The 144179-nt window shown below is 34.6% G+C and overlaps 6 protein-coding genes across 13 annotated transcripts; 5 read left to right on the forward strand and 1 right to left on the reverse strand.

The window, feature by feature from the left end:
* Positions 1–4703: 4703 nt before the first annotated feature.
* LOC143364078 (aquaporin AQPAn.G) lies at positions 4704–27641 on the forward strand. Of its 2 annotated transcripts, none has more exons than XM_076804595.1 (5): positions 4704–4883; positions 19347–19604; positions 21721–22005; positions 25843–26040; positions 26982–27641. In XM_076804595.1, exons 2-5 carry the CDS (start codon positions 19347–19349, stop codon positions 27018–27020), a joined length of 780 nt encoding a protein of 259 aa, XP_076660710.1. In that variant the 5' UTR covers positions 4704–4883; the 3' UTR covers positions 27021–27641. The 2 variants fall into 2 exon arrangements, with proteins under 2 accessions (XP_076660710.1, XP_076660707.1); XM_076804592.1 differs by having other exon boundaries at positions 4707–4883; positions 27132–27641.
* Positions 27642–28397: 756 nt separating this feature from the next.
* On the reverse strand, positions 28398–34598 carry LOC143363829 (uncharacterized). Of its 3 annotated transcripts, none has more exons than XM_076804371.1 (3): positions 33651–34598; positions 31474–32641; positions 28398–31386 (listed from the first exon to the last, which is right to left on the reverse strand). In XM_076804371.1, the coding sequence occupies exons 1-3, from the start codon at positions 33801–33803 to the stop codon at positions 29168–29170; spliced, it is 3540 nt and encodes a 1179-aa protein (XP_076660486.1). In that variant the 5' UTR covers positions 33804–34598; the 3' UTR covers positions 28398–29167. The 3 variants fall into 3 exon arrangements, with proteins under 3 accessions (XP_076660486.1, XP_076660482.1, XP_076660475.1); XM_076804367.1 differs by having other exon boundaries at positions 28398–31389; XM_076804360.1 differs by having other exon boundaries at positions 28398–32641; positions 33651–34597.
* A 374-nt stretch (positions 34599–34972) lies between these two features.
* Positions 34973–45726, forward strand: LOC143363580 (sodium/potassium-transporting ATPase subunit alpha). The gene is made up of 9 exons (XM_076804147.1): positions 34973–35890; positions 36826–37138; positions 37763–37891; positions 37986–38392; positions 39501–39770; positions 40130–40444; positions 41549–41966; positions 43406–43694; positions 45048–45726. Exons 1-9 carry the CDS (start codon positions 35552–35554, stop codon positions 45616–45618), a joined length of 3051 nt encoding a protein of 1016 aa, XP_076660262.1. The 5' UTR covers positions 34973–35551; the 3' UTR covers positions 45619–45726.
* A 40-nt stretch (positions 45727–45766) lies between these two features.
* Positions 45767–52205, forward strand: Cpap3-b (cuticular protein analogous to peritrophins 3-B). The gene is made up of 4 exons (XM_076802558.1): positions 45767–46124; positions 50681–50998; positions 51085–51481; positions 51991–52205. The coding sequence occupies exons 1-4, from the start codon at positions 46088–46090 to the stop codon at positions 52106–52108; spliced, it is 870 nt and encodes a 289-aa protein (XP_076658673.1). The 5' UTR covers positions 45767–46087; the 3' UTR covers positions 52109–52205.
* A 2344-nt stretch (positions 52206–54549) lies between these two features.
* Positions 54550–61900, forward strand: LOC143362425 (protein obstructor-E). Its single transcript, XM_076802572.1, has 6 exons — positions 54550–54795; positions 54894–55015; positions 57251–57445; positions 58635–58819; positions 60499–60731; positions 61644–61900. Exons 2-6 carry the CDS (start codon positions 54967–54969, stop codon positions 61678–61680), a joined length of 699 nt encoding a protein of 232 aa, XP_076658687.1. The 5' UTR covers positions 54550–54795; positions 54894–54966; the 3' UTR covers positions 61681–61900.
* A 48881-nt stretch (positions 61901–110781) lies between these two features.
* On the forward strand, positions 110782–115953 carry LOC143364111 (uncharacterized). 5 transcript variants are annotated; one of them, XM_076804625.1, is made up of 5 exons: positions 110782–110896; positions 111318–111429; positions 115327–115409; positions 115475–115721; positions 115822–115953. In XM_076804625.1, the coding sequence occupies exons 3-5, from the start codon at positions 115388–115390 to the stop codon at positions 115847–115849; spliced, it is 297 nt and encodes a 98-aa protein (XP_076660740.1). In that variant the 5' UTR covers positions 110782–110896; positions 111318–111429; positions 115327–115387; the 3' UTR covers positions 115850–115953. The 5 variants fall into 5 exon arrangements, with proteins under 5 accessions (XP_076660740.1, XP_076660729.1, XP_076660737.1 ...); XM_076804614.1 differs by having other exon boundaries at positions 115475–115953; XM_076804622.1 differs by having other exon boundaries at positions 115505–115953.
* The last annotated feature ends 28226 nt before the right edge of the window (positions 115954–144179 follow it).

Consider the following 144179-nt stretch of genomic DNA (forward strand, 5'->3'; position numbering starts at 1 on the left):
CCTATTTGAAAAGTTAAAATAATTTTGATACTTCAATAACAAATATTATAGTTCAATACATAAATTCAAAATTTATATCATTATGAGTGGAAAAATTACGTAAAATTAGTGTAATTACAGCAACGGCACTGTTAAACGTGAAAAAAAAACTTTTTTGCAAACTTCTTTGCAGGTCTTCTTCTTTTTGCAATTAGATCACACTTCGAAGAGAAGGTCATATTCGCAGACAACGAAGCAAAAAAAAAAAAAACGTGCAAACCATGTTTCCAGTTCAAATGTGTTTAACTCCTCTAGCAAATAGCCAGCTGTTAACAGACTCGTTTTTATTTTCATCGCAATTAGCACTAAATGCTGTGAAATAGTGTCCTACAAATTTGAATAAAGATTCTGAACATTTACAGTGTCTGTTCTATTTTTTACTCGTTTATTTAAAATTCCTCTAGCCTGTGGTAACAGTTACATTTGTCGGCAATAGTTTTCCTATAATACGTGATGATGCGCAGCAGAAGGTAAAACATATTATTTAATGGATTTTACAACTGAATTCATAAAATACGACGTTGATGATTAAACGAAATCTATTTATTTCTTGCATATTCTAAATTCATTGTAAATTCAAAATTCATTTTCTTGAAGAAAATCTCAATAAAAACTTCACAGAAAAAAGATGGACTACCTTGTACTTCTAATACCGAATTAAAAAATTCAAAATAAAAAAAATGTTGAAATGCCGATTTCATGTAGAGGTTATGAGATACTAATTTATATTTTTACAGTTTTAGCATCTCGTTATGGTTGTTAACATATCATTTTTTTCAGATTTTTCAAATCTGTATTTGGGAACGTTTCTATTAAAAAGAAAAGAAAAGAAACAAACGTAGTTGTATTATGAAATTGATTGAAATTGCTTGTACTTCCTCTGGCAGAAAATATTCTTGAAGTTTATTGAAAATCAAAAATAGAACTGTGTCAAGCAAACACGATAAAAATAGTTAAAAATATTTAATTAAAATATTAATGTGCATTGTTCAAGAATAGGGTGAAAATTATAGAAGAATGTAATTAGCATGTCAAAGTATTAAACGATGCAGATGATAGAGCTTGCCAAAAATATTTCTTCAAAACTTGGGGATAATTACATCCTTCCTCGAATCGGTGTCAAGTTTTCTCATTTTGTATCATACGAACGAACAAACATATTTACTGTAATACTTTCCTTGCAATCAAGTTTTATCGTTACATTTTATCGTCAACACATACGATTTTATCGTCATCTGTGTCATGCAGTAAAAAAATGACTCCAGTTTCTGTAAATCAAAAGGAATTAAAATGATCCACGAATGATAAAATCGCAATCTTTTCGAAAATACAAGAAAGAACAGAAAGATGAACTAATAACAAATATTCTTCATATTTATTTATATATAAATAATTATTTGGTTGAAACAAAAATGCATAACTTTTTTCAATTAAAATTCAACGATAAAATTGAGATATTTACTCGATAACATGTTACCTCAAAAATGGCGAAAAGCAATAGAACAGAATGGGAAATATGTTATAGAATAAATATCTAAAGGCTATAGCCGGTTTTGGGGGTCAAATCGGCCCTGGAAGGGATTTTATTCCAATTTGCGCCATTCGATAGCCTACCAAAAAAGATACCTTTCAGCCAAGTTTTAGCCCTATAGCTCATCTGTAAGGGTAGTTATAGAGGAAAAACGAAAATCCAGTTTTTGGTCCATTTTCCCCATTTAATGACAATTTAAAATTCTGAAAAAAATCTGACACATTTCGGACACCAAACCACATACTTTGAGTCGTTTTCAGATTTTTCCGTTGTAAACTCTGGCTGCAAAAATCGAAAAACACGAAAAAAATCGAAAAAATGCAGATTTCATATGGAAATCTAAGAGTGACCCAATCAGAATTAATTTAGCAATAAGATATTGTCCTAAGTATTATGCTCAATTTTTTTCAAATTCCTGCGATTGGTGCGTCATAGTAGGAAAAAATAAAAACCACTTTTTTCGGCGTTTTTTCCGTGAAAAACTAAGTTATAATTATCGTAAAAATATATTATGTAATATTAAACATCTCTAAGTTCAGGGAAACATCGTCCAGACTTAAAAAATTGCGTAATACAAAAAACGACAATTATACTACGCAGGATATATCCCAATATTTCGAAGGTATTTTCAACGGCGCCGGTTGGTGCAGTAGCTATGGTCTCCAACTGCGGAACCGCTGAAGACTTTTTGGACCAGGTTCGGATCTCGACCCGGTCCAATTTTTTTTTTTCTTTAACCACATGTTTTTTTCGATTTCTAACCGTATGATTGTTGTTATGCTGTTGTAAAAACATTTTTTAACTATGTTTAAACTACTTTTTAATAATTTTCCGGAAAAATATTTTTGGAGTACTTTCGGCCTTTAGTCATCTACGGGCTGTATTACTTATCTACTTAACATTTTTTTTACATGGAATAAGTGCATCGACTTGTCTATTAAATCTTTTATCTTTAGTCGGTACTTTAATAATAAATCTAGTGTTATATTGGGGTCGGGAGGTATTGTTGTATCTGTTTCTGTGAAGTAAAAATATTATTAGGGATATTATGAAAACGATGTTTATGCATCGGAAAACTATAACCATTGTTGTCTGGAAAAATTCCTGATGAAGGACATTTTCGATGCAGGACTTCGGGCATTTAACTGAAACAATCGAGCCGTGGACATTGCTTTATTGAGGTGTTCCAATAGTCTTTGCTGTTTTTTATTATATCTTTTACAAGCAACGAGCAGCTGTCGCAGAAAAACGCCGTTTAAAAACATCTTCCACCGATATTTTTGATTTTCCGGAAATGACAGAAGACGATTTGAAGATACTTTTCACGGGATCATACCAATTATCTCAAGCTGTTTCGTATTTGGCCGAGATAATGGATGAACACGATAATAAAATTAATGTCCGTTATTTAATAGAAAATAATAATATTGTAAAATTCGAAGTAAAATCGCGACATATCAACCGCAAAACGTAAAAATGCTACATCGATTATATACCAAACACAACTGGTCATTCCGGTATTAAACGGTATTGTTGTGAATGTGCCAATAGTAATCGCACTATTGGATGTTGCTCACATGTAGCTCTATCATTTAATGTTTATTTTATGCTCGATACGACACAGACATAGTTCGGCCAGCAGAGTTGCTCACCAGAATTTTCAATAACGACCAAATAACACCGACAATTGACGAAGATAGCGACGAAGACTGAAAACGCCATGCATGATTCCACTGCATACCAATCCACCTATAATTATTACAGATTATTCCTAATAATTCTTCATGTATATATTTTCTGTCACGAAAATAATCAATCCCTTATTCCATGTAAAAAAATGTTAAGTAGATAAGCACTAAAAGTTACAGTAACTAGTTACTTATTCCATGTAAAAAATGTTAAGTAGATAAGTAATACAGCCCGTAGATGACTAAAGGCCGAAAGTACTCCAAAAATATTTTTCCGGAAAATTATTAAAAAGTAGTTTAAACATAGTTAAAAAATGTTTTTACAACAGCATAACAACAATCATACGGTTAGAAATCGAAAAAACATGTGGTTAAAGAAAAAAAAAATTGGACCGGGTCGAGATCCGAACCTGGTCCAAAAAGTCTTCAGCGGTTCCGCAGTTGGAGACCATAGCTACTGCACCAACCTTCCGTTCGAAATATTGGGATATATCCTGCGTAGTATAATTGTTGTTTTTTGTATTACGCAATTTTTAAAGTCTGGACGATGTTTCCCTGAACTTAGAGATGTTTAATATTACATAATATATTTTTACGATAATTATAACTTAGTTTTTCACGGAAAAAATGCCGAAAAAAGTGGTTTTTATTTTTTCCTACTATGACGCACCAATCGCAGGAATTTGAAAAAAATTGAGCATAATACTTAGGACAATATCTTATTGCTAAATTAATTCTGATTGGGTCACTCTTAGATTTCCATATGAAATCTGCATTTTTTCGATTTTTTTCGTGTTTTTCGATTTTTACAGCCAGAGTTTACAACGGAAAAATCTGAAAACGACTCAAAGTATGTGGTTTGGTGTCCGAAATGTGTCAGATTTTTTTCAGAATTTTAAATTGTCATTAAATGGGGAAAATGGGCCAAAAACTGGATTTTCGTTTTTCCTCTATAACTACCCTTACAGATAAGCTATAGGGCTAAAACTTGGCTGAAAGGTATCTTTTTTGGTAGGCTATCGAATGGCGCAAATTGGAATAAAATCCCTTCCAGGGCCGATTTGGCCCCCAAAACCGGCTATAGCCTTTTTATTTTAAAACGCTACGAGCTATCGTTCGAACCCAATACAACGACAGACGCTTAAATTGTGGGGGTGTATACCGTATTTTAAACTGTCCCAATAGATGATTAATAATTACCGACCATTTCAATGGCTTCGATCAGCATTTGGATTAGACTACACAAAACGCGGAAAATAAAATTGGCAAAGTTTCGCGATCGAAGGTGAGCAGTCGTCAAGAGGAGCAACGAGTGGTTCGTACGACTGCAGATTCGAGACAATGCGGTTACCTGGAGATCGTCGTTCGCTATAACCGTGATATCCCTACTCTGATACCAGCTACCAGAGTACCAGAACAGACGCAGTTAGACCCCTATGTGAGACCAGCTGTTTTCTATGCTCGGGAGCCTCGACAGTTGTTGCTCGGTGACTCTTACGGAGCGTTCGTCTCTCTCGCCGTTTCTTTCCATCGCAGAAGTCCCATTGAGCCCGGTGTCCAGAAAACTCGTCAAAGTTCACTGAAAAAGCTTCACCACCCTGGGCTACTCTTAACATATCATCAAGGTCAGTCACATCATTTTTCAGAGTTTATCGAACCCTTTTTCTACGACTAGATTCGACTCGGTTCCAACACCCGCGACTCAACCGTGTTTGCTCTCGTCCAATATTTATCAACGGCGAATGTAACCCGTGTTTATCAATAACTCGTGATACCATCAACAGGTCGGTGCGCGTTGCTCAGTGGCGTCTCTGCATCAGATTAACCGCTTAAACGCGGGATTACATAAATATTAAGTCTTTACGCAAAATAAAACGTTTCTAAGGTAACTGTACGAAACAGAAATAATAATGTATTTCGTCGGTTAATAATGTTACTAACTCGAGAGTAACAATACTTTGAAATTCTTCTAATGTCTCATAACTTCAGGCTGTACTTCGCATAATCGTTTTCGTCTTAAAAATGCTGATTCTTTCACAGAGGAATTATAAAGTTATAATTCCTCCATTCCTTGGGAAAGGATCATGAAAAACAATGGAAGTCATACATAATTGATCAAACAATGATTTTTAGATTCTTTTCGCGAAGAGATAGGTAGTACAAAAATGCAGACTAGTTGATTATAATTATTCCTAATATTTCTGGTACGTGTGAGTATACGAGACATTTGTTTCTAAGCAGCTGTTCCACTTATTGACTCGGCCAAGAAATTCTCTAACGTATTGTAACGTTTAAAAAATTTCCATTTAATTGAACTTAATGCGTTCCGCCATCTTTCAACGTTTTTTTTTTTTTCGATTTTGATATCTATTCTTGAAAATAATACTACCACTGAACTAAATAAAATAAGAAAACCGTGCGACCAAGTCGATACAATATATAATCACAATGAAGAAGTGACTACTCGGATGGGATCGTTCAACTACCATTGTAAATTGTGCACAACAAACTACTAGAAACGGTTTAAAACGTATTTAACGGTTACATCGTACGCCATTAATTATAATTTTTCCCCTATTTGGATCCGCCAGTGTGCCAAAGATAATTGGAAAGGCGCGCAATTATACAACGTACACTCTGCACGCCTTCGGCGTGCGTGTTCTGTACACACCGCGGCAATTAGTCGAAAAGTACTCCGTCAGGATAGAAAACAGTTTGATTTCCCCGTTCAAAAATTACTAATTGTCATGTTCCGCGAGCGCGGTGCGGAAGGACGATCGCAATTCGAAATTGTTGGCTACGAACCCGGTATCGCGGGCTCTCGGAATAGTGTTGATGCAGGACAAATGGGTTAACTAAACAGCAGCTATCATTTCACGCGAACTCTTCCAAAAATTGCGAAACGCGAGTTCAATGACAAGTTCGCGATGCGACAGTAGAATGAACCTCTATTAGCTCTCCTGAAAAGTAGAACGGCTGGATTACCGATCCGACCAGGGAGCGGCGTCGAGAAATTTAATGTTTTTGCGATGTCGTTGGGATGTGCTGTGTATTTAGGGGGGGGGGATGCCTGAGTCTGTTAAAAATAAAATTGATCACAGGTTTAGAACTTGGTGTCAAACCTCCCGTGGAAAAGAAGGTAACACACTACGGGATGGAAAACTCTTTTTCAAGTTATAAATAGTACATTATAAGCACGGTTAACGTGTAATAATTAGACTGCAGGTGTTTACGCAGAATACAAATTTTTTCAGTATATTATAACAAACGGAAAAATATAGAAAAATATAAAAATATATGAAAAAATATGGAAAATATATAAAATGAATAGTTGAAATACAACATTGCGAAGACACAAGGAAAAATTAAGAATATTTTTATTTTGTTTTGTATTTCACTATTGCTCAAGTTTTTTTACACTGTTCCGTCTTATTTAAAGTATTGAAAGAAAGAGTGTATTTTTATTTAGTTCCTGTTTCTTAAAATTTAATTTTTTTTCTAAATAATAAGTTTTTAACAATAAAAATATTCTTAAATTCTTCCAATGCCTTCGCCGTTTTTTTTTAATTCAGCTGTTTATTTTTTTATTATAACTGCATAAAATCCGCAGTTTAGTAATTATTATTTTTCAGCATTGCTGATCTTTATGTATTTGTGGCATCTATAAATTTGCAACATGAAAGAGTATCTTCACATCGAATGAACATCAATGATGATTCTATTTTATTGATATTGTTATAAGAAATGTCTTAGTCGCGGAAATAAACTTTTCTTTGTATAAAATAATCTATAAAAATGAGAATGTACGATACGTTAAGACACTTATTAGCTAAATCAATATGCTTGCTAGATTAAGTCTGTGTTCGACATTGATAAAATTTGTATTTCGTTGAATCACAATCAGTGGCATTAGTTGTAATCGCATAAAAATACGCAGTTCGGTAATTAGGGTACTTTACAAACACTCTACTATAACTAAAAATATGATAAAAGAACCTAGGGTAGGGGACCGAATTACTGTGATTATATTAATTATACTTATTTTTGAAGCATAACGAATATTAAAAAAGATATATATATATTATTATTATTATATAACTGATTTTAATGAAAACAATTTAATATCTTTTTTTTAATATTCATTATGCTTTAAGAATAAGTATAATTAATATAAACACAGTAATTGGCACCCCCACAGTAATTGTGTCCCTTACCCTAGTTTGATTAAAAAATCAGAGATGGTGTATTAATTAGCTATAGGCAGAGAAGAGTAAAGAACAATCCGGAAAACAAAAAATAGAATTTGGACACAATTTAAAAAGTTTATTGAAAATATGAAATGAAACTTTTCGTAAAAGTTCCTCTCAGTTTCTACTGATGTCATTAATGAACATGAACTGTATACATATTTTACATCCTCTGAAAGCCGTATCGAATTGTAGACAAGACTAATAAACATATGTAGAAGATATTAACTGAGAGTTGGAACAGTTCCAAAAACAACTCTTAACATCTGTTATTAAACTGAAATAGTTATTACATTGAAACATCTGTTATTAGAACGGAAATAACATAACGAATTGTAAGACTGATCGTATTTGACGGTAAACAATTTGTCTTTTTACACTGTTACGTTATCAGCTAATTTCCAAGGGTCTATTTGCAAGGAATGTAATTCTGTCGTAAAAATCAGCATTTTTAGTTATCGATAAAATATAATTGTTAATACAGGGAAAAATATGAGCCCAAACATAATACAAGGACGAACGTAAGGACCTAATTTAACACCTGACATTTATACGAAATAAAAGCACCAAATTATAAACCGCACCTGTCAATTAATTTTCAAACTGAGTACCAAATATTTCAAATTCAATTATCTTACAAGTATCGGACGAAAAACTTTTATTACACATTGTTCACGTATCTAGAAAATGGACTTTTTGTCGACTGCATTAATTTTACGGGGTTCTTCTGGAGAAAAAAACGAGAACTAGAGAAACTTAATGTAAAATTAATGCCGTTCCTAAAATAGTTAAGAGAAATGGAAAAATGGCATTTCATTCCCATTCCTTTTCTACTTGAAGAACCATACTTTTTATTATATCGATCTGTGTGTGTGTTGCTTGAGACACGAAGGCCTTCGACCACCGTTAAGATTTATAAGTGAAGCTGCAGAAAGTTGAAAGTCACAGTGTAACCATTTTCTTAAGGTAGTATGACCGAAAAACGATTTTTATCGTGAGAACCGAGTTCTCAATTTTAACAGCATGAGAAAAAAACATTTTTCCCATTTGTTAAAAGACTATCTAAATTAACTGATGATTAATTGATTTTAATTATTGGTGTAACATTAGTAATACCGTCTAAACTGAAATTAGAAATGACCAATGCATTGGTATTATTGTTAGTATTATAAGTATTGTAATTATAAGTTTGTATTATTTTGATTTTGTTTGTATTATTTTTATTGGTATCATAAGTTGATATTTACTTTCGAAAGTAATTTCCACATACATAATAATTTTTTCCTGGTAATGATTAATATTATAATTATTAATCTACTGATTGAAAGATCAAGACTTGGGTATCATCCCGATAGTACCGAATATAATTTTCAGGGAGAAATAGTTTATACATAAAATTGCGGATTAAAATACTGAAAATATTGCAGGTGTGTTTATGATGTCAATATTAGCTGTGCATACTATATGCATATAACGTGACAGATAACAAGTACAATGCACAAAGTTACTCAATATTTATGTTTTCTCGAGATATAGAAATCTGACACAATTGTGCAATTACTGTTGAAACACGATTATAGTTCTGTTCAAAACAGAGAACAAGTTATCGAAAGTTTATACATAGCTTGGATTTCTCCGCCTTCACGAATACAGTATGAATTCAGTACAAATATACAACAAACATTCTATCACAACTTCAAAGAGTTCACAAATCCGCTATAGTCAGAAATAGATGCATCCGATATATGAAATTTATTTAACACGTTGAGTGTCCCACCGATGTTCGTAAAAGTCACAGAAAATCAAAACAATTGGTACTTTCAATATATTAAAATTATGAATGGAAGAAATATATTATATTTTGATTCGGCTCTTATATCTTCCAATTGATACACAAACTTTTTATTTTGCATAAAGATATGTACCCTAATCGTAACAATGATTTCTCACACCTGGTATATCTTGATTAAATCAATTTAAAATCGATCATACTAAAATTTGCTTAACAGATTGCAGAAAGTGAGTCATATACCGACATGGTACTCAGTGTTAAGTGTATAAACTTTCCTGAACTTCCAACAGTTACTTCATCGTTCCCGATATCAATGAGTCTCTAGTGATTAATTATACCGAGATGAATTATTTAATTATTCTAGACCACTTGTACCTCGGCGTTTACATTGCAGCAACAAGTGATACTTGGAAAAGATTTAAATAACACTTTATCCAGGTCTATAAAAACGAAGATAAAACAGACCGAGATGAGGAAAGATAAGGAGAGATATTGCGCACCTGTACTGCACCATATAGGGATAACGAGCGTCGTACACGACGAGTGCACGACGATAAATTACAGAAGACACAACGAATGATTAATGTGAAATCGACTGGCTTTTACTGCCGATTCATCGAAGCTTAGTTAGTAGAACGCATACGCGTAGACTAGAATAGCAATGGATGCTGTATCCTGGTTTCACGCCCTTTTTTTACACCGGAAATCGAGTAATAAATTAAATACGATTATGTAGATAGCGGTACAATTCTACAAAAAATAACCAAGATCACGTTGAATCAATAGCAAACAATCAAAGCAAGATGGGGTTCCAGGAATCCGTAAGAGGAAAATATCAAAGGGTTATCGATACCTTTGGTGAGATGATGCAAAACCTCAAGCATTGAACAGAAACTTTATTTTCAAAGTTCTCTTTTTCTCCAATTCAATTGCGATAAAGTTATATATACTTTTAACATTGGATACGTTATATTACAGTTAAGATACATTTAATACAGAAAACGGTGCTGAAAGGAAAAATAATAAGTATGCAAACATAAACAGTGTATTATTTTTTGCATTTCATTTTTATTTGTAAACTATTCGAATGTGGGTATCACAGTGTCTAAATACACAGTCTGCATTATACAATATTAATCTTTGAAATGTTTCTTTTGGAAGAATCAAAGCATTTATATATTTACTGTTATTGGTAATATTATATTTTCATTATCCTAGCAATTTGCTATTATTGGTAATATTATATTTCAATTATTGGCAATATTGTGTTTCAATTACTCTTGAAATTTACTATTATTGGTAATATTATGTTTCAATTATTCTAGCAGTTTACTATTATTGGTAATATAACCAACTACTATTACTACGTTTACTATTATTGCTAATGACTCTAGCAATCAACTCTGACTCTGACCCAGTTGCTAAGAAATTATAATTACTTCTGGCATTGGTCAAGAACATTAAAAGTTCTTGTACAATGCTAAAACTATACATTTTTAGCAACTGAATCAGACAATAAATGTCGAGGAAACTTTATTGTAATGTTTCGTCATCAGAAAATTTCTAACGAACGATAAGTGAAATAATTCAAATTGTTCTGCACGTTCCCAGGCAACTATAAAGTCTGCACCAATGTACAATGCCAAGGTAACTTTCTTTTTTTTTTTAAACTAACGCAAAATAGCTTGGCTCGTTCACCGAGTGTTTAGAAACACCCTGAGTCTGCCGTCGAAACAGTAAATTTCGAGAACGTAAACCACACGCAGAAAAAGTAATTTTGAGATATGATATCATCGCAAAAATCGCACACCCCCGTGCTGCGTAACACTGAGCTGTAGACGACATCGTTAATGATACCGATTTGCGTAATCCACCTACCAGATGTCTCGTCAGAAAGGATTTAGTCATTTCAAGTTAATTTAGTTTCAGAGATCCTACTTGATCAATTTAGATTTCGCCATGTAGCTTAACTGGATTAGAAGTAAAATATATTTAATCATTGTACTACTTGAAGTAATTCATTATCTGTTACGAAATCTGTAATTTAATTTCAATAATTAAACGTGTACTACTTAACCTTTTGCATTGCTGTTTATTTTGTGGTTATAGTCGTTAGGAATTCTTCATCGTTCAGTTTCATAGAAAAAAAAAAGAAAGTTTATATGTATTCCTATCTTTTCTCCAAAGGCTACATATCGTCTAGAACAAAATAAAATTTTATTTTATATTTTTTTTATTTTATACATATTTGTTAGACTCTGTTCGGAATCTTCATCGCGAGTATGACTCGATATTAAAGACTTCATTTTTCCCACTTTCTGATAACTCAAGGGATTGTTTAAAAGAGGTAAAATCATTGAGATTAAAGTATGGCTGTGCCGTAGGCACGAAAAGAGAAATCTAGTACACGAAACTTTGAACGTGTTTTTCTCGAAATATTAATCTCAAAACCGGTTCCTGGAATACCTCAGCATCTAAACAATCGAGCAGCATCGAAACAATTTAACAGACTTTTTGTACAGTTCTTTGTGATACAATTATCCAGCACCTGTCACAGGACTTCTCCGATATACGTCGTCATACTTTTATTTAACCTTATAAAATTGACTGCAACAAACATGTTTTAACAGTTTACTTTAAAAGAATATTTTGGTCTTTTTATTTCAATAAAACTCGTTCAAGATATTTCTGGTTATTAATAGAAATGCAATTCTAAAAGGAAGCTTATCTCTCTCAAAATGTTACATTTTTATTATTTTAAACAATTTTCCAATATAATGTTAAAAGACTATTGGTAAAACGATGTATTTTTACATGATACTAGCAATTACTCAATAAAATATTATTTTATACATAATTATTGCACCTAGGTATATGTAATTCTTTAAATTTTGAATTAAATTGATTTAAATTAGATTTCGGTAATTAAATAAAAGTAAATAAGTACTGTTCTCTACAAAACCGTTAGAAATATCCACATTCCAAGAATTAAGCTATAAATACTTCTGTTGGTTCAGAAAAAAATATAAGAAGTACACTGGATTACTAATTTAATATTACACCTCGTTAATACATATTAATATGTATTTAAATTTATATAAAGACTTTATAAAAAGACTTTATAAGACTTTATATAAACTGTGTATAGTACACAAGTGACTCATGAATTTGTTTACATTTACGTTTCGTAAAATTCTCAAATATTACGTTAAAATTAAAACAATCGTAACACAGAATATGGTACAGAAAGGGAAAATAATAAGTAAACAAACATGAACAGTATACCATTTTTCACATGTAATTTTTATTTAGAAACTAAACACGTGTGGGTACCACAGTGTCTAAATACACACTTCTCTATTACATTAATTTTTAGAATGTTGCTTTGCAGAGATCAAAGCATTTATTATATATACTATATTTCACTTATTCTATCAATCAACTATTACTATTCTTTAATATGTTGAAGAAATTGAGTGCATTTTATCAGTTTAAATTCTTTCTTCCTGTAACCTAATTAATAATATTAAAAAAATATTTATAAAAATAAAAATTATTAGTAAAATTAAACTATTTTGTGACAACAATGAATAATCAACATCACATCATCATCATCATATTCATGTGATGATGAATAATTTAAAACAGTAAAAACATTAGAAGTATTTAATCATAGGGTTATATTATGTTCGATCTACTCAACATATTAAGAAAGAAATTAAATTTCTATTTCACTCCAGTTTGTTGACAAAGTTTTTATTTTGTATAAAAATCCGCTGTCTACTAATGGCTTCAGTAATGAAAGCTTTAAATACACAACATGAGAACATCCTAATAGTGAGGTTTATAGAAATTATTGTAGCCAATTCTCAATCAAATAAGGAATGCATGGTACAAGCCTAGAATTGTCTAATAAATTGGCATTTATTTAATCTACTGAAGATACTACCTTCTTAGTTAGTTTAAATTTTATTAATCGTCGATATCTAAAAAATGAATAACGTCATGGCAATTGATGAGCATACAAATATTTGGAGGCAGCAATACTTGATAAATGCAGTCGGTGGTACTGATGGTACGTCACTGTTGTGAGTGATTTATCAGTGACGCATTAACTTTGTATATATCTTTTAAGAATGACTATAGATAACGTAGTTGCGTATGCTCTGCACTGTTACATCTGTGATAGTACAAAAATGTATGATGTGCGCATGCGACCCACGGAAAATGGAATATTTATCCACCGTTTACTGTCCGAATAACTTTTTGTAATAACTGACTACAAATTTTATGACAAAAATGACTAGGAAAAATACGAAACTGAGAAGATAGAGGAATTTAAGAACACTGTTGCATAATTTTCGACTTATCAAAATTATTAAAAGTAAAAATGCATTCTTGTTTGATTTTTATTTGTTACAATTGATTTAGAAAATTTTTATTTCATTTTTATTTTGCAGTTTATTTTACAGATTCTTAATAATACACTGCACCCTGCAGCAAAGCGCATATGAACATAAGGAACGTGGAAACAAGTTAATTCGATAATTTTTAGTCTAATTGCCATAACCTGTACAATTCGATATTTTCAGAAAGAGCTTGGATTGTTACTCAGAATTTTTTTATATATTTTTCGAAATAGGAAATATTTTTTTCCCCTAAATATACGAAAAGTTTTATAAATTATTATAAAATATTATAATAATTATTTTTTATTATTTTATTTTTATTGTTTTTATTTATCCGTTTAGATTGACAAAAATATCGAAAATCAAGATTGGCAAAAATGCCTGGCACTAAAAAGGTTAAAAAGTTGTTAACAATCGTTTGTTAACAAAAAATACAGTATTTCAAGTAAGAGTCCGTACATAGAAATAATTTATAGTTATTAAAGACAATAATAATGACAAAGTTTACATAATTTAAATCAGAACGTGTAGAATCAATCAATATTGATATACAGAAGAATTTTTAAATAATCGTGCAATTGGTATGGAAAGAATGTACATAAACGACAGCATTTGAATGCTGATATAAATTCATAAACGAAACGATGTGTATAAAGAGTAAGGCAATCGACAATACTCGAATCGCGAATACTATTGCGCACATGAAGCGTGTCAGAATGTAAAAATTCTGTAATGCGACAATGGTATATAATCGTCTTTCATCGTGGGAACGGATGATCTCATCCGAATTAAATCCATTATTAACTCTCCTAAAGCGTTCTTCTCTGCGAAACTAACATAGCTCGCATATTTCTTATCCTGGGCTTGCCAATAAATTTTCTTCTGTCCGTAAATCAATAAATTATTTAACTTGCAATTCGAGCGACAATTTGTCATGATTCTTTCAAAACAAGTCATTTATGTTGACTTTCTGAACGACGTGATACGCACTAGAGTTGAACGAAATGTTGTCTTAATATAAACGTTAATAATGATGATTAATCGTTTATAACTCGTAAACGAATTAACCAATATCGATGAAATTTTCAGCATGGATATAATTTATTCGAGCGAATCAAACACATTCTTTAAATTTTCAATACAGGCTCAGATAAAAAAGCTGAAAAAACCAACTTTTACTATTTCTTTTGCGATTCCGACCAATTCAAATTTTTTTCAAAAATTTTTTACACCTCGTCTAATAAACTAATCCTTCTAACTTCTCAATAACATTCAAGTCATTTGATGTAATTTAAAAAAAAAGTTATGTTGTTTCAAATAGTGTGGACTCAGTTTTGCTCCTTACTGTATATACACAGTGTCCCACATAATATGGTATAAATGATATTCTTGCAAGTGGAGGCGTAGAAAAGATATAGAGGTCACCTTTGTTTTTTGTAATAGAATGTCCAATTTTTTATGCTCGATTTCGATAGATTGGCGTATTCTGAGTATAAAAGTACTAAATTGTACTTGTTCCAAAACTTATTTCATTCATTAACTACCACATTTTGACTAAACATCGCATAATGCTATTGTTAACATGTTTACTTTTTCATTGATAGAAAAGAATGCATATACCACAGTTATCAAGAAAAATATATGACTGATGTAATTTTCATTGCTTTTATTTGAACAAAACTAATTGATGCACTTCAAATACCCATGCAAATGTGTATGCAAAATCGTAATGGAAAAAGTTTGACAGTTCTTGTGAAAAAATTTCCTTTAAAACACTGATTATTATATGAAGCCAATTTTTATTTTAGTTACGTAGATTCCGTAGTTAAGTAGATTGTAAAAGATTTTAACAAATTATAACTTCAATTCAGCATCTAATAACGATTCTTCAAACATATTCTATTTGGATTACCAATAATTTCTTTTGGTGCCTATGTTGAACGTTTTCCTTTTTCCAGTGAATTTATGCCAATATTATTATACGTTCTACTGTGAACAATGTTTGGCAACGATCGCATGCAGCGGCGGACCGTTAATGTTGGGGCCCCTGGACTAACACTGGGGGCCTACCCAATGAACCCAAATTAACTCAAGTACCAAAAATGTTTGTATAATTTATTTTTTTTTTTACCGCGAAGGGAGGGCCCTTTGCATGTACCCGCCGTTGATTGCATGTGCCTAGGTGGATACAGTTTTAGGAGACGTCACCGGTGGAAATATGAGAAAAATTAAGGGAAGAATGGAGGATGACCGATCTAGATCCGCGCGAAGATGTTCGCGTCCAGTATGAAAGACGTTAAATGTAACGGCGTGGGTGAGGATTAGCTCCTCGTACATTCCGGCAGGAATGATTAAGTAATTCGAGACGATCGGGACCGGCTGTCGCGTAGTTGTCGAGGATGTGACGATCTACATGCGTAATGCAACCTGGATGTGTCGCTCGTTAACGTAACGTTTCGTTTCTCCGACGTACGTAATTTGTTAACGGTGCGTGAACATTGAACGTGCACGCGTCCTCGATCTAAATCTATGGTGCGAACCGGCGGATCCGTTGTTAAACGATAGTACAGATTAATTATCAAAACGCTCGATCCTTGAACAACATACTATTCGACTCTTGTCAGTAGATTGCGGTAGTCTCATTCTTCTTTATATAGTTTTAATAAGCTGGACCCAATAGATCGACATTAATTGCGTAAAATCCACACCCTACTTATCAGCTATTGCATTCAATGTATTTTATATGAAAAATATAACATCATGTGGCAAAATTATTAGAAGAACTTGTACTTTGCGTATTTACATTACAGCAACCAATTTTTAATCAAAACTCTAGACAACTAATAAGGTAATATAATTGAGTACAATATAATTATAATATTAATAGAACAAGGATATAATGTAAAATCAACATGCAAAACGACAGACGTTTTTGTGTTGCTGAATTATGGCAACAACTGGCTACAAAACGATCACGCACAACATAAACGTAATATACAGGATGTATTAATTATTTGAATGTAATTTCTATCCACAATATTGTCTGTCACATTGAACATAAACATATTTTGTATAGCAATAGCGTAGCAATTATAATTTAATAATCCTCTGTATATTGTATTTGAAAAATAATTTGCTTTTTATGAAAATGATTATTCTATATGTTCTATGATTATTTAAATGCTCGGAACGATGACCTTGGATTTTTATATATTTTTATTAAGATTTGCATGAGTGCTATGATAGCAATCAGTGTTCGGATAGTAACTATTTGTATCTTTTTCACTCTTGTAGCATTAATAGTCATCGCATTATGTTTTATGTAACTACATCAAGGTAAATCATCTTGCTATTACAAAGCACATACATATAAAAGAGCGTGTTTTTACACAGATTCGTAGTAGCTTCAAACACATGTGTTCCTAAACGCACTTGCAATTGAATTTAGTTTTTCAAAACACGCTTCAAATATCCTTCTGGTTCAATAAGAATTAAAAATAATTAAAACTCCATTGTATTTATAAAAATAAAGGGAATATCTTTCGTTTCCTTAGTAATTGTCTGTGATAAATTTATCGCACATAAAATAATCAGTTATTCTGTTTAATTAAAAAAGAAAACAAACCGATGTTTGCTGTTTTAAAAAAATTGATTGATAAAAGATGGATTTAATCGTTAATCGTTCAACTTAGAGATTAATATAATTTTAACGATAATTTTTTACAAAAACTGGAAAATTCTACATACAGAAAAAGGTTGTAAAACGTTGGGAGACAATTGTAGAAAATGGTAACGACTACATAATTGATTAACAAAACTGTTTAACTTAAAACGTGTTTTATTTATTACTAAACTGCAGATTTTATGCATTTACACAACGAAAACGAATAGATAAAATATAAAATTGTAAAAACATTAGAAGAATTTAAGAGTATTCTTACCATTATATCCGACTTATTACGTTTATTAAAATAACAAATACATTTTCATTCAACCTTTGCTTCCTACAATGAACTTTAATTAATAATTTCTTAGAAATTGTCGATGATGCTGAGCTCTTCGTTGAATGAATTCTAACATATTTTCCATATCAACGAGATTATCGATGGTTTTTATTACGTTGCATAAAAAGCATGACCTGCCCTTCGGAATCCTTTCCTTCGCCAAGCGTGACTCAAGGACTGTTAACGAGTAAATGGGAATTGTAGACGACGCCAGGCACCATGTGAAAAAGTGGACGTTGCTTTTTATGGTTAAACACGTACTGTTGTAAACGGTCACCGTTCTCTTTATTATATCTAGTGGTGGGATCAAGTTCAATAAGTACACAGGATGCCAATCAGTACTGTCCTCCTTATTAGTTCAATTGTCTCAACAAACATTCTTAAACGTTCAAACGTAAACTCTTGCAATCGAACAATTTTCATTACTCGGATAAAAAAATGTTGTGCGAAGCAACTTTGAATATTCTCCTCGCGACTTCGACCAAATGCGATATTTTCAGAATTCTCATTGCACGTCATCTATTAAACTAATTGTCCCAGCTTCCAAGGATAACTGAAGTCGATTTGGAAAAAGTTATTCCGATTCAAAAGGTGTGCGAACAATTGCAAACATAATTTTCAAGAGATCGTGTCTGCATACGTTTGCGATGTCGTAGTACTAATTTTGATATGCAATGAGTTTTTTTATTGCTACCTGTTGCTACGTTTTATCTGTTAAATGTTACAAAACAAGACTATTAGACTTGCGAATATTTATAAATTCAGTTGCTTTTCTGAGCTCATTGATACCGATTCCTTGCTTTCGTGCTATTGGTTTAGTATAATAATTTTCGATCAAGTGTCTGAAAACAGTATAATCGAAGATTCGTTAAGTAAACAGAGAATAAAACTTTAAACTAACTTTCGTTAGTGAATAGTGTTCCTAGCAGGTTAATCGAAATAATCAAAAATAAAGGAAGGAACTGTACATGGTATAAAAACATAACAAAATTGACATTGAGTTTACATTTATTCATAGCTAAAAACACAATTTCAAGGGGGAATTTAATGTTTTTCAAGAGAAAAAGATTTTTGCTTGTTGCATCTTCGGTTTAGTTTTGCATTGTAATAGGAAATTATACAAACGATTTTGTCAACTATTGCGTAACTGTTCTGAAAAATCTGAAAATGGGATTGAGTTTATAATTGTTCACTGTATGTATATTTATGTTTGGGACATAAAAGTTAATTTCATACATGTCTGAAGCATGTTCATAGCATGTTTTTTTGAAGCGTTTTCCATCTTTATATACACGGACTAATAATAAAGGATAAAAGGTATGTCGATATACGTTAAAAGATTGCCAGACACGATGTATATGTATGTACATGCACGTATGTCTCTCGGAATTCCGCGTGTCACAACGTATAAACGTTCTCAATCTAAATATAATTGAAGGTAAATGTAATATCTAAAGATAATTGAGAATTTTGATCGTGATTGTACAACGTTTGTGGCATATAGCCGTTAGACTTCGATACAGTTTATTATGTTCTGCATTCCCGCCATTAATTACACACACGTCGTGGTTACACAACGAACTAACATCTTTACTTGGCTTCCCGATGTTGATGAATTGAATATGTTATTTTGCAGATGGACAACTTGAAAGCGACCCTGGGCACAAACGAATTCGCCGAATCGAAGGCTGATCTTTGTCGGGCACTGGTCGCAGAATTTCTCGGAACGATGCTTCTAAATTTCTTCGGCTGCGGTTCCGTCGTCACCGGAAACGTCGTCGCCATAAGTCTAGCCTTTGGCCTAACCGTGGCTGCCACGATTCAAGGAATCGGACACGTTTCGGGTGGCCACGTCAATCCTGCAGTGACGTTCGGTTTAATGGTTATTGGCAAGGTCAGAAGGTTCACTTGAACTACTCCGATTTCGTGCAAGCAACTTGTTTTGAATTTTTCCAACAAATAAATATTTAAGCATTTTTATTTAATATATAATTTTAGTTTTTTCATATTGAAACAGTTCATATTTCATTCGTACAGTAGGACCTTGGTTATCTGAACCTCCGATTTAATATCCCAACATGCTTCAGATGTAAATAGCTCAGTCTAAGACAATCCATATGCAACTATTTATTGCACGCATTAATAAAAATTTAATCCACCATTATAATTAGGTAATTGTTTTAATATTCTAACAGTCGTGTTTCCTTGTTTAGTTCGGATACTCGAGTTCCTACTTTATACTGGTAAAGAATATTCAAATCAAATGTCTATCATTGTAATTATTTATATTTTCAATGAGAAAAAAATTTCCATTAATGATAAAAGCAAGTGCAGTGATACAACTCGTCGTATATGTACTAATGCTTCTCATTCTTTCTTTATAATTTTCACATATAGGTAGACGGTTTATTATTTTATATTTGGTAAAAATTGTTCTAAAATATTAAAATAGTATAACATAAAATGAATTACTATATGCGAATTATTTGGTTCGTATCATTCCTACTTCAGTTATACCATATGATGAATATTAAAACGTTCAACAAAGAAATTTTAAAGTAACCAATATTTTTACACTTCTGTTTCAATGTTACTTGTTTCCGTTACCTGCATTCGAAATATTACAGCAATTTGAAATTTTATATTTTGCATGCTTATTAACATTGTTTTATATACTACTTTATCATAATATTTATCATTTTATTCATTTTTGTAGAATGTATTAGTAAAAGTTACATAAAAGTATATCACGATTGCTGCATAATAATGTGTATTGAACATACTGAGTCTACAGATATGATTAAAATCATTGTAACGTAATAATTTTGCTTCAACAATCATAAATGAAGTGTGAACTGTTATAATTATTGTGTATGCACTTCTTTTAAACGTAGTTATATCGATTTTTCTTATAGTACAATGTAGGGTCTATATTGTAGATCATAAAACGTGTAATAATCGCTCGTATACTAGCTCATGCTTGTTAGTGATATAATTTGCTTTTAGCTTATTACAGTCTTCTAATGTTGTTCAGTCACGAATAGCTTAAACAGTACCTACCTTCACCATATACAAATCAATATGACACATAATAGACATAATTGAAGTATAAAATATACCTTATAAAATATATCTTATTTCTCTTCCTTTATTGTTACTTTTCATTATTTACAATTCGTCTAGATTTATTCGTAGAATTAAAATTGTATTCTATGAAGGAGTAGCAATATTCTGTTCATATTACTAAAATCAACAAAAATAAAAAGCTACATTTCAATTCTACTGATTCAATCGACGAACAATATGAAATATGAAGTAAATCACGTACTAATTTTTGATCCCTTGCTTTACGATTTAATTTACAGCTACAGCGATTAGAACTTCTTTGATAAATTCCTATAAGAAAACGAAAATTATATTTATTGTATGTCTACATATTGTATTAGCATATTTCCTCCAATGGCTAAATATTGACAACGGAAAAATAGAAATCTATTTCGGATTAAAATAACTCGATGATATACATATTTAACTTTTTTAACTGGGTGCATTTTCAATTGCGGACACTTACGAAGACGTGAATGAAAGTCGTGTAAAATTAAGATAACAAAAATTTGACTGTAATCAACGCAAGTGGAATATAATTTGTACCAATATGTCTACCATGATACGGTAAAATGGTCTTCGTTGTATCATGAAAAAAATTAAATTTTCATTAAAGTATCTTTACCACTAGTCTGACTCAATATTATAAGTTGGATGCAGATCTTTATGCAAAATAAAGAATTTGTACACTAATTGCAAGATATAGAAGTTATATAAAAATTTATTTCGATCATTAATGATTTCAATATAATGATACCCTTGAATTCTTTTAATCTTCCTGCAGTTTTAAATTGCACCCACTTATTTTTGTCATAAATGCATAAAATCCACAGTTCAATTATAAGACAAGTGGTTAAGAATATATTGTATGAAAAATGCTCCTAAAATATTTGTTTCTGTTTCAGATACCTATACTCAGAGGATTATTGTACGTCTTGGCCCAAAGCATAGGTGCAATTGCAGGCTCTGGTACAATTAGGGCACTGTCTCCCGAAACAATGGAGGACGCTCTGGGCGTAGTAAGCCTTTCCAAAGGTGTTACACCCGTTCAAGGTTTCGGAATAGAATTTTTCCTGGCGTTCATATTGGTTCTCGTCGTATGTGGTGCATGCGACGCAGCTAAGCCTCATAGCCAGGGAATGGCACCTCTCGTGATTGGACTCGCAGTCAGCGTTGGTCATCTCGTTGGTGTAAGATATTCAGCTCCATTTGATATTTATTATACTATTACCCATTATTGTGTTGCATTATCTTCTATATAGTTTGATTAACCTTTCGCAGACGACGTGTATTGGTAAGATCAGCTTAAGTGGCAGTTTTCTTAACCCATTTATAGACGTCGTGCCATATAAGGGACAGTTTATTACATAAAAAAAATAAATTGCTATATTTTAACTTTTGAACGTGTGTGAGATTACTGTACCATATTTGGGATGGGTGGTTTCCAGCAACCGTTGCATTAATTTTTTGTTATATTTTTGAGGATTTTTAAAATAAAAATTCGTAAAATTTGGACTATAGGAAGTGTGCGTGATGGTTGCATCGCAGCTAGTGGATGGAATGTGAACTATTGGCAGTGAAAATACATACAGTGAGTGTAAAAAGTATTCGTACACCTCTTGTAGGCTTAAAGAACCATGTATTTCTCTATGTAATCGCACACATGTTTATAAAACGAAACATAATTGTAATTGTTATATATTTTAACTACATACTGTCATATAAATATACTTGAAAAAGTTTAACGTTAACGAGAAAAATTAAAAAGTATGAGAAGTGTCTCTAAATTGGCGCGCAAAAAGTATTCGTACAGGTTCTAGAATGCACTTGAAAGGCGTCCGATTGTTTATATTATGGTTTAGCGGGACCCGACAAATAATCAGACGGAGTCTTTGATGCACAGTCTTGTGGCAACCTTCTGCAAAACCAGTCAATTTTTGTAACATTCGGTAAAATGGGTCGTAAAGGTAAGGAAACAAGTGAGACTGAAAGAAAAATTATTATACAACTGCATAATCAATGCAAATCATTGCGAGAAATAGCAAAAACAATGAATAGGCCACATAGCACTATACAAGGAATTATAAATCGATACGGTGAACGAAAAACCAATAAAAGTAAAGCGAAATCTGGTCGACCTCGAAAACTTAGTTCACGCGATGAACTTTTTATAGTGCATGAAATAAAAAAAATCCTAATTATTCGTAATTGTTTACGAAATAATTAATACCACGGCCGAGTTGCTCGCAAGAAGTATTTCGTAAATGCCGCAAATAGAAAGAAGAAGCTTGATTTCGCGAAAGATAATATTAATAAGCCTATAGAGATTTGGCGAAGAGTCATACTTACTGACGAAAGTAAATTTAATGTTTTTGGCTCTGATGGCAAGTGTACAGTCTGGAGGAAGAAAAATACAGAGCTACAAAAAGGAAATCTACGTCCCACAGTAAAACACGGCGGAGGTTCGGTCATGGTTTGGGGTTGTATGAGTGCTGCTGGAGTGGGATAATTACACTTCATCGAGGGAATCATGGACCACAAAATATATCTAAACATATTAAAAAACCATATTGTAAGTAGTGCAGAAAAAATGGGTCTGAAAGACAACTTTATCTTCACTCAAGACAATGACCCCAAACATACAGCACGCAACACAAGAGAGTGGTTGCTTTATAACACACCACAATATTTGAAAACACCTCCGCAATCACCGGATATTAATCCGATCGAAAAATTTATGGGATCTGCTTGATAAAAAAATCCGAACCCGGCATATTTCAAGTAAAGAACAATTAAAACTTGCTCTTCAAGAGGAACGGTGCAATATTACACACGAAATCACATCCGATTTAATGGATTCAGTGCCAAGAAGACTGGACGCAATTATACAGTCGAAAGGCTATCCAACGAAATATTAATTTAATTTATTTTCGCAAATTATACGAATACTTTTTGTGTGCTAATTTTGAGAGACTTCAGACCGTTTTTAATATATCTCATTAACGTTAACTTTTCGTTAGTTTATTCATGTCACATTTTATAGTTGAAACATATAATAATCGTAATTGTGTTTTTGTTTTATAAAAAAATGTACAATTACATAAAGAAATATATGGTTTTCTAAAACTATAAGAGGTGTACGAATACTTTTTACACTCACTGTATGTCATATACGGTTAACGTTAATATTAACTGTCAACATTCGTTAACCTCAACGAATTTGATGCAAAAACCGCGGCAATATTGTTGCGTCAAAGAGTGTTCTAATTCTGTGGCAAAAATAAGTGATACAAATGCTCCAGCTGTATCATTTTATAGTTTTCTTGCTTCAAATATGCATTCGACGTCGAAGAAAGCAAAGCCAAAAAAATCTCGTTTGAACTGCTATTGTCGACACACTTATGTTCAAGGACATTTAAAACGTGTTCAGCAATAAACAACTTCTGACCATTCTTTTTAACGGATTCCTTGTGTAACCTTCAAACTGCACTAGCTGAAAACGAAATTTTATAATTTTTTCCATATTTTTAACAATTTTTTTACAATTTCCCAAGAACCACATATGCTATTTTTACTGTCAATTGTTCCAAAAAATAATTGCAGGCGTCGCTACGAACATGATCCGCACCACCGTCTATACACGGTGTCCCGAATTTAAATGGCAAAACTTCAGAAGCGTGTAGGGGACCGAAAAACTAAGACAAAAAGTCTTTTAGAGATTTGCTTGTTTTTGGAGAAAGTCGCAAAAAAAAAGAAACAAAACAAGTTTTCATTTTTGTACTTATTTATTTACATTTTATTTACGTTATCATCTATTTAATGTAGATATTGTTCAAAATGTTTCCCTCTTGCAGCAATGCAAGCATTACATCTAGCACTGACTTGATAAAGTATATCAGTCAAAACTATATCAGCGTATTCAACATTAGAATATGTACGCGGCATTGTAGCTGAACCTATTCACTCCAAAATATCTGAGTAACTGACTAAAGACTGATTAAGGAATCATAGAAGAAAGCAAGAATGTAAACAAACGAAAGAATGTAAAGGACAACATCAAGTGTTACACTGTCACAACTCACACAACAATGTCAAAACAATCACAAATGCAAGTGTATACAACAACTCAAGAGAGCAACTGACACAACGAGATATTGAATTTTTGCGATTTTCTCCAAAGCGAAGCAAAAATGTGCAAATCTCTAAAAATGTTTTTGCCTTAGTTTTTCGGTCCCCTACACGCTCCTGAAGTTTTGCCATTTAAATTGGGGACACCCTGTATAGTTCATGCACGTTCCTTATATTAATAGTAGGATTAATTGTAAATGGGTTGATGAAAATAGCTTTATTGCTTTATTCAATATGGTAAACATACTTTATCGTCTTGAATTGGCAAAAATGCGTGCAACACAGAGAAATTAATTGAAAGATTGAAGAAACGAGATTTTTATTCAATAAAATGTTAATGTCAAGTATAACTAGACACAGTCTGCAAAAGATTGGCGAATGAAAACTTGAAAAATTAGAAAACTACTGATTTGCAAATAAAAATAACACAATTTTGATCCAAAAAATTTCCACAAATAAATAATACAAAAGAGAGTTCAAGAAACATTCGAGACCTGCAAAATAATATTTAAATATTTATTCATAGGTCATAAATACCTATTTCATATTGTGAAATTTCTTTTTGTGAATTATTGTTGTGTACAAAAACAAGGAGAAGAAACTGCAAAATGATACGGAGGCTTTGTTAAAAACACTAAACTTCTATAAATAAAAATGTTTCAAGTCAATTGTAATAAAAGACAATTTAAATTAAAACTAACTTTTTTTTTTAACAATTTTTATAAGCTGAAAATGGAGTAATAGTGTTCTAGAATTTTTTTAATGTCTTTACAATTTTGAACCGAATCAAAAATCTATAGTCTAAGAATTATGATTGTGTTTATTATTATTCTATCTTATTGATAAAATTCTATTTCAGTTTAGTACGGAAGAGGTGTTTAACTTTTTCGTTTCAATAGGTGCCAAGAACTGGCGCAGGAATGAATCCAGCACGATCATTAGGCAGCGCCGTTGTAATGAATGCATTTGATAATCACTGGCTTTATTGGATCGGTCCGATTTTGGGTGGAATGGCGGGTGGATTAGTTTATGCACATGCAATTGGTCCCGCAAAGGAACTGGAAGGATATGCATCCGTGGCGAGGGGGGAGAAGGAGGTACGACAGTGAAGAACAAGACGATGGAACTTGTTACTCGTACTTCGATCAATTGTTAATACCGTTCCTGATTTCAATGAACGTCCTAAGGCCAATTATTGCAGTGGTTTATTAAGCGTGCATTGTTTTTTAATCGACTAGCGAACACATTTATCATTCTGATGACAGACCTTCGTAAATGTCCATGCTCCGAGATAAATAAATAAATATAATAATATATTGTATTGAATTATTATTCAGTAGAATGTGGCTAGGAAGATTCAGGTTTTCAAAAATAAACAAACAAAGAAGGACGTTCATTCTTCATAATTTTAAGAAGAATGTATATTTGTAAAAGTATTAAAGAGTTGAATTTGTTCGAAAATATTGAAAATGAACTGTACAATATGCATGTAACAAAGGAGAAATTACGTTGTTTTGATAATTAGATTGCCAAGCATTGTAGCATAAAACTGTTAGATTGAAATAATGTTCAAATATTTGTTTCTAATCTATATTCAAAATAATTATAGAAAGTTAAGACAAGAATAATGAGGAATTTTTGTGTGCGCTCAATTTTGAAAATATTATATTCCACTTTATTATAGACTTTAGTATATTATTATGCATTCAACATTCACATGAATTCGTAATTTAATGATTACTGTTATTTAATTTATTTATCATTAATAGTTTATTTATTCCTATTCAGACTGAGAAACACAGAAAAAGTTTGATAAAACGATTGAAATGCAATGCTATTCGCATATCAAAGTGAATTTTCTGAAAACACATTGCAATTGATATACATATAAAAGTGCGATAATGTTGCGCAAACATTGGAATCGGAAATGTTTATATTCTCGTTGTAGAATCTTTCTATGTTTCCTATACATTCAAAAATACAAACAGTAGAATCGTTTCTTTCTTTTTTTAAGTTGTCAATCGTCTCTCTCCCACAGCAGTTCGAGTACATAGACAGCGGACGGGGTGGACTTTAAGAAACAAGATACAAAGAAAGATTCGAAGACGGGAATGCAATTTTTTTGTTTTGTTTATACATTTAATGAATATACGAACGATCGTAAATATGCGAAGTGTTATTTTTGCAGCTGGAGAGCCTTACCGGTAAGAAGGACGCCAATCCCGCATAAACTGCCTGGCGTTCCCCATCATCCTGTTTGAAATACTGTCGAATCATTACTTGCATTAGAATTAAATACGTATTATGTCCATGAAATTTAAGATCCTAAAAGAAAAATAGACTAGTGAAGTTTTTTAATTAGTTGAACGGAAGCTCACAAATGATTAAACTTTTGTAGCATAAACGGAAAACATTTTTATACGTATTTCATAGAATTTTATACACTAATTTTACCTAGGGTAAGGGACCCAATTACTGTGGGGGTACCAATTACCGTGCCTATATGAATTATACTTATTTTTAAAGCATAATGAATATGAATAAAGAGATATTACATTTTTTCATTAAAATCAATTGATACATATGTTATATATCTCTCTTTTTTAATATTCATTATGCTTTAAAAATAAGTATAATTAATATAGACATAGTAATTGTTACCATCACAGTAATTGGGTCCCTCACCCTACATTAAATAAAAACCATGTACTATTTATAAAGGGTTTGAGACTACGTTTTGTGTTATAAATATTATGGTTTATTTAATGATTAAAAAGATACAGAAGGCCAAAGATCAATCGTCGAAGTAAAATTGTGTGGTTTCGACATCGAGCATTGTGTTTATTGAAATTGCTGATACAACGAATTGAAAATCATCAAGTCAGATGTTTACATTGCAATGTAACTAAAAATCTTTTCCAACAGTTTTATATTATATTAAAATTGTATTGCTTTATTTATCGGTATACGTCGACGTATTCTACGTTAAGTTCAAATTGCAAGGATCTTTTACGATAACTACTGTCATGCAATAAAAACCTAACACGAGCTATGTAACTTTCAATTGCGGTAGCTTGCTTGTAGCATAATGAATGTATTTTTGTACGTCCTTATTGATGAATTGCTGATAACCATCCAATACCGCGGTTTTGTATCTCTTATATTTATAAATCCATACGATACATATTATTTTTATATATTGTACATCCAAGTACGACGGAAATAATATTATCACATATGCTATCATGTTTATATAATATTATAATAATATTATATAAAATAAAAGAATAAAGAATAATATATTATGAATGAAATGTGCATTCGAATGTGTGCTACATCCTGTTGTGTGAAATAAAATGTGAATGGTCCATACGAAAAGTACCAGTGGCAAATCATCATGTACAATATTTGATATGCGGAACAGGTTGTACTGGAAAATAAGCAACACTTGATGTTACATTTACACACCATTGTCTGTATTTGATACATAATTTCAAATGTTAATAGAATATCGAATATATGTACCGTCTTCACGCTAACCTCCTACACATTCGTTCCTTAAAGTATCTTCTGTGTTCCCAATAATGGAGTCAGTTGTGAATAATAACGAGACAAAATCAAATTCGGCCATTGCTTTGAACAAGAGACGTTGTCTGTAATTGAAAAACGTTCGAAGCACAGTAAAACTCCAATATATATATTGGACACACGTTTACCAGACTGTAAGTGAGATATTTAAAACGAGTGCCTAAATTTACATGCCCCTTTAATTGCATCTTCGATATTTAATTTAAATTTAATAATTTAATTTCTATTTAAATTTAAATAATAGTTTTACTTTTTTTTCTTATACGGAAATTTATTATATGATGGATTATTAATAGGCACTACCTTCTTGTTTCATATCTCATTGGTGTTATTATTAATTAACATATAGACGCGATTCTTCAACTGTCACATGGGGAAAATGAATGATAAATACAGAAGTTTAGATACAGCGTGGTAATAAGATATGAATTACCTTAAACTCACATGTTTACTTATGGGATCTAATGGCAAAACGATCGAAGTGTTTACCTTATTTATCTGTATTTGTCAAAAATGCATCGAGATCGAGTTCCGAATTTGTAAAACTGAGACCGAGTCATAGCCTATTATAGTTTAACCCAATATTTCTAATCGAAAGCAACATCCGCAAGTGTTCAACAACAATATCCATTAAATTCAGCCTTCCATTTGTTGAAGTTTGTCTTCAAGACTGTCTTGGCTGTCGTTCGTATCGTGCAAGTTTATTGTATGAGTCTCGTGATCAAGTTCTATCACAGAGTCTTCTAGATCGTTCTTTTGGACTTCTAACACGTTGTCTGATGGTTCAAAAATATCTGTAGACTCTGAAAGATCCTGTTCTTCCAAAGTCAAAGTCGAGTTTTGATCGGGTTGTTCTATTATAATTGGTTCTTCTGTTACAGTGTCCATCTTAGCATCGGATTCCGGCAAATCTTCTACTACTTCCATTGCAGTTGAATATTCTAATTTAATATTCACGTCATCCTCTTCAAGTTGTTCTTCGATTACCTCTCCCTTCTTCATCGTTTCGTTATTCTCGTTGGAGGGACCAGGTTTCGGTTTATCAGTGGTTTTCGTGGCAACGTCTGGGACAGTCGGCATTTGGCTGAGATTACTTAAAACTGTTTCTTGCATCTTCACTACGGAGTCAGTTGAATCCAGTATACTACACAGTTCTCGACTCATCTCTTCCACTTCTGAAGGTTCTTCTGACTTCACAACAATAATTTTCTTGTTTCCATAAACTTTAGAACTAGTTATTAATGGTTTACCTTCTCTTCTAGTTACAGCAGGTGCAACAGGCGGTTTCAGTGCAACTGTGGATTCCTTCTGTACAGTTTCGACTGGTTTTACATCGACTGGTTTCACCTCGACTGGTTTCACCTCCTCGACTGATTTCACCTCGACTGGCGCAACCTTCTCTTTTTCTGGTTCAGCCAGTGTTTCCTCTTTCGGTATTGTCGCAGCAGTTGTTGTTACGGATGTTGTTGCTATAGGAGTCGTGGTTGTTGCACCATTGTCATTATACTCTTGCTCTTCGTCATACATACTTTGCTTCTTCTTTACAAATACTCTCTTCAGTGGCAACTGTTGTTCATCTTCGGATTCGTCCTGACGCTCTGGTGATAACTCTTCCATGGGCTCGTATTCTTGTTGTTTGCGCGCTTCCAATTCTTCAATTTTCAGGCGTTGCTGTTCCACTCTCTTTTCTAACTGTTCTAATTTTTCTTTAGTTTCCTGATCGCCTCCTGTTAATGCGGGCTTTTGAACAGGTGCTACTGTTGTTTTTGGTGCTGGTGACGGTGCACTTATTGTAGGCTGAGATGTTTTCAATTCGAATTTTGGAGACTCGCTGACTACAGTTTCAGTACTTTTGACGGGAGTCGTGGTTACTTGTTGTCGTGGTTCAGTAGATGATTGTAAAACTGCTTGGATCAGACCCGTATGCTTATCAAGTGGTTTCTTCACTACTACTCTCTTGACAACGTTACCAGTAGGTAATTTCGCCAGTTCTGCTGGATCTATTATCGTACCATCGGGATTCATGATAACTTCTCTTGTAGTGTCTCCTTGTCGAATAATTCTACGAACGATTACACGTTTCGTAACCTTGTGACCTGAACTCGTCAACTCCGACGTGGTTCCTGGTATCTCTCCTTCTTTTGTTGTAACTGGAGTTGTAGTAGTTTCGGTGGTTCCACCGGGTTTCCTCACTACAATTCTTTTTATTACTTTAATGGTACTAACAGCTTTTGGTGTACTAGTAATCGGAGTAGGAGTTTCCAGTTTTTCCTCTTTCACAGAAACCACAGTTTGTGAATTACTCTGTCCTTGTTGCGATTTCGATTGATTTGTAGACGTAGGTGATTCTTTACCTTGTTCTTGAGCAGCATTTTGATGTTTCAAAGGAATTTTGTGCTCTTTAAATACAGACGCAACTATTTTCTGAACTTGCGCTTCTGTTTCATCCACACGAGAGGTCTTTGCAGATTCTTCGTTAGATTTAGGCTGTGGAGTCTTTGCAACTGGCTGAGATTGACTGCTGTTTGGACTTTGTTTAATCTTTGTATCCTGTACTTCTCTACGCTGAATAGGCATTAGTGTTTTAATTGTCTTTTTAATCATGTTTCCATCTTTACGTCTCACATATACTACCCGTTCTTTTTGATTTTCATCCTTCTCTTCTCTCTCTCGGTCCTCCTCGCTTTCAGATCTATCGGGCTTACTTGGTTTTGGAAGCTTCTTCACGATGTATGCTGGCGGTTCATAATCGTCATCGCCATCCGAGTATTGCTCTTCCTCTTCATCTTCGTCAGTTTCTAGTTCCAGTTTAGTTTTATTGTCTGGCTGCAACCCATCTGGTCCCATTTTTTCACCTGCTTCAATATGTTGTTTAATATGAGTGACATAATCTGCCCTATTTCTGCAAGATTCCTGGCAGACATCGCAAGTTAGTCCCATACCTGTGCGTTTTGTGTGCGTTAGCTGATGTACTTCTAAGCTCTCCTTGCGTTTGAATGCTTTTCCACAATCTTCACAGACGTGACGCTTTTCTACAGAATGTGTACGCATGTGTCTAGTTAGATGATGAGATAAAAGGAATGAACGAGGACAAAGCTTGCACAAATATGGTCTGTGTCCTGCATGAGATGTTAAGTGACGAGCCAATTTAGTACTTGTACGGAATGCTTCCTTACAGTACTCGCAAACGAATGTTTTATCTTCATTGTGAAGCACCTCATGCCGTTCCAACCCCTGTTTGTAGGTAAAACGTTTGTTGCAAATATTGCATTGGAAAGGTTTTTCCTTTTTGTGCGCAGAATCCTCGTGTTTCTCTAATTCCTCAGTTGTAAAGAATTCGCGATCGCAATGTTGACAACCATATCGCAATTCATCTCTGTGAACTTTTTCATGACGGTGTAACAAATTTGCTCTTGAAAACTGTTTGTTACAGATTGTGCAAGAGAAAGGTTTTTCCTCTGAATGTGTACTCATGTGTTTCCCTAGATCATATTTAGAGAAAAACATACGTTCACATTCTGTGCATTTGTAGTTACGATCTCTGTGGGCACTTTGAATGTGAAGAGCAAGTGCTTGGCGTAGAGGGAAAGTACGATCGCATTGATCGCACGCATGCACCCTAATCTCACCTGGTTCTAGTTTACGTACTTCTTTAGCACTATTTGTGTCTTGATCTCCCTCACTACCAGCATCCTGTTCCTCCTCATAAAAATCATGTTGTTCCTCTTTTTCTCTTTGTTTTTCTACTTGTCTGTCCCTCTCTCTTTCTCTATCTCTGTCCCTTTCCCTTTCTCTTTCTCTATCACGATCCTTGTCTCTTTCTCGTTCTCTTTCTCTGTCTCGTGTTTCTCGTCTTTCTCTATCGCCATTGTCAATACGAGGTTTCTTTGCAGCATCATTTTGAGATCTCTGTTCTAATTGTCGTTTGTTATTAACTTCAGGAGGATCATTAGGAATTGGTGGAAATGGTCTTGGCAAGACACCAGACAATGGATAAGCTCTTAATGCCTCATCTGCTTTCTTACATTGAAGTTTAAATTTGTAAGAACGATCTAGATTCCAACGACACATAATACAGATCATTTGTGGCATTCCATCTGCTGCGTAAACCTTAAACACAATATATGAAAATATTAATAAAATTCTAACAAATTAATGAATCTTGTTTGAGTCACTGTTTAAATTTTAAGAAGGAAATATAGTTTCTTTAAAAAACAAACAAATAAAACCTGTATGCTCTTCGAATATAGTTACGCAAAACATCCTTAAATGATATTTTACTCAGTTTGACAGTAGATTTCAGTTTAATATGTTATATCTTATCCGCAATTCTAAATTTGAAAATATATAACACTGCTGTATAGTTAGAGAAAAATCAAACATACAGTATCTGGAAATTGAAAGTTGGTAAATTATCATTCAGGTTGTGACATCAGTATACATAATTGGTAAATTCAGCTGAAAAAATTTCATCTAGAAAATTAAGAGAAACTAAACCTAAATTACTGTTTCAGATAACGTGTTTTACATATATGTGAGACAAAATTGCTCGCTTTCGCGCCAGCAGGAACAAATCGATCAATATATAAATAAGCAATTGTCGATAAAATAACAAATTATAATTTCAAAATAAAACGAACGTCATGTTTTACCATCGTTAGGGTCGAAAATATTTACCCCCGAAACATTATTTAACTCGTCAAAGCAAATTCAAATGAGAATGCATATTCAAGTTTTAATTTTATATATTGTAACAATTTATTTAACATATCCTAGATGTGTGAAAATTTCTTGGCAGTCGAAATTCAGTGGAAAGTCGGTGAAAATAGCTCAGCTGGTAAACAAGATACCTGCGTTATCCAAGCTGTTTGCTGTTCATTGGCACAGTATGCATATAATATGATAAAAAGTATCGATAATAAAAAGAAGCTAGGAGAACCGAGTACCGTTAACGTGAGAAGTAAAGAGACATATGCAGCGATACTGATACAGAAAAACATGTATATCCGAAAAATATGGAATGAAGGGTGGAGAGAGAGGGGGGGGGGGGGAAGAGAGAGAGAGAGAAAGAGAGAACGGATCTTTGGCGGTCGATGCCGTCTCTAAAGAAAATAATTACCTCGATGGCGACACACGACATGATCTGCAGGGTAAGCGGCACTTGAAATGGCTTATTATGATCTCTTTCATAAATGTAGCTAAGTGGTTCCGATTCTGTCAGGCAGAACCGACAGACTCGTCTGGAACGGAGTGCCGCCGGTCTGTTCTCCATGTTTTTCTGCCTACCGTCCGTACAGACACCCACGAAGACACGCACTCACGCGTCTCTCACGTCGTTCTTCTCTCGGGCCCTCTCCGGACGTGGTATGTTCGCACTTTTTCAACACTGTGACAACAATCACGCTAAGAATGTATCGTTCATTAATCGGATTTCGAAGAAATGACGCCGAGCGTCGGTAAGCGTCGCGTCACGGACGACAAACGAGCGGGACGAAGTATACACCGCTTTGGCGCTATTATGGCGGTTCGAGAACCCGTTTCCTCTGCGTGGCGTCGTTCGAGCGTCGAAACTCGTCAAGCTTCGGCCTTTCCACATCAGCGCCACCATCCACTTCTTTTCGTTTCACCGTCGGTAAAACTTTATATTCTTCTGATCGAAACAGATTTAAAATACCCATCTGACTAGTCGAGCAACGAAGTTTTGATTACAAACTTAATACAACGACGAAATGTGAACTAAGCATTCTAATTTATGTATTTAAAAACTGATTATCCTAATTCTGTATTTTTTGTTCACGAATCTGCTTTACCGACGCTGGAGAAAACGCCCTATTGCTTGAGCGCACTCCATATGAAACGGATCGCTAGTGAACTACATACAACTGCAACCGGACTCGAAAAAATAAACGTGTAGGGAGGTTAGCTCATGCAACGTTGTCGGCTTCAAAAATACAATGTTGCCGCCTCGTAAGGGTTAAATTTGTACAAAAAATTTGTCGAAGACTCTTGAAGAAGGCAATGAGGCGATCCTCCTCTGGGCCCACTCGCTGCTAGAGATATTGTATTAAATTGTTTTAACATAAAATATACTTGTGATTCCTTTTACACAATTTTTTAATCACGTTTTATTCACGTTTACTCGCTTTTTAGCGCGTTTTATCAACTTCTCATACGGTTTTTAACATATTATATTATATACTTTTACGTAATTTTCGGTGAATAAAATTCTGACTTTGGAAACAATATTTTTTTTTATTTTCCTTAACACATCAACTCTTCTTTCATGTGCTTATCGAATAAAATGTTATTATAGAATGCAGATCTATATTCTAAATTGCTTTCTTCATTGTTTGGTTTAGTTCAACATAAGTTAGTTTATTGGAAGTCAATTGTTTCAATACAACAATTTTCTTAATTGTAGAAAAGATCTCGGGCGTATTACCGTCATAGGTATATCTCAGATGCATATGGATGCATATATAAAGTTTATTGTATATTCAAATAATACATAATAAAAAGAATTTAAGAATGTCACTAATAATGACATATAAAACAATTTTTATTTGGTTCCAGTCATTATCGATCTACTTATTGGAGTCTTTCAGAAGTTGGACAATGCAATTGCGATTTAACTATGAAAATTGTAAGGAGTTCTTTTTATGCATAACTTTTACGTGTTTAGAACGTGACATATAGTTTACAAATATTTATGAGTAACATTATTAATCTTTTTTTGTATGTTTATTCACGGAACGAACATACATGTTTCACTTCTGAAAAGTTGGTATTTGATAGAACAATAGTACCTACTAATTTATTAATAATTTAGTATTTTGTATTTTAGCAAATACATAAATAAATAAATTTTTCATTAGAAATAGAAGTACAATATGCGTGTTTTTGATGTTAAACAATTATGAATATACAGCAAGCACTTCAAGCGAGTACAATTGAAGTGTGATACACGATCATTCGAAAATATGTACATCGATTTCTCGATGGAATTTTATAACTGATTACATGTTTTGGTTATCTAGATTTTTTTCATTTCTATTTAATACGGCAATGTATTGTGGTTTTCCTTGGAAAATATCGCGGTGTTTTAACAGGCGAAGGCAACGGCGAGCTACCAGTAATCTGGAATCTCTGTACCGAGATATCGAAATAGACGTTCACCTCCGTACAGCGGAAGATTTATTGCGAAGTCATCAAAGTGATGCGGTGAACGGTTTATCGACGACTGTTGCACGTGATCTCTTAAAAATTAATGGATTCAATGCTCTCACACCGCCGAAAAAGGCGTCTAATGTACTCAAATTCCTACGGAAATGTTGCGGAGGCTTCTCTTTCTTAATATGGGTACATAATATGTTAATTATTAGATTGCAGATCTTCTAGACTCCAGAAACAGCAGCTAAATAAAATCATAATTTTTCCTTTGATAATTATTAAATTATTGTAAAAAAAATAATTATTATTATCATTGATATTTTTAAATTCTTTTAATCCTTTTACTGTTTTAAGTGTCGTCCACTCATTTTTGTCATAAATGCATAAGATCTGCGGTCTATTAATTACAGTATAATATACAGTATACACTATTATATACATCATATATATAATTGTAGTGTAGTACTGTTATACAGTATAGTACATACAAGGTGTATAATATATATATATAGGGTGACCCATTTTAACTCTCCAGTGCACGGATTGTGTCTGTGAAATCCACGAATTACAGTACTGTTTTAATTTTCTTTAAATTTATTTTAGAGTTCCTCAATTAATTCTTGTTTTACTAGGAGTACTTTTATGCAATATAGCAACAGCGATGTAAGAAGAGGTTTGAATTATTCGAAGAAATGTTAACGAAAAAATGGACACTTGAGGGTTAACCTATAAATGCAATTATCTCCTCGAATATTTGATACTCAACGAAAGGCTCAAACGCCATTTGTTCTGTTTCGGGGAAATAATGTAATGTAATTAGTCTGTTTGCAGGTGGATGAATAAAGGGCATATTAACTTTATTTTTTAAAAGAATATGATAATGTCCTTAAAAACTTTTAATGTCTTTACAATTTTGTACTTGTGCTATTCATTTATGTTATAAATGTATAAAATTCGCAGTGTAGTAACTGCATTAGTTTTATTATGTAATTATTTATGTAATAATAAATAAATTACTATAATTATTTATGCAACTATGTAATATTATTTTCTAATGCTGTTTTATGAGGATAATACCAATCTTAGGATTATATTCTTTAATAATAATGGTTGCCAATTTTTAGATCGGGGTTGTTCTATGTTTCTGCAATTATATTTTGGAATACAAGATTTACGGTGTAGCATCATACGATCACTTGGGACTCGGTATCGTGCTAATTGCTTTGATCATAATTACCGGAATGTTCAGTCATTATCAAGAATCGAAAAGTTCACGTATTATGGAGTCGTTTCAACAAATGGTCCCACAAAGGGCAACAGTATTGAGAGACGGCGAGAAAAGGGAATTGAGCGTAGCCGAAATAGTAGTCGGGGACATTGTCCTTTTAGAAACCGGAGACCGCGTACCCGCTGACATTAGGATCCTGGAATGTCAAGGTAAATTCGTATCTGTTGTAGTTGCAGACTTAACTTTCTTATTTCCCAAGAAAAAAGTCCTCGCCTTTCTCTCCGTTAACGCTCGACGTATCACATCGATTTTGTGTTTTATAAATCGAATTTACAGGACCGTGAAATGCTTGCGCAGAAAATTACTCAAATTGTCTGATAAATTGCTGGCGCTGTGTAGATCATGTTAATAAAACTAGTCGCAAATAGCCTATAAAATTAATTGTTACAACTATATTGCGGATATTATGCATTTATAACAAGACTAAGTGGGCGAACTTCAGACAGGAAATAAATTAAAAGAATTTAACAATATGGACGTATTATTTGCAATTAACCAAATTTATTAAAAAAGGAATGAATATTTTTATTTTGCTCAAAATTCCATTGTCTAATTACAACTAGACTATATATGCATATTAAGGGACGAAATGAATTGTTAACTGCTGCTTCTCACAATTGATGCCGAACTCTTTTATTTTGCATAAAGATCCGGAATCTAGTTATAATGTTAGACGTAGATTTCCTTTAATATTCTTATGGTATTTATTTACCTATGTTACCATTTGTAATTAAATCGTAACATTTTAGAAAACGTTCTCATTGCAATTTAAGGTCTCAAGGTTGATAATGCGTCAATTACCGGAGAATCTACACCGCTCATAAGAACAGCAAGTATAAATCAAACGACCAATGTTCTCGAAGCTAAGAATATGGTTTTCTTTTCAACTAACGTGGTGGAAGGTATGATAAGATAAATAAAGTTTCTGCGAACTGTTTTCTGCAATTCTTAAAACTGTTCCTGAAATGTTTTTTTAAAAGTATAATCGATAAATAGGCACCGGAAAAGGGATCGCAGTTGCCTGTGGCGATCATACCGTGATGGGCAGAGTTGCTAAATTAACGTCCAAATTGACACCCAGACCGACACCGCTTTCCCGCGAAATCCGTCGATTCATGAAATTAATATCGTCCTGGGCAATTTTCCTCGGACTTCTATTTTTCATTTTGTCGATATCCATGGACTACAGTTGGCTCGATTCGACGGTGTACTTGATCGCCATTATAGTCGCGAATATACCAGAAGGTTTGCAAGCCACCATGACGGTCAGCCTCACGCTAACTGCTAAACGAATGGCAAACAAATGTTGTCTGGTGAAACATCTCGAGACTATCGAGGCGCTAGGATGCTCCGCTGTTATATGCAGCGACAAAACAGGAACGCTCACGCAAAACAAAATGACCGTAAGCTTGGTTTGCCATCTGCCCGATTTCTTCCTTTTGGCATTCTCCCCTTCGGATCAGTGCTCAAAAGAGTTTTGGAAGTTTCAAAAACACTTTATCTACCGGAAACCTACCGACAAGCTTCCAAAGCACTATGCTACATCGAAAAGGAGCTGCGAAATCTTTTTAACACTTTGACTGCCAAACATAAAAACTCCGTAAACTCAAAGTAATTTGTTTACTGAAATAAAAATTGGAAAGTTACAATGCAGTAGTCCTGCATTCTTCATGCATTTTCCACATCTTAACCTCTACTAAATACAATAAATATATTGTCTTACTTACAGAAATATTATAAATAAATGAAGCATCCAGGATATCTATATAACTGAAAAATTATTGTACTTTGTAAAAATAATTGCACTAATTACTATTATACTACCGCAGTAGTATTGATCGAATAGCATTTAATATTCGTTAAGTTGATTGAGATCTTTTTTAATACGAACACACAAAAAATATGTGTTCGTGTTGTAGAAAAATGTTTATACTTTATACGAACAAAAGTTTTTTTATCTGTTCTCATCGGAACACATACAATGTGAGAGCATTTTTTAAAAAAGTTCAACTGTCTATGTATTAAATATAACTTACTAAAAAGTTCCATAACTCTTATGATCTCTGGTATCCAGCCATTTCTAAGCTTCTGAAAGGATCAATGCCAGTGATGGATCTGGGGGGGGGGCTATAGGGGCCCAGGGCGACAAAATCCTGGGGCGGTAAATTTTTGGAGAAATACCAAAGGCACAAATCACAACAATAAAAACAAATAAATGAAAATTTTACTCAATTTAAAAATAAAAATAACACGTTTGAATGCGGGAAACGAAATATAAAATAGGTTCAACAAAATTAGGGTAGTACTAATGATTTTGTGCTTTGTGCTATTGATAAACCTATGGGGAGAGAGCGTAAAAGGAAGCGAGCGAGGTGGGAGTTGGCCCTTTAAGGAGAACTTAGGTGTAGAGGTATCCCCTAGGCGGCAAAATTATAAATCCGCCACTGATCAATGCACGTTTGTATTTGTATACTTTCAAGTAAAATCGTAATCTGATAATTTACACATTAGGTTCGACATATGTGGTACGATGGCGAATTGCGAGAAGTAATGGCGTCCGATACGTGGAAGAAGTATGTCAAAAAACCTGGATTTCATAATTTGGCTAAAGTAGCTAGTGTCTGTAACCGAGCAGAATGGGCTCCTTTGTCTGAAGATATGCCTACACCACCTTTGCATAAAAGAAAAATTTTAGGGGATGCTTCTGACGCTGCTTTGCTAAAATGTATGGAAGTTCTAGTTAAAGGGGGTGCAGCTGCTTATAGGAAAAACTGTACAAAGGTATTGTCCATTCGTACTCCTATGTCAACTGTGATAGGACATCAATTTTATTCATAAGAATTCCTATATCGAGTATCAATTAACATTTTTCAATTGCCGGTTTAAATATGCATTATATTCTATAATATTAATGTTGTGTACATGGATAGTAAATGTATTTAGCCATTTTCATAATCTTAAGGAATTTAGTAAAACAAATTCTTTTTTATGTTTAAATTATTTTTTATTATTAATTATGTGCAAAAGTTGGGAAGAAAATTGAAAAAAGATTGAGTGCAAATGGTTTAACGCATACGCGTGTGATTTTGTGCTGTGGTCGACACAATGAATTAATTGATGTGCTCTTTTTCCAAATCTAGATGGTCGAAATACCGTTCAATTCGACGGACAAGTTCCAAGCTAACGTTCATATGTGCGGCAAGAGGTATTTCATTTCTTTTAAGGGCGCGCCGGAAAAAGTTCTCGAACGATGTTCCACCTTAGCGTTCGGTAACGAGACTAGAGCGCTCGACGAGGAAATCAAGAAAGCTTATACGGAATCTTGTTATATTCTTGCGAACAATGGCGAACGTGTACTCGGATTTGCTGATCGCGATCTTCCCGCTTCTGCTTTTCCGCCGGGTTTCGTCTTCAAGGCTGATCCCCCAAACTTTCCTCTTCAGAACCTGAGACTAGTAATTTCGTTTATACAGAATGAAAACGTAGCAATATCATAGCTCACTTTATCCTACGTTTTTCTAATTTTTCAACGCACAGAGTGGACGAAATAATAAGACGCTTTACATATTCCTATGTTTCGTACACTTAAACTTTAAACACACGTAGCAGTTAACGTACATTTTAAACACGCAACAGAATTGTAAGGATGAATTAATGTCAGTTGGACATAAAATATTATATCAATACTTAATTATACCTTTTTTTTTAGATTTTATTACATTTAGTAAGCGTTTTCAGATCGGTCTATATAATCTCTTTATTTTTAATCGTTGCCTTTTAAATCGTTTACAATTGTATTGTCCTCCATTCACGCAAACAACATACTTATTTCGTTATTCTGCTATTAAAAGAAGAAGGTTTTAAGGTCCCTGAAAATTGATCGTGAACTTTTACAATCATTATTAATAACCTTTAAATGTACATACGTGTGTTTATATGTATTCATATTTTGTTAATGTCCAAAATTTTGAAAGACAATCATGATATTATGAATTCATTTGCAAGTTTACATTCAGACGTAATTGTATCTACTTAATTATCAAAATGCACTGGCAAAATCTGAGCAAATAATTTGAAACCTCGGATACTTGTACATGCTTAACTAAAATTCTATTTTTGTTTGAAGCATCTCCTGATATATTTCTGATAAAACTTGCGACACAGTATTATCTAAGGCAAAGCTGTTCAGCGTCTGCCCGTACGGGCAGCGATGTTCTTGCCCTGGGTATACGCAGAACGGCGGACACGAAGCCACGCAGTTGCGGGCACGAAACCACGCCCCTGTGGGCAAGTCTGCATATACTTGTCACACGTATTGTCACAGCTACGTGACAAGCTACGGCTGTGCTACGGCCTACCCCCACTCCGCTAAGTCAGTTGCCCGTAACTGTGCCCGCAGCTGTGCCCGCGGGCATCGGCGGGCGCCCCGCCCGCTAATAGAGATGTTGAGCAGCTCTGAACTAAGGGATCAATAATAGGAATTATTACCAGCACATTACGTTAGCTAATTGATCAATTAGGCTACTTTGCATAAGCAATTTGATACTCTACATTGTTAGATTGGGTTGATCTCGATGATGGATCCCCCGAGGCCAACAGTGCCGGATGCAGTGTACAAGTGTCGTTGCGCCGGAATCAAGGTGATCATGGTAACTGGTGATCACCCTGACACAGCAAGAGCGATCGCGAAATACGTCGGCATCATCACCGATGATATTTCGCAAAATAATAACAACCAGAACGAACGTTCCATCGTGGTGACTGGAAACGAATTACGAGATCTAGAATCGGCAGAACTCGACGGTATCATAAGGCGATATCCCGAGATCGTTTTCGCGAGAACCTCGCCCGTGCAGAAGCTGCAAATCGTCGAGAGTTGTCAAAGACTGCATTTGATTACTGCTGTCACTGGCGACGGAGTTAATGACTCGCCGGCATTAAAAAAAGCCGATATTGGAATCGCCATGGGCATAGCAGGTATTTCGCAAAATAATTCAACTCCTTAATAATAATTTTTAACTCTTAAGTAAACTATAATTATCTAATGTGTAACCATTAATAATATTACTATTTGAGGATTTAGATGAAATTTTACTATCTCGCTACGCTTCCATTTACCATTTCGATAGAGATGAATATTAAACAGTAACTATATTTTGAAGGTTCATTTAATGGTTAATATCAAAAATAGCGAAAAATTGAAACTACTATTTAGTGTAAATGACAATTTATAAAATTAGTGAAATGAGAATTACGGTAATGGGTAAATCATAGGAGCAAATACATTTTCATGTATTGCAAGATACGTGCTAAATATTTGTATACTCGTTAATTTTTATTTTTTTAATAAGTAGATTTAAGGATTTCTTTTGTTTCGGTATTTATTATTTTTTTTTTATACAAGTGTCGCAGTTTTAAATATAATTATATCTGTTTCGTGGCTTATTAATATCTATTATTATTTATTATTTTGAGAACATCCTTTTTTGATATTTGTGTCACTGCTTACTTTTATCGAATACACTTTTACAAGTGACACAGTTTTAAATATAAATCTATGACTTGTCTGCAGTGTGTAATTAATATTTATTATTTTCATTTTATTTGGTTGTCTTTGAGACACATTGTGGAAGATAATAGACATTTATATAGTAATAAAGAATTGTCAGATTTACCTATGTGGAAGTTATTTGGTAAGCACATTTTTTTTATAACACAATATCATGTTTAAAATATTTGTTTTGATATTTCCATATCAATTTCCTGCGATTCAATATAACTTCATTTTTAAATATTCATGGTATTCATTTCCAGTAACTTAATATGCCTATTTCTAAATACTTCTTGTTTTTTACAACTCTAGTTTTTGTAAGCTAAACTATAAGAATGATAATTCACATAAGAATTTAGTTTTACGATGAAGACAAAGTGAATGGTATGCATGCAGATAAAATTATTATTTTTATCTACGTATCTATTTAGCTAAATTATTTAAACGCGGATGTTTAGAAATGTGTACAGAGTTTTATTTAAAAAAATATTACATAGATTTCTAATATATTACGTACATACGTTTGAAAAAACGAACTAGTACAAAAGAATATATTTTTTTATCAGTTACTATCAATAGACTGTTAATCTTCATACAAAATGAAAATTGTTTATATCAATTGCAAGACACAGGAACCAAATGAAAATTAATTTTTCTCTTCAGTAGTTTTATTAACTCGTAAACAATGTATCGACTTTCTTAAACTCTTTCAACCTTTTAACTGTTTAAAATTACACCTACACGTTTCTGCCGTAAATGCATAATACCCGCAGTCTAAATATGAACTCATAAACTTATGAAGTTTTACTGACTTTGTCATTGAAAAATGTTACAGCGAAGAATCAGAAATGTTTAATTTCGTTAGGATCAGATGTGAGCAGAGAAGTCGCGGACCTAATTCTGTTGAACGACGACTTCGCATCAATAACCACCGGAATTGAAGAAGGGCGAAGACTATTTGACAACCTGAAGTCGAGCATCGCGTACACACTTGCTAGTAACGTTCCCGAGATAACACCCTTCCTGGCGTTCATCATTCTCGGGATTCCTTTGCCTGTAGGCGTCATTTGCGTACTGTGCATAGATCTAGGCACAGACATGTGGCCTGCTGTATCTCTGGCATACGAGAAGTCTACATCCGATATCATGCTTAGGTGTCGACGATGTTGTCTAAAAACCCGTTGAAATATCATTAGTTCTATTACAAAAAACGACAAAAATTTTACATCTCACAAAAATATTAGGCTCAGATATAACATCTTTCCCTTCAACTTCAACCAATAGCTGTTTCAATGGAACTACACACAAGTACAGAACACTGTCTAACACTGAAATATTCTCCGATATAACCTTACGAGTTTGAATTATGAGGCAAAATAGAAAACCATTTTCACGATTCAGATAAAATGTCAATCGATTTCGCTTCGAAATGTAGCAAAAGTGACAAGGGACGCCATCTACTTTTTCGATTGTATAGTTCTCTCTCGTGTTAACTATTCGTCTGAAATTGATATAACTCCGTTTAATTGCCCTTTGTTTACGTCGCTGTATTATTTAACACGCTTAAAAACTAGTTGACAATGTCCGAAAGAATTTCCAACGCATTTATCAATTTATAGCTGGCACATATAACGTTGTAATTATTTTTTAAATGTTTTATCGGTTCAGATGAAACAAAATTTGTTATGATGCTTACCGCATTCGTCGTCATGTCCACTAGGAGATAGGTGCAAAACAAATATATAGATATATTTACAAAAAATTCATGGTGACCTTGAAAACTCCTGGAAAAAGAGTTGACGAGAAATTGACTGTAATCGTCTTAAAGCTCTCTCTGAACCGTCCTATACTTGACGAAAAAAATCTCGATGGGCTTGCTAATAAGTGAGTAATCCAAACTAATCACGTTTCGTGATACGATGCCCGGGTATATTTTGACCCAGAGTATCAAGAATCGAAATGCTTGGTTTCTGGCGAATTATTTAAATGAAATATATTAGAAACAATGAAAAAACGGATTAACGATGCAAGTGATAAGTGCTTTCAAAAATATGTTTGAAAAAATTGCTCAAATGAAAGAAACAAATTGTGTAATTATTAGTATACTGCAGATTTTATGCACTTATGGGACAAATAGATTCATTAAATACAAAATTGTAAAGATATTAGAAAAATGTAACGATGCTGCTATACTATTCTGGACTAATTAAAATTATTGAAAGAGAGAAAAAGCAAAAAAAAAAAAAAAGGATGGATGCAATAAATGCATTTTTATTTAACTTCTGTTTCATACAATTTTTGTTTTGCATAAAGATCCGCAGTCTTTATATGAATGGTCCACCGTCCGAGGATTAATCATAACGGTGACTATGTTTTGTAAATATTTCTTAACGATGTTTGTACTATACCCAAAAATCGGAAAGACTTTATTTCTACGCCTAGTAAATAACATTGAGATCACGCAATAGACAAACATCGTTGACTTCACATTTGGAATTGCATTTCAGAAAACCCAGAGTGCCCCACCTGGATCGCCTCGTCAGCCGTCGCCTGATTTTCATGGCTTACGGTCAGATCGGTATAATAGAAGCTTGCGCCGGTTTCTTCGCATACTTCGTCGTAATGGCGGAACACGGTTTTCTGCCGAGGAAACTGTTAAACTTGCGGTCGGCATGGGACAGCGTGGTCGTGAACGACCTGCAGGACAGTTTCGGTCAAGAGTGGACGTACGAACAACGGAAGATCCTCGAATACACTTGCCACACCGCTTTCTTCGTCAGCATAGTGATCGTTCAAGTGGCCGACGTCATGATTTGCAAAACGCGGCGGAACTCTCTTTTTTATCAGGGCATGCACAACTGGGTCCTCAACTTCGGCATACTTTTCGAGCTAATAATGGCCTGCATTGTCTGCTACGCACCGTATATGGACGAAATTCTTCAGACTTATCCGCTGAGGTTCGAATGGTGGTTACCGGGCGTGCCGTACGCTATAATTATCGTGATTTACGACGAACTGCGGAAGCTGTGGATCAGAAGGAATCCCGAAGGATGGTGGGACACGGAAACGTGTTATTGAGTCTGTAGAAAACGCTCTAACGCGAAAGGATTACCATACAAACAATTCTTGTGTTATATAATTACACTTTTACCGAAAGATGCATCCGGGCATAATTGCTGAACGAGCAAGATCGATCGGCGTCGAAAAACTCTTGTTGGTACTCTTGTCGAAAAATTCCAAGAAAAAATCGGTAGAATTTCGATCTTATCGTTTGGTGAACAGTTAGCTTGATACATCGTTAACGGATCATCTGTTACGATGCTCGTATGCACAAGAGCAATGAATCTACCTATGCTTCTACGCGGTCGTCGAGTGTTGTAACCTGGCCGATGGAAAAGTGGGGGATGCATATAAGGCTCTGGGACCCTCTCGATGGGGCCCAGTATTCTCTAGTCATCAATTCCTCCACGTTCGAAGAACCGTGATTTGATTCGAAGATAAAAATCAGACTCAATCCCCTTTCCAGCCATTTCCATCCTCCGTCAGGATGAGGACGGAGGTCTTTTGTCTGCTAATCTGTCTCGGTGAGTAGTTCCATCAATCAAATATCTCAATCGTTACGCAACTAGTTCATGTACAACAATCGATCTCGCAATCGCGGTCTGACGCATTGAAACAATCGCATTAACAAGCGAAATATTAATATCTTAGCTGCTTCGGATTTACAAAGGATTTGAAAAGTAAAAGTGGCACGTTGAATGTGAACGTGGCCTTTAGCCGACTTATTGTTTCACTGCTTACATTCACAGTGCAGGTTTTAATTGTTACCAATGATTCCTATTATACCTCGATTACAACATTGTTAGCCAGATTGAAATTATCGGCTAAATCAGCTCCTACGCATTCATAATTACTGGAATAATTGAAGAATGCGAATACAATATGGGAGTTACGCGGTGTCGGATTATGCATGGATTTTTTTTTAATGCAATTAAAACAATATACACGATTCATTCATGGTTTGCTCGATACATTCAACACAGACGCGCGATCACGACCCGACTACGAAAGAACTTGCGCCATCGGTTGTTATTGAGAAATCAGTTCGCCTTACACCTTTATAGAAAGTTTCATTTCTCCAGTCCACGTGCCGATACGTAGTTCGAGAAACTGGCAAAAAATTGTTTAATATTTATTAACTGATCGTTTAACAGGATTCGCTTTCCAATAACGAGTCTGGAACATCTTTTGCTCGTTTCATGGCATTCCTGTGGGTCCAGACGTTCGTTTTTATTTCGTTGTTCACCATCGATGTTAAAATGTTTTAACCTCGTATGCACCTCAGAAATGCAATACAAAATCCTGGAATTTAAACTAAAAAATTGATAACGTCGCATTTAATATTTCACAACACGTACAGGACGAAACATCGTTTTACAGTACGTACAAAAACAAAATGGGCGAACTCTCTCCTTAATGAACGCGTGACGGTTAAATGCAACCCATTTTATGAAAATTGAAACAATTTAACGGAAGAGAGTCACGGAATCTCTGAATATTAGGTTGCGCACTTTAAACAAAGTGTAAAAAATTTTACAATGTGTAACCCTAGATAACTGAGCTATCACGCGTGGAAATGGTGGTGTTAAATAAAAGTCGCGAAAGTAATTAGACTCTTTTATTTAATAACAGAAACATTTTACCTCATGAAGAAACGAAACAGTTTTACTTGGTACCGGATTTACCGAAACAATTGATGCATTTGATGTCTGATATCACGAGATTCGCCATTTTTTACGAAAGATTAATTATCCTGGGTTGAGTAAGCTGCGAGATTGTGGTCTATTTAATATCTGCGACGATGGTAGCGAACGCGTCGATTCACTCGGACCATTGTATTTTGTGTTCGAGCGATTTCTTGCTCCAATGACAATTTCATTTAACCGTATTAGGAAAATTGCAAGAGTTTCATGTAGTCGGAGTTGATATACGTCGCGGACTATAAACCTGTCCGAGGGCTTCAAAAATTAATCGAAATCGATACAGAGTGTTGGAAAGTTAACAGGTCTGTGTGATTAAACGACATTTAAGTTCTGGCCGATCGGATACATGGGAGCCGGGGCACTTTCTCGCTTTCTTCCGTTCGCGAGGTCGACCGGCGCGGCGTGGCGGCGTTTACGTGCGACCGGCGTTTATTCAGGGACGCAAGACGCCGCGCCGCGCCGCGCCGTGCTGCCTTGAAAATACTCCGACTAGTTGACCCTCTCTTACCGTTCACCGTTTTTATTCTTCGCTTTTTCCTTTTCTTTTCTTCCTCTCGATTCATTTGCCATTCTTGACCGCCAACGCGAATGCATCCGCGTTGCATCACCACGCCTTCTTTTACGAAAAAGTATGGAAATTCCATTTACTCTCAAGCTGGGATTAAAGAAAAGATGTTTTCCCATGTATAGAAACTGAGATCCGTCTTTTATTACATACCATTCATTTAGAAAAGTCACATCAATAACGAGGTCATTGATGACCATCCACATCTTCTCTTAACAAAAGTGTATAAATTGAATTTATTCATTAATTGAACTTAACGCTAACCGTACTACGATCATTTCACATTTTTTATTTTATAATTATTGAAATTACAAAGATGCTTTCATTAGGAATTGTTAAACAAATTTCTCCATTCAAGCACATATGGAAAAGTGTGAGAAATCTAAATAAATTTAGTTTTCTGATTCTTATGAAAAAAATACCTTCAACTAAATCAAAAGGAGTTCGATTTCATTCAATTAACATTCTAACTAAAAATATTAAATCAATTGGATATGTGCTCGGTACGGTTAGTCATAGTTATACCAACAATGAGGTCAATAATAGCTAGATTGCGGATCTACATATAAAATAAAAATTGTCTAAATCAATTGTAAAAAACGGAAGTTGAATGAAAACGTATTTCCTCTTTTAATAATTTTAGTAAGTTGAAAATAATGTAAGGACGTCATTCAATCCTTCTAATCCGTCTTTACAGTTTTGTACTTGATTACTCAATTTTTTGTTATAAATGCATAAAATCCCGAGTCTAATAATGATCATACACATCTTTCTGAAAAATGAATGCAAATTAAATAAATTCTCAAGTTAGAATGTTACATGCTAAGGTTACGTATGAAGGTTACATACATACTAAGGTCGTTTTTTATATATCATTTATTTGTAAAAGTCACGTCAACAATGAGGTCATTAATGAAACGTTAAATTCAACTTTTTCTTTTTAATAGGAATGGAAGGAAGAATGTTTTCTGAAGGATAGAAACTGCGATCGATTCTTTTACATATCATTTATTTAAAGGTCATAGCATAGAAATGCGAACTACATACCACGTAGTCTTAATTAAATTTTTAATTAATTACTTACAATGTACGGTGTGTATAATTCCTTCATAATGTACATGTGAATTTGTTTATCAGAATGTAAGAAGATATAAGAATTTTTAATGATTTCGGGGAAAATATGTCAAACAGAAAATAGTCAATTATTGTTGCAACAAGTTTTTAAAACAATATTTTTTTAGAATACTGAAAATGATAAGGCTTTGCTTTGAAAAAGTTTGATTGAAGACATGTTCCCGAAGAAATAACAAGAACGATAAGTATTTTGCAGCGAAACAATCATACGTGAATTAAATTTGAATTTGCTTTAAGAACTTTACTAAAATGATTAATTTAAGAAATATCTAAAAATATATATCTATATATGCGTTTTTCATATATGCTGATTGACCAAGATGTACTAGAACGACCAAGGGGGAGGGAAAATGTCGAAAAAACATTATTTCTCTTAAGTACTTCAGCAAATTTCATAAAATTATTCATAAATTATAAATTTCATAAAATTGTTCAAAGGACGTTTCAAGGTCAATGTAAGGTCAAATAATTGCGATTGTGATATTTTCTCCTTTTTCGTATCATTCATACTTTTCTAGATATTTAACTGTTTCAATGTAAACCGAACACACTGTGTTATATTTAGCTTATCTATATTTTTAATAACATCTTTGTTAAACCAAATGTAAATGTGCAGCAATTTTGTCTTCATTGGTATCTATTATGTATTTGGATTGTCAGATTGTGGATGACATTAAATAATGTCACATGGTTTGTTGTATTGTATGTGATTTGTTACCAGCTTACCCGTGATATTTATTTAAGTATGCATTTCTTTTTGTACATGTATTTTAAACCTTGTCTCTATCACAGTTCATATTCATACTATATGTTCATATTCATATGGATTGTGTAAGAGTTTATACTCAAATTCATACTGTAATGCATGTTTATTTACTTGAAACCTCATTAGTTCTAATATCATAAATAAATAAAAAAGGAAGTTTTGTATAAAAAATGGTATCAGTGATTGAAAGAGTGTCTAACATTTGTTTAAATGAAATAGAATGTCCAAAACTATATTATTCTTATTATTAAAATCACAATACGTTTATTATTAGACTGCGGAACTTTATGCGAAAAAATGGTTATGCATCAATTGCGAAGTACTGGAGCTAAGTAAACATTTCTTCTATATGTTGATAATAGTATGAGGTCATTCTTAAATCCTTTTAATTCTTTTATTCTTGTAAATTGCGCATATTCATTTTTATCATAAATGTATAAAATCCGCAGTTTATTTATTATTAATATATTACGAGCATATATGAGATATGTGTTGTATTGCATATAGTACACATTGAAACTTACTGTTTCGTATTTGTACCAATATTTGAACCAGTTAACTGTGTTTCACGAGTATACTCGTCAAAACAGCTATAATTCAAACAGCGGTTAATTTTTGCGACGCAACTTAGGTACACATTTTTCAAAGAGGTCGCAACAGCTAACTGGTTAAACGTTGTATTCCCAACAGAAAAGAATATTTCCATCAACTATACTTTGTAGTTTATCTGATTATTAGCTGTACCGTCGGATCGAATTTGCTTAAGTGTATTCAACCAATTTTCTGCTACAAGTTTTTCCTTCGGATCTCGAACTGCGGAATACATTTGAAACCTTTGTTCGCCCCTTTTTTCGCCGCAGAAAAAGGTTACCGTTTATAGTGTGTCACCCCGCTAATTCGGTGACTTTTTAGGTGCTGTTACTTCCTTATCGAGGAAAGAGGAGGCTGCGGAACAAAGCCGTAGGAAAGTAGCGTTGCCAGCACTGCACAAAAAGCAGGCTGCGCCGGAAGAGCAAGAAGAATACGACGAAGACGAATTTCAGGATCAATGTCCTGAACCGAATGGTTATTTCCCTGCCCCAGAGCAGTGTGATAAGTATTATGACTGCAGGGATGGTAAACCCACCGAGAAACTTTGTCCGGACGGTTTAGTATTCAATGACTTCAGTCCTCAGCACGAGAAATGCGACCTGCCATTTGGAATCGACTGCTCGAAGCGACCCAAATTACGTACGTCCTCAACACGTCTTCAACCGTTTTGCCCGAATCTCTGTACGATCAACTGTTTACTAATCAAAAACAAATTAACCCAACAGAGAAACCGCAGCCGTCTGCGCATTGTCCAAGAATGCACGGTTATTTTGCGCACGAGGATCCTCGGATATGCAACACGTTCTACTATTGTGTCGAAGGGAAGTTCAATATGATCACCTGTCCAGATGGTCTGGTCTTCTCCGAGAAGACTGGCATTTGCAATTGGCCGGACGAGGCGCAGAAGAAGGGCTGCGGGTCTAGGGAACTTTTCAATTTCACTTGTCCGAAAGTCGACGATTCCGTTGCCGCTACGCATCCTCGATACCCTGACACAGAGGACTGCCAATACTTCTATGTCTGTGTAAACGGCGAAATACCGAGGAGAAGCGGCTGCAAATTAGGACAAGCCTTCGACGAAAGGACTGGCAAGTGCGACTGGGCCAGAAAAATACCCGAATGGTAAGTTACAATCATTTCGAGACAAATTTTAAACCAGTTTGTTTCCTATGAAAATGAAGCAAGGATTAATCTATAGTATAGACTAGTATAATATAGACCAGAGCTGCTCAATATGCCTGGTAGCGGGCGCGGGCGCCCGCTGATGACTTTGGGCACAGGTATAAGGCAAGTGACTTAGCGGAGTGGGGGTAGGCCGTAGCTGGTCACGTAGCTTTGACGATGCGTGTGACAAATACTTGCAACCTTGCCCGCAGGGGCGTGGCTTCGTGCCCGCCGATCTGTGTATGCTCGGGACAAGAAAATCGCTGCCCGTACGGGACTTGTGTCCCCACTCTAACTTCCCTTTCTACCGCAATATTCCTCACGTCTCTGTCGTGCATACTCCACTACTGGCAGACAGGGTAACTTTTTCCCCTCAATTCGTGCTCCCTTTCCTCATCCGGCGATACTGCGCTGAACAGCTCTGGTATAGACTATATACTGATACGAACCTTATTGTAATATCGCAGCAAAGATTGGTACAAAGGCCAGCTGACCGACGAGGAATTAGACAGACTAGAGAATCCACCGCCGAAACCGAAACCAACTGGTGGGCACAGCAGAAGAAAAGGCGCCAAACCATCCTAGTTTTAAGGTTGAATTTATATGTAGATTTTAATACACATTGACTTATTACACATCACTTGTAGAATAAAATGATTTTAATACAACCGTCTTTGCTTTTTAATTAATTGATGTTTATTCACTTCATAACTACTTAACATCGTTCAGCAAAATTTGACTGCAAAATACAGTATGTATACCATATAGAATATATGTGTACAGTAGAATCTCGGTTGTTGCACGAAACGGGACCGTAAATGCGTGCACAAATTGAGAAGGTGCAACGCAAGAGTACCAATCCCCCAGTAATTCGCAGTGTCCATCTTCTTTTGTTTCTACGTGGCCACCAACGATCTCCGCCAGGAGTTTCAGAATTTTTGAATATACAGGGTGTGCCGAAAATGTTGTACTGCCTTGAAGGGGATAATTCCTGAGATCGTTTGAAGTAACTTTTTCCTTGGCGAAAATGTTCTCCGCGGCTTTATTAAGCAGTTATTAAGTGAAAACGCGGACCAATCAGAGTGATCCCGGCTCGGCGACAGCTCCGGCTGAGCGTGACCTTGGCGTTGGCTGAGTCAGAATCCGTCCGTTATAGCCGCGCTATGATTGGTCTGTGTTTTTTCGCTAATAGCTCCTTAACACACCCGCGGAGAACATTTTCGCAAAGGAAAAAGTTACTTCAATTTGCGTCAGGAATCACCTCTTCCAAGGAAATACAACATTTTCGGGAGAACCCTGTATACCTCGTGACGGGAATAAACTAAGTTGAAACTAGCAAGTTTCAACTGTATATTGGAATGTAGATGTTCGTAAGCTATTCGAGTACCCAGATCAATTTATAAAAATGTTCCGAGTTGTATTTATTGATATTCTTCGACAGTATAAGAACGTAAAAATTAGAGGATAAATAAATTTTCAGAAATATCCTGTTTGCAGGATATATCTATAATTACATTCGACTTTGTACAGTTTTCTATACTTCTGCTCATTTTATTCTGGAAGTTCGAGATTAAATGTTTGTTTGTCTCACACGTTCTTCATGGTGAAAACTCGCCCGTTTTCGCGTACTGTAGATTAGTTTCTTTTTTCTTTTTTTTTTTTTTTGTAGACGTTTATTTTAAAGTGGTCGCATTAACGGCTAGGTCATTAGCGACCACTTAGTTACAATTGAATATAACAGAGAAGGTTACAGTTATTTTTTACATTGTGGTGGGTTACAGCAAAAACAAATTTATAACATTTTATATATATATATCAATCGATTTAAAAAACAAAAGGACGTTTCCAATATTGTTCTCGTTTAAATTTGTCATGAGGTCATTTTCGATGGGAAATCTGGATCGTTGAGAAGAGAATTTAGGACATTCGAGTAGGATATGTTGGATGTTGTTGGATACGGCGCAAGTTGTACATTCCGGTGGATTTCGTTTAAAGTTTCTTTTTGTCTGCGTTGTGAGACGTATTTCTTTAAAATATGAAGTCACAGATGAAACATGTTTCGCTGACTTAAGCTGTACGACAAAAATGGGAAAATCCTAGGATCTCTCGTGGAACTATTTCTGAAGAGCGTGTGAGCGGGTTAACGAGCTGATTAATTTGATATTGTAACACGGTCAGAAATATGCAACTTTTTCCCTCGCTTTAATAACGAAATCGAATCGCGTGTTGTCACGGGAATTTTCCCGTGCGGAGTGAAAGCGATAGAAGCCTGAAAGTTCTTCACATTTCACGGGAAACGCTTCCGAAATCTAGTTGATCGGACAGTGGGTTAGCAACGCGAGGCTTTCAAGGTAATAAATTCGATTTAGTATCGCTTTCATAACTAATGACTCGAAGCAATTTTATGTAACGCAGTGACAATCTCGAGAAAAAGGTACGTATTTCACAATTACTTCGAAAACTGTTTCGATCTAATGCAATTATTGCAGCCACGGTTGAACAAGAAACAGACCAGCAGAAATTGCAGCCGTCAATACGAAACAAACATACCTAATGAAGTGAATCATAAAATAAATATACAAATCCGTAACTTTATTTATTTCTATGATTAATAAATGCAAATAAATACAAAGCAAGAAAATCCGTAACTTAATTTATTTCTATGATTAATAAACACAAATAAGTACAAAGCAAAAAATTCCGCAATTTTATTTCCTGTTATGATTAATAAACCCAAATAAACACAAAGCAAGAAAATATCCCTAGAAACAGAAAATTGAAGTGAAAAATTTGACCGAAGATACCATTAAACCAGAACTGAAAGCATTAAACAGACTATTCGAAATATTCTACACAGCTAAAAGTTTGCAGTAACGTACGTAACAAGGAAATAATTATACGTCGATAACCAGTTTGATGGCATAAAATAATTTGTAGATTTAAAAATCAAAAAATCAATCTTCGACGGTCCGACGATAATTTCCGTTTCGAAGTACTGGAAAACCGCAACGACCGTTCGCGGAGATCGCCGATAATTGAAACTTTTCTCTGAAGAATAGAGAAGGACGCGAGGTGAGAGTATGCTTTGAAGAAGAAGAGGAGGAAGTCGAATAGCATTGGCCACGTTGAGGAAAGAGAAAGAAGAGTAAAAGCGCCGCATGGTCCCTACTGATCAATCCTGATTCTAGACAGTTATTCACCGATGAAAACGCGGCGAAAGTGGGGAAGAATCATTGGACGTGTAGTGGGGACCAATGGGGTATACCCTCGTGGTGAGTTGCCGAAGAGCTGCAGTGTTTCGCGACGGAGGCGGCATTTCAAAAGGAAACCAAAAATTTACGAACCGATCGCTCTCCGATTTTTCTCTCAGTGTACAGTGAACGAGGCAATCCCTAACGGATTGCGTGCGACACCCATCTCTCGCCAGGCCAAAATCAGAGAAGATGATCAGAGCGTCTGTCGTCATGTTGCTGGCTGCGGTCGCGGCGACGCGTAAGTATTTCTCCTGATCTTGCGTAAATAGCGAAATTCTCAAATTTATACTAAGTCCGCGACATTATCTCTTTCGTATGCTTTTATTTTCATGCTATAATTCGTATTAAATATAACGATCTTCCTATGCTTAAAATACATTTGTACACCTTTATACTTTCATTTCTCATGGCCGACTGTGAATTTGAAATTTCAGTATATTTCTACATTTGAACTCCAAGTTTATTATATTTCAACTTAAAAATGTTCACTTATTACCGAATCAACATTATAGTACTTCTGTATAGTTATTTCTACGTGGTTGTAAAACTTGTTAATAGTTGTCGTATGTTCTGATACATGGTCGTGATGGTCTGAACGATTATTTCGATTAATTTTTACAAAAATGTGGAAGAAACCCTTACAAAAGTTTTAGAACAAATGCTTGATGTGTAAATGTAAAAAGTTATGCTCGGTATAAAAGACGCACTAATTTTTCCTAACCGTGCGATAATGCGTCGTGGCAAAAATGCAAAGTTTCCATGCTGCGAACGTAAGGAAGAATGGTGTATGATAATTGCCGAGAAGAAAAAGAACGGTTTCACTGGAACAGAACTCTCGGACTTTCTCTCGACTCGTTGGCACGGTCCGCCACAGCTTCTGAAATGTAATAGAATTTCCGGTATTGTAATCGCGTCGCTTCGAAACCGGTAAAATTTCATAACGATTTGAATATCTGCACACGGCCATCCGATCGGAAAAATATTGTCCCGTCGTGTCTCGACGGTTCTGCGTTCGCCGGAGGTATTCAATCTCACGCGAAGAGTGCGTAAGAGACGGTCGCACACCAAACTTTCTAAAGCGTAAATGTCAGATCTACGGCTCGGAAGGTTGCATAAGCATCGGGGCAGAGTAGTTATCGTCTCTATACATATGTAGAACCAATAAATTATATAAAGAAACAAAACAGTACCCCCGATTGGCCCGAACTATTCGAGATACGAGAAGTTGAGAGCGGGTTCGACCACCTCGCATTCGCTATCACGCTTCTCGCTGAGCTGTTTTATATGCTTCTCGGAGCGTGGCATTGATTTCCGGTATATCTTACAAAGTAAATGCCGCATGTAACATGGAGAAATTTAAGAAATTTCTTCCCTCCTTCCTTGCTCTCTATGTACTCTCGAATTTTGTCAAGTGAATCGGATACGGTGCGAGCTGTCGCGCCGCGGCGCTGAGATTTTTAATCCACGGCAGCATCGCTTTTTATTAATGTTGAGCCCTACTACTTCCGGAATCAGGGAACTGTGCACGAAAGAATACGAACAGGAAATGATTTTATTGAAATAATTATTAAATACGTTCTGACGCGACGAATGCAAAACGCCGATTTTTACATGCTAACTCATCCCACAAGTACTTATGTGAATTTTCTCATATTTTCGGAAGATCAAGTACAGAAACATTATTACAGCAACTAGTGTCCTGTGTATATTTTTCTTAATTTTCTACATTCCGCAGAAATATAATATTATACACGAAACCGATGATTGTAATTGTTTTTTGTTTTCACGAATTGCGTATTTACATATAAATAATTTTAGACATTCTAGTCTTCTTTTTTTGTAAGATTAATTAAGGACCTTAGAAAATGTAATGACTTGTCTGAAAAACATCAATGTATTGCACAATATTTAGAAATATACAAAATGAACATAATTTTCCTTTCAATGATTCAATTTTGCAGTTTAATTGATGTTATAATTATTATGTGGTTAGTAATGACCAATAGGTGCAACCTAAAATAAATATTAAATTAAAATAAGCATAAACATAAGAATTTACAACAAAATTAATACCATATTTATTACCTACCAGATTTGTGTATAAGTGCTTCCTTTGCTATAATCATCCAGTTTGTTTAGCTATACATTATGATAATGCAAACATTTAGAGTTTCTTAGGAAAAATTTAAAACAATTTCAGTTACATGTACCTAAATCAAAAAGAGGTTTGTACTAATCTGTACTGTGCAGATTTGTACTAAAATGTCATACAAATTTGCATATACCCCTTAACGTTGTTTTCAAAGAATTATAATTTTCAATTGTTTTCAGTTTGACATCCCACGAAACGATTGCATGTAGAAAGAGTAAATAATACTATGATAAAGTCAGTTGGGATTGAAGAATTGAAAAATCTTGTAAGGGCGAAAGGACGATCAACATCTTTTTACATGACAGTTATTTAATGTTGTAGATGGTGCGTTCAATTGTCCTAATAAAGATGGCCAATATGAGCATCCAAAACAATGCGACATGTACTACGACTGTACTGACGGAATTTCAACAGAAAAACTTTGTCCAGATGGTCTCGTTTTCGACCCATTGAATCGTAAGGTCAACAAATGCGATCACGTGTTCAATGTGGATTGTGGAGATCGTCTCGAATTACGTAAGATTATCATTTTTACTTTCACTAAAATTCAACAGTCTATTCTAATAATTTACCCCTCAATATTAATCAAGACTTCGTCTCTGGAGATTTCATTTTGTATGTTTTCAGATTTATAAATTTAAAGCTTATTAGTTGTGAAATATTTTTAATTTTGCAGTGCGATCACTTTATAACTTTTTCAATCGAGAAAAATCACAATATATTTAGTAATCCTTATACAGGGTAGTTACTAATTTCAGATAAATAAACTAATTAAACTCGAACATCTTCTTGGAATATATGAAAAAGTAGAGAAAAGTTAATTCGTCGATTATTAAGCATATTATAATAAATATATATTGCCGAAAAATGATTTCGAATGATTTTTTAGTATTTAGTAGAATTACATATGGAAGGACCACAAAAAAGAAAAATGTCAAAATTTACTGTTTCTCAAAGAACGAAAATTCATTTATAAAATTAATCTCAAAATTGGTTAAGATTGTTCCCCTTTTTTCCCCATAGACTCTTCATATTAAATCAAATCATAAATATAATTCCTATTTCAGTATATAAGTTTTAATCATCAATAAAATAACGATTAGATCTTAATCATCTAAACAACTCGCCAATTATTCGTAATAAATTGTTGCCATTTATTAGCTAGCTCGCGTATGATGCGTCATTACAATTTACTCTCAGAAACAAAAGTTACATACCATGAAACATTTTTCTTGCAAATGAATACAAGTAATTTTAAATTATTATCCAATTGGTCTTTACTGAAACTTATGGCACTTCAAATATAGGAAGACATACGTACCTATAAAAATTAATGACTCTTTTGTCACAAGAAACCATTCATTGAATACAATAAATATTTCTACTATATTAGTTTCCCATAAAATTGAGTATGAAAATGAAAAAATAAAGATTCGTAGTCTATATACTAATTAGATTTTTATAGCATCTTTATTTCTATTAATTTAGAACGTCGTAGGATACAACGTAGGTACATCGTAGGATAGCCATCTTTATGTCTACTAAATGCATACAGCAGGTGTGAAAAGTATATTGTCTAGGATTAAATCGAGGTTTGCCTTACCAAGTCGATGGCTTTTGCGGTTAATGTCCTTGACGCGCAAGATACAGTAACAATTGGCAGCGAAAGTGCTTTTAATTCCCGTTATATCTTCGACCTTCACAGAACCACCGCAACCGAGGAAGAAGTGTCCGCGAAGGAACGGTTTCTTTGCTCATCCGGACCCATCTGTTTGCAACATATTTTACAATTGCATTGATGGTGAAGCTATCGAAATCACGTGCACAACTGGTTTGCACTTCGATGAATACAGCGGAACTTGCGTGTGGCCCGACAGCGCTGGTCGCGAGGTAGATATTAGATATTTAGTATATTGAATACGCTTTTCAAAAATTTAATTCAATATTTAACGCGTTAAGTGCCGAATATCGTCCCCAGAAATTTCTACAAAATCAAAGTTAATTTAATTCATGAAACAAAAACTAGAAAGTTAAAAATCGTAGTGAAAACGTAGTGTCACTTTATTTTGCATTCCAACATATTTAATAAAATTCAGTTTATCCGGATATACCACAATAAAAATTAACTTCGAGGGCAGAAGAATTTGGTGATTACAATGGTGCGTACTTTAATTATTAAGTTTTATTTGTTTAAAGTTACTGTTATGAATCGGACTAATATATTGATTTATATTATAATAATGACGAGCCTGCATACATTCTGACTCCAAACAATTTTTATCGTAGCACCATTCATGGCAAAAATATTCGATCAAACAGATAGTGTTCGTAGATCAAGTTGTTGATTTTTAGTGAGTTTTATAAGTACATAGTTTAACGTTGATCACATTCTTTCTACTTTCTGGCCTTTATAGTAATCATAAAAAATACATTTTTCAATATTAACAAAGTAATTTATGTACTGATTCACATTAGAAATTTTTATCTTTAGTAAATTTTATAAAATAGTTTAATTCTGATCACACTCTTTCTACTGTTCTCGGCAGTAACTTTAAGAAATATATTTTTCATTATTAAAATAACATACTGAAAAAGTATTTATTTGGATCAGGCTTTATTTATGAGTAAAGATTTTTTCACGATGACTTCTGTTGTAATTAATGGAATTAAGACCTTACAGTGTAATGACGTTGTGCAAATATAAATGACAAAAGAAAAACAATTTCTTTGTCTTATTAAGTTTGATCACACCTCAACGAGAGTAAACAATTTCATGACACTTCTTTAGAGATTTTTCTGTATCGTGTTTTAAAATGTCAAAATTACTATTGTTGTATAAAATTCACAGTCTTAATGAACACATCAAAAATTTAATTTTGAGTAAATAAGGTCTATTAAACTTATACTCATACAAACCAAAATTTGAAGGATCTTTATTTAGTATAAATAAATACACCAAGTACAAGTACATTAAACCTGGTCCAGACCGTAACAATCGTTTACAAGAACATAGGGTAAAGGACCCACATACTGTGGGGGCACCAACGATTGTGAGGATACCAATTACTGTACCTATATTAATTATACTTATTTTTAAAGCATAATGAATATTACAAGATATACACAATATATATATTAACTGATTTGAATGAAAAACATTTAATATCTCTTTTTTAATGTTCATTATGCTTTAAAAATAAGTATAATTAATATAGGCAGAGAGAAGTGGGGTCCCTTATCCTAGACGACTCATAAATATACGTGAAGAGTCTTTTAACATCATATCAGTCGTTTTTACGATATAACATTAACCCCGTGATTACTGCTACTTGATTCAAGTGGTTACTGCATTAGTAATTTTCGATCATAACAATTAAATTCCTCCGCATAATCGATTAATGAGGTGGGCCATAATTATTAGCTTGGTAATTGGCTATTTAACAGTGTCTGCAAATAGTGAAGCAGAAATGTGTAACGATTGTGACAGCATAGAACGCTGTACTAATTGAACAATAATGATCAAAGCGCCTAATTGTCGAATTCAATATATACAATAATATTTCACCCAGGGTTGCGGAGTGGTAGACAAGAAATTGAAAGACGGCTTCGAGTGCCCAAAGGAAAGCCAGGTCGACACCAGGGGAATGGTTGTCGATCACCCTAAATTCGCTCATCCAGAAGACTGTCAGAAATTTTATGTTTGCCTGAATGGCGTGACTCCGCGCGAACAAGGTTGCAGCGATGGTACCGTTTACAACGAGGAACAGCAAAGATGCGACGCGCCTGAAAATGTTGCTGGGTGGTACGTGGAAACAAATAAAATTTTTAAATCAGGACACATTTGCAAAAATTGCTGCATTAGTTGCCATTTGAATTACAGTTCTCATTAATTTTTACAATTTCGTTGGCATCAGCAAGTATAAGGAGCTTGTTTTGCTTTATAAAAGTATCAACACTGCATTTATTCATACTTCGTGCCACTTTGATGGGTAATGTGTACTTAGATAAATAAATTTACCCTACATTAACTTCCTAAAAGTATGTTCGTAATTCCAATCATTTTTCACTAAAAATAACCCATTTCAACTAGTTCGATAATACTTGTGTTAACATAGTAATTTTTCTTTTGTTAAAAAACTTGTTGGTTTATTGTTATACAGTTTATTAGTTTTTGATGTTTTTTCCTTATGGACCTAATTACTGTGGGGGTTTCAATTACTGTACCTATATTAATAGTACTTATTTTTAAAGCATATTGAATATCAAAAAAGAGATATAGACACTATATATTAACTGATTTGAATTGAAAAACATTTAATATCTCTTTTTTAATGTTCATTATGCTTTAAAAATAAGTATAATTAATATAGGCATAGTATCCCCATTGGTACTAGAATATTGGTATAGAATAGAATATCCTAGAGAAAGCCAGTAGAATGCATTTTTTTGCATTTTAAACAAAAGTGGTTGGTAAACAAAACAATTGGTTTTTGTTAGACTGCACGTTTATCAAGTCAATTGAAATTTCATTCCATTTGTAATAAAATTTATAACGAAATAAAATTAACTATCTGCATGAAATTTTATTTGATTTCGTATAAAGATGCTCCGTTGAAAACAGGCAAAAAACTTTTGGCAAACAAATGCAAATTAAGAAACAAAGTTTGCACTGGTGAAATGAAAAATGACTAATAACTCTTTATATTTGTTACAGTGAGGACTGGTATAAGGATGACATCAAAAAGCCGTGAAGTGTCTTCGAAATTAGTATGTCCCGCATCGGGATCTCGATATCATCGTAAAATCACATCATCTTCGTTTAGCGCGTATTCCATGTGTGTGTTTAGATATTTGAGTGTTCGTAAATAATAAATTCTATTTTACCTCATTCACGGTATTCATTGAAATTCTATTTTGATTCCTTCCTCAACTCTACCGAAGCAATTCATATTTCATAATTAGTGATCTAAGTTCTGTAGTAAAGTTTCCAGGCCTTTGTAGCATTCATAGTCGCCAGTATAAGGACTTGTTCTCCCACTCTAATTTCTCCTTCTACCGCGCTATTCTCCACCTTATCCCGCCACAATACCCGGTACTGGCAGAGAGAGAGGGTAACTTTTTTCCCTTGAATTGTGCTCCCTCCCCTAATCTGGCGACACTGGTAGCACTACTCCAAATCGGACGTGAAAAACGATATTACAGCATAGCTGATAATTTACTTTCGCAGCGAAACATAGCGACGAAGATGCAGGATATCTTCGACTTCTCCTTCATATTCAACCAAGCAAATCGACAGAAACTTTCTCCTTGGCGCTGCGTTTCGATATTTTTTGTTCGTCATCCATCCACTTTCGTGTTAATGTACTTTTTACACACATGTCTGATTTGTTTTTTACTTGTAGCAACTATATCTAGTGAATACCGGGTGTTCCGTTATAATTCGTTAATGAGTGTTTCGTAATTGTTCGTAATGCCTGAGAATGCATCGTGAAAGTGAAGCTAAGGAATTCCAGAAGAAGCATTATACAATTGATTTATTTTCAAGATAGTATTTTCGAAAACAAGGAACTTTTAAGTCTTGAAGATATTTAGAATATACCCTGCTCTCGGTCTTGTATATTTATTTTTAAAGGTAGACCGTTACAAAATATAGAACGAGCATGTTAATTAGTATTGAATAAGCAAGCATAAATTCTTTTTTTTTTTTCGATAAGCACTCTCTACTTCCGTAGTAATTTTGCTAATTATTGCTTCGAACGGTTCCTCTTCCTTATTGTAGAAGTAACTGTTGCTGGTCATAGTCTTTAAATTTAGTTACATCCTCTAGTTTCCATACTTTCTTTCGTCGAATCATGTTACTACACTTTGGTGCTATTTGTTTCTATTCGCTTGTTAATCGGGTGTTTCCACAATTCTGAACACCTGCAAAGAAGTAATATTAGATAAATAAAATTAACGTATGTGTAATATAGTTTGTCCCAATGCGGATACTATGACACGTTCACGAATTTATGAATGCGTAGTTTCCTATTGTTTTCGAGGCTGTTGGCTATGTGTTTGCACAAATGATTAGAACATTTACAAGTTTACGCGGTAAGTTCCAAACGATTCTAACCATCTGGACCGTAACGCACTGTAGAGCAAATAATGGCAAAAATCATTCACACTTCAAAACATGTGCTTAGCACCACTTATTGTAGCACATTTCTTATAACGCATGAAAATTGTAAATTATACCAAGAAATAATCGCGTAAGTATTTGTTAACGTGTTAAAAATGTTTTTATTTTGATTACTTTTTAAATTTTAATCTGTAATTTGTATATGTCTATGTATGTACTTGTCCTTTATCCATATAACCAAAACATTAAATGTAAGGAAGGGTATATAAATTGTATACCTGTATATTTTTATAACCATGAACGTTTTCTAGAAATAATAAATTTATTAATCATTAAATTGTCAAGGTCAAGGACAATTTTGCGGTAATCTTTTTTTTTACAGATCTCCATCGATTTCGACGCACGTTATGGTGGTCGTGACATGTAATTTCCTCGCACCCCGTACAAAAAGACTGATTCCTGTCTAGTGAAGTAATTCGAGGCAAAGTGATTGCAAGTCAATTAAAAAAATTCACAATACTTCTTCGTGCTACAAAAGTTTACACTATTCATTCTGGTAAATATCTCGACACTTTGCATTGACAAAAGGCACGAGAGTTTTTCAATTTTGTCAAATGTCTATAATTACTGAAGTCGTGAATACCGGCCTCGGTTTCTTAAGAATCAAAGTATTTTTCTATCGTGAAATATTTCCGTATCCGAAATTTGATTTTCGAATCGATCAATTTCTCAAGAATGGAAGAATATTAGTCCAACAAAATGAATTAACTCCTTTTAGCTTGGATCTGCAGATTATTGAATCCACGTGTCCTCCCACGTGACCAAATGCTGCTTGAGAGGGCGAGGGCAACGTTCACGATGAAATTGTCTGATATTTCAATGTGCACAGCGATCGACAATGCACATCCATAAAAAATAATGCAAAATAAAGAAGTTTTGTTATTGGATCAGTAGTGGTCTCACACCGATACACAAGTCCAGTTTATGTTTACACTCCTCGGCGACCGAGGCCACTCGAGTTTCGCTGTCCTTTTCTACGTTCGGCAGTGTATCAAAGAATAGTATTTTCCAGCCGATAATTGTCCCTGGCCAAACCCGTGTTTTGGACATATATGGAGTAGACACTGTATCTCGATAAGTATTAACCTCACACCGTATAGTTTTTAATAGTAAATATACGCATCCAATATAGGCAATACGAAATATTAGGCATTCCATTTAAAAAAATAAAGATAACTTCCACACTACAATAAAAAACTGACAACAACATTTTTTCTACCGTGCGTAATTTAGGTATAGATTGCACCTTTAGAGCTTCATGATCAGTACATATAAACACACCTGGCCTTACTATTGTTGATATTTTCTATCAAAGGTCTTTCGACAAAATATTGAACATATCTTCCTGTGAATATTTTGGATTGGTGTAAAATCGAGTTAGGAATATAATACTGTAAACCAAATGTAACAGAGCTGGAGTATTAATTATTTCTCAAGCTACAATTAAGGTAAAATCGCGCGCTTCTTGAAACTTTAGAGACTGTACCTTAATAAATACACAAATAATATTTTGAAACAATGGTTTCACTGAACTCAATTTTTCTCATTACACTGTCCAACAAAATTAAACTTTTTTCGAGTTTTGCAATACCTGTTGGGTGATTCTTATACACTTTGTCATCCTAAAACCGAATCTGAAAGTAGAATTGCTCCATCACGCAACGTTTTCGAAAAATTTTGGTTTTTGTAAAAATGCCCGATTTTGATACGAAACGACGTGTTACGCAAAAACTAAATACGCGAGAAAGTTCAAATTTGAGTCAAGAGATAGAGGGGACTCTCCCCTACATATTCATATAGTCAATTATATTTTTATGTACTTCCTAATAGTTGTAAATGGTTGTTAAAGTTTGAAAATGTGCCGACGCGGGTACTTTGTACGCTCTATTTTTGTATTTATGTGAAAAATCCTTTATCTAGCAGGAATTTACTATACAGGAATGCATTCTACAGACATTTCTGGTAAAGAAACCATTCACGAAAAGTATTTGGTTCCCTTAATGTACGAGAAGGATCAGAAAATGTTAATTGACAGCGTGTGCGCGACGCGTTCGCGCCAGACGGCCATTGCAGCCTTTTCGCGACTCGCCAGGGCCGTCGCTATGCGAGTTGTCGACGTTGGTACCACTCAAGTATGTCTTTGCTTACTATGCTTAATTAAATACATTTTTTTTTGTCTTTTTGGGTGCCAATCATTACAAAAGATTATAAAAATACGAGTTATATTCACATTTCATTGTGGAAATGCTTAATAAAGAAAATTGAATACAAAAACTTACCTATTTCTGATGTAAACAAATTAAAAATGTTTCCGCCTTGCTTGACGTTTGTTCCTGGTATCCCGATTTTCAATAATAAGTGTCCAGCAGTAATCAGCAAGCATCCGCACATAAGTCTTTTCCTTTGTAACGTTTTTCCATTGTTGAAATATCTTGATGAAAGATTAATGCTGGAATTGTATTCCTTGTTTTGATTTTAAAATAATTTCGTCATGAATATAACAAAAACAGTCCGGCTGATTTATACACTTCCGCGAGATTTTATCGATTTAATATAGAGCGATCTATGTCTTAATTATGTACTTAGATCAATAAAATCGATAACAATAGTCCCATTTACATAGTGTTTGGACTTATTTTAATCGGAAGAATCTTGAATGTCCATTGTTATTACAATTATAAAGATAAGACAACAATTACTGAAAATAAAATTTTCCAGTCACCGCATTGCTGCAGTCAATTTTCTTTATTAAGCATTTCCACAATGAAATGTGAATATAACTCGTATTTTTATAATCTTTTGTAATGATTGGCACCCAAAAAGACAAAAAAAAATGTATTTAATTAAGCATAGTAAGCAAAGACATACTTGAGTGGTACCAACGTCGACAACTCGCATAGCGACGGCCCTGGCGAGTCGCGAAAAGGCTGCAATGGCCGTCTGGCGCGAACGCGTCGCGCACACGCTGTCAATTAACATTTTCTGATCCTTCTCGTACATTAAGGGAACCAAATACTTTTCGTGAATGGTTTCTTTACCAGAAATGTCTGTAGAATGCATTCCTGTATAGTAAATTCCTGCTAGATAAAGGATTTTTCACATAAATACAAAAATAGAGCGTACAAAGTACCCGCGTCGGCACATTTTCAAACTTTAACAACCATTTACAACTATTAGGAAGTACATAAAAATATAATTGACTATATGAATATGTAGGGGAGAGTCCCCTCTATCTCTTGACTCAAATTTGAACTTTCTCGCGTATTTAGTTTTTGCGTAACACGTCGTTTCGTATCAAAATCGGGCATTTTTACAAAAACCAAAATTTTTCGAAAACGTTGCGTGATGGAGCAATTCTACTTTCAGATTCGGTTTTAGGATGACAAAGTGTATAAGAATCACCCAACAGGTATTGCAAAATTTTTTTGGTGTTGGACAGTGTTATTGTATGAGCAAATCAAAGTACAGCTTGTTGTTAATTGTGACTAACTTCTGTGCACTTTCGGAGACCCGTTACTTTTTTTGAACCCTCAGCTTCTATTAATCTTTTCTCGCCCTCTTCACAGTTGAGATCTTTCCGTTCAATAAAACGCCAGGGTCCGACATTAGACGAATTTCTTACGATTTAGAATAGCCGTGCTGATCTGAGGGGCGCATTTTCCTGGCGTTACTACGTCCAAAATGTGGACGGTGCGTAGGAGTCCGGGGTGGACTCCAAGGGGCCCGGAAACCCCTGTCGCTGGCTGTCTCATTTTTTTCATTCCAAGTGCATGCCGCGACTAGAAGTAAGTATAGCTCGAAGCGGGATGGCGGAGATTGCGGATTGCTCCGTTGGAGAAAGACAGAAAGACAGCGTTCCTAGGCTTCGGTCTTTACTCCGGGAGGCTGGTTCTCGGAATTGTTACTCTACGAGCTGGGACCATCGTGCTGAGCGAAGGGGCACGCTTTTCCTGGCGTTACGATGTCCAAGGGATGGCTGGTGTGTACCGGACCGACCGAACCTGACACCGACAAAATAATAATCGTCACGCTATGAAAGAACGGCCGCTAGAAGAAGCTAAATAGTAATATTTCTGTCCAGTAGGGGAGCTAGGAACGTTTTCCATAGTTCAGTCACAGACGAGGTATAGGAATAGACCAATCACCCAATGTATTTTTCTGTCTCATGCTCGGGGGGCTCTAGAGCTCCCGTACCATTCCGTGTCACATGCTACCGTATCATCCAGAACTAATATTGTGGAACCAATCTTCTACAATGGCGCTGTTGCTGATAGAATTTTAAATCTCATGTCGAGTATTCTAGTTTTGAGACCGCGTAGATGCTAGGACCACAGACGAGGTATAGAAGTAGACCAATCACCCACTATATTTTTCTGTCTCACGTCCGCGGGGCTCTAGAGCCCCATTACCATTCTTTTGTCACATCCTACCGTATCGGTTGGAACTAATATTGTGGAACTAATATTACAGACGAGATGTAGGAATAGGCCAGTTCAGTCATCTCATCTTATGCTGTTTTGTGTCGCACGACATAAAATACCGTGAGAATGTTCATGGTTATTCTGTACCTTGAATTCTATTACCTACCTTTTCTAAGAAATTAGATGGCTTCATGGTCAAAGGAGTGCTTGTCGACATCATTGGAAAAAAGAAGTTGTTGTAAACATTACACAGCCAGAAATAAGAAATTTATCAGTGAAATGGGTTCGATAAATTAATACGTGCGAATATTCATGGTTCAAAAGTTACTCTGTATCTCGAGTTCTATTAGGTATTTTTACTAAAAAATTAGATGGCAAGATGGTCAAGGGATTGCTTGTTGATACCATTACCAAAAGAAATTGTTATAAACATTAAGCAGCCAGAAATAACAAATTTACCAATAATTACTATCGCGGCGATTGAAATCTAGCGAAGTTAGTTTGGGGTGGGGGAGTTGCGCACCGCGCACCGCGCACCTGATCTCGGCGGTCGCGCTCAGTCCGTCAGTCGAGGTGCGCACTCAGGAGAGAGCGGGAGGGGTCCGGGACCAGAAGGACGAAGGACCTTGGAGTTGACCAGAGGTTCTCCAGAGCTGCCCTGGCCCACCCTGACCACCCTGGCCTACCCTCGCCTACCCTCGAGTGGACCAGGGATTCTCCAGAGCTGCAGTGGTCATCACTGGTCAACCCTGGTCCCCCTTAAGCTGGCTCGCGGTCGGCCCGCGGTTCCTGGAAGCCGTCTCGGCTCACCTTGGTCAACTTTCAGCAGCTGGTAAGTAACAACACAAATATACATTTTCTGTTTTGGAATACGTGTTGATTGAACGAACGCCGTCAATTATTATTTCTGTATTTTTAATTCGAATTTGCTTCGGAATTTTTCACAAGTTTCTTTTCATGAAATTATATTATATTATATTTTTGACATAAAATTGGTATTTTGAAATTTTATTATATTATATTATATTTTTGACATAAAATTGGTATTCCTCCGATTGGAGGTCCCTCAGGGGCTCACTCACGGGCCGGACCGTGGGTGAGTACGGGTATTGGCGAACCCGGGGCGACCCGAAGCGCCACCTCAGTAGATTGAAGTTCTGACTTCATCTACTCTTCTTAGTTTCTTGTCGGTTAGGCCGTACTTGTGTACGGGGTTAATTTGGCTCTCGTGAGCCGGTTAGATTTGCACTCTTGTGCATGTTAGGTAGGCCGTACTCGTGTACGGGGTTAGCTTGGCTCTCGTGAGCTGGTCTTAGGTTGGCTCTCGTGAGCTGGTTAGATTTCGCACTCTTGTGCATGTTAGGTAGGCCGCACTCGTGTGCGGGGTTAGTTTGGCTCTCGTGAGCTGGTCTTAGGTAGGCTCTCGTGAGCCGGTTAGACTCGCACTCTTGTGCGTGGTAGGTAGGCCGTACTCGTGTACGGGGTCATCGTTTCTTCATTGATTACTTCGGTGTTCCTTTATTTTGTGTCTAATTATTATTAGACTGTTTCAGTTAAATCACAACAGTTCAGCAAGATCATCGTCGCACGAAGACAACCAATAGTAAGAAGACATCACATTATTTATAAGTTCGTATTAGTTCTCGAGCAATTATTGTGTTAGAATCACTTTGTTATTTTCGCTTGTTGATTTGCAGTTGGTAGCGTCACCCTCGAACCAGAGCCTTCTGCTCTGGTTCGCTACTTTCATTTTTTTTTTTTCGTAAATCTGAGCCTTGTGCTCCATTTTTATTTTCTCTGTCATTATTCAGAGACTTGTTAGACTTAGTTCTTTTTTTTTTGCTCACAATAATTGGTCGACTTAAGTTCATGCGTTAGTTATTAAGCTTGTTTGTTAGTATTGTATATATTTGTCGAGTAATTATTGCCCTAACTTGACTTTGCTCGACTCGATTGTCAACTCCGACACAGTTTCCTGCTGTGTCGAACCTTGCTTGCAAGTGTTGAACCGGTCCAGTTGCGATATTCGGCGTGGATGCATAGAGAATTGATGGTCAGGGAGCAGTACTCGCCAGGTAGAACCCTTCTTTCGTAAAATGTCTGCCTAAGTCATGTCAACGCTGGCGTGGCTCGCGCCGGGAGCAGGGGATCCTTCGTCCGTAAGTCTCTTCGTCGCCTTGTTGCGCCAGCGTTGCTCGTGGCGGGTAGTTGGGGAAGGTAGTTCTACCGTACGGTGGAGGCGTCCCTGGCCGTCGTTCTCTGTGAGGAAGCGTCGGATACCGTACTGGTCGGCAGATAGCTTGCAAGCATTGTACGCGTCGCGTCACCCTCGATCCAGAGCCTTCTGCTCTGGTTCGGTTCTGTTTCTCTCTTTGAAAGAATCAGAGCCTTCTGCCTGATTCGTTTTTCATCTCCCGTGAATCGGAGACTTCTTCTCCGACTCGCACCTTTTTCTCCGCAATAATTACTCGACATACGCTGCGAAATTTAGTTTGTAAGACTCGAAAGCGTCGTTGTAAGAAAGGGAGTCAGAAGGAAGCGTATTGAATTCCTTCTGGCTTCCTTTCGGGTCTCTCCTGCAGCAACCTCCTCGTGGTGAGACCCGGGCAATCGGTATTATTCTCTATTCGTAAGAACTTTTAGTATCTTACAAATAGAGAATAATATCGAGCTAATAGCTGCTTATTTATAATTTCCGATAATAGAATTTAAGACTTACTAATTATAAAAACTTGTGTATTCAATTGAATTGTGTCAGAATTTACTTTAGGCTAGCTCGGGATGAGCCAAGGTGGGCCTTCAATGCTTTTCTTGTTTTCCCCTGGTCCACCTTCAGCTTCTTGGTAAGCTCCTTTGAATTACTAACCGAAAAACACAGTTTTTCATCGTCATCTTTTTTCCTGGATTTCTAATTGAAATTTGCTTCGGAACTTTTCAAAAGTTCCTTTTCTTAAAATTGATATTTTTTGCCTAAAATTGGTATTCCTTCGATCGGGGGTCCTTCCATTTATTATAGGTATATGGTCTAAGCTTCTCGTGGATCTAGTTGCAACATTTGTCGTTCGTCAGCGTAGAGGGCGTAAGAAATCTAGTTGTTGTTAACGATGTCGGTATTTCAGATCGTGAGACACGAAACCCCATATGGTGATTGGTCTACTCCTATACCTCGTCTGCGGTTCAGTATCAATAAAATAAAAAAAAAAGTTCAGTATCGAGCAACATACTGTATTGGTAAAACAGAGGCCTATAGGAGCATGCGCGGCGCGACAGCGTGGATGGCGCTGTCGTAGCTTCATTCGAATAGCCGTGCCGCGGCACACTCACACACCGCCTGGTCGGCGTGTACGTGTGCCTACGCGGATCACAAGGGTCCGGGATGCCTGGAAATATTTCCCAATAATGCAGAGACGGGACTTTTCCATAGTGAAAAGAGCTAGATAAAAGTTCAATCTAGGCGGGAAAGTTCCTCAGCAGTCCTACTTTTCCATCATCGAGAAATGATTAGCAATATTCGGCAGCATGTTGTCCGCCAGAGAGGCCTGTAGGAGCATGAACGTCTCGTGACGCCACGCTTGTTTCGAACGCCTCGCGAAATTCACATTTTGGCCTCTGAATCAAAATAACTAGAGGGTTATGAAATCATTTCAACGGAAAAATTGTGATTTCATTAGTTTCTTTTCGCATAAAACAATTTTTTCCAAAATCCTGAGGTGACAGACAAATTTTTTGATCGGATTTGAAGTCAGCGTGATAAAATCTACGAGAAAAGATGTACAGAATGTCAAGAAAAATCTAACCGTGCATGGCATTGGATAAATCACAATTTTATTTAAATATTCCAAGTTTATTTTCAAAATTAAAACATGTTTGTACCATAGTCTCTCTATTTTTCCCTTATTTGGCAATATTTTAACTTCTAAAAAAAAATCATAGGTCTATCTCATTTCTATCGAAAGTTCTTTGAGTTTGACAGAAACTTCGTCACTTTGTCAAATATAGTGTTACGAGTATCGATATGTTACGATATCGAGACATCGCGCCGGATGGTCTTCGTTGTATCGTCGTCACTAAGACGACGCGGCTAACATTCGCGTAATTTTCCTGATAAAATTGACACCAAACATGATATAATTTGGATCATATTTACTAGGCAATCGTACATTCGTGCGAAGCGGCGATGTTTCAGACTTTAGAGAATGACTGTGTTTTGCACTGAAGTTACAGGAAAGTTCTTTCGTCTTCGGTGAGACAGTGTCGTGGGAGGGCTAATTTATGACACCCTCCAGTGTCAATGTTATGGAGCGGGCCATCGACGCAAGATACTAATTCGCAACAGGTTGCCTTCAAACCATTAGAGATATTGAAATCGAATTTTTACAGAAAATATTTAGAATATATTCATTTTTATCTGGAGATAAAAACTAGAAAAAATCAATTGATAAATATAGTTTGTCCAACTATTTGTTACATTTCGCGAACAATAAAATTTAGGGATTTTTGAGGGATTCAGCATGTTAGGTTGATCTTTTTATCTAGTGCCATTACTGAAAATTCACATCCTTGTATTATCCAACCTTCCAAGATGCTAATTGGCTAAAGCGCTTTTCACTATGAAAAAGTCCCGTCTCTGCAATATTGGGAAATGGTTAGTGGCATCCTAGACCCTTGCGATCGCCGTCGGCACACGTACACGCCGACCAGGCGGTGTGTGAGTGTGCCGCGGCACGGCTATTCGAACGAAGCTACGACAGCGCCATCCACGCTGTCGCGCCGCGCATGCTCCTATAGGCCTCTGTTTTACCGATACAATAACTGCTGACGATGAGAGAGATCGGGAACAGAGTACAGCGCTCGTAGCGAAAAATGCCGGAACTATATTTTGATGAAATACTCAATGATCCAATTTTTGTGGGTTCCCGCAATTATTTGATTAATACGTAAGCATACAACGTGATTTGCGTTGCATTGGGATCCTATATGTTCCCGCTAGGCGGGAAAAGTCCTACGAACTCCATACGAGCTCTACATCTCTCGATATTTACGATAATGTCACTCGACAACACACGAAATCAGCATGCTGCTGATATTGCAAATTTCGGCTAAAAACGCAAAAGTAGGACTTCTGAGGACCTTTGATGCCTAGATTGAACTTTTATCTAACGCTTTTGACTACAAAACAGTATTCTCTTTGCATTATTAAGAAATGAACGCGTACGGAGTTAGGGAGGGGATGCACGGCGCGGCCATGTCGCCTCTTGGAATTAGCATTATGATAATTTTTGATCGCGATTGCCTTTGTGCTGCGAAAATTACTGACCTTATTGTTCGAGTTAAATATTAGGGTGTTACGTACGAAATGTCCGATTTTAAAATGCAAATGTTATAAGCCATTTTGATCAAGAAATACTGTCAGGGTCAATAAATAAATTCTGAAAAAATAACTCGAAGAAGACTGTTGCAACAATGACAATAAAAAAGAAGAATGAAACAAGTTCTTTCAACAAATACCATGTACAACAGGAAGGAAAGTACTGTAATATTTTGGCTGAGGGCAGGTCACTTAAAAATAATCCACGAACACATGTTAAAAAAGGCAGAACCACCACAGTACAACCTATGTCAAAATTAGACATTAACAACCGATCATACGTATACTATACGAATGCAGGTAAAGTAAAACAGGACAACAAAGACAGAAAGACGATGTAAATGCAGATACTGAGATGATTTAAGACTACCATAAGATACCGCATCAGATGTCCATAAGATACCCCTCTAAACCAGGGTAGATTATACATATTTGAAACACTTTTTGAAGCGCGCTATAGTTTCAGAAATAATTGTGTGTGCATAACTTTCAATGGAATATCCTGTGTATTTATAAACAAAGCGGAAATTTCCTCTCTGGTATAAACTAATAAATATAATTACACGTAGGTAAAAAAATTAAAATAATTATACTAGGTATAAAAATAAAAATAATTATACCAGGTAGGTATACAGGGTGTCCCAGTGTAAGTGCCGTTTGATATAACTCCTGAACGGTACGTGTAGAATGTAACGTGTATATTATGAAAGTTCAGATAAAAACAACTTCAGCATACGTCATACATACAAATGTTATTCCAACCGTTTAAATGTATGCGTTGTATGCACTTATGCATCCTAATCATAAATAGCGTTTGTAGTAGCAATGAGATATACAAGATACTCGGTTCTTATTAACACACTCAATTTCGCGAACCATTGGTAACTATGATCATAACACTCACATGGTAAGCTCATCCGTGTTAAGACCTTATAGTTAATTAAGTACCTTGTAAGACAAGGAATTTGAGATCTGTGCATTGGTACTCAAGAAAACGAGGCTACGAATGTACATTTACTGCTGCGTCTACTTTCATAGGTCGCTTAGGCTCGCATCTCGTGATAATGATGGACGATCGGTAACGTAGATCTCGAACTTTACGTCTGCAGGTGAAACATTCTTAAACATATTAAACAAATAACTTCCTTAGGACGAGTTTTTCAATCTTTAAAGGTGACATCTTATTGGTGACACATGATTTCGCTCAGAAATTAGACTACTTATGAAAAGGAAACTTTCCAAGGACGTTTCTATTAATATTAAAATGGTTGTTTGTAAAATACAAGTCGTTCAAATAGGATCATTTAAATACACAGTCGAAACCAATGTTAGTTTACATTATGATGAATAGATTGCGGGTTTTATACGTTTATGACAAAAGTGAGTGCGTGACATTTAAACTAATCGAAACGACTTTGTTCCGTCGCAACGAACAATTCAAGTGGTGCTTGCCTTCGGACAATTGTTTATGATACGCTCGCAACCAAGTGATCACTTTCAACGATTAGGCACGGCGCAACAGTGACGACCATCCAGGCTCGCATCACAGCCTGTCTTTCGTTTGTTTTCACTTCCTATGGTTGCGGGACGTCATAAATTAAGTCCTACGAAGGACCACCCAAAATAAAAGAGCACTGTTCAAAAGTGTCGAGGGTCAGCCTTGTTGAGAGACCGGCATCAGCTTACGCTCTCCAGGACAAGGCCCATTCAGCTCATCCAAACAGGGTGACAACCAGTCAAGGATGCGCTGATTGGGCAATGCATCATTCAGCATAACCAATCAGTGCACTTCCTCTCCCGTGAGGACCGTCCTCTCAATACATAGAGGAGCCTCACGAGACGGAAGAACTGAAAATCGAAATCACTCTCTCGAGTTTCTCTCAGACGTAACATTCAGTTTCAAGTCCATTCGAAACGGATCAAGATCCGACGCGAAACGCTCTCGCGATCTAAAACAATCACACGAGACGAACCGACGCGTCTAAGGCAGGGCCTGCTAGATCAGCCTTACTGACGAATCCTCTAGCAGGTCTGGGATGAAACGCGCTTCCGACTAAATTCAGCAAATCAACATTTGAAACAGCTGTCCAAAATTAATTTGGCGGACAGTAAACCGCGGCGGTATCGGGAGTGACGCGTCCGCGACCACCGGGCCCAAGATTTACGACCTTGGGCGGAACAATCGTCCGCGTGTCATTTTCAAAAAAAAATCCGCACCGAACAGACTTGCTTCTAATTTTTTCTCCCACGATTACTGAAATTATAAAAATATTTTCATCAGAAAATTTTGCACGAACTTCTTTATTGAAGGACATATTATAAAAAAAATCGTATGAATTTTTAATAAACGCAATTTTGTCATTATTATAAAGTAATGTTTCCCAGTCACTCGGTAATTCTAGTGTTAACTCCTTGCCCTACAATGTCGAGTAATACTCGTGATGAAGATTCTGAACAGAGTCTAATAAATATGTACGTTATTAACTTCCTTTAAACCGAAATAAAATTCTATTTTGGCGTTGTTACTGCATAGCTATTGGAGAACATATTGGCATACAATAGATACAAATTTTCGCTCTTTTTTAGGAAATTACGAATTACAAAAGAGTTCTAATCACTGAAACCGTAAAATAAATCGTAGTATAAGGGGTTAAGAATGTCGATATATTTTTGTTGAACATATTCAAATTACTAACGAAAGGAATAAGTTCCTATTTAGCTCTTGTACCTTGCGATTAACGCGCAAAAACTTTATTTATCTAGTTTATACAATCTTAATAAAAGTAGTGAAGTGAAATAGGGGTACTAATTATTCCGTAAATCGTTTCTTCTGGCCTTCTGGCCTTCGTCTTGTATTACAGCGTAGATCTTGCTTTGGGAACCAAGAAACACTCGCAACATTCGCAAGTAGGATTGAGAGACGAGTATGATCAATCTAAACTTTGCGAACAGTCTCCTGATTACATTGTGGTTTTGTAATTGCAGTATTCATTTATACGCAATTCAAACTAAGGTGAAATTTCTTGCTTATAGCGGTGGATCGGTTGAATCTGTGCTGATTGTAAGAGTACTTTAAGGTACCACATACACACAGACGAAAGGGATGCGGAAACTCTCGGGCCCGGTTAGACTAATCGAAATCAAGTCGCACACAGGATATTCGCAAGTACGTTACCGATTCTCTTTGGTGAAATTGACACGAAGTTTAAATCCCTTCGATAATATTGATTTATAATTCAATTGCAGGTGTAATGTAATATGCGTTCCTCCGGCTGATATTTGCAACATAAATGAATTCTAATGTTTAAAGTACTCTGAATACCAGAATAAATTTAGCGTAAAAGTACACGCTCAAGAGAATTGTTTTTTACAAATCAAATGCAATTACTCGTGAAAGAATATAACAATAAGCAATAAACAATATAGTTAACAATAAACAAAAATCAAAATTGACGAAAATACAATATACATATATATTTCTACGATAAGTTGTATATTATTAATTAAGTTTGTATGTGATAATCATATTAAATTGTTTACTAAGGTCGTCTGTCCACGATGCGTCGCGTCAGAGACGCGTACGCGTAACGTATGAAGCACGAACGTCGGAGACGCGTACGCGACAAAATGTCGCTTGCTTTACGCTTCGGTACTGCAACGAATGTAAAATAATAGACGTCTGTCCACGAAGCGTCATCGTCGCGTAGTCGTCGCTACAGTGACCGAAATTCGTTAAAATAAGGATTTTGAGGCTAAAGGTTCAAAATTTTAACAAGAAGCATATAATAATAACTGAGGATTATAAATATTATTAACATTATAAACAATTGTGCAAAAATATTTACAAACTAAACCATATTTTTCGTGTGAAATTCGTTTACACGCACGCGTAAAGAAAACAATTTGAAATTTAAAATATATAGATATTACAAATTTAATATTTAGTATGACCGCCATTACTTCGAATTAAAGCGAAAATTTTATTTGTCATTGAATTTATAAAACTATTTATGACAGTATTAGAAATCTCTTCCCAGCAGCGAGTAATTTCTTTCTTTAAACTGTCAATATTGGCGAATTGACGGCCATTGGCATATACTTTCCATACCAGTGTGCCCCATAAATTTTCTATGGGGTTCATATCAGGTCTACATGGTGGCCATTCCGTCACAGAAATGTTCCGTGCTGGCAAGCATTCACAGGAATATTTTGAAACATGAATCCCTGCATTGTTTTGCTGAAATATAAATTCATTTTCATCAACTATATTTTCTAAAAATGGGATTGACACCCCATCGAGCATGTCTATGTATTTTTCCAAATTCGGTTTGGTGGAAACGAAACAAAGTTTCAGTTTTCCAAATGAAGAAAAAGCTCCCCAAATCATTAAACTTCCACCATGAAAATTTCTTCTTAATCTTGGGTCATTCTTTTAACGGAGATCATGCCAATATCAGGAATATCATCACTGCAAGCAAATAGAATGACGGAATGATAGTCTTTATAGTTGAAATTTGTGGACCCCGAAATTGGAAATTTCTGAATTCTTATATGCTCTCCGTCAATTCCCCTAAACAATTTGGTAGATTCATTAATTCTAAATATATGTCCGCTATTTGTTTCCACTTTTCCGCACTAGGACCGGGCATATACGTTTGTTTTAATGAATAATCGCGACCTCCTCATCATTCGACAGTTTTATTTGTTTTTCGTAAGTGACGTGAGTTTCCTCTACGCTTCGTGCATACAGGGTCGATAAATATCTTTGTTTACAGCGTCTAGCTAGTCGCCGGCAACCAGATACTACCATTGCCTACTTAAGAAGTTACAAACATATAATATAATTTCTAATGTTTTGTATCAGTAAATAACATAACGTGATATGTCGTTGAATTCGTCTAGGAAAATGCTATCTATATTCGTCTATATAAATGCTGATGACAAAAAATAATATATGGTTCCATTTTAAAAAATTAATCTGACTTTGATATTTCCCTCCCCACCATTCGAGTCCCGAAAAAGATTACACCATATGTTCGTTCCCTTTATATCGAACAATTTTTGTAAACAAATGTTGTTCATAACTTTAGTGCGTCACGAGATGTTTCTGTATTCAGATAAACGAAACACCTTGTAGACGATCGCGGCGTCGTACGCTGCGCGTAATGACAACTTATGACGATTACGCGACGATGACGCTTCGTGGACAGACGTCTATTATTTTACATTGGTTACAGCACCGAAGCGTACAGCAAGCGGCATTTTGTCGCATACGCGTCTCTAATGCGACGCACTGTGGACAGAGGGACTAAATCATTCGTTTTACTAATGAAATATACGGGGTGTCCCGAAAATGTTGTACTTCCTTGAAAGGGGCGATTCCTAAAGTCATTTGAAGTAACTTTTTCCTTTGCGAAAATGTTTTCCGCAGCTTTGTTAAGGAGTTATTAACGAAAAACGCAGACCAATCATAGCGCGGCCACAGCGGACGCATTCCGTCTCGGCCAATGCCAACGCCAGGCTCAGCGGGATCTGTTGCCAAGCCGAAATCCGACCTCTGTAGTCGCGTCCTGATTGGTTCGTGTTTTTCGTTAATAACTCTTGAACAAAACCGCGAAGAACCTTTTCGCAAAGGAAAAAGTTATTTCAAATGACTTCGGGAATCACCCTTTCCAAGGAAGTACAATATTTTCGGAACACCCTATATATCATTTGTCGAATATTAATTACACTTTGAAGAAAATATTACTTTTTGTCAGAAGCTTCTTAAAATTGCAATAATTCACATACAGTTACACATTTTTGTTATGATATTATCAAATTTTTAAATTTGGAACGTTTATACAAACGCATCATCGTTCATTTTCTGTAAATATATATAACAATATTTTAGTCGATTTTCATGATTTTTTCGTAGCGGTAACGTATCATAGCTACGTTTGTATTTAACATTAATATTTTTATGATATGTCTCTATTAAGACATTTCGATAAAATATTGAATTTCAGATTAACACGAATCTGTATTACAAGCTCTTTAACAAAAAGGCATTTATACGATTGTAGATGTCATGCACAAACACATTTAGCACACAATTATGCATGGAAGGCCTTAACATTTAGAGGGACATTCTCTCTACCAATTACGATAATATTCAGGAAACTACACAGAAGTTCGGTGAATAGCTCAGGTATAATATTAGAAACGCTTTAAAGGGTAAAGTTGCACTAATTACAGAACCAGCAATGCTTGGTGAGCTCAGTAGAATATGCGAATTGGTTTTCGAATGATTTGATAAAGGCGTATTACAATAGGTGATTACTAAAAACGAAGAAGTATTAAAAGGACCTCAGAAAAATAAAAGAAACTTAATGTAATTAATAGTCAACGACTTAAATCATTGGTAAACGGTGTAATTAAAACTTGAAGTAAGAGAAAGCAAATTCCGTGCGTTTGTAGCAACCGTTCTTTGTATGCGTATGCAAATGATGAGAATAATTTGACTTATAAAGGAGGATATCGTTTAGATAATTGATTTTGCTTGCGCACGCCAAATTATTTTAGTAATTAAAATTTTTTCTTAGCGGAATGTGTGGTTGAATCTTTATTACATTTGAAATGATCTGCCGTTATACATTGATTATCCGATTTTTATTCCAATTATTCTATGTGGGTGAGTTGCTCTCCTTCATTTTTATAATCACAAATTAAAATCACAATAATTTCCAGTAGCCAGTTTATTGGCTGTGGGGTTTCCCTCGCTGAAAATATTCTATATTCTGAATAATACATTTCTTTTTCTTTTGTATATTTTTTTATATTATAATAAAACCGTTCAACGGTATAGATGACAAATTATATAAATCCCCGAAAAATTAATAATCACTAGTTGTAATAGATACTTTTCGTTCTTGATACAGAATGTACTTTAGTTTTTATGTTAGGTTCTTTTAAACATTATTTCATTTTTCTATGATACGCCCAGTGTCGCCAGATCAAGACTTATCTCCTACTCTACCCTTTCCCTTCTACGACACCCTTCCCTCATTTTCCGGCAGTGAGCATCCTCACACTTCCGCCACAGACCAGTCACATGATATGATGCGCGCACCCAATTCGCGTTGGGTCTGCCTCTGCGTCGACACTAACCCGGCAGAGAAGGGGTAACTGTATTCCCCTCAATTCGAGTCAATTCCCCTGATCTGGTCACACTCCTCTTGTTCGAGGAAAGTATGAAGCAATCAGATGAAAGGACCCATATGGGACTACAGTACCGAAGATCTCAAATTTTTTATTCTACTCCAGATTTTCTTTATGATCTTATTAGTCTAGGGTAGATTATTTTTGTATGCGTCAAATGAAATTCACCTGTACATCCGTCCTAATAATTAAATCGGTAGTAAGCCGAACAGAGTACGCGTCAAGCGGGTAACACATAAATGAAACAACACGAAAAATGTATACAGGTTGAGGCACCTAAGACAATCACCAAAAATATCTCCGTTGTTTTTAGTAATACTAAAAAATGTTTCAGGAAGAAAATGTTTGGTTCAGTGAGGCAATTATTGTGACGGAGAAATTTTTCTTCTGTACAGCCTTTTTTCTATCCTTTTTTCTACCTTATAGCTAACGAAAAGACAAATTCAACCATGTCTAATATGTTGACCTTCAAATGACCTTCGATGGAGTTATTCATTCTTCAAAAAACATAACTTAACGTACAAAGCTTAATGTTCTTGCTTACCGTACTCTATTAGGGCTCCGTTGATATAAATACTTAAACATTATTGAAGGTCATTTAAAGATCAACATATTAAACATGATTGAATTTGTCTTTTTATTAGCTATAATGTTACACTATTCAAAATACGTTGTTCGATTTAAAAGAACGACGACGACCTTGAAATATCAGAAAATACAACCTAGAGAAAGAAAACTTCGTCACAATAATTTCCCCACTGAACCAAATATTTTCTTCCTGAAACTTTTTTTCGTATGAATTAAAAACAACGGAAATATTTTCGGTGAAAGTCTTAGGTGCCTCACCCTGTGTGCACGTTTTTGATAAAATTGTATGTACTTGTGTTGCGAATTCTGAACGTTTACACATGTTTGTATACGTTTCAAACATACATAATAATAGAAAATGAACCATGCAATATTTTCAGTTGGCAATTAAGTAGAACAGGTTAAGTAAAAGGTCATCCGATATTCTATCTAACCTTTCGGGGATCCTTGGCTCAAAATACGTGAAAAGTTTTTGAACATTCCTTCTCAAAGTTTCTCCTCCCACTCGTTTCTCTTGCTCACTCTTTCTCTCTCTCTCTCTCTCTCTCTCTCTCTCTCTCTCTCTCTCTCTTTCAGAGGTCGGAGGTCTTTCTCTCTCGCCCTTTCAATGTCTCGTGTCCCGATATCAAGGATTCTCCCACACTGGTCCGAAGCTTTGCTAGGGCTTGTAGGAAGTCTTCACTCTATTTTTTAGTATTAGAAGGAAGTGGTAGCCGTACCGATCGGTAATCGATAGCCGTGGAGTGCAAGAGCTCGTAAACTGGCCAAACAACGATACGTACGAGACGATTGGTTTAACGGCATCGGGTGTGCTTACAGGTGTGCGATTGGTGGAACAGGTGAGTGACTACTTCGATCTTTCGGGTTCTACGTACACCTACCATTTCTTCGTCAATTTTCTTTGCTCGTTTTTGCTGCAGGATAGAGTGTGCCGTTGACCGCCAATCTAAAGCGCTGTGTGCGTTTTTTCCATTAACATTCGAAACCACTTAAGAGAAACTTGAACAGCGCTGTTGTGTTCTTAATACTTAGGTCTACCAGACGTGCTTCAGGTTTTTTATTGATCGCCATTATTGAGAGAACTATTATTGGATTAAATTATTAAATCAATTCATATTTAATCGTGCACGGTGTTGAATATTCTACTCAGGGTTCGAAATCAACTGTTTAATCCTTATCTCAATAATCAAAAGTTTCTGCGACGTTCAACGATGCTGCACTTCACGGTTTCAATGCATATTTTTATACCCCAAATTTTAAACTAATTTTTGACCATTCAAGAACATAAAAATCTACAATCATTTTGCTATTTGCCAATAAAAAGAAATAAAAAAGAAGGTGTAAAAAGAAATCGAAAGTGGGTACCCAGGTATCTATTCGGTTATCGACGTAAGGGTTACATGTAAAATGTTAAGCATCGATCAAGTGTTTCGGCACTAACATTTACAAAAATTGAAGAAATAGTGAAACCCAAATGTTAAGGACAATAATGTTTGATTTTTATAAGGCGTGCATTATAAGACACTGTAATTACGCAGTACCTTGGTATTAAAAAATGAAGCACTGTTTATTCCATTATTTATTTACTTCAAGCAATTACTAATCTAGCTAGATATAATTGTAAATTTTTTCTTTAATATTTATTGAAAGAATTATTCAAAAAATAATTAAAAGTTGGTTATGGTCCAAAAAGGTTAAGTTTAAAAAGTTTGTATAGTCTAGTCACACTTTATGTGTGTTTGAAATTAATTTGACAATGAACATACATATTGGATTATCGTAGCATGCACATTTACAATGCATATTCGATTAATTTTACCCATATTTTCTTAACTAAGGCTTGAATATTCATACAACTCGGTGACATATCGACATATTTCATATTGTGTGTTAATGTACGAATAGAAAAATTTAAAAATTTGTACAACACGTTCAGAAGCCGATCAATAAATCAATTCATAAAGGCAAGTATTAGCTTTGAGAATAAAACATATGCACATACATACATAGATGCCGTTTCATTGGTTATGACCGTACTTATGGCTCTATAAAACTGAATTGAAGTAAACAATTGTTTCTACAAAAGTTTAACTACGTAAATAAAGAAAGATTGCACTTTTAGAACCTACGAATAACATGTTTCGTTTCGTTATTTTAAAATAATGATCCATCTGCGAGATATGTACTATCAGAAACATGTATCGCCATACCTTCTCTGTGTAGCACAGATTTGAGGAATTTTCACATTTTTATAGATTTTCTTATATGTATTTGCTTTTCAAATACAAATTTCGTGAACGTTGCGAATTTAGTATGTCCGGCTCAAATCTACTCGTGCGATCACTTCTATTTTTTCAAACAATGGAAGTACATGTAAAACTTGATTTTTATCGGAGAATTCGTTATATGTATTTTAGTGCAAATACATAAATGCTTTTAAAACACGGACGTTGGTATTGAAACGTTTGGATAAAAACAAATTCAAAATCAATGTAATAATGACGAATATTTAAGGCAAAATATTAAATAAATTAAAATGACATAGAAATTATTAAGAATTAAGATAAGAAATGATCATACAAATCTGTATTATTAACATTGAAACTATGGGACCCGCCATTTTGACGGGTACCAACTTTTTAAATTTGTGATTATAGAGATTGTAAAGATACACTTGTAGGGAATTGATCAATTAATTTATTTCTTTAAGCATAGTGAATATTAAAAAAGAGGATATATAGAGGATAGAGTATATATACAGGGTGTCCTAGACCACCCGTCCACCCCTGTTAAAATGGTGGAGAGCGATTTCCATTGAAAACTAACAAAATTTTAGTAACTAATTCGAGTACGCTCTATCGAATGGTGATAGTTGCAATTTCCGGTACTACCCGGAAATAGGATTTTCAAACCGGAAGTCGTTTTTTTTTTAATGGGACCTGGTATTTTTTATTGCATATTCAAATTGTACGCAAAAAAAAATGTAAAAGTTTTGTCTCAGACGTTTTTCTCGAAAATGCCTCCATTGGATGGAATAATTAAATTTAAATTTTATATATACATATATAATATTCATTATGCCCAAAGAAATAAATTAATTGATCAATTCCCTACATTTAAATTTTTTCTCTTTTTTAATATTCATTATGCTTTAAACACAAATATAATTAATATAGGCACAGTAATTGGGTCCCTACCCTAGTGAAATTGGTCACTTCTTAACGACGATCATCGCATTAATTTTCAAAGAGAAACAAAGTTGCGAATCTCCAATAAAATACTCGCCGTTCCGTACATGGAAACGTGTATCAATGAAAGCAATTGCTGGTTGTTCGATAGTAAAATGGCAAGAGCCCGGGGAATCAATCCTGCCTGAATATTTGAACCGTTCAGAATCTGTAAATAACCGAAATTGCAATACCTTCTCGGATAAAGTATCTCCTCCGAATCCATTCAGGTAACACCTGACTCCCTAAACATCTAACATCGTAAAAATGTATACCATAGCATGGGCAAATTCACCGGAACGCCGCCGATGCCGTAAACTTTAAATTGCGTTCGCATTTGAAGTAAGTCTCCTTCGTCAAGAATTCATCGACATAGTTTAGGAAATATTTTATTCAACCGCTTCGTTCAAGCGTTCATCAATTTTAGTACAGAATAATTGGTAATAGTAATTCGACTTTGTTAAAGAATATAACTTTGAAATTATGAAATGAAATATAATTAGGATAGGAATCATAATCAAAAAAGTATTGAAATTAAAATTAAAATTAATTTATTATTTACGTTATTGAATTATTAGAGTGCATCTTTATGGGAAATAAAATGTATTATTTTATTGATTTATTATCTACATTATTGAATTATTAGACTGTACATCTTTATGCAAAATTAAATTATTTGCATCAATTATAAGAAACAGAAGTCAAATGGGAATTTCTTTCTTCCTGATGTTACAAATGTCGTCACCCATTTTTGTTATAAATGCATAAAATCCACAGTCTAAGCCATTACGGGGCGGCTTTCGACGTATTCCGGATGAGGGTTGTCTCGAGAGTTCACTGGTCCCATAAAGTTGTCCGGCAAACCATAAAGTGATCGGCCGTGCAGCGATAGAAAAGAAGAAGAGGGAATAGAGATTTTCTTGTTGCGAAAAAAACATTGTCGTCTTGTATGGAAAGAAAACTGTATATAATCTAATTAAATTTGATGATACAATCTTTCGAAAAGCAGAAGAGTAATGATATAAAGAAACAATAAACTAACAAAATAGAGAAAGTTTAATAAAAATGTATATCGTGTGAGTCTAGTGTAATTTGTAAGGATATTATTCAACATACCTCAGATATCTTGGTAATAACCATATATTATAGGTACATAACCATTACGATTGTAAGAGCCACGAATTAATTTGTATACCTAATGGACACGAAATACAACTTAACTATTTCGCGGAAGGATTATAATTGATTTCGTTTCATACGCTGATCTATAGGGTAAGAGACCAATTACTGTGGGGGTACCAATTACCGTGCCTATATTAATTGTACTTATTGTTAAAGCGTAATGAATATGCTGTAAAAATAAGTATGATTCATATAGGCACAGTAATTGGGTCTCTTACCTTATTCAGTTCTTTTTATGAAGGATGATTTGTCACCACTGCGATTTCTGTCAAATTTCTCTCCATAGCATTCGGCCCCGACGGCGATTTTTGCCTCCGCCGGGCTTAGATGTTTGTTCTGTCGGTACATTGTTCGAACTTGTAGTTTTCGTGGGCGTTAACTCTCATTGCGCTGTGCAATTTAGCGTTTCAGCGACGTATAATCGCGTTAAAAGTCGAGGACGAACTCGAGACGAAGCGGTAATCGGCCGTTCTATCCGATAACGAGTTTCGTCCAACTTCACGACTGCGTGGCGGCAAAGAAATAGAGAATGAAGGAGTGCCTAGAAACTGGAGGAAACGATGGAAAAGAGAAATCGAGGGAATTCTTAATGAAAGGCATAATGAGTAATTTCGTTTTGATATCTCACCCCCTCCCCCCTTTAAATTCCACGTCGTTTATTTTATCTGTCGTACCATCAGATATATATATAATCCTTTCAGTAGCTTCGCGGTATTCGAAATTTTCGCAAGCGAAACTAAATTGTCGAATTAAGTATTAATTTCTTACATTTGTAAACATTTATATATTTAATCAGTTAATTAACGATATTCAATAATTACATCATTTACAGCTTTACAATTCAACGGTATTTATTATTTACAATTTTGCAATTGAACGGCGTTTATTATTGACGATTTTACAACTCATCGGCATTTGTATCGTTTAAATGTATAAATTTAGTATAAATTATGTAAACTGTTCGAAATATTAAGCATTTTTTTTTACATTAATTTCCGATGCATGCTACTCTTTTGTGTAAATTAGACATAGGTATGAATTCATTAAATGAAAATTAAAATTTTTATTAAGTATAATACGGAATTTTTTGAATATTTTTCATCGATTTACTAAAATATGAATTTTAATCGAACAATTTCATGAGAAATCAACACCTTTCCTAAAAAATGCTGCAATTTCAACTGTCTCCTAAACTGTCAAAAATGTTTCTCGTAAATGAAACTGTCACAGATTTGGAGATCGAAGTCTTCTCTTTGCAAAGAATTTTTAAAAATTGATGTACGATTTTTTCCGCTGTCCCATGGATCAAAATCGAGGAACAAATTCGGTTGTGTACAGCCTTTATAGCGTAAGTTATACCACTGTGAAACAACTAAAAAAAGTCGTACAACAATTGCTAAGGTGTTGTATAGTGGTTGTAGTCGTGACAAAATTTTTTAAAGTTTTCACACACTTTTGAATGTATGAAATTTTCGAGAAAAAAACGCATCTCCAGTTTCTCGCTCGCTACATCATGAAAAAATCTTATAATAAACCGAACGATTGATTATAAAACTAGAGGCTTCCAGCTGTGAAATGAGTCCAAATTTATTCTCGTATGATAATTTTTTGCAAAATTCTTACTGTTAAATCTCTCTCTCTCTTATTATTACTGTTTAAATATAGGCAATTTTTGGAGAATTCCTCCATGCTTCTGCCACGGCCCGGTCAGATGCCGCGTTTCGTCTCTGTCGTGCATCTCTGACACTGGCAGCGAGAGAGAGAGAGAGAGAGAGAGAGAGCGGGTAACTTTTTCCCCTCAATTCGTGCTCCCTCCCCTAACTGGCGACACTGGTTCTGCGTATGCCCAGGGTGAGCAAATCGCTGCCCGTACGGGCAGACGCTAACAGGTCTGAAGTAGAGAATGTTCACTCGCTGCTTTGTCGGCTAGGTGCAAAGTTATGATTGATTCGGAGGACTGCTTTCGGGAAGAGTATCAATCGTATTGTGGGATGAATGGTTCGTTGTGTGTGCGTGCATGCGGGCGACCGGATCGTGTTGCGACGGCCCGGCGCACAGTGGGCAATTTGGACAAAATCGGATTCAAAATCAAAGAACTTTCGATAGAAATGAGGTAGAGCGATGAAACTTTTTTTAAATTAAAGCTGAAACTTTGTAGAATATGGGAAAAATAGGGAGATTATGGTACGAACGTTTTTTAACCTTGAGAAAATTCTTTAAACTTGCACAATTTCAAGAAAATTATGGTTTTCCAATACCACGCGCCGAAAAAAAATTTTTTTAATGTGCTATACATCATTTCCCATAGATTTTTTCACGCTGATTTCAAATCTGGTCTCAAAATTTGTCTACGACCTCAGGATTTTGCAAAAAATAGATTTTTGTGACAAAAACTAATGAAGTCATTTTTTCGTTGAAATGATTGGATGGTAATAATCTCTCTATTTTTCCCATATTTTACAAAGGTTCAGCTTTCATTTAAAAAAATTTCATCGCTCTACCTCATTCCTATCGAAAGTTCTTTGATTTTGAATCCGATTTCGTCCAAATTGCCCACTGTGCGGCGCCGGTATGTTTGGAAAATTCGAGTGACTGAGAAGGTGTGAACGAAGAATGTTTAGAACTGAACGATAGGGGAAGTGTATGTTTTTACGAATGTAAGCCATGGATGTGAGAGACAGAGTGCAAGCGAGACGAATGCAAGGGGGTGAAAGAGTATATAAGGCGTGGAAGTTCTACGAGAGGGGGGCAGTCGCAGTCGGTCAGAAAGAAAGTGTATCACGGTGCGTTTTAAGAGAGCGAGCGTTTACCTAGTAGCTGAAACATACTAATATAATCAGTAAAGCGTTATTTAAAATCAACCAGCCCATTCCTCGAGAATCCTACAGTATGTATAAATAATTTAAAAGTTCTCCGGCCGAGAACAAAGGACATTTTGCAGAAAGAGGGCACGTCTCTTGTACAGTTGGATGATATAGTTCACTTCCAGCGATTCTTTTTCGGCTACTAGTCTGTGGAATCAGCGAGGGCGGGCGCGTCCCATGAAATTTGGAAACTTCCACGACGGAAGTACGAGTCAATCAAATCAGGGGTAATAAATATTTTAACGCAAATTTTGCTGTGTCACTCTTGCTGTGTCAAAATATGTTTCTCACTGAAACTGTAAAAGTAAGGTAAACCGTAGAATTTTCAGCATCAAACTCTACGAATATTTAATTCATGGTACATTTAGGGCAATCGGGGAGTCATTTATGGAAACAGAACATTCAGTCGGGGGGAAAATTAAGTGGACACCCTTAAAAATCAATAACTTTCTTTAGATGTTAGGAGGATTAGTTTATTAGGTAATGCGTAAAAAATTTTTTGAAATTGCTATTGCTCGAAATTTCGTAGGAAAACGTAAAGGTCACAATTTAACTTTTTCATCTGCGCCTGTGTGTGGTCTTATTTTAATCAGAAAAATGTCACAAATATGTCGGTAAAGTTCCATAAAAAAAAAAATGGTTAAAAACTGAAAATTGGATTAGTACTGTCTCACCGATAGATCTACGTATTTTAAAAGTGTTCGCCGTTAAGTGCCACTAAAATAATCAAATGTTTCACTGAAATAATAAATCGAAGTTTACGAAGATTAAGAAGATCTGCATATTGTAAGTATGTTTCTGCTGATTCTTTCGTTCATTTAATCGGACACTTAAGATCTGAATGATTTAATGCAAATGAAAGATCTGAAGGGCACGTATAATTTTATATAATTAAATAGAAAAGCGTATGGGTCCGGGCACTTAGCCCCAACAGTTTAAAAACGCAAAGCGTAGTCCGATGCGGAGTAACCTGATGCGGAACGCCTTTTACTGTAAATAAGAAAAGGGATCCCCGATGGAAACGCCTTTTCGTTCAAGAAGATTGTCGGAGGATGTTTGTCCATGGACCGAAGTGCGAGTTCAACGAGAATCGGGAAACGATCGCGTGGTTGCATGTAATGTAACACGTGCCGAGTGCATTCTGCCTGAAACGTGTTGCTCTTTGTTTTCCGTGGGGTCTGATGTTTCTTTTCTTTCGGGTGTCCCGATGGAGGCACACGGATTGCTCGGGAAATACACGTGTGCGCCGAGGATCTAGATAGGAGACTCTTAATCCCTTGAGAGCAAGGACCGATATCCAGCTTCTATAGATGCAATCATTTTCAACGGGAGTAAATTAGTTTTCTAGAAACAGTTTTCTCGCAATTTCTGTTTCTTATGATGAAATCAGTGCCGTATATCCTCATGCTGAAATTCGCCAGGTGAACGTAAATCATCGCATCGTGAAGTTTTATGCGGCCAGAGAAGCTAGTAAATGCTGCATCCCCCGCAAAAACCATTCGATGAAACAAATCAGCTGTCTATCACTATTATTATTCGTGTTTTCCATTTTCATTTATGATGAAGGAAATGCAATAATTAAACTCGTCATATACAGTCGTATACAGTCAGTTTCATAATTAACGGCACACCGTTTGAATAAGAATAACTTGTTTATAAATGGATCAAGCTTTTTTCTGCCAAGCTAGATGGAATAGTTTACTAGATGATATGCAATGAAAATTTTGGAAAAACTGTGTTCAGTCTGATTGAAAAGTTTGTTTCGTTTCCCTTTTACAGCGACTCCCTGAAACTTGATGCACGATTTTTTTCAAAATATGTGTTCGATATTTCCTGTCAAAAAATGCAAGCACATCCCAGCCAGTAACCTGTGGTTAATAAATTTGTAATTATTTCTATTTATCTTGCATTAAAATTGTTCAGTATAAGAAAAATATAATGAAATAATGATTTTATTTTCAGTTTTCACATAAATTGCACCTTTTGATTCCTTTTCAATTACATTTTAACAATTTTTTTTTGAGAAAATGGTAGGGTCTCTAAATAAAAATTTAACAGAAAAATGTAACGAATTAATGATTTTCATTTTAATTTTACAATAAATTTTTTCTTAGGATGGTAGGGTTTCAATTAGAAAAATGTGTTATATTTCGCTTTCTTATTTATGGTACCTTTTGCACTTCTATGTCGAATGTGGCTTAACCTTTTTCAACTGCCAATTGAAATGTATTGTATATTACATTTTACAAGATTAATTTTGCCACTTAGACAAGCAATATACACATATTTAGCTATTTTCAATATACAGTGGGTCCAAATGATATTTGAACACTAAATTTCCAATTCTGTAAAAATTGTCAATATTAATTTAATCTATGGTACCTAATTTGGTAAAAAAACAATCGCACTAGAATCGTATTAGATCAGTATTATCAGAAAAGATCTAGTATTAGTAATTAGTAAAGAAATTGTTTGAAGGAGCTGTCTTTTGAAGTTTTTAAACGAAACGTGTAGAATTATGGGGAATTGTTGAAAACAAAATTGAAAAATAGTTCGAAGTGCCAAGGATTAAATACAACTTACAAAATTTGAATGCCGTGATTTGTGATAATGGCGAACGACAGCGAGTATAGCAAACGAAGCGGTGTGAAGTGTATTGTTTCCCAACACGATCACCCGTGCATTTCATATTTAGTATGGAATGTTGTAGCGTAGCTTAGGTGTCAGCAGCTTAATTGCATATCTGCGAAACGATAGCGGAAAAACGGAAATAGAGAGGCTGGACAGAACGAACAGTTAAAATGTTGAAGGGACCGGGTCGTGGAAGGAGGAAATCGAATTTTGAGGGGCTGCCTGGAAGAGCAGAACGGCAATCGGAAATAACGAAGTAGTGTAAGCATTAGGACGAAGTACCGTTCCACTCGTTGAGCCTTTGGGTGGCAATCTAATGCAATTTGTCGCATTGCGTTCCACGTGTAATAAATAAAAAAGGACACTGTCAATAATGGCATTATCTTATAAAATATAATACGGATGATCTTTGGATGATCAGTATAATATCTAGACCACAGATTTTTATGCAAATTAAAGATTGTCTGCGTTCATTACTACATACAGGAGCTACATAGACGTTAATTTCTTTTTTTAATTTTCTTAAAGATCTAAAAATAATGGAATACTGTTTTTAAAGTCTCTAAACGTTTCCAATATTTGCATTTGATCTATACAGTTTTGCCATACATGCATCAAATTCGAGATTAACAATATCGATTAAAAATATGAGAACAAAAATTTACGATTTTTTCGATAGCTCCAAATTTTAATTTAATTAAATAATAATTTAATTATTTAAATAATGCAAAATCAGTACAAACTTGTCGTTTTAAGATATATGCAGTATTTTAAAAAATCCATGTTCCTATAGGGTTTAAATTTGCATGAGAGTATTGATTATTGAAAATGGTACAAATGACTAAATAAATGTTGAAATAAATAAAGTAAATATGTATGAATATTCACCCTGGGAGTTCAATTACATTTTATCGGTGAATATTTATGTCGCTGCTCTTTTATGTATCCGTATTTATTTATGTGTACAATTTTTGAAAGAAGAATTTCAGTTAATTCGTCGCGATGCATAATATTTTTATTTTTTTGTGCAATCAAAATGAAAATTGGAATACATCTATATACAAATACAACATTCTGCTATATAAAAGACTGAAAATGGTATGAAAGCATTTTTAATTTTCTGCAATTTTATCGATGATTATGTTGTAAGCAAATTGTTGTCCTCACAAAATGCACAAGATACTCTCATATAATTAAATTATATAATATATTAATTAATACAATAATATTCGTATACTTAATACTGTAGCATTCTAAACATCTAATTATACTTTTTGTCCTGATAGATTAAAAGAAAGTAAATTCAATCAGTTGTAATACTGCAGCCTTCTAAACATTTAATTATGATATTTTTTTAACCTGACAGAACACAAGGAAGCCAATACAATTATTGGCATAGTAAATTATTTTCATTTCGAGAAAATTGCTATTATCACAAAGCGCAATCACATTAGTTTCTATTTCGTCTCTCTGTGTAAATTGTTAATGTTATAAAGGGCCGCGCATGAAACGTTGTATGTGTTTGTAAATTTCAAGTGTTAGTATTATGCTTCATTACATAATTAATTCATTCTACTCTAACATTAAGTTAATTTATTACGTAGTTTCAGTCATTTGTGATGTGCAGAGTATATGACAAATTAATGGAAGCATCGTGTAATGGCTTCTACATGTATGCGATATAGAGCATATTAGGTAAGACGTTCTGTTATGGGTTTGACAGAGTGATGCTTGAACACTTTGAAACACGTGAATGGCAAATGACGTTCATGAGGTTCGCACCAAAGTAGCTGTTGCTCGAGGTGCAAGTTTGATGGATGATGATATTACATATTAATGAAGGTATCATGTTCGGTTGTTTTTTTTAACATAAAAAGATTAAGGATTGTATCACAAGATATAATAAAGTTTAACACGTGAGATTTAACACTAATATTCTTAATCTCTTAACAGCATTCTCGCACATACACACACGCACACACACACACCTGCCTCCACATCTGCCACCTACAACATTGTTGGTGGAATTAAACTCAGTTATTTATTTCTTTTAAAAACTTCAACAATAAACGTGCATGCAATTTCAAGGCGCATATTTATCGGATATAGCTGTTGTAAAATGTAAATAGATAATAAGATAATAGTTAAATGCAAATAGTTAGTAGCTTTGGTAATGAATGTTAAATGTCTTATAAAATATATACAGGACTATGTTAATCTTTAGTGTATTTTCTCAATAAATAAACTAAGAAGTATCTAAACAAATTACATTTTGACATTTCCGTTTGCGCCTGACAGCTGAGATATTCGATGAAATAATTTTGCACATTCTATATCATACAAAAAATGCATCCAAACCCATATATCGTACTTAAGTGTATGTCTCTGTTAGTACACTTTTCAATAAAAATTATTATTTTAATATCAAACCAACAAATTGCGTCGAGTAATATAATCTAATCGTTTCTTCTAGAATCACTATTTAAAAGAAGATTGTGAAGTTTCTCGTTGACGTAGTCATAAAAGCCTATACCTGACCAACAGTCACAGTCCGAACTTCTAGTTCATTAGACCATACCTTTTTAAGCTTGTGAAGCACATTGCGAATTTCAAGTGCACAGTGTACAAATTGTGTTGAAACGTTTCGATTTTAATTGTGTATTATGGATGCTGTTTGTGGAGGTAAGTTGCATAGGTTTTAGTGCCAAACGTCTATTGTTAACTGATAACTGTGTATGCAAAGAAAGAGTAAAAGTGAAGGCATACATTTTTACGATTTAGAGTAAAAGTTGCAAGTCTCACACGGTCTAGCGCTAAAACTTGTTGGAGCTTCTACTACATAGTATTATCTTGCAATTCTAAAAAAATTAGCTGCCCCTAGGTGCCTCTGTGGTCGTAGCACTGTTTTTTGTAACGCAGAGTAGGTATTTTATGTGCTTTCCTTGCATTTCTTGTCAAACTGTGAGAGATATGCACTGTCTTTCTGTAAAATTTAAACAGATTTTGAATAGAATGTCAGTTTTTTTTATAAAGAATCATATATCCAAAAGTTTTTATATTTTTCAAACACGAACGCTGTTTTTATATCGGCTGTTCATTTGAAAACTTTCCAGCCGAATATCTCGAAAAGTATAAACAATATTTAAAAAGTGTAAAACACGTATCCAAGGCAGTATCAGTTTTTTATTTGGATGGCGTTTTCAAGGTCATTTGAAGGTCAACTTTGTTTTTTCAAATGGAAACCTATATTTTTTATTATGGGATCTTATTGTACGTAAAAAGACCAGCAATTCTTCAATTCTTTCTGCTTTGGGAACTATGAAATGCGAATAGAATACCTACTTTATACAATACAAAGGGTAGAGTTTGCTATCCGGAGAATTAGTGTTTGCCCTCGTTCAGGTCAATATGAGACAGCGAATTTTCTAATTTCAAGTTCAGATTCGTGATCAGCGACCCCAAAAACGGTCGAATACCAATTTTCAAGCAGAACTAATAATTTTTTAATAAGTTGTGAGGTTTTGACCACGTTTTGGCGATTTGGGACCACTGTGCGTCGCTAGTAAAACAATGGTTAAACTGGTACAAATCCGACATCTGTTATACACTATACAGCAACCATTGTGGTTCTTCTTTGCGGAGAAATGTTAAGGGAAAACCACCCCTTTCCGCAACGAAATCATTATTTTAAACTAGTTGTTAAAAATTTGGTAACTTTTAAACATTTTTTGGCTCCTTGACCCTGCTGGTTATAAAGGCATTTTACCTGTGGGTTTAACGGTATTCGTGAAGTGTGCCTATATTGCTTGAAATTTCGTGGTTTCAATTACGCGGTGTTCCTTTGCTCGAGAACGTCCTCCGGTGATAAAAGTAATTAAAATGTTAAATGTTAATATGGTGCACGTACACCAACAGTAAAAAATATTGGATTGATTGCAATATAAACAGTGTAAAAGATCAAGTATAATGAAATACCGTTATTCTGACATTTATTTCATATTATAGGAATTAATTTTGAAAAGTCTATTGTAAAGGCTAAAGCTTTTAATTACGAATTTTGTATTAAACGAAGGAATTTTGATTTTTATAAATCAGGCGACGATATCGTTCATTCGTAAGGAAAGTGACGCAACTGAAAAATTTTCAAAATTATTTTTATTGATTCACTAGCTTTGACGTCACTCTAACGTTCCACAGCAAAAAGGAAAAACGATATAACTAAAAATATATTTATAAAAAACATTATAATAATACATACATAAATTGTGGTGTACTTTAATAAGATAACTAATATACATGACAATTAGCCCAGTATTTAAATAACAACCATATTATTTTACATTTCTAAGTTGGTTATATACAATAAAAAAATTTCTTATGAACGAACGATATATTTGAAAATTTGTGTCATGTGAAAATTGTGTGATTAATTGAACTGGTATGCTAGAAGTTTCATTGTGTGGTATTCTATGAGCTCAATACAACATACAATCTATTTGATCGGTTTGAAGAACAGAATGATCGATGTGTCCATACAGTCATTGTTTTGCGATGCGACTTCGAGTACTGCCGCGCGGATCTCGACCGTACATCCACCCGAGGGCGTAAAGCTCGGATTCACGCGGTTGTGAACGCGTCGCGTACCCGTGTCGCCGAAAAGTTACCCGCCAATTTAATATTGGGTAACGGGATCCGATTGACTGTTCTGTGGTTATGTACGAATTGCGAGTGTCTGATGACAACGCGATGACTGCTACGTTTTCTATGCGAGCGTTTGTTGCGAACGGAAGACTCTGACAGACTGCCCCGGGGTCCGTTTGCTGGCCACCCCGTTGGTGTCCAACTCTTCCAAGGGATGGGCCCGAAAATCCCGAAAGACTCATCCCCATTCGTTGATTGACCCGAGGGAGGCGGATCTTCCGGACAGTCCTCCACGGTGGAGGTGGAAGTCCTTACCCTCTGGTCAATCACCGAAACTTCGGAAAATTCTCGAACGACGGGACCCCGGTGCAGCGTGACGAAGAGACCCGAGTGGCCTGCACATGGTGGTGTAAATTTATGGCCCCTTGTCCCGTGTGGATGGACGACCATCGGGTTCAGACCTTGAACACGAGACTCCTGAGTACTCCACGTCCGGTACCTCTTAGAAATTGCCTATTTCTAAAACAGTGGGACCCGTGGTTGGTCTGAACCAGATGGCCCAAGGGGCTGCGAACGCGTGTCTCGGACCCTCACGGGCCTTGAAGATGACAAGGGCGTGAGGGCCGGGCGTAACGAATGATGTTACAAGGCTACGGTCACGTCTCGAAACCGAACAGTCATTTTAAAAAAATATATCATGCTCCCATTAAACCGTTTTCAGCAATGCTCATAAGAAAGATGATTTCAACTTTAATATGAACGTGCAAGCAAACAAATAGAGGTTTGGAAATTCTATGTACGGATCAACAAATGGAAATTTCTAATAACAGTGTACGTCAGTATGGTTGAGTAGGAAAACTTGCTTTTCAGGTCGACTGTACTTCTCGATATGCATGCGTTCCGTCTATATTCAATTCGTGCGCTTCCTTCCGCTTGTTCTTTAGTTTCTTACATATGCAGATCCGAAGACGCGAGGCCGCATGAAAAAAGATGGCGTCTGCGAAAAAGCAAAGACTTACCGGGAAGATTCAAAGTACTTTTTGAGGCGAAGATTCAAACCAGAATAATTCAATACATTTCCTACGTACACTGCTTGTCATTACAGTAACGCCTCGATATATGTGAAAACTTTGAGACCGAAATGTCATTTGTATCATGTGCAGATACCTACTATGCCGCTAGTATTGAACGTAAAAAAAGAATAGCGAATAAACAAAATATGGACAATAACGTATCGGGGTGTTAACAATAATTCAGTGACAAAACATTTTTTTTTATTCTATTTTCATGAAACGTTCATCAACATATCTGTGACACTTTTCTGATTGAAATAACATGAAAAATGATACAATATGGATCATATTTACTTATTCAACCTTGAACCTCGATTATTCGAAATAATCAGTCGAACATGAGCATTCGGATAATAGAAAGTTACCTGAGTAAACTGCTACATTAAATCGTATTATACAGTATTCTAAAAATGTCGAAAACTCTTTTAATGGACGGTTCCTGACGTCATTTGAAATATCCTGTTCCTTAGCGAAAATTTCTGTCACGCCTTAGTTAAGGAGTTATTAACGAAAAACATGGACCAATCAGAGCGCGTCTATAGAGAGAGGATTCCGACTCACAAGCGATAAATACCGTTGCCATTGGCCAAGACAAAGTTTGTCCGTTGCAGCTGCGCTTTAATTGGTCTGTGTTTTTCATTGATAACTTCTTAACAAAACCGAGGAGGAAATTTTGGTTAAGGAAAAAATTCCTCCAAATAACCTGAGAGACCAACCTCTGACCTCCAGAGACCATCCCTTTCAAAGTTTTCCGACATTTTTGGGACATCCTATATATGGGTGGCTTTGGTTTCAATTGTTTACACGTGAAACACGTATGCGAGTATCGGAGAATTTTGAGATCATTGGTTCAGATAATCAAAGTTTTACTGAATCGTAAATTGAAAAAAAAGGGCGGCAAATATAAAGGCAATGAAACAATGAAGGATATAACAGGATATGTTTGCAATCATATGTTTTATTTCTTACAATATTTGTTGTTAGTGCAATTTCGAAATTATAGTATGTTGTAAGCTTGTTCGGCAATTCAATACAAGATATTGTAGCATGACGTGTTACACGACTCTAGGGCCATTGGTTCAACATAGCGATCATTAGTATCGGATATCGATTACATGCGCACATTTCATGCGAAATTTATCACTGAAAAATACGAATTTGGTTCTACTAGAATTACTCTGTTTACAAAATAAGTTACTATGAATTTGCATAGATTTCGCGAATCTAAGATAAAACAATAAACAACTTTGTGGGCAATTTGGTAAACACGAGTAACGATAGAAGTATAAAAAGACGACAGCTTCCAACACACATTTTTCTTTTTTTATTGTGTATATTTAATACAGCGACTCACGTAATTGATTATAAATACTTTAAATCAGAACAAATTTTTATGACAACTTTTATTTTTATTTTTTCTTTTATATAACTTTTTTGTTTCTTCCACTTCAATTTTTACCCAAAGATAGAAGGATTAGTTTCGTAGATGACGCGTCATAAAAATTTTGAAACAATTGCATTTGATCGGAATCGGGTAGAAATAGTAAAATTTGCTTTTCACCATTTTTTTTATCTGGGACTGTAATGAAAATTTAAAGAATGTGTTTCGCAGATTTATATAAGTTATATGTATACATGCTGCTTTCAGCCCAATCGGATTGGACCGATTTTTGGAACTTTAGTCAATAATACATTAATACTCTTAAAGTCTTTTAATCTTTTCACTGCTTTAAATTGCACCTACTCATGTTTGTCAGAAACGCATATAAAATCCGGAGTCTAGTCATAACTGAAGAAGTGGTCAATGCTCAAGCGGACCGTGCTACATCAACTTCCTAGATTAATGTTGTTGAGCTCGGCTCATTCTATTAATTCCGCAACGAATAGTCTTGTATTACGATCGAAGGAAAGGGGAAAGAAGATGAGGAGGGTAGGGGATTTCGGGAACGGGGGTGGAGGATTTAGCACGGAATGCGAACCCCACTTAAGAACGAAAATTGTCGTTGAAACTCGGCAAATAAATAATTCTCGGACGCGGTATTTCTGCAGAACGAAGACCCACCTTTCTCTAGTACAAACTTCGTCCTGGTTCTCTATCCTCCTTTCTAGTTGAGCGGGATCCAAGATCGACCTTCCTTTTCCCGCAGGACAGCCACCCTTATCAGCCATTGATTTACATCTCGAATTGTTCCTGCGGGAACACGCCTACCTGTCGCACTTCTTCCGTTCCTATTTTTCTTTGCCGACACTCGGACGATTGCATCATCCGATTTTTCGTTTTGTCCTCGTTCGCGAATCTAATGGAATACTCTGCCCGTAACTGCTATAGAATATCTTTTTCAAGTGTGCCGTTAACCTTTGTATCACAAATGGTGGGTCATTTAGACGCAACTGCAGATGCTGTTATACCCAGGGGTCGAAATAAACAGGATGTTCAGTTTTTAAAAAATTCTGTTCGAACTTCCACGTTAGGTTTAACCTTTAACTAGGAATGTTCATTCAATTCTAGAGAATTTTGAAATCACTTTCTATCTTTCAATTAGAGGTTATAGTTTATGTCATACACTCAAAACTATTCTACTTGTTATAATCTTTTTTTTAGAAGGGAAATTATTGAGAAGGGTCCTATGAACACCTCAGATACGTACAATACGTAGTAGAGATTAGAACTTTTGAAACATCTAGTGAAAAATCTAGTGAAAAATAAGAGCTTCAATTAAAAATATTCCCAGTTTCCTGAAGGAGAAGGTAGCTAAGTATGTGAAAGTTTCAGAGGCAGAAAGTAAATATGTCCCAACATCTCCAGCTTCTCGTCCAGCTCGCTCCTTTGGACGTTGTGTAGTTTGTCCCAGAAAGCATGATGAAAAATGTAAACTTTTTTGTTGTAAATGTGAAAAATTCATGTGCCTATCTCACATGAAATCGATTTGTGCACCTTGTTTGCAGAATGAGGAAGAAGTGGCTCAATTGAAAGCGAGTGATACTGCCATTTATTTGTTCCTACCTATAATATTTATTTAAATTTATTCCCCTTTATTGTTCTTCTATGAATGTTAGAATCAGATTGAAAGTTTATTTCAATGATAATGATGATGTTTATGTCAAATGATTTATTTGTTAAAAAAAGGTGTTAATTTATTTTTAAGGAAGAATGAAGACTTAATTTCACAAAATTTATTATTATCACAGTGCAGTATTATTGTTGTTATTATTACGTTATTATTATGTGCAGTTGATCTATTTTCAAACGTATCACAAACAATTTTTTGGGGGAGGGGTGATGTGAGTACCCTACCTACGTACTTACATAATTTATACCAGCGTACCTAGTTAAATTTATATTAGGTGTACAAATCAATTGGTAGTCCTTTCTTCGTGAATTTGTTGATTATTTACAAGCAACTAAAATGTATTTTACTCTCCAAAATGAATCAATTTTATTAATTTTGTTACTTAAAATTATAAGGTTCTTCAAGAAATTCATTTTGCTTTATATTTTATGAGAGAATTCGTTGCATCCAGATAGAACTGGACAACAATGACAACGGTTTTCGAAATAAACTCTGGTAGCAAGCGTACTAGTACTTATTATCAGGTACGATAAGTTTGAATAAGTAGTGTGTTGCGACGTTTTCTAATTCTCCTAATAATTTCGAACAACTCGTTAAAATGTCGCGGTACTTTTTCCTAGAGATGACAAATCAAAGCATTTAAACGTTCTTTAACCATGCCCGTGCAAAAATTCATTTTATGCTCGAAAATGGTGTAAATAGCTTGTTCCTTAAACGAGTCAACGGTAACGAGTGAAATCGTTGCTGATGGCTCCATGGAACATTTACGTTTCGACCAGGGAGACATACGGTTCTGGACTGTGGAATTTCACGCGGCAGTTAACACCTGGTAGATAGCAGAAGCGACATGCCGGTCAGATAAAACGCAAAACATTGGGGCTGACATGCAATTAGTGGCAGCGCCGACTGCAAATCGTCGTGACGCGGCACCGCGAGATTTACTCTTCGCTCACCCCCCCCCCCCCCCAGCGATTTTATCCTGCGACACCTCGTCTTTCTTTTTCCGTCGTCGCTTCTTCCCTTTCTCTTATTTGTACCTTCCTTTCCATTCTACTCTAATTTCCTTTGCGCCCTTCAAACGCGAACGCGTGGACCGACTTCAGTCGCGAAAGGACTTAATCCCTTTAGTAAAAACCTTGTCCCTTTCCCTTTGCCTCACCATCGAGAATGAATATCCGACACCGGGAACTTCGTTTTCAAATCCGTAGAGAAGTTTTATGGGAAGTTTTGTGAGAGTTCATCGGACCACTCTTTGTGTCACTGTGTTTCGTCTCACAGTTGGATTATCCCTTTATGTTTCGGAATTATAACCGTTCTTATTTTCTACTGTTGTACTTGCTCTATGTATAGTGCTTAAATATTTTCACATTTAATATAAATATTACGGCCAAATTTAGTTGGACAAGCACTTATGTAATATAATATTATTGAAATTTTACATGCTGAATGTGATACAATTTTTATTATATTCGTTAAGCAACGTATGGAGAAGTGGATATTATAGAGGACACTTTAATGAAAATAAGAAACTATAAATGTACATTTTTTTGTAGTCAACTGAAATCGCAAGGGACAAAAGTATTTGGCCGATATTAACACTAAACCTACCGGGACCTAAAAGTAACTGATACACGTTGTCTTATAAAAATGACGATATTGAATTTATTTGGATTTTGTGCGGTTCGTATTATAATACATGCTGTACTAAATATATTTATTTAATCATTTCCCACGAAAGCATCTTTATAATTTCAGTAATTGTAAAATAAAAAATCTGGAATCGGTCATTTTGACCGGCGGTGGTAGGTTTAGTGTTAACAGTTCGCTAAAACTGTTAAAGTAATACTAGTATAATTTGTTTGTTAGTATAGCAAACAAATTCTACTGTCATGTTACAAAGTAAACAAACTCGAGTGATAAACACATTTACCGGTGATTATTTTGCAATTTTTTCATGTCTATGGTTCATGGCTAAGGATTTTTTAATAGATCCTTCAATAGCAACAAGCATTCAGAAGCCACTAGGGGGTTAGGTTTCGTATCCGCGAAGCAATTGTAAAATGGGGGATTGTGAATAGGTTATAATTCGCGCCACGAATGCTACTGAAGCCCACCACAACGCGTCTTTTCGTATACTGTATGCTGCGCTGCGATGGTTGTTGTACAGTGTGTTCGAAATGTAATTGCGTAAAGCTAATTGTTCTCATATGCTACCATTTATATTATTTCATTATGTCATTCAGGTTGTGTAATCATTTTTATATTGTTTTTCGTAAGTAAACTGTGTGCATATAAACTACACGTTCACTCTAACCCTATTGCGCCATCACATTGAAAGTGTATTGTTGTGTGTGTGAGTGTCGCCGGTATTTCTATTCTAGAGTATTGTGAACGAGCCGTCTAGAGTCTATACCGAATCAACGGTAATAATTGTATTATTATTATTATTATTGTTATTATTATTGTTGTTGTTGTTATTATTATTATAGATATGTGCTTAAATGTATCGAATAATACCCTTAAAATCAATCTTGTAATAAGTGATTCAAATTCACTGATTTCTTCATTTCAAATAAATCAATAATTCTTGTTCTCTTTTTCAAAAATAAGAGTAAATATTCATTTAGATAATCCTCAATTTCCCGAACCGTAGCCGGTGTATGCAGGTAGGTTCAAAACTGCGTTTTATCTCCCTCTAAATTCTTAACTAGTCCTGCCTGAGGCGTAACAGCTTCTCTTTCTAAAATTTTTAACCTTTAGCCACAAAATCCTTATTTTCTTACGCGCGTTTAAACGATTTTCGCTCACTGTATTCTTTGTATGCTAGGAACTTTTTTTGAAAGTAATTCGTTTAGGGAAAGTAAAATATACTGCTAAAAAGTTGATTGAATAGGATGAAGCAATCAATCTTTACCTGTAAAGTCATTATATTTTCCTTTTTTTTTTTAAATTGGAATGTTTTAAATTTATCAATTGTTTTACATTATTATTTGCACACATTATTTTTATTTATTGCAACTTTAAGACGTAAGATATCATTTAGTCACCAGAGAACGTATTTAACACAATTAATTTTCTCATAGAATAAATATTGAGTTAATAAAGAGATCAAAATTAAATTAAAAGAAGCAAATATGATATGGTGTAAACATGAAGCAATTAATTGAATAATAAAACATTTTTTTCCAAATGCTAAAAGTGATGAAATCATTTATAATTTTAGTATTAAACAATCTATTCTCAATATATGTAGAACGTGTTTAAATATTATTTCCACCTGGCTGATGAATGGTTTCTAAGTTTAACCCTTCGAGAATTAATCACACATTTAGACGCGGTGGGTTATTTGATTAATTACGACGCCAATCTTGTTCTGCGTGTCAGTGGCAAGAATGTTGAAATTATTCACATAGTCGTACCTCCGTACTATTATTAATAGCAGAACTATTTTGCTGTACTAATCGACTGTACATCGATTTTCTAATATTATTGGAAACATTTCCATACAGTAAACCTTTCTTTGTCGAATATTAGTTATTTAAAATTGAAAGGTACTTCATATCGTAAATTCAAATGTACTATTAAACTTCATATCGTAAACTCCATACCGAAAACTCAATTCAGTGTACATCGAGCACCATAATTGGTTACATGGCAATGGAATGTTGATTGGACCTAGACGAGTAACATTATGTTAAGTACATATGTAGTATCGTAGATTTAGGCAGGATGTCGTTGGGTCTTCAATGGCAGGAAGAGGGCCATGAAACATCGAGGCCCGACGAAAGCCAGACCTAAGGAAAGAGGGCCATAGAAGGGAAAGTGTCCCTGACGAAAACCAGGCCCAAGGCTAGGCTGGAATTTTCGAGGGATACACACAGGATTTGGGGATGAGTGCGGGTATGTTAGTAACAACTAGAAGAGGACATTTTTGGGGAGAACGGAGAGACTTGCGTTGACTGCGGAGAACGAAGGACGTGTGCGTTGCGTGAGAGTTAAAGTATCTAGTTGTTTCCGACATCGAGGTTATCTATTCAATGCCTTTTTTTATATTTTAAATAAACAAAAACATTATAAACCGTATACCACACGTATGTAATAATTAAGAAATTTAAGAGCAATGTAAACACGTTTATCTTTGTTAACAAAGAAATACAATGTGGGAAAAAGAATAGATATTTAAACGCATTAATTAGTATTGTAAATTACTTGCCTCAGTTAGATCTACTACGTGATTAACAAATTTTAAAAATACCAGTAAATTAAACTTTAGACTTTTTGATGATTTATACAATTCCAGAAAAAAATCATCTGCCATATGGTAGACTTTGTAATTTACACATTGAACAAAAATCCAAAATTTGAAGTATCTAATGAAATTGATTGGTTAAATTTAAATCATATCACGGCTAATAAAATTGTTACTATATTTAGTACACTAATGAACATGCTTTAATACAAAATCAATTATTAAATTGACCAGAAAGATCTATGATTTTTTTCTTTATAAGAAAAGCCATTAATGTTCGTAACTAATTTAGTCACTAATAATAACGAATGTAATTGAATATTAATACAGTAATTAATAACCACTATCATAATACACGTGCTGTTTCCAATTTGCTTCTGATAACATTATTATGCGTGTATAGGCGCAACTACATAGTTGGTCTACTAGTATGCGATTAATGATATTAAAATTAAAATTTCATAAACTATCTTCTTTCATAAACTATTTTCGTTACAGATTTTATAGCTCATATGAACATATGTTAATAATTTAGAACACTATGCACACGTAGGTCTCATTAAGATATTTTCTTGCATTATCCCACACGATAACAAATTTCATTTATATTTATATATGATTTTTGCAACAAGTTTTATTCACATTCGCGCGTATTTTCCAAACGTGAAAAAGTGATTCTGTTTCAGAGGGAAACGAATTTGTTGCAATATAATTCAAAAACGGTGGCGAATAAAACGTCGAATTAAATAAAAATTATTTTTTCCCCTTTATTTTGAAACATTTACTTCTATTGGTAATTGCATAAAATGGTTAAACTTTACCTCAGGACACCAGAAATTTTTAACTTTTTTTTGTAGTCCTGTATATTTTATCGAGAAAATGCCGAAAGACCAAGTTTCAATCCAAGGAAATCTATGTTGATATGTAGTGACCGTTGCGCGTCAGGTAAAAGGTACATATACACAGTCTTTCTGAATAATTTTTTAATAACTTTGAAACATTTATTAACGTATCTTTTTGTATCTTTGCTTTGGCAAAAATTGACGCATATGCAAAGAGCGAGTGTTTGTACATCTCCACGTTACGCTAAGGGCACGAATAAATGGTTTCTTCCATTATTCGGGAGGGGGTTGGGGGGGGGGGGTGAATAATATATTCGAGAAGCTGCTGGATCTTGGTGGCGCCAGATGGATTTAATTATTTTTTGTACATAGTGCCCCCTTTTTATTTTTTTTCCTTGGCATTAGTCAGATTCCATCGGGACCGCCTTCTTTTATCCGCGACTTTTCTATTATCTTACAAATTACGTGTCTGTCAGCTCCTGGAACTTTTCGCCGTAATTAAATCGCTTCTGGAATCTCGGCTCGTTCGAATTAACCGAAGTTATAATTTCTGGAGGGGCTCGATAATCGATGCGCGAACGTGAACTACTTTCTATGTCGTTGAAAAAACGAAGAGACCCCTTAATGAAGAATTTGCATTGCTGTCATTATTACGAGCACTATCTACGGCTGCTGTACATATTCTCCTATTCTTCAACGGAATTCTACTGTCCATTCTATTTACATTGAAACTAATCGACTGCCCGATGAGAAGGCTCGGTATCTTTATGCAAATATTTTCATACGCCATTTAATAAAAATCAGAATTGACAAGAAGAAATTTTCTTGGTTTTTTTTTCTCTTATTTCAAAAATGTAGTTCAGATTTTCTTAATGTATATGGGGTATATATTTTACAAATTTAAAGTTGCCATAAATGCATAAATACCTGCAGTGTTTTGACGAGATTTATTACCACCAAAAATTTTGTTTATTATGTTTCGAATGTGTTTTAACCCTCCAAAAATAAATTTCAAATATTTTAATAGCAAAACGGGATAACTCAATTTCAATCGAGTATTTAAAAATGTATGTTTAACAGAGCAGTGGTGTATATTGTAACGCAAATTATTGAAATAATAATTTTGTTATGTATGCACGTTGTCAATTTAACAATTTTAATAATTTCGTTCTCATTACTATTAAAATAATAATTTCTGATGCCTTAACTTTTATCTGAGGCTAAAATAAAGGTATCATTTCTAAAATACTCTTATAAGTATTAGAATTAACGATTGTATTGTGTTTGTAATAAACACATAACATAATGTATATGCGTTACATAATGTGCGTGTAATACTTTATTGAAAGCTTTATTTTACTTATGATATGGGATGCAAATGTCGCAAACATTACGAACGCATTTACCTCCTATGAAATACGCTATGAATGCATTTATCTGTTATGAAATAGTACTCAAACTTGTACCCGCGAAATTAATTTTGGACGGCAGTTCCAAATTAGAGACCAAATACTGACAAAGCGAAAAGCGTGGTTTAAGCACAATACTTAATCAATTCTACAATAGTTATAAAGAAACAGTGATTTCTGCTATATCATTTATTGGAAAAGCACAAGAAAATTTAATAAAAGAAAAATTTTAAGAAAATATTATGACGTTTTTCATTTATGTTAAACTTAATAAAAGATTTAACAATGGGTATGCATTTTTGTATAATTTTCCTCTCGGTTGATAAACTGTGGAAAGCGAAAATTTGCATAGACATTTGCAGCTTCCTTATAAGAAAACGTATTACGTTTTCTAAGTATAAAATATCATGCACCTGAAGAACACTAGCCATTCCTTGTAACGGAACAATTCACAGTATTCTGCTTAAAATTTGTAACTGCAACTCTCGTCTTCAAAATATTTTCTACTGTACAGTTTATTTGAATAATCGATCACAGTTACTGAAAGCATTTACCTGATGTATCAATTTACCGACTTATAAGAACTTATTATACAGTAAGGAGCAAAACTGAACACACATACGACATTTTAACAAAAATAATTTTTTATTCAATATTTGCATGTAGAGTACAAACGAAACAAAATACTTGGTTAGTATCTACAATCTTTTGGCTTTTCAAAACAAACTTAACATTTGTGATATTATTATTATTTCACATTTCAGATTTTCGTACTCTTAATATTTCGTCCATGAACCTTTAACCTTGGTAATTGCCTGAATACGTTTAGGCATACTTAATACTACATTTTCGCAATATTCTGGTGTAATAGAATACCACTGTTCCTGCACTCTTTGCCACAAATCAGTTATCGTTGTTGGGGGAGCACTATATTTATTCTGTAACTTCATTTTTAAGCATGCCCAGACATTCTCAATCGGGTTTATGTCTGGACTTTGAGCAGGCCATTCCATGCTTTGAAATGGTTGAGTTTGCAGCCAATTCTTTACGCTCTTCGCACAATGCCCAGGAGCGTTGTCACGTTGGAATACGACATCACACTCTGGTGCCGGCATATTTTCAATTGTTTCCAGTAAATTTTTTTCTAAAATATCCTTATACGTATACTGGTTCACCGTACCTTCTATTCGATGTAATGAACTTACACCGTACGCCGTAATTCACCCCCACACCATAAGTGAACCACCACCAAATTTTATTGTTTGCTTCACATGACGCTGTAAAAGAGGTTCGCCTTGCTTCTTCCAACACCAAGAGCGTCCATCCGATGTAATTCGATTGACTTTAGATTCGTCGGAAAAAATTACTTTTTTCCATTGCTCTATATTCTAGCTTAAATATTTTCTTGCAAAATTCAGACGGGCCTTGACATTCTTTTTGATAGAGCAGGTTTTTTTTTCTTCTCAATTGCTGTAAAATTGGCTTCTGTTAATGCCCTTCGAGTCGTCCACCTACTAATTTTCTTTCCAACATCGCTTTCGAATAACTTTGCAGCCATTGATGCCGTCGTTGTAATTTCTGAAGTATCTCGTCGATCTTCTCTTCTCCTGACAAGATAATAATTTTGGACGGCCTCCAAAAGATGCAGGGACTTTACTACAGTATTTTTTCCGTATCTTATGTACAACTTCCTGACAGACGACAAATTTTCTAGCAATTACTCGCGTTGATAAACTCGATTTTAATTGGAAAATGATATTATTCTTCATATTTTTAAATAATTGCTTCATGATGTTATATTGATGCGTGTTGACGCATGAACAACGATAAACTAATAACTACTGCACTCCTGGTCGTGGCATTGACCGTGATGGACCACCAAGTTCTTTACAAAATCTGTGTTTACAGTTCCTAATCCCGAGAATCTTAGTGCGGTGCAAAACCGACTACACGAAAAAAAATTGTATGAAGCGAAATAATAATAATATCACAAATGTTAAGTTTGTTTTAAAAAGCCAAAAGTTTGTAGATAATACCAAGTATTTTGTTTCTCTTGTATTCTACATACAAATATTGAATAAAAAATTATTTTTGTTAAAATGTCGTATGTGTGTTCAGTTTTGCTCCTTACTGTATACAGAACTTATTATATACTCACAGTCAGAAAATTGTTTTAAAATATTGAAACTTCAAAATGAATTGTTGCTACAAAGTACAGTCATAATAACTATAATAATTGAACCTCGGATCATTATGCAAAATGGTCTCTATTAATTTGAAGGAACGGAAATCAAGTAGATTTATTTCTTTTCGTAACAAGTAGACTGCGGATATTTATGCAAAATAAAAACATTCTATCTGAATTGCAACAAATTGGGCTAAAATCAAAATTTCTTTCTTAATATGTTTAATAAATTGAAAATAATATAACGATGGCTTTAAATTCGTCTCGTACATAGTTTTGCAGTTTTACATTATACCTAGTAATTTTTGTCGTAAATGCGTAAATTCCACAGTATAGTAATAATAAATATTCTAACAGAACGGTTTAAAGTAGAAAATGATATTTCAAAAGAGAAAGAACAGTTATACGCCAGGTGAAGCGACACGGCATTATTCAAGCTCAATTTCGTTTTTCCAAACTCAAATTACTCCGTTTCTCATAAATGTGAATACTATGGAATGAAGTTCGAAACAAGAAGACTTTTCCTACAGAAAAGATACTCTCTGCCCCTCTGCGCTTTTGTAGGTTACATTCCGAACATTATGGAAATTACCTTTCAGTTTTTTCGTACTTCGTAATTGAAGAGTTAGAAAATCAAATTAGTTTCTGATGTGCATGAATCGCTCTAGATAATTGCTTAAAAATTATAAATATTATACGAACGGATTAAATTCAGCGGCTTAATCTTAAAATTCAGTGTCAATGACAGAGTCACTGGATTAAGATTTGTCTCCTACTCTACCCTTCCCCTTCCACAACGCTATTCTCCTAAGCTTCACGGTCCGGTCACGTGACGTGTTTCATCTGTGTCATGCATGTATCACAATGTCACGTGACTAATCTGGTACTGGCGGAGAGAGAGGGTAACTTTTTCCCCTCAATTTCGAGTTAATTCCCCTGGTCTGACGACAATGGTCAATGATCATTTTAACCCAATTGGCGATGTAACGTATGTAAATTTAAGCGTTCCGTGTTAGATACCGCTGTTTCAAATTGCGAAGCCTGACTTTTTTACATTTTTTACCAGGACCTCAACACATTTAAGTAGCCCTTTCTTCGTGCATTTATCGATTATAAACGACCAGCTGAAAGATATTCTATAACTTCATCTTATAAGTGATTAATGAATCTTCCTTACGATAGTTAACATTCATTTTTAATTGAATTTAATTAAGCTTCATTGAAAAAAGCGCGTCTCTATTTTTTACAAGTTTTTAAAATCAGGTGCTCCATATTAAACGTAGTTATCATATGTTGGTGCATGCATATGTCAGTGGTAGTGATAGAATAGAATCATTAAAACAGATGTAGACAAGGAAACAGAATGACAAAGATAAATAGTAAAAAGAAAGTCGGAGATTGCGGCGAATGATCCCTGCTACCAAACTCTGGTCACGCGCGATCAACGAAATGTCTATCGTTTATCATGAAACCTCGTGTTGCCACTGTCTTACGGGAGTTAAATCTACAAAAATATTATATTGCGGTGTTCTTTAATAAATTAGACTGCATTAATACCTTTCTCGAATATTTTATTGAACGTAAAATATTAGCCCTCATTATGTGAATCCTTCTGAAACTTTAATTCTGTATAAAGAAACAACGTTCTAAAGTTTTAATTTCATACATCTATTTTACCTGGAATGATTCGTTCTTATATACACATATTTTATTAAAAAAAATATATATATAATGATTTTTTATCATAAGTGATTTAGTACTTTTATGTAGAGAATAACGAGTAGCATCGAGTAGTGCATTAAAAAATATACATTTCCATTTAAAAGAACAAAGTTGACCTTCATATGACCTCTACGCGTTCATATAGAGAACTATAGATATCTATATCGGAAAGTGTCCCCTGATATTTTGTGTCCCCGAGTCATTCTCGATTTCGAGATGAATTGCGACACCCTGTATATACTAGCTAGTGTTTTTTTCTTGCAGAGAGTAAACATTAGAAAAAAATGAAAGAGAGAAAAGTTATACTGTTTTTTGCAAGTAATGTAATGGTGTTTGTCATTTTTTTTATCTGCATTATTTTTTTAGATATGAAGGTGATCTTCAATTTTTTAAATGGAATGCTATGTATTTTTTTCTATTATATGAAAGTGTATGCCACGACGAATTCATTCGTATACGACATAATGACTTTCAAGGCCATACAAGGTCAGAAATGGAAGAAATATCTTCTATTTGCAAGAAAAACGCTGGCTAGTGTGAGCGTGAACACCTTGTATATCAAAACTTCCGTGTTGATATATTCACTATTGACAGCATCGTTGTAATTACGGATAAAAGTATTTTCATGATGAATTTTTTAATTTATTTAACTTCTTTATTCGATCACATATAATAAAAATCGTAGGAACTTTAAGCGTATTCAATCATGTTATTATTATAAATAACTATACATACATCAATTGTATAGAGTGCTTGGTAGTTCTAATGTTAAGTATTATAAGATCGAAGAAAAACATAAAAATAAGGCTATATGTATAATATTTTTGCTCACTTTTGTATGAAAGACTGTTCATATGAAAATATTGCTATAATTTGCAACGTGTATAATGTTCTCGAACAATCGACGTACGTTTATAGTTATTTTTAGTGTTGATAATATTTCACTAATACGATACGAGTGGTCATAAAAATTGCAGACAGTAAAAATATTTCTGCGCAGTGTGAAACAAACTTTGCAGCGATCAGTTTCAGTTTTTTCAGGAAGTTTAAAAAGTGTGATTGTTTGTAATTATATTCGATTGTTGAAGTACATACACAAACATAGAGTATTTGGTAAATACTTATTTATTTATAGTTTATTTTAATGTGGTCGCATTGACTATATTGTCATTTGTGATCACGTTTTTTATTATTATCCGTTATTTTTAAAGGGTTATGTGAAAAACAATGGTATTTGTTTTAAATTTTCTTTTTACTAATCTGCATTGCAATACTCATATATCAAATAATTGAAAATGATATTCGATGTCATTAGAGACATTTTTTATAGTTATTTGTTACTATTTTAAATTATAGTGAGCAAGACAATGTGTTCATATATAGTCATAATTTTTATTAAAAGCATTTATAGTACTTGGTAATATATGTATATAACGTGACAGATGTGATTTTATAACAATTTTTACAAATTAGGGTTTCAGAAAGTAAAAGTTTCTTTTATTCACTATGAACTACATAACGTTATTAATGACAGTTGTTCCACTCTCAATCCTGTGTAATATCATTTGACAATATGGGGTGTTTACATTGAAATGGCTGTCTCATAAACTTCATATTTGCGATCGCAAAGTACAATAAAGAATTTTGTAAGTGATGATAATTATATTTTATTACGTTAAACGTGCATTCTATTTCAGTTCGCTTTTAAATTATAAAGCCCCTGCTTATTAACATTTTCCAATGAATCGTTTGATGTAACTCACATCAAACATGCATAATTTTTCAGTCAAATGCGTGCTAAAAGTTGGAATGCGAAGCGATATTTTAAGTTTCAGGCGATTTTGTAGAAAATTAATTTTTAAAAAGCAACGGCGAACCGTAAGATGATAGATTCGATTAAAATCCATATAGCGGCTAAAGAAAGGTTTAACCGTTAACATGGAACTAAAATATTCCTAGCAGTGAAATCGCGAATTCTTGAATTCCTCGGCAGCTATCGCTGGAAGCTTGCACTTCGATGCACTTGCTCGTATGGACGCGGCGTGCACCCACGAATATTGCTAACCTCGTGGGAGTTAAATCGAGACAAGCTCTAAAAAAAGATATTAAACAACGTTTCACGTTTTCTGTCCAGTTGAAACGCATTCATCTATAAAAAAAACAGAGAGAGAGAGAGAGAGAGAGAGAGAGAGAGAGAGAGAGAGAGAGAGAGAGAGAGAGAGAGAGAGAGAGAGAGAGAGAGAGAGAGAGAGAGAGAGAGAGAGAGAGAGAGAGAGAGAGAGAGAGATTCTCTGTGGAAAAAGGCTGCGGTGAATCGATTGTATACACGACCGTGCGATTTTATTTCCGGAAACTTACGGTCGAACGTCGAGCTGGTGAGGAACACCGGAATTTGACAATCGCGCTGGAAATATGTCCGGCGACGGCGACAGTTCGGTCACCGTTAATCGATGCCTATTGTTCCCCGCTAACGGCGATAATGCGAAAATATCATTTACTGGCTCTCACTTCGTGCAACGCGGTCGATTCAGCCAGCGAAACCGTGCAAAGGAAGTCGATCTCCCATTCGCATCCTCTGCGTTCGAGCTGAGTGTTTCGGCACGCTTCGCGACGCTCCGCGACCATAAAGAATTATGCATTTTTCTGAACCTTGGCTAATTCAAGAAATTACGTTCCCCTAAGGAACAATCTCATGTAAACGCTGCAAAATTTGATCAAAACTTAGTTTTCCAATGGCACAACTTACGATATAATTGATTAGGTACTCTTTCGTCATATAGAACAATTTTTCTGCTCCATAATAATCAATTTATTTAAAAAATTGACAAAACAGTGAATACTTAAATTGCATTTCGGTAGTTTTTTAATTAAAAAAGTATAACAAATTCAATGTAAAAATATAATTTTGCACTAATGTCGATATGTTTACTTCACCTCTCGTATCAGAAGAATAACAATCGAATCGTAGATAACTAAATAATAAGTAATACATAACGTATTACATAACTAAATGAAAACTGGAGATAAACCTTAAAGATCAGCTCTTCACCTTAAAATCTATAATAAAGCTGTAGACTATAATTTCTACATCAAAAGGATTCATTACATTTGTATTCTAATACCTATCGGATATTGCACCAGCCTAATACGATGAAGAAAAATCAATTTTTTGACCCGTCTACATGAGACTGACTCCTCAAAATCATAGATATCCTTAAATCGCAGCGCGAGGCATATCGTGTCCCAGAGATTTTGTAGCCCTCGCAAAATGGCGTGCGTAATCTCATCGCGCGTAAAATGTCGGGAACAAAACCCGATTACAATTCTGTGCGGCCGTATTTCAGCAAATCGAAACGCTCTATCGGGCGACAAAAATAGAGGCTGCCAATATTTCCTCAACGAAATTCTATTTCATTCTCGCGCGTATTTACACCGGGAAAAAAGGCGTAATGGTAAAAAGTATTATCGGTAGGATGAATTTTAAATAGCGCAGGGGAACAAATCGATCGCTTCGCGCGCAATATGTAGTTTTCAATTTACGCTGTGATATTGAAATACGCTGATACAGTGAAAAATGTTACACTACGTAATCTGGATGATCTGTGCCAGTAGAGTTCTGTTAGAGGAAAATATATTTTCAGATTTCCATTTTTAGGAAAGGATAAATAGGTTAGGAAAATTAGGTTCGTTAAAACGGTCAGAAAAATTTTTCTGGGTCTATTTCGTAATAATTTAATAAAAGTATGATATGTGTAAACATAAACTTTATTGAAATTATTTATATTCAGAAGTGTATTTGAAACAGAATAAATAAAATGTTTCAAGACAAAATCCAAATATTTTCAATATATTTCAATTGTCATCTTGAGAAGTCACTGTATGAAATAAAGTATTTCATTTTCAAAGTTATATACGTACTTAAAAATAAATAGGATTATTTACTATTTATTATTTAAAATAGTATTTTACCCAGCTCTGATCAGTAAATTGCATTTATTACTTCGTAATTGTGGTATTAATGGTAGCTAGATGATGCCTTTGAAATGCTGAATCAAAATGGAACCACACCCGGTCATCCAATTGTTAAAATATTTCTTATAAAAATTGTTTTGACTTATTATCGAGTAAACTAACTCTTGCAATGTCTGAAATATATTCAAGTTGTTTGGCGCAATTTTAAAGAAATTATTCCTTTTGAAAGCTGAATACTTTTGCCAGACACTGTATGTACGTACTCGCTCGCAAACGAACTCGCCGGCGAGCGAGCGAGTCCCTGCGACCCACCGTGAATATCAACTACATACACTGCCAGCTAGAAAACTCGCTTACTCGTTTGCTCCGTGTTTTGTTCGATTCCGATTGTTTTCTGCATCAGAGTTTTGTGTACCGACCGGTTTCCTCACTTTATGTATATTACACGAAGCGATTTTAATGGCTAGAGAGCCATCAACTCCCAACTCGCTTTGGTTGCTCACTGGCCGGTTTACTATCCCTATTGATTACATTGAGCGGATTTAATAGCCGCGAGTGATTTCATCCGTGAGCAGCAAATACACTAACTGCGTGTAATCGACGCTTAACAATATGCGAAACAACCTAAGGGATGTACCAACAGGGGAAGTTCGGCAACTCGAAAAATTCAAAACAATTTGAAATTTTGTACATGTGTAGTTTACGCGACCCCAATAACGGAACAATTTTTCTTTTTGAAAAATCGCCTCGGGGGTGAAAACACGCTTACGAAAAAAATCTCAACTTTTTACATCATGAAGATTTCAAAAACTGCAGGACCGTGTAGACGTACCATTACTTCGAAAAAATTTTGAGAATTAATTAATTTGGCAGCGTTCATATATGTTCTTATATGAGACCCCCCCTCCCCCTCCCTCTAAAGATTTTATCAGAACACTTTCTAGCCCCATTGAGTTTAAACTAAACACATAATTCTCAAAAAATTTCAATCGCAACGAACATTAGAATAAATGATAAATATTAAAATAACTTTTGTACTCTCAAATTTAGAGTTGGAAAAGAATTAGCATACATAATCAAATTTATAAATATGCAAATGGTTGCCCTTCGGGTGGTCTCTCATGGAAATTTTGTACGCTAATGACTTCGTTCGCTCCCATATATCAATCACTCTAGTCGGGGGCAATTACGAGAGTGTATTGGAAATAATTCTGCAAGTTTCATTAAACGAATTAGTACAAAATTTCCGCTGTTTACTTGTCAGCCTTCATATTTCCGAATATTTCACAGTTTTTCGAAGCTTTTGAATAATTAGGAATTAAGGATAGATTTATACAGTGAAAGTGAAGTATAAGCACAACAATTTTGATCTCAAAATTATTGTAATGAGATGTGAAGGAAAAAATGTGAATAAGTTTTTGTTTGATCTGTAGGCTTGATAAACAAATTTTTAATGATCTGCAGATTTGTTATGAAAATTTTATCTGACCTGTAGATTTGTTACAAAAATTCATGATTTCTAAATGAGGATAAGTTTCAAATTTGGTCGCACATCATTTTTCTTAATAAAGTGTGTTGCAGATCGAATGTTTGCAGGGGCGTAGTACAGCATTCTTTTGAAAGATACCAAATATGGATGGAGCACACAAACGTAGTAAGTTTCTATTATTTTTAGTACAATTTTGTTAAATTATTTATCGCAACAAATTTCGATACTAGGAAATAAAAAGCCACGAAATATGGAACCAGAATATAGAACGGAAAATACAACTAAACCAGAAAATACAACGGAAAATACAACTGAATCAGAAAATACAACGGAAAATACAACTGAACCAGAAGATACAACAGAACTAGAGGATACAATCGAACCGGAAAATACAACTGAAAATACAACCGAACCAGAAAAAGAAATAATATCACAAACTCCTGAGAAAAACTTGATGTACTATTTTAACAGATTTAGGTACTATCATTACGTCGTCGCAGAAAAAGTGGAAACTGCAATCGGAGTTTTATGTCTTATGATAATAAAAGTATACTTTTTCTTGACTGGTCAACAACAGTTTGCCTTGGAGCCTGACGGGTCATTGAACACAATGAATATGGACATGATTGATGATGATGATTATTAATGCAGAAGAAGTTTTTTTCTGATTGTCAACATTTACTGAAGAATAAAACATTAAAAATTAATGTACTTTGAATGCTTTATTTCAATTCCATAGGATACTTTTAGAATATTAAAATTTTAACATATAAGGTAAGACAGTTTTTAATTTCAACTTAGTTTTTGCGTTAGGTTGTATTTTAAATACAAAAACATCTGTTTTATGTTAGTAACTTTTAGAAGGATTTACGAAACTAAATAATAAGACTTCATTAAATATTATATGCTTATAAGTTAAAGTTTATGGTTAAACTTTGCCTCAGGAAACCAGCAATTTTTAACTTTTGTTTATACAATCCTGTAGATTTTGGCGAGAAAATGCCGAAAGTCAAAGTTTCAATCGTAGGAGATCACTAGTTTAAAAATTATACGTGTGTAAAGATGTGCGATTTTTAGTGTTTTTGTAAGGCAAAGGCGCCGCCATGTTGGTATGTAGTGATCGTCGCGCGTCGCTTAACGAGCGGAGCCGCTAGATACCGAGTTGATGGATTTTACAGTGGAAGATCTATCTGTTTGGTCAGCAACTATTGCGGTGTGGTTCCACCGTTGGAAATCCGATTATAGTTCGGGAACAAAATATTGTGTTGGTTCATGTTAGGCTCTTTGGGGGTTTGGGCATGGGGGGGCCATGCTAGAGATTAAGAATTGCAAGTTATATTTACAACTTTATTTTCATTTGAGTGTGCGGACAAAGACGAGGTATACCTCGTCTGTGGTGCGGAGAAGTTATTTTCACTCAAAGATCGGTGCTCTACGTTATCGGCAGTACCGGGTACTTGTGGTGCCATCTAGCGGCTCAGTACGTTCAGCGACGTTCTACGGTCACCGTATCCGATGAAAAAATTATTTGAATGGCTTTCTTTATTTATTGTCTTAATAACTTAATATCCAGCAGAGTACCGATGGTGAAATTCAATGACATTTCCTTTTATTATAAAGACTTTTACTCATTGCAAAAGATGACGTAAATTGTTTAAGTAATAAAAATTTGTTTGTTTAAACAATCGTTTAAGTAATAAAAATGTACTGGTTCAAACACTTGTTTCAATAATAAAAATTTATTTGTTTAAACAATTGTTTAAATAATACAAATTTATTTATTTAACCAGCCGTTTAAGTAATAAAAATGTATTGGTTTAAATATTTGTTTCAATAGTAAAAATTTATTTGTTTAAACAATCGTTTAAGTAATAAAAATGTATCGGTTTAAAGATCTGTTTAAATAATAAAAATTCATTTATTAAACAGTCATTTAAATAATAAACATTTACCTATGTAAACATCTGTTTAAATAATACAAATCTATTTGCTTAAACAATCGTTTAAATAATAAACACGTATGTGTTTAAACATTCGTTTAAATAATAAAAATTCATTTGTTTAAACTATTGTTTAATTAATAAATAGTGTTCGAATATTAATGAGAGTCACTATACCATAGTACGTACTTGCATATTACGACGTAAGTATTACGACTTGGCAACGTCGCGCGGTCTTTCATCCGAACTTCGAATACAATTTCGAATAAAAGATACATTTGATTTTCATTTATTCCTCATGCTCGTCTCGAATAAAAAATCGAATAAATCATCTTCCCTACATCGAGTATTCGAATAAATCTCAAGGCCACGCAGAAAATCGTACGTCGAAAATCAAAGATACATTCTGAGTTGCGAGTATCTGCCGAAATTCACCGTCGAGTACATGGGGGCGCTGCCACAAACTCTCGAATAAAAGTCAAAGATACTTTGCAACTCATCAGCTGTATCTTCTATCTTGTAATAAATTCTCTCAAATAAAAAATCTCGCCGCTAGAGGCGTCGAATACGCATAGCCGTTACTTCGCGATTCGGATGACCCACGGACGACAAATGAAAATCGTGAAAAGTATCCGACTGATAAACTGTGGTAAATATGTATCCGAGAGAAACGAGTTCGAATAAAAGATAGATTTCATTTATTTGTATTCGAAATTTTAAAATAAATTTTTGCCCAACTCTGCTACATACCAACATGGCGACGCTTTGCTTTACAAAAACGCTAAAAATGGCACAACTTTACACACGTATACCTTTTGAGCTAGTGATCTCCTTGGATTGAAACTTGGATTTTCGGCATTTTCTCGCCAGAGTCTATAGGATTGCATAAACAAAAGTTAAAAATTGGTGGTATCCTGAAGTAAAGTCAAGCCGAAAGTATTATCAATAATATTTGAACGGACAATAAACAGATTAACGATAATGAAACGTCACACCAGAAATCTTTAGAAGCGTATGATGGCCATAACTTTCCAATATAGCAATTTAAAAATTTGTTTCTTTTTGTCTAAACTGACGACTTAGGTCATCTCTTTTTTGTACATTACAGAATATTTTGATATGAACAAAACCCTAGACATCCTAGATGAAAGTGATCGATTTTTATGCGACCTGGTCCGTAATGGAGTGAAAATCATATAATACTGGTATGCCTCATTTGTATGTAATTTAAAGTACGGCTTCTGGTACTGTGCAGCAGCTGGAGGACTTAAGATATTCACGAGTCGATCGTAAAAGTTGCAGTCCAATCTCCGCGAGATGTAGTACTACGTAATGGAAACCCTTTTGAGAAACTTCCTGCTACGCAGTTACCCGGTAAAAGTCATTTTGTATGACAAGCCGTTGAGGTTGTCTCGAATGTTTACTGCGAGAATTAGCACCTATTATTCTGACTCTTTTTCTCGTTTTCTTCATTCCTGAAAGGAAATGAACACGAGGAAGGTATAATTCCTACCCCCCTCCCTTTTCTCCAGTGCGAATATTTTCCAGGCAAACTTCTTTAAGCAGGCTACTACCATACATTGTCTTTCAACTCGGAAAACTATTTTCTACATAACAGTAGTAATAGCCAATGTTTTTCTATTCTATTAGGCTGTTACGTATGAAAGTTTAGAATGCAAATTGTACGAAGAAATACTATTACAGTTTCGTTATTAGGCTTTAAATTTTTGCGCAAATTGCTATTTTTGTACTTACTTTTAAGAAAAAAAAATATCTTTCATTGACTAAAAGATTCCTTGTGCTAGAAATGGAGTAAACATATTACTAATTTTATTTATTTATTAATGATTCAAGCTACACGGTTTATTTAGGTATTACATAGTTTTTAAATTCTTAAGCATTGCATGCGAATGAGAAAATATAAATTACTTCCAGACCTTCTATATCAGGATTGCTTGATTAATACACAGGGTGAGTCACCAAACGTTAGCACCTCAAATATCTTTGTTGTTTCTAAAGATACGTAAAATATGGTAAGGACAAAGTTGAATGGTACAATGGGGCTGACACGACGCAAACAAAAATTTTGTTTTTATGTCATTTTTTGGAGATATCAAGGTCACCTTGACTTTTTTAAATGGAACCACCCTTTTTTTAAACACCTACAATGATAGTCCCTTTCATTAGGAATTCAGTGACTATAATTAGTCCAAGGTCATTCAAGGTCAAGGACAGAAAAAACGTATAAAACTAAGTATAGTTTTTGGTTTTTGCTATTTTAAAATTATTCACATTCCACGAATGCATAAAGATCCGCAGACTGTTTATTATTGTATGGTATTTTTAGGGTACAAAGCTGATTTGTACGGTCCTTTTTTCAGTTTTTTTCAGTTTCTACCTCATCGTGGAGTAATTTGTAATATTCGGCAGAAAATTCGAATTCTGAAGCAAGTATGACGTCACAAGATGGCTGCCGCTGAGAGATTCTCTTAATTTCGAGAGATTTAGTGTTCGTATCGAAAAAAAGGCTCTATACAGACGTAGCAAAGACATGTACAAACACGGTGGTATGCATTTTTAATTGATTACTTACTTATTTAATACGTAAAATGTCTAGAAAAAAGGCCACAGCGTAACGTAGCGTGACAGTCAAGGCCAAATGCCTGCCGGCCCCCTTAACCGACGGGACGCGTTGCCTAAAGGAAAAGCCTAGTGTTGGCCCTCGTGGTCTGACCAGGTCTGACGCCGCCTGAACGGAAAGTTTCATGTCGGTTCCAGGGGACCGACGTAGCGCTTACGTGTTAAACGTTTTTGACAGGTGGGGGTGTGCTCGGCATTGCGCGTCGTTTGACGAGCGGAACCGCTGGGTGGCAGCACAAGCACGCGCTGATATCGATAACGTACATTTGCAAGCGTGTTCTCCGTCCTCCCCCCTCCCCAACGAACGAATCTCAACTAATTTGGATTATACCTTCCCTTTGAGATCCGGTATATGATTCTCTATATTTTAATTACAGTTTGTCCCGGAACAAAGTGTAATCTGACTCAACTTTAAACACGCATAATTTTTGAACCAGTGAATTCCCCGCCATAAAACTTCCATTTTTGGCATTTTCTCGTCAATATGTATAGGATTATATAGTGAAATCTTAAATAACATATTGACGATAGCATCACGTTCGGTTAAAATATAGTGATAATTAAATGTACTGTTAGTTCATAGTTAAAAAAAGAAACAAAAATATAGATGACAATCATGTAAATGAAGAACGTCAACGACAAAATATTAATTTTTTTATATAATAAATTTATGTAATTAAGATACTTGTAATTCATTGACAAAACATGTTGATTAAAATGCTGCTTACTTTTATCAACAACTTTTATTTCGAAAAAAGTTATGTTTGTTTTAGATTCTTGTTAACAACCGGACATTTCATATGCAAACCTAATATTAATTTACCTTCTACAAATACTCGAAACTATTTTAACACTACTCGTCATGAAAACTACTATCTTTCATTGAAAAATATCCCGGTTAACATAATGATTGCGCATGAAAAGAAAGTCGTAAGATTCCTACTAAAAACACACATCTAACGATAATACGTAATTTCTCTATGTACTTCGACGCACATTTCACAACAGTTTTACATCCTGATTTGAAGGACCTAAGGCAATGTTTATCGTTTGTGGACAATATATTGCGATAGCAATGATATCGGGCGATAAAACGGAACTGTTCCTTCGTAACCATGTTGCGAAGTCGTTGTATCAACAGTAGACATCTGTGTTTTATGCTCGGTGTTATGGCAGGGTTCTTGATGCACGCATTGTATTTCAGATCGGCACAGTTTTCATCTTCTTTGAACGCCAGATTTTCCGTAGAAACGTATCGTCGCGAATGTTGCATTTTGTTTTCTCCAAACAGGTATCGGCATGTTCACTTTTAAAATACCTGGAATTTTCTGAATGTTTTTGAAACGTATTTCATCAGGTTCATTTTCTATTCTTAACGAAGCAATTCAGTTTCTATTTGACGACTGAAAAGTCTACATTTCTAGAACGCTTATACAAATTTCAATTATTTTAAATATAAGTTGCGAGGGAGAATAGCGGGGAAAGACAAGAGGGAAGTTTTTCAACGAAAACGATTTAAGTCGGAATAATCATCGATTCGACTTCGCTTTCTCTCCATATTCGTTCACGATTCTCCCTTCTATTTTTATGGTTACAAACCTATCTATCGTGTTCGTTTATTCGTAACTATTCGATTCCATTAATTCAATGATTATACAGGCTGTCCTAGAAAGAGTGTCGGAAAAAGGAAGGTGTGATTTCTAAGATGATTCTAAGCACTATTTTCCTTTGCCAATTCTCGCAGAAACGCTTTGTTTTCGAGTTATTAACGAAAAACACGGACCAATTAGAGCGCGGCTACTGCGGACGGATTCTAGCTCGGCCAATGGCAACGCCACGCTCAGCGGGATCTGACGCCGAGCGGGAATCCGTCCGCTGTAGCCGTGCCCTGATTAGTCAGTGTTTTTCGTTAATAACTCAAGAACAAAGCGTTTCCGCGCGAATTGGCAAAGGAAAAATATGCTTAGAATCATCTTAGAAATCACCCCTTCCTTTTTCCAACACTCTTTCTGGGACACCCTGTGTACATGTTGCCTCACATTCGTTCCTCTTGTCATTTAAAATTAATATTTTATTATCAGACTAGAAAATGAATAGGAAAAATACAAAATGAAAACTAAATGAATTTAAGCATATTATTACATTATTTTCGATTCATTATGATTATCAAGAGAACACACATTTTATCCTCAGTGAATATTCGTGATCTAATGTAAGTTAAATAAAATATCACAAGTATAAAGTCGAAGGTTTTTCTTGAGATCTTATGGTTCTGGAAATTGTGTACTTATGAAGCACCGCTTTTGCTCGTCATATTATTTTCTACGTGTCCGCGTGGCGTCAGCTGAATTCCTAGTCATTCAATCGTGGAATCGGAATTATTCAAATCGTACTAGATTTCCGTTCATTTCTGTCATTTCAAATTCAGAGTGAATAGATAAATACATGCAGATACGTCGATTATATTTATTGAAGTATGTAATGCTAGGTAGATAATGGAGTGATTATAGTAAACGTTAGTTACTCTAATTACACAGTGACATCAAGAATAATAATTGTTCTGGTATGAAAAAACAGCCTGTGAACATTATTTGATTATAGGGTCAATCTATTTTATTCAAGCATTTCTCAAGCTTTTAATATCGTATTAATTCAATTTTCTTGTTGATACCTAATATTGAGACCATCATTCATTTAGGTTGATCAGAAAATTAAGATATTAATAGAATTATTATTCTATGTAAGTAAATAAAAATCATCAAATATAAGTATTAAACTGAAGCATTAAAGTGTTTTTGAAATAATGTTTCTAAAGGGAGTACAAATATTTATATTCATCTACATCAAAGTAATTTTGTATTTGTTTAGTAAGATAAAAGTTGGCACACATATTTCTTATATCGTAAATGCTATTCCAAATAGATGCCTGTAGAAACAATATCATTTTTAAGAATTATTATTAAAATATAATTTCAAATTTGGATAAAATATAATTTCGTATATATTAAAACAATGTAACAGGTATAACTCTACACTTTATGGTCTTCAATTTATGTACACTGTATGCAACACTCGATAACCTTCCGAAAGCGGTGACTGGGTCTGTTTTGACCCATAACATCAAAATTGTCATGTAATTATTCTATGCGACTAAATCAAATGAATAACGACCAGATTAACAATAACAGAGAGACTAACGGATTTGCAAGAAATGCCTTCGAAAGTATGTTCAAAAAATTGCTAAACAAACTCATAAATTGATGTTAAACATCATCAACTGTACAGTTACAGAAACGGTCCGTCGCTCAAGGGTTAACAGACAGCAGGTCTTTATGTAGAATAAAGATTTGCTGTTTGCTGTTTTAATTTCAAGAGACACGATGTAAATATTTATTATTTTCCTGAATAATTCTGATAAATTGAAAATGATATTTTCTCTGTATTAAGTTAGGCTTTCTCATTTTTGTTAGAAATGCGTAAGATCTGCATTAAGTAATTTGCTTGCAGTCTAAAATAAGTCTAGAGAAAAAAAGTACGGGTTATTTTTTTTTTTTTTTTTTTCTAGTAGCTCATGCTCATCGTTCACGGCTGGAGCCGAATTCTATGTATTATGAAACCAGCCTTGTGCACGTGTGCTTTTATTCATAGTATCGGGGACAGCTGGAAAGGATAACAAAAATCACAACAAGTTGACGAACACCGGCCGGCCGAATTGGAACGATGGAGAAACGATAGCCACTCGATACATCCATCAGGAAACGTTTTTAGAATCGGATTTACGGGCTCGGTCTGCGGCGGGTATGAAAATTTAAGCGCAGCCGACGGCACTGCAGGTGCAATCCTACGCTCGATAATTTATCAGGATCATTCCGAGGGGTGGTGCTAGCGGTGCTAGAATAGGGCGCAGCCGAATTTATGATAACGATAACATTGAATAATTCGCGGAAACGATTGATCGCGTACATTCACGGCAAGACCGGTCAGCCGTGACACGCTTTCGCCGTGGCTGTCAAGCACGTGCCACGTCAAATTCGACGAGCAATAAGTAAAAGCTATCGCCCCTTTCCCCTCCGAAATTAATATACCGCACTACTTGCAAGGAGAGTTCCCCTAGAACAGATTCTCGAGAATCAGAAATTTTATGTTCGAACACTTTTTGGATCTACTGTGTAAAAAAAATGTTTGGATAACTGCGATCGGTTGAAATTGCCCACTAATTTTTGGGCAAGTTCACTCCTTGAAAGAAAATATAGATCCTAAAATGGGGTTAACGATCTCCATTTTGGGGGGAACTACGTGGATCAGTTTACTAGAAACTAGAAAATTTATAATTTGCTTGAATTACCTACTAATTTTTGTATCTGCGAAAATACAGCAGCTATCGATAATTCTTTCGTCGAATCGAGATTCGACTACATTGCACTGTCTATAGTTCGTGAATTTATTGACGTGCACTCTTTCCTTGCACAAAGACAATTTTAATTGAACTCAAATCACACAAAACGAAGTTCAATTTGTGTAACTTTAAATTTTAATTTAATTCCATATTAACTTAATTATTGGGAGAGGGTCTGCCGGGATACCTGAGGGAAGGATGGGGGGAGAGTAGGTGGCAGAGAGTAGCAAAATTTAGATTAGGAAATGGGATGAAAGAGGGGAAATACTGAATGGATGAAGAGGAGAGAAAATGTAGAGTGTGTGGTTGGATGATTGAGACATAGGAGCACGCGTGGGAAGAATATTCTTCCTTCCTTCTTTATACATATGTATGAGGATGGATCAGGAAAGAGGATGGCTGGAGAAGATGTGGGAAGTGTTGGATGACGAGGGGGGAGGGGAGAAGTGGATGAGGAGAGTGGAGGAATGGAGGGATGGTGCAAATGGAGAATTGGGATGAATGGTGAGCGACCGGAAGAGGGTGTCCGTTGGTTAGGGAAGGGGGGGCATAGGTGCGTGTGTGTGTGTGTGAGTGAAAGGGGGGGGGGGGGGGTAAGTGAGAGATTGGATAAGTTTTTATTTTTTTTTACACAATGTATTTTATTTTATTTAATTTTATTTAATTTCTGATGTTTGATTTTTATTTCATTTTATGTATTTTAAGATAAGTACGAGGTTATCTCTCTCTCTCTCTCTCTTGGAATCGAGTTTTTGCGTTCTAAGGTTAGGATGATTGTAAGATAGGATAAGGTAGGATAGGAGCGGAGCGAGGAAGTGTATTGTCAAATGTATTGAAATTGTAACCTTGAGGGGATCAAAAATAAACTACTACTACTACTTAATCATTAATTTAATTCCATATCAACTTAATTATGAAATTATTTTAGTAGTATACATTAAGATTTTCTAAAGGACTTTGGTAAAATTTTAACAACTGCTTGTAACTTAGCAAATGTAAAGCAGATACGTGATTCATTTGTAAGATAGCATCACATTATAGTCATGAATCGTTTATGTTGATGTTCATAGTTGAAATAAATAGATTCTCATAGGTATTCAGAGAAAATAAGTTCTTTCTTAATTTCCTTTATTTTGTATGTAAATAACATTGCATTATTATATACAAACTTGATTCCATCTTTCATAACAGTGATTTTATTTCTACAATTTAACGTCCATTTAAACAATAATTTTAAACTAACAAATTTAATTTCTTCAATAAAATGTACTTTCATCGTTTAACCTATATTTGTAAATGTAAATGCAGTTTCTTTGTGATTTATCAGAAATGGCACGTGCTTCGCGTAAACAACAGTAGGGAAACACTATACTACAGCCGTACAGACCGACTTAATCGCTATTTAATTGAAAGAAATGTATAAAACCGTCCGTGTATAATTCGTTCATGATTCCACTTTTTTCGACGCTTCAAGCGTTTAATTAATTTAACATCGTCGCGTGGGTTGGATCATTTTTGTTTTATTATAACTGGTTAATATTTTGTAGACGAAAGCGTACGGGATTTTAAACGATTATTTGTTCTCGCTGACCCCGCGTACAGAATAAAATTAATGTTGTAGCTGAGTGCTAACTCTTTCTGACCGTGTGCGCAATTAAAATGCGTTTCCATGATGTTGCCAAATGTAATTGGGCACCAGCGAATTCGAAATTTTAATGAAATCATCGAGCCAATGCAATGAAAAGAGCTTCGCAGTTTTGGATGCTCGTTTCTGATGACTTTGCATACCTTTCTTGAAACGATACTATTGGGACGAAAATTTGCAGATTTTATTTACAATTTTTAGAAAGTAGTATTTAGTAGAATTTTTTTAATTTTCTTCTTTAGAGAAGTTCAGCCTCCTTAATTCAAAATTTAAAACCTAAACCTAAGATCTTGTATGATGGCTTCTATGAATTATAAATAAACTATACTTTGGAACTTGGATCGATACTTGATATTTTAAACATCGATTATTTATTTCTTTTTCATATTTTGCAATGGTCTTTTTAAAAACACTCGTTCAATACGTAGATGTACAGTCATTGTATTATTAAATATAGGTTATTAATTTTAGTGCGATATTTAACTAGCAATAGGTAAATTCATTCTTAATATTACAATCATTCACATTTAACAAAGTACGTTGTTTACTTTTTGGTATTGTTCAATAGCGTACAAAGTTCATTTGGATTTTCCATCGTATTGTAATGATAAGTTTTCTAAACAGAAATGAACGTATAAACTTGTCGTATTTAAAGTTTGTAAAGAATCGTTTACAGCTCAAAGCAAGTTGAAGGCAAAAGAGCTGCATGCAACGTGATAACTATTTCTTTCATATTTCCACCACAGTTTGAAAATTCACAGATGTTGATATTTTTGACAGGATAACGGCACGTGCATAAATATAAAAATGTAAGATCAGTCATAGCCGTCAGACATGTTTCAGCCACTATTTGCGTGAAATGCAGTTGGGGGATGCATTCAATTTTCTTTACGTACACCTTGAAATATTTCAGTGAGAAGAATCTTCAAGGAGCTTCCGTTTGTCGGTTCACAGACTTCCGAAGTTACAGAAATCGCTCCTTTATCGTTTGGTGCACGTCAATCTTATTCCAAAAATATTTTTTATCGCTCCAAAACACCGAAGATTTTAATTACCAGGGATGTCTAACGCGGGACGGACATTTTAATTACTAGAAGCACTTAATTTTAAAATCGTACACATTCTGCCACTGAGTTATAAAATACACAGATATTATTTATGAGATGGCAGTACAACTTTCATTTACAGCTCAATAAATCAACTAAAAAAATCGTAGATCAAGTTTTAAACATTCATTGTAAAGGGGAAGTTTCAATCTGTAATACTATGGTGGTTTCAGACACAAGAAAAATTTTTCAATGTTTTTACATACATTTCAATTTGTAACTTTCTGGGCCAATAAAGCCTCTTGAGTTTCCCAGTCGCTGTATCAGCCAAAAAAAACTATATATTTACACATATATATTTAAATATGGAAAATATAGTGTTCAAATACTTTTTGAATCCATTGCAACTGTTTTCTATTTTCACTATGATGTTCATACTTAATACAGTGAATCCACGTTATTTGTCAGCAGACCGGATCTTGTCGTCGCAGGGACACTATTCTTTGATGCACTGCCGAACATAGAAAAGGACAGCGAAGCCCGAGAACTTCTTTATTTTTCATTTTTTTTTATGGGACTTTTACCAACGTATTCGTGGCATTTTTCTGATTAAAATGAAACCAAATATAATATGATTCCGATGATATTTACTTGTGTAATGAACAATTAAAGTTTCGGATGCAAAGAAGGACAGCGTTTGGGAAAGAAAGAGACGCGGAGTGTCGAAGCGTTCGGGAAAGATGAAAGACTAGCGTGAGCTCAGGCCTTTAAATCAAAAGTCAAACTTTTTTATTATGAATTATTTTTTTACAAGACTTTCACCAACATATTTGTGGAATTTTTCTGACTAAAATGATACCAAACACGATACAATTCGGATCATATTTACACTAATTTTATAATTGTTATAGGAAGTAAATTTCATCGTTCATTAGACAAGTAAATATCATCGGAATTATATCATATTTTCTATCATTTTCATTAGAAAAATGCCACAAGTATGTTGGTGAAAGCCCCATAAAAAAATAATGAAAAATAAAGGAGTTTTCTTATTGCTTTAGTAGTGGTCTTCTGGTCTCATACCGATATACCTGATCCGTGTCATGTTTACACTTCTCGGCGGCGCGCAGTGTGACGAATGGCCTTTTTAGCTGGAAAAATTCTAAATCGCCTATTTTTCTATATTTATCTATTCTATATTTCTATATTCTATATTTTCTATATTTATATTTTTCTATATTTAGTTGGGTTTTGTTAATTAAACAATATATTTTAAGTGATTTATAATTAAATATAAAATACAACAATGTTAGTAATGGACCTATGTAACACAGAATGATTTAACAAGTACTAGATATTATCAAAGAAGACGTCATTTTTAATTACGGACAAAAAGAATGTAATTTTGGAAAAATTATAGTAAATGTTACTTTTTGGAGATTCAGACGTATTCTAACCAATACCAATTTGTTTAGATTAATCTAAATATTTGTATTTCCTATTTAAACTTTTCATAATTTTTATAAGGGATGAAATGTTCAGCTTCAACGTACCTGATTATATCTAAGGAAGATTTTGTTATAACGTTTTCACGTATAAAGTAATAACGTAACAAATAAAACACTAGCAATAATCACAGTAATTATAACAATAACAATAAAAATAACGAAACTGAAAGATATAAGAAAAACGCAAGGGAGATGTACACTGCACGCTGATCGCTCTAGGACTGAAGAAACGAATTTTCACACGAAGAAAGTTCAGAGGAAAACTCGGGGATCTTATCATTGTTTATTCCTTCAATATACAATGAATGAGACCAATCCATAGGTTTCAACGAGTAGACTAAACAAACCGCTAAGTGGTGACGGCAATCGGCATCGGCTGCGTTCGAAACGCCCGGCCCGGGCTATGATTGTCACGAGCGTGTACGTAAAACGACGTAACTTCATTGTAAAAATTAGTATAGTTCTGCAACGAAAAAATCATCGCGAGGGGCGATGCAAATGGGCAATTTGGATGAAATTGGATTCAAAATCAAGGAACTTTCGATAGGAATGAGGTAGAGCGATGAAATTTTTTTTAAATTAAAGCTGAAACTTTGTAGAATATGGGAAAAATAGGGAGATTATTACCATCCAATCATTTCAACGAAAAAATGACTTCATTAGTTTTTGTCACAAAAATCTATTTTTTGCAGAATCCTGAGGTTGTAGACAAATTTTGAGACCAGATTTGAAATCGGCGTGAAAAAATCTATGGGAAATGATGTATAGCATGTTAAAAAAAAAATTTTTCCTCGCGTGGTATTGGAAAAACTAAAATTTTCTTGAATTCGTGCGCGTTTAACGAATTTTCTCGAGGTTAACAAACGTTCGTACCACAATCTCTCTATTTTCCCATATTCTACAAAGTTACAGCTTTCATTTTCAAAAAATTTCATCGCTCTACCTCATTCCTATCGAAAGTTCCTTGATTTTGAATCCGATTTTGTCCAGATTGCCCACTGTGCGACGTGGGGCATATAATAATTCATTAACGAAGAGTAGTAACATGGGCGTTTCTGTGGAAAAATAAGTACCGTCTTTGACACTTAATTTACAAAAATAGAGGAATATTATCGATAATTTGGAATTACTGAAGTGAAAATACATGTTCTGAGATGTTATATCCATCATATATAGGAAATTTAAATACTCCTTAGTACATTTTAACATATTTCTAGCGCGTATGGAAATGTGCCCATTCATTTATAGGTTAGGCGTTCGTCTTTTAGGTGAAGTTTACACGCTCTGTAAACATACAACAAAAGAATTTTAAGTTTTAATATTCAAGGGTTTTAATACATGGCTATTTTAGATTATATTAGCACAGTTAGTTTTCGTTTATTTGAAAGTTAATTTTGTCCAGCTAAAAAGGCCATTCGTTACACTGTGCGGCGGCGGCTCTTGAGCTCCTTCGTCCCTCACGAGGTATACCCCGTGGTAGTAGGGATAATTCCGCGACGGCTAACTCAGAAGTCTCGGCGACGTATAACCTGGATTCAATGTATTAACTGATTTTAATGAAAATAATATAATATTTCTTTTTAATATTCGTTATGCTTTAAAAATAAGTACAATTAATATAGGAACAGTAATTAGCACCCCCACAATTAGGTCGTTTACCCTATACGTTCAAATGGAGAAAATAATGTTAACAACCTATCTAACGCAAATAAAATCGAAATCTGTTTGTCGTGAAACAAATTTGAATTCCGAGATTTTACTCAGAATTTGGTGGATAATTATGGTGAAATCTTGTTGTTTGGCAAATCTGCGGTATCCTAAATTCGATTAAATTTCCATACGTTAGCCTTTCCAATCAGAATGTCTAAAACATCGTCGTAAGAGAAGCGTGGTAAATAGACGCTTTACACAACGCTCGGAATCTATTAGCGGAAGTTGTTATTAAACCCTTGGGGCAAGCAATCTCGTCTAAACGGCAACCACATATGGTTCCCTTTTGCGAGTTCACTACAGCGTAGTCCCAAGACTTACAATAAGATCTTACGCGCAGAAACAAAACGATTGACACAACCGCAGCGTACTGTTAAATTGCATTCAAGATTGTGCGCACTTGGAATTTTGCGAGCCATGATTATCTTTTAAGATAAATCTCTCGTTCATTTTCATTGCATGACTATTTGACACAGTGAAAACGATATTTTTTCATTTTATTTAAGAGATTAATAACTAGATTGTGAATTTTTATGCGAATAACAATTGCCCGAGTCAATTGGAAGAAATCAAAGTTTAACGAAAATGTATGTATTTTCTCTTTCAATTATCTTAAAAAGGCGAATAGAACAATGTTTTTAAATACTATTAATGTCTCTACAGTTTTGCATTTGATATATTCAGTTTTATAACAAAATATAGAAAGGAATACTGCAGTTTCAACTATTAAAATTTCTTTCGCGTTTGTTATGTAATTGACAGAATTGGCACAGAATATTTATGCAATAACTAGTAACAAATGTATTTTATGGAACAAATATAAATACGAACAAAGTTTCATGAAGACAAAGGAAGGAATAATAAAAGACAATAACTCTTACATACATTACAACATTCATTGCGCTGCATACATCGATCATACATCATACATAGTATACGTCATTGCTTACAGCTTACATTGATCACGCACTTCAGCCAACAGTAATAAAATCTCTTCATAGTGAAAAAATCTGTGTTTGTTTAATTTCAATGTTGGATAGAAGTTATTTACAAATATAAAATTGTACAAACGTACTTAAATTAAACTTGATTAGAGCTGTTCCAAATGTACAAGGCAAAAATTAGAAAAAATTGCAAAAAATTATTGCAATCTATGTAATTATGATAATCTTTGTAATTGTTTTAATGGCTTTGTTGCTTTTAATGTAGGTAGACAGTTCAAACGTGACTTCGAAACGTGCAACGAAAGTGTGCTTCTATTATGGGTGCATTACTGGCAGAAATACTTCCGATGCACATCAGATATGAACCTAATGTTGTGTCACGTAACCGACTTATAATAGAAAGAACTATAAAGTGTCACGGCAGTATTGTATTTGCTCCGTCTGACACGACGTGATATGGTAACTTATGACTTTGCGTGCTATCATAGTAATGTGACTACCTTATGGTCAAAAATCACTGTGCTGGCCACGTTTTGCATTTACGACAAGTTATAAAATATTATTATGTGTGAAGACTTGAGTAACGTTTTTTAGTATATTTGGTTGGTCTATGACGCTTAGAAGTAATAGATAACGTTATGTCGTGCCCGTTTTGTGTCTAAAATAACGAATAGTGTTTCACCAATCTCATGTATGCTTCATGTACTATTACTTACATACATTGTACATGGTTGAAAATGTATATTCTGTTTATATTAAGTGTAATTAAATTTAATATTTGATATTAAAATTGTTGACAGAATAAATTTTTACTTAATTTCTTCAATCGTGAATCATATCTAGGAAATTTTATTTTGCTTAAAAATTAACAATTTAACTCTGAATCCATTATCTCACAAGATTTATCACAAAGTTTAATTGTCATATTTGCATAACACGAGGTAACAATAATTTTGAAATATTAAAAACTTTTCAGTAAAAGATTGTACAAACGATACGTACATATGTACTTAATATTTCTTTTTTATAAAATTGTATGTTTTTGATTTTTCATTTGCATAGACAGTTTTAATGCGCTAGAACTTTGTTGAATATTTAATTTTTTAAAGAAACAATTATTTAAAGAACAATTTTTTAAAGTTTTTGCCATTGAATTTAGTTATTTAACATTCTATGTCACTAGGAAATATTTTATTTCGAATAATGTTGTTACTCCAGATATAGTAATTTCATTCAAATTCATTCAACTGTGCGTTACTGTGGCTTTTCCTTGGTTGCCACAAATCTCAAAGTTGCGTATACAACGCAGAATAGTTCGTTCCCCCATTTCCGCTCCAAACACTTTTCGCATAGTTCTGGCGAATTACGTCAGTGTGCAGTACAACCGAGAGTGCGATTTAAATAGTTCGAAGGGTTTCCCTCCCGGAAAAAATTCAATACCAAACCTTTCGTAACATTTTTGTTGACACGTCCGCGACGAACAATTTTTGTGTAATACTCTTTCACCTGAATGCATTATATTATCGTGTTTTTTTTTTTGTTATAGAATTTCCATGAATTTTGACCTGCGTATTTCTTTAATCTTCTATAATTTTCGGTATTTAACTTCTGATTAAATTTTACGTTCCTTTTACATTCATCAAATTTTCCTCATTTCAATTAGTACAATTATTTTCATTTTTGCCTTTTCAAAGAAACCATGTAGCTCCGCTTTTCAATTAGTATAATTCATATTAATCTTATTACACATTGTCTTAACATTACGACATTAATCAATATGATTATACATATGTTGAGTTAAATGATTTAATAACGTTAATAGATTTTGTATCGTGCACACACTATCGATAAAATGTGTGAACTTAAGTCGCTTTATTAACAGAGAACATATATATATATATATATATATATATATATATATATATATATATATATATATATATATATATATATATATATATATATACATCAAATATGTAATAAATATGCCAAAAGTATGTAGAAAATATGCAAACACTATGCTAGAAATATACACATATCTTATTATTTTAGTTTTATTATATTTATCATAGTCCACTAATAAAAGCCTTTTCAAGATTTTCTAATGTAAAATGATTAAATGATATCATCTATAAGCAGAAAATGATCTTATGCAATATGAAAAATATTTGTATATTGATTGAATGATATAAATTTATATATATATATATCATTAATTGAAAATAAAGGTAGGACTATTGTTACATGTGAAAAATGTGCGATATTTCACATTTTGAATAATTCTAACGGAGCAACTGTTCAATTAATTAATCCGCCAGGAACTGACTAATTCAATGACGATTTTGATGCTGTGGGTCAAAATAGAGGGCTGATACCGATTAAACCCTTGAGATGTGATTTGAAAAGATAATGGGAAATATTGACTTACACCACTGTTGCATTAAACGGCTCAAATGTCTATGTAGCTTTTGCATCTCCTAAACATACAAACAATTTATATTTTACATAAAAATTCTCTAATCATGTAATATTTAATAAAATGCTAATGTTTGACATAAGAGGTCTGATAAAGTCACATTTTTAAATTTATGCAGAACAACAACAAGTTAGCTTTACCAGCTGAGCCAATTAAACACAAATGTAAAAAGATGTACATACAAGAAATTTAATTTATTTGATCGACTAAATAAAAATAACACAATTAATATGATGACTTATCTTTTTGTCTTTGACTGAATCTATCAAAATATTTGCCAGTCTGCCGCGTCTGTATTTCCGATTGGGCTGTTCAAGGTTTAAAGGATGAAAGGATCCCGTACAGTTAAACGTTCGTCATCGATCGAGCGGCGAAAAATCATCGTTCAAAATGATAGCGGAGGCAGCCCTCGCGGGTCGCGCTGGCCCGGTTGATTTTCAGATAGCGATCGGTTTAATGGATAAATTTTTCCCCCGAGTGATTTTTGCGACGCAACCAATGCGGACAGCCTCGACTTTTCCGCGAGTGCATCCTGGGTAGGTAATCTTTTCCGGCACGTCGATCGTTTGCAGGCTGGCTCGAATTGAACTGGGAGTTACGCGGCCCCCAATTAAATTTCTCCATTGGTCCGCCAGTGTGATTCGAAATCGATACTACGTACCTCGAGTGACATCGTGTAATAATGTCGATGAGCTGACTCGTCGAGTACGGACATGTGGAAAAAAGGGATGCTTCGCTACCGGTCTGGAAAATCTTTTCTGTTCGATGCTAAATGGAAATGCTGTATGTATTAACTTTGTTATATAGCGTGGTGTTGATATTAACCATCCAAATTTTTGTTCAATTTTGTTCGCAACAGGTGCCCATCAGTTTAAGTGTTTAAAATGCACTTCAAAAGACTGTCCCATCATTGATATTCATTTTGAATCATTTTTTTTTACTAATTATTAGGGGCACCTATAATGTCGGTTTTCAATATTTAAACAAGCTTCTGCATTTTATTTAACATTTAGTATAGATTAATTTACCAATAAGCACTTTAATAGAACCGTTTGCAGATTGTCGTATATTTTTGTTTTCGGTGTGTTCATGTTTTTTTTATAAAAGAATGTAAAAACATCATCTTTTATTCAGAATTCGCTGAATTTTGACTAACAAGTCAATCAACGTCCATAAAACGTGCAGTTCTTCTGCATTTATTTTTTCCATATTCGAAATTTGGTAAGTCTGCATATGTAAAATTTTACAATTGACTGTCTAACCATTTTATTTAAATTTTACATTTGTTTTATTATTGAACAACCATTTTATTCATTGAGCCAATTTGAACGAATCCACTATCCTGTAAGATTCGTTTAATTACTAAAAAAGATACCAGGTGAGTTACGTGGTATTTAATTCGAAACGATATTAAAGGCCTGAAAATTATTTTTTATTTCAAGCTATGCTCAGTTAAAATTTAATTTCAATGAGGTAGTTGTAACCTAACAAAATTAATGTAAACTAAGTTTAAGTTACATATGAGGTCATATTGTAACATAACCATACGTTGTATGTGCCATATAAACCTTATACGATTTAAAGCTATAAATAAATAATAATATGTTCTCTATAATAATAATAATAATAAAACGTCTTAGAGAAAAATGTTTACTTCAAGGAGACAATTATTGAAATGTAGAAAATGTTTTCCTCGCGGTTATATTTTCCAAAATTTTAGGGTCATTAAAATCGGTTTTTAAGTAAAAACACGTTTATTAGTGTAACGTTATAACTAATAGAAGTACACAAATCATGTATGTAATGTTGGCCTTCAAATGACTTTGGGTAATGTTATGCAGAAAATTCAATGTTCATTTATTTTGTATTACTAAGTCTATGACTGTCAGTATTTACACATGTTCGTAACCTATTTCGTACAGGAAATTGCACCTCACCTAATGTCCTTGGAGTGATATTTCTACATTTTGTAGCAACAGGTTTATATATTTTTCAAAATCCTCCGAATGTGATCAAAAGGTCAACATCGTACAAACGACTGAATTTGTCTTTTTATTTGTAATTAAGTACTAGACTGCGGATCTCTATACAAAATAAAAATTTTCTACATTAGTATAAAATAAAAATGTATTTCACGCTTAATGATTTTGTTGCATTAAAAAGAACATTACGATATTTTAAAATTATTCTAATCTTTTACTATTTTATATTTCACCCTGCCAATTTCTCCATAAATGTATAAAACTCCGCAGAGAATAAAGATAAAGATACATCAACCTTTTTAAAAATGAAGGTAAATGTATACCCGAAGTTATAAAAATGATTGAGCAGTGAAGTTAACATGACGATCAATACAGTCAATTTAATATGACCATTAAGTAGTATTCTTACAATGTTCATAGTATAGTAAAGGGTTAAACTTCACCTTGGCAATCTTGACAAAGAAATGCCAGAAATAAAAGTATTAAGGCGAGGAATTCACTGGTTCAAAAATTATGCGTGTTTAGAGTTGCGCGATTTTAACACATTAAGCGCGGAGTTTGTGTCTATGGACTTTCCGTTAACGCTGCAAGTAACTGCTACTTTGTGTCTAAACAGAAGTCATCGCCCCGATTCGACCGACGCATCGCCTAAACGAAAAGATTAGTGTCGGTCCTCGTGGACCGACGCCAAGCGGAAAGTTTGATGTCGGTCCCCTGGGTCCTAATCCCAACCAACTTGGATTATACCTTCTCTTTGAGATACCGTACATGATTCTCTATATTTTAATTACTGTTCGATGGCAGCTTGTCCCAGAACAAAGAGTAATCGCTCAACTTTATATACGCATAACTTTTGAACCAGCGAATTCCTCTCCTTAAAACTTCAATGTTTGGCATTTTCTCATCAAGATGTACAGGATTATATAGTGAAAAATTGAAAATTTCTGGGTTGCCAAGGTATAGTTAAACCTAGTAAAGTACAGATTTCATTTGAAATTCTTAGTAGATTTACATTGAACGGTTGTGTACTTAAGGTGGTCTGTTGTTTTAGTTCTTAAGGGGAAGACAGTGGAAGCAGCGACTATTATTCGAAATATTTAAAGAGTTTCGTCCGGGGGTCAAAATATTCCGGGGTGAATTGTTAATGTTTAGGAAATTGCAACATTTACGTGCTCCAAGATAATACCTTTATGCGGCTACCATTCTCTTCCTACAATGAATGTCTCTCGTTGGAGCATGATGCAACTCTGTTGGCCGGTCCTATTACTAATTTAACTTCCGACGGTACGCCAGCGGCAAAGTTAAATCGAACCTGAATGAAGGTCTTCACCGTGTTTCTGCCGCAACGACGAGAATTCAGTCAGATCGTTAGGATGAAAATTGTGGGCTTCGCTCCGAGCACAAAAAAAAATTCGTATGGGCAAATGCTTATAATCCGGATACCTTCATCCCCCATATATTCAGATATTCCTCCCATCTTTAGGGCATCAGCCCGTTCACAAATCAAATCGATTAAGGCGAATTTACACTTTTTCAGTTTGGATATAATCGTTGATGAATCATTCACAGTGAATGTAAAAGATGAACATTGAAGAATTTACCGTGGATCCAGAAAGTATTTGAATACTTTCCCATTCTCGAGAAATCGTCGATATTTAAACTGTAATAATTTCGTTGAAATAAGAAGTAGTACAACAATAATAATTCGACTCATTTAAAAGCTCGAAACCTCTACTTTTGCCATCCATCGTTGATTTTTATCCAAGATTTATTTGTCTGTCAATTTATTTATTTACTTTTCCAATTTGTCCTGCATAATGTCCTATAATTATAATAGTTATAATCATCTTCGTTTTCGTGCAATTATTTGTTTGCTATAGATCTGTCTAAATGACCAAATTCATCATCGATTAGTAACACACCTCGTATGTCGTATATAAATAAAATAACATCTTGCCATGTTACAGTTGCATGGAGAGTAACATCAGCGAAAGGTCATTTTACGCTGCAACAGCAAATAAATTTAAGTTGCCTTTACATTCGAATATTTTTCGATGAGTTCCAAAGCCTCGTTGAGCAGATTTTCCGAACTTTTACTTTTTAATTTTGTCTTGGAAGCCAATTTTCCCGAGTATTTTCCGATGGTTGCAATTACAGAAGTCAGTACTTAATTTCCTTCAGAGGTCTCGCAAAAAAAGTGAGTTTGAGTGATCGTTCGCTTTTCGAACTTTAAAGAATTCTGCAACTTCTTAATTTCAATATTAATGAAAATTTCATTCAGAAATGCTTCCTTCCTCTTTTTTCGACGTTATACTGTACTATCGTTTAAAATTATTAGATCTTTTTCGTATTGCTATTTCAAGTTCTTAGTGTTCTTAGTGCTGGTATTTATATAACATATTGTGTACAATAAGAAGCAAAATTGAACACATACATAAAATTTTTGCTTAAAGAATATTTTGTTTAATGTCTTTTTACAGGATAAAAATGTATAAAATACGTAGTGTTATTATTATTTTGGTTGATACCAATTTTTTCGTGGAATCAATTTTGTACGTAGGAGGGAAACTTTATCGACAACTAGTGTTTATCATGATCATGATAACGGCAATGTTATTATTAGTGATCAAAACTGTTCTTTATTAACAATGTAATAAGGCTCCTGCATATACAAGAAATTGGTATCTTAATTGTTATCAACCTAACTAAAAAAAAAAACCAAAATAACTCAACTTTGCGGTAGTTCGTTTACGGTATGGCATGAAAGATATAAAACATCTACAAGGACATACTGGACGAAACTTATAGGGAACAATATTAAGAATATGCCAATAGCAAAAAGAAATGTGGTGAAAAATTGGCTCGATGTTCACCCATTTAAACCATTAGAACAACTTGCTTAAACCTCGCATTGAAACCCAATAACAAATGCTATTATACATTTAAAAATAAAATTGGTCAACGAGTACGAAGCTCCTCGAACGTCACCGATTAATTTATGGTAAAGGGTGCAGAAGCAATAAATCCGTTTCATCAGAATATTGTGAAAATGTAGAATTAAGTATTCACAAGCGTGCTCGAGTCGTTGTTACGGCAAAAAGCTCGTGGACTAAATTTTAAATCTGCAACAGCAGAAATATTTATTGACAATCAAATATCGTATACAACAGATTCTATAAAAAAAAAATTAGTGTCGACCAACAACTGTTTCAGTTTCTTATACTGTTTATGTACAGCATTGTACATAACGCTGCGTATTTCACTTTTTTAATGACTTAAAAAATTACAAAAGTGAATTAATTTTTTAATAATTAAGCTGAAATTCTACGGGGTCTAATATTTATTAGTCATGAATTGTAGATTACCCATAATGTATCTATTAACATTATTCCCATCCGTTCCGAGAAACGATCCATTTTAGTAAAATTGATATTTTATTTATGCATGCAGTGGTAAAGAATATATCCAATGTATAAAAGAAATTGGTTGAGAATCGGAAATTTGGTGTTCAAATAGTTCTCGGATGCACTGTACTGGTAAACAACGTGAAATTTTGTGTCACGCGCAGAAAATAATTCAGGTTGTATAAATTAATCAACGACCGAAAGTCGCCGGCGTTAACGGGAAACCGTTGTAATGCTCATGGAATCGAAACGAATGGCGTCAAAAATGTTGTCAGGTATCTAAACTTCAAACTTGGCATGGTCTCCTGCTGCTCGTTAACTGGTTGAAAAAGTTTTGGCACTAGTCTCTCGTAAATCAATGACGCTAATGCCTGGATTACGGCGGTCTCGACTTGTTGGGTGTTAATGCAATGGTTGTTACAATATATATGCAATAGAAGTGCAGCGAACCGCTTACGGAGAACTTAACCTGTGCTGTTTTCGATTTGCATGCATATACAAGCATCCCCTTTCCATGTTCATTTTCACCTCGTATTCGTGCGCCGTCGTTAGTCATGCGCGTGTAGTTGAAAGATTCAGAGAATCGTTTTTAAATTGCATAACATTTTCATTTCTTCTCTAATGGCGGCGGTTGACTTAAATTTCGCGAAATGATAAAACAGAGCTTTGCGTGCTCTACCTAGCCAAGAGATGTACGAACAAATTTATTCGAACAGAATTTGTTGTTAAAGAATTTCTGAATTTGAGAAGGTAGCTTTACTAAAAGCACTGAAATAAGAAAACTTCAAAATTCTTTAAAATTAAAATATTTTTTGAATTATATGAATTAATTGTAACTAATACAACGTCAATCAATTGTACGTAATACTGAGTTTTAGATAACTATGTATGCTAAAAATATTGTTATATAATAGACTGTTTTACATGAAAGATATGTCATTTTTAAATATATGTAAATATATGTGTCGAATTTGAGACCAATTTTAATTAAGAAACCTGAATATGCAGGAGAATATATGTACACATATTTCAGATAGTACATTTTAGTACTAGTTTTAGTATTTATTATATATTTTATTGTCATCACCAATATATTGGATCTACAATTACGAACCAGCAGTAATATCGAACGGCACTCAAAACGATCCCCTTAAAATGGTTTAGTTAATAATTCGTTTCATAACGCGAATATTTTCGATCTTTCGTACGAGTACCGTCCGAAAACTTTTTCATCTGAACAATTTAGTGTTTCAATAAATCCCTCGGGATTTTGTTCCCAGCGGAAAAAATTTTTCCGAAATCCATTTGTCAATGCACGAGGATCAATCTAGTTGGCACGGTTCACCATTCTTTGATTCTCACCTAGCTCTTGTTGATCCGTCAAGAGCTGGGAAAGTCGTTCCTCGCGGTGGAAGAACTTAATCCAAATTGAAGAATAATATCATCAGATAATCCCGACTCGAGGAAAGAGATTCGCCGAAAGAAGGTCGCGGGAACGCTGACAGGAAATCAAATCAGTTCGGGATTTAAATATTTCGAACGTTGAGTAGACGTATCATGCCGGAAGACAAGCTAAAGCAAGGACGCAACATTGTCCGCGCTTTGAGCCCGATAGTTCATTCTATCGCGGCATAACCTCGATTATACGAACAGACGAGACGAAGCGATGTTCGGATAACTGAATTATTCCACCACCAAACAATATTTACAAATAAAAACGAAGTACTTTCCAAAATATCGATTTGTGACAAAATTACGTAAAGTTGCGATTTTTAACAAGGACATCGTTCGTATTTACTTAATAAAAATGAATTTTACGTTGGCAGGACCTTCGAGAAGTCAATCACAACGTTGTAATCGATATGCGGGGTGTCTCAAAGAGAGGGGGCGATTCTTGAGGTCATATGAAGTAACTTTTTCCTTTACGAAAATGTTTCCTGCGGCTTTGTTGAGGAGTTATTAACAAAAAATACGGACCAATCAGAGCGCGGCTACAGCGGACGGATTTCGGCTCGGCCAATGGCAATGCCACGCCCAGCGGAACCTACCACCGAGCCGGAAACCGTTCGCTGTAGCCGCGCTCTGATTGGTCCGTGTTTTTCGTTAATAAGTCCTTAACAAAGCCGCGAAGAACATTTTCGTGAAGGAAAGAGTTACTTGGAAGGACCTTAGGAGTCACTCCTTTCAAAGAAGTACAACATTTTTGGGACACGTTGTATATGTTTAAATTAAAAGATTATAAGAATTCTGAAAAAGTAAATCATTTTAAATACGAAAGTATTTGTTGAATAAAGTCTCACAGTTTTTGAAAGAAACATTTCTTAAAATCGCTGTTGTCGGCGTTCTGACTGAACACACATAACCTCTTAATCATTTTATATACATTTTTAAATTGATTCATTAGTTTATTTAGCGGTACGTTTCTACTGTAACGAATTTTATTTTGTATTTTTTTTTATATTTTACATTTTTATTCATTTTAGGGCTTCTGATAGAATTTTAATTCCAATGTTGAATTAAGCAACAATCAGAATTCGACTGTATCAAATATTACACACTGCAATGTTCATAAATATACAATAATTTATGTAAAAATTTCTATTGTTTACGAAGATACTGAAATATAACTTAAAACATGATTATGAATAACAAATAAAACAGTGTCATTATTTTCCGAAAAGTTGGATAATTTATGTCAATGCAGGAATGTGTGTTTATGATTCAACTAACTATTAATAAAAACCGGACCATAATAGTAAGCGTAATAGCTATACCGCGATGTGCAAACGATGTCGAGATAATTGAAAGGGATTCTAATTCGCTATGTCATAAGTTAAATTCGGTGTATTCCTATTCCATTTAGTACGTATCTCATTACTGATTGCACTATGTATTATTGAAATAACATGTAAATGTAATCACGAGGAATCTTCATTAATCATGCATAGAGAATATTTCGACAAAATAGCATTAAATGTATTTGTTAGAATTAGACTGCGGATTTTATGCATTTATCACAAAAATGAGTAGGTGTAATTAAAAATAATAGAAATATTAGAAGAATTTAAGAGTGCTATTACATTATTATCAACCTAGTAACCATATTAAGAAACAAATTAAATTTCTGTTTCACTTCAGTTTGTTCCAATTTAGGTAGAAAATTTTGTATAAAAATCCGCAGTCTAGTTACAATTAATCGCAGAAAATTTTATAAATGAAAAAAAGATCATTTTTGGTAGAAATATCATAACTTTTCAAGCTAGCCGTTCTAATTTCACGATCGAATATTTTGTATTTGTTTAAATTATTTACGAAACAATTGGTTTTATATTTATTCTACGAAATAAAATTGAAACGCGTCTATATGTACATTTTTATATGAAAAAATGCTAGCATCAAAAACACTAACAACGTTCTCTCCCGTATCCGAGGATGTAACGATCGAAACTGAATTGGAGAAACGACTTTTTGTGCAAATTTTATGGGAACGAGGAACAACGATTTACTTCCCAAACTATTGAAACGGGTATACTTGCATCGATTGCACGGATAAAGATATAAATTACGTTTGCACGATTGCGACGCTTTTGAATCAAAACGAATTGTTATTTCTTTCTGTGTTTTAGCGGTAGGAACAAATATTATTTGCATTATATTGTAGCTGCTTTTATAACGTGACAAAGGTTAAACAAACCTTGTGTAATTAAAATTGATAGTAATCTGACTCGCGTGCACGGTTCGCTTTCAAAATTCACCGCGTTATGTGCATTGAATATTAGAATAGCAATTTTTCGCAGGATTTCGAGGATTTTTATTATAAATTTGAAACTCTTTCGTTTCGAAGGAATGCGCAGAAGTCATCTATCATGCCACTTTTTCAAGATAACGGTGATTAATGTGTAAAATCTTGCGGTCTTAAAAAGCATTTTTTCTTCTTCATCTGCTGCATCCGCTTGATTTGATCCGTTGTGATTATTTTCTGTTACTTGGTTCTCAATTGTTCAAGTGGAGTCTTTGAAGCAGTGCTGATCTTGTGAAGGCGATTATTTGACTAGAATTATTACTAGACTGCGGATTTCGTGCATTTATAACAAAAATGGATTGGTCAAATACGAAACTGTAAAAACATCAGAAGAATTGAATCATGTTATTATATTATGCTTAATTTATTAAAATTATAGATTATTCAGAACAGGTGATTCCTCACTGATTTCAATGACCTTGATATACATAAGTTATTAATGTCATCATTTTGAACAACTTTTTCCTATTCATGTTACCGCTGGACGACCTTGTTTTGCGAAATATTTACAGTTAACTGTTGGGATGACTATAGTGCCCCCCTAAGAGCCTCTCCCCTGCCCCAAAGGGCAAATTTCGTCATTGGGAAGAGGTAAAGTTCGCTATAGTCATCCCAACAGTTTTCTGCAAATGTCTCGCAGCCTATACATGTCCGGCGGTAACATGTATAGGAAAAAGTTGTTCAGAATGATGACCTTAATAACATATTTGAAGGTCATTGAAATCGCTGGGTTAGATCATGTTGTAGGTTAAAAAACAGGCTCTGTGCAGTAGCAACAGTTTTTCAAAAATATCTCGGAAACGAAGGTTGTCTGGCGGTAACATGTATAGGAAAAAGTTGTTCAGAATTATACCCCCAACAACATTATGTCAAGGTCATTGAAATCCGTAAGGAATCCCCTATTCCGAATAATTTCCAGATTATTGAAGGAGGAAATGTATTTTCACCTAACATCTGTTAAAAATTGACTTGGAAAATTTTTATTTCGCATAATCCGTGAGTATACGGTCACCCGTAGTTATTGGCGTCAAAGTTTTAATTATGAAATGGCGAACTCGTGACGTACAATAGCCGTATTCGATAAGATAGGAAATTGATACGATAAAGCGTATCGGATTGAGAATGTTTCATGGTTAAGTTACAGCATGTGATGCTATTATACACACTCGACATTATTATTCTTCGCTGAGCTGTTCATCCAGTTCCGTGTCCAACTATAAGTACAGGTAACTATTAAACAAGTTAGGGAGCGCAGTTCGAGAGTCGACCGCAAATTACGAACTCGATTCCAAATGTCAGGCTAGCAGGGTTGCCTTCTACCTGTTGTTTTCGTATAAATGATGTTTAGCAATTCGATGGCAATTCATATTTCAACGAAATTCATTAAGTCATCGACTCGACATTGTTCGATTGGTAATCAATTTTTCCGCCTTTCTGTAATT

The sequence above is a fragment of the Halictus rubicundus genome, chromosome 2 (genome assembly GCF_050948215.1).
Source record: "Halictus rubicundus isolate RS-2024b chromosome 2, iyHalRubi1_principal, whole genome shotgun sequence".
In the NCBI taxonomy this organism is placed as follows: domain Eukaryota; kingdom Metazoa; phylum Arthropoda; class Insecta; order Hymenoptera; family Halictidae; genus Halictus; species Halictus rubicundus.

Coding starts and splice junctions, on each gene's coding strand:
- LOC143364078 (XM_076804592.1), top strand. CDS start 19,347: ATGGACAACTTGAAAGCGACCCTGGGCACAAACGAATTCGCCGAATCG. Junction 22,006..25,842: donor GCGTTGGTCATCTCGTTGGT/GTAAGATATTCA, acceptor TCGTTTCAATAG/GTGCCAAGAACTGGCGCAGG. Junction 26,041..27,131: donor TGGCGAGGGGGGAGAAGGAG/GTACGACAGTGA, acceptor TTATTTTTGCAG/CTGGAGAGCCTTACCGGTAA.
- LOC143363829 (XM_076804360.1), bottom strand. CDS start 33,803: ATGGAGAACAGACCGGCGGCACTCCGTTCCAGACGAGTCTGTCGGTTC. Junction 32,642..33,650: donor TGTCGTGTGTCGCCATCGAG/GTAATTATTTTC, acceptor ATTGTGTTTAAG/GTTTACGCAGCAGATGGAAT.
- LOC143363580 (XM_076804147.1), top strand. CDS start 35,552: ATGTTTTGGTTATCTAGATTTTTTTCATTTCTATTTAATACGGCAATG. Junction 37,139..37,762: donor TAGGATCCTGGAATGTCAAG/GTAAATTCGTAT, acceptor TTGCAATTTAAG/GTCTCAAGGTTGATAATGCG. Junction 40,445..41,548: donor CTCTTCAGAACCTGAGACTA/GTAATTTCGTTT, acceptor CTACATTGTTAG/ATTGGGTTGATCTCGATGAT.
- Cpap3-b (XM_076802558.1), top strand. CDS start 46,088: ATGAGGACGGAGGTCTTTTGTCTGCTAATCTGTCTCG. Junction 46,125..50,680: donor TTGTCTGCTAATCTGTCTCG/GTGAGTAGTTCC, acceptor GTGACTTTTTAG/GTGCTGTTACTTCCTTATCG. Junction 51,482..51,990: donor GCCAGAAAAATACCCGAATG/GTAAGTTACAAT, acceptor GTAATATCGCAG/CAAAGATTGGTACAAAGGCC.
- LOC143362425 (XM_076802572.1), top strand. CDS start 54,967: ATGATCAGAGCGTCTGTCGTCATGTTGCTGGCTGCGGTCGCGGCGACG. Junction 55,016..57,250: donor GGCTGCGGTCGCGGCGACGC/GTAAGTATTTCT, acceptor TTAATGTTGTAG/ATGGTGCGTTCAATTGTCCT. Junction 60,732..61,643: donor CCTGAAAATGTTGCTGGGTG/GTACGTGGAAAC, acceptor TATTTGTTACAG/TGAGGACTGGTATAAGGATG.
- LOC143364111 (XM_076804614.1), top strand. CDS start 115,388: ATGGATGGAGCACACAAACGTA. Junction 115,410..115,474: donor GGATGGAGCACACAAACGTA/GTAAGTTTCTAT, acceptor TTTCGATACTAG/GAAATAAAAAGCCACGAAAT.